The 144179-nt window shown below is 36.5% G+C and overlaps 1 protein-coding gene and 1 pseudogene across 8 annotated transcripts; both read right to left on the reverse strand.

Annotated features, from left to right (window-relative positions):
* Positions 1 to 6359: 6359 nt before the first annotated feature.
* On the reverse strand, positions 6360 to 98788 carry ETV1 (ETS variant transcription factor 1). Of its 8 annotated transcripts, XM_019804967.2 has the most exons (14): positions 97481 to 97897; positions 97186 to 97382; positions 96923 to 97054; positions 96012 to 96099; positions 94568 to 94615; positions 85374 to 85427; positions 50194 to 50323; positions 47360 to 47548; positions 43124 to 43371; positions 25614 to 25682; positions 23952 to 24020; positions 20501 to 20670; positions 15106 to 15207; positions 6360 to 10381 (listed from the first exon to the last, which is right to left on the reverse strand). In XM_019804967.2, the coding sequence occupies exons 3-14, from the start codon at positions 96965 to 96967 to the stop codon at positions 10160 to 10162; spliced, it is 1434 nt and encodes a 477-aa protein (XP_019660526.1). In that variant the 5' UTR covers positions 96968 to 97054; positions 97186 to 97382; positions 97481 to 97897; the 3' UTR covers positions 6360 to 10159. The 8 variants fall into 8 exon arrangements, with proteins under 8 accessions (XP_019660526.1, XP_019660528.1, XP_019660529.1 ...); XM_019804969.2 differs by lacking the exons at positions 97186 to 97382; positions 97481 to 97897 and adding an exon at positions 98456 to 98788; XM_019804970.2 differs by lacking the exon at positions 85374 to 85427 and having other exon boundaries at positions 97481 to 97901.
* A 15020-nt stretch (positions 98789 to 113808) lies between these two features.
* LOC100484372 lies at positions 113809 to 114482 on the reverse strand (annotated as a pseudogene).
* Between the last annotated feature and the right edge of the window lie 29697 nt (positions 114483 to 144179).

The raw sequence follows: 144179 nt of genomic DNA on the forward strand, positions 1-144179 counted from the left end.
AAGCAGGGGGAGTGGGAGAGGAAGAAAGCAGGCTCACAGCGGAGGAGCCCGATGTGGGGCTCGACCCCACAACGCCAGGATCACGCCCTGAGCCGAAGGCAGACGCCCAACCGCTGTGCCACCCAGGCGCCCCTTTCATTAAATTTATTATGTGAGCGATTTCTTTATTCCCATTTTCCTATAGCATCTTTTCAGGAAGGTGGTAACTGGGGGAGGGACAAGAACACTGTGAGAATACAATTTATTTCAAACATCTCTGAGAATAAAGGGCAATGCCTTCGTTATATTTATACAATGCCTTTAGCCATATTAGTCATGTAACTAAGAAAGAGTTGTCATTTTTCTCTTAAGTCTGAATCTCATACTTAATGGATGGTAATTATTTCATTTTAATGGATTCTTTCATTTTCACTTGACTGTAACTTAAATACTGGTTATGGGTTGAATTGTATCCTCCCTCCAAAAAGGAGGTATGTGGCCTGCTAACTGCAGGGCTTTGGAATGTGATCTTCATTAGAAACAGGGTTTTTACAGAGGTGAATTAAATGGAGGTCATGAAGGTGAGCCCTAATGGAATATGACTGACATCTTTCTGAAGAGGATAAATTGGACCAGGGGCCAAAGCAGAGGGAAGACAATGTGAAGAGACACAGGGGGAAAAGGCCAACCATAAGCCAAGGAGAGGGTCCTGGAGCAGACCCAGCCCTCAGAAAGTACCAAGCCTGCCAGCACCTTGATTTTAAACTCTCAATCTGCAGAACTTGACACAAAATTTCTGCCGCTTAAACTACCCTGTCTGCGCTTTGTTAGGGCAGCCCTAGCAAACTCAGAGTTCCTGCCCTACATCCGTTTTATTTATTCATTATTCCTCTTAGATTAGACTTTTGAGAACTTGGTCAACATTTCTGTTTCTTGCTAACCACTGCTTTATGCCCATGTACCACATCAACAGCCTTTAAGGTCCTGTAGGAATCAAAGAACTCTTGAAGGAAAGCAAAGAACGAAAACGACATTCTATATTCAGCAGTTTTCCCATTCGGAAGGTGAATGATAATATTTTTAGGGACATGAAAAAGACTGGACACCCAGAGTCAATTCTGTTTCTTTTTAAGTTGCCGATGACTTGAGGCAATGACTTCTCATCAATTGTACAATGGCTTGATGGGGCCGGAAGAAAGACTCCACGCCCTTTTACAGGCAAGGAGTCAGGACAGAAACCAAGGATACTCTTGGGTTTTCTCTCCTGGGCTCTGAATCTTAAGTAAAGTGATGTTAGCATGGGAAGATAGTTGGTAATAATCGATTTCAGGAATGGTGACCTGAAAAGATTTATCATTATTTCTTGCTACCGGGAGTTTTTTAAAAAAAAAACCCGGGTCTTTATCATAGCCGTGGGTTTTGCCATCTTACTATCCTTCTACTAAGCTCCTTTTCCACTTAAAACAAGTAGAGTCGCAGTGCATTCATTTTCATGAGGACATATCTAAAATTCATAAGCCTTAAAGTCTATCCAGCTCAGCCCCACAGACACTCATATAGATGCCTAGGTCCCGAATGCTTATGAACTGCCACCATTCCTGGACTGATAAAATAGAAAATACAGGAATATAAAAAATAAATGTTTTAATAAATATTATGAGTCACCACAGATATGGGGGGGAAGGAGGTTAATTTTATGAGGTCCAGGAAAGACTCCCTCAAGTATATCTGTCCTGGAGGAATGGTGCGATGATTCAATCACAAAATGTCATCACGCAAGGCAACCCAAAAAGAGCGTTCTAATCAGGACTTCTGATCTACACAGTTCAGGTAAAGAGTGAATTTATTTTCCAAAGTTCAAGAGTGAAAAGTGGGCACTGTCAATGATATGCATGGACCAGAAGTGAATTGTTCCAGGCAGACAGGGACTACCCCAGTATCCCAGAGGTTCTTAGGCAGGTATCAGCCTATGAGCTCTCTGCTATAAAACAGTCATTGCCACTGCAATGTTGAGGTGGAATGCGTCAAAGACCAGAAATAACTCAGTGTAGGAGATGCTTTATTCATCTCTGTCGACCTTTTTAAGCTTCTATCCCAGGTTGGGAATAGGGAGTCCCTTGTCAGGGCGGGTAACAAGCCACAGCATCTGCAAAATGGGGCCTCTGGGGTTTGAAAACCACCTCATCCATAGATTTGATGGTTGCTTGGAACCATCAAACCAACAACCATAACTAATACAATAGCCCCGTCAAGACACAGTGAGAAATCCCAGTATGTACACGTACACACAAGAGGACATTTGATAAACATTTTTAATCAAGATGCTCAGGATCAAGGCAGCCCAAAAGGTAGAGTCAGCAGTCTGCCCTGCCTTGATTTAAAAATTTTGATCATCCTCCTGCATTATGGGCCACATTACACTTAGTGATTAATTAAATGCTTCATTTTATGGTAATCAGCAGGATTGAACTTATTATATTAAAAAAAAAAAAAGAATCCCTGCTTCCCACTGTCATTAGCATTCTTACGGCTACCTCTTTACCATACACCTTTTGCATAGAGTCTGTGCACTAAGTGATAGACTATTTCAGCCCAGCTGGTATACCACATCATACCGCTCTCCAAGTGTGTGTTAGATTCACATGGGTTAGTCGTATTTAGTTTGAGTGCAGGGATCACTTTTTATAAATCTGTTGTATATTCCATACGGCCTACCTATGGAATGGGGCATTTAATTTGAATGCTTCAGAAAGTGCACGATCAGCTGATTTTATAGCAGTGTTTAATCAATTTGTGGAAGATTCTTATCAAGGGATTTTGAGAGATTAAATCAATGGATTTCCCAACATAGAACAAATTGAAATGAATAATCTCAAGTCTGTTCTAATATGAATGAATTAATATTCACTCAATGAATAAATCAGTGTGTGATGTACTTTTCCTTTGGGATCTAAACTATCCAAACATTTATTTTCATTTTCCTCCTTGCTTTGGTTTTAGAAATACTGCCTCAGGGTTACTACATAATCACAATTTTTTTGTGAAAATAAGTAAACAGCAAATCGTGCAGAAGTCATTTTTCAGTTGATTCTATTTCATCATTTCCTTGATACTGGAATTTCAGAGATAAGCATGGAAAATAATTAGAATGGCAATTTTGCATGTTATTTGTAACATTTACTATTCACAAGCTATTCATGAAACAAGTAAAAATCAACAAACAAAATTGGAATGTATCACATTTGGGCCTGGTATTATACATCTGAGAAAAAAACTAAATATAAGAATAGAAGATTCTTACCTCTTCACATGCTACCCTTTCAATAATGAAGCAAAAGTTTACTCCATAAGTGCATCATTCTAAACAAGCCACCTTTATCTCTGTGTGGCTGAGCACAATGCAAGCAATAGATTTTGAAAGGAACCTATAAGAGATTTGGCAAGTCAGAGAAAAATATTCTATTTCTTTTCATTCAGAAAGTTCTTAGTGTTTAGACTTAAGAATATGGTGAGAGGGTGGTGGAGAGATGCCCATGTTATCTTGATAGCCTAGTTTAATTAATTAACTATTGTTATCTAATCCAGCATGTTTGTGAATTTTTTAAAAAAATTATCTGAAATTATCACTCTTACAGAGTTTTAAACATACTTTCAGTGTGTTGGTGCTTTTATGATGTTAATCAAATCTGTCACTTCAAATTTAAAAAACATGAATGCAAAACAGTCACTGCTTGACAAGGCTTGTGTAAAGGGACTGTTTTTATTTGTTAACATACACCCAAATAACACAGTTATTTTCAAAAAAGCCAATAAGCTGGTTATCTAAATGAACTTTTCTCCCTGCAACAATAATTGGGGCTTTGTAGACATAGGGTTTATGCATAAGGTCTATTTTTTTTCTTTAATAAAGCCATTAAACTACAGGGTAAAACCAAGAACAACCTATTAATGAAGAAACTGCTATAAATTATTAGAAAGCAGAAAAGCCTGCATTTTTTACCTTTTTAATTCCTACATATAACAAAGTACCTCTTGTGGTAGTTTTAATAATACTTTAAGAATAAAAGGATCTAGATGTTTCAGAAATAGTGGTGATGGTTGCACAACATTCTGCATGTAACTAATGCCACCGAATCATACACTTAAAAACAGTTAAAACGTCAGGTTTTATGTTATATATATTATACCACATTTTTAAAACAAAAAAAATTAAAGAATATTTATGATTAAGTATAAAGTAAAATATTTCTGCAGTATTAAAAGTAGGATAGCATTTTAAATTGCAGTTTAAAAAGTAGTGCCATCTACGTTTTTTTTTTCCCCCATTTTTTTCCCCACATTTTTCTTCCTCCAATTAAATTCACATTGAACTACAGGACAAGTACTTTTACTAGCTATTCAGAGAATTCAAATGTATGTAAGATGTCACAGTCCCCTTTGCAGTAATGTGACATTAAAAAAAATTAAGATTTCTCTATAAAACAGTTTCTATGCTTTGAGTTCTACTTTCTAATTTAAAAATCTGTTGCTTCTTCTGAATCATATAAATTCAAATTTACTGTGCTTTAAAAGTTTTCTGGGAAATCTATTACTTTCAGAAGTCATGTTTAATAGCATAAATCATGGGGGCAGTGTTTACAACTTTCTGACGAATTTGATCAGTACATCTGTCTCTTTTGGTAGCAGTAAGCTATATCCTTCACTAGTAAGGGAAAAAAACACAAAAACAAAACACCACCAACAACAAAGTGGTACTTCAATCATTTTGATTTCTAAATGCTTAAAGACTTGGGGGAAAAAACATAGTTTGATGTTGCTGTGTTTAAATAGCACTTGATTTCTTTGTCAGATTTTTCTATAAAGATTATTCAAAAATGGTTAAGGAAACGTTTTAAGTAAGACTGTGTTTCAGCAAAATGTGAATCATTGTTACATACATTTTTAAGTCATTAGAAATTTAAATTAAGAGTGTAGTTAGGTCCAAGTTACAGAAAAAAGTAGAGTTTAGAAATTTGCCTGTGATCACATGACATCTTGACACAAGGACATTTGGTTTTGCCATGAGCCTCAGCTTCTCCTCGATAAAGCCAATGAGTGATAGAGGCATGCGTGCTGGCTGGCACATGGGAGTCATAATTTAGATAGCTACCTTCCCTAAATTTCTTCCTAATATAGTTGCTGAAAGGATTAAGTGAAATAATGTATTAAAAGAGATTAGAACATAAAACTAGAAAAACATTTATCAGGTGTCTTGGGAGCTAACTCACCGTAAAGAGAATAGACCAAAAGTGGGGGAAGGGCAGCAAAGACATTTCTCAAGTGCCTTGGTCATACATTAAATGATTTAAATGATTCAGATGGTTAGAAGCAAGTCAAAAATTTAGGCAACCTTTATCAGTTTTAGATGTGCCACCATCCAGAGTGATCATAATACTTTCAGTTTCTGGACTTTTAGATTTAAATTTTGAGCATATTTAATTTGCTCTCATCACAAATTTCATAGTATGTTTTCTCAAACCATAAGTATAATTTCAATACATCCAAGTGAACTAAAAATGTCTTCCCATAGAAACATAAATATCATTTTAGAATGGAAGTAAATAAGAATATTTGGAGTCTATGAGCAGAATAAAAAGAAAAACAAAACAAAAAAACCCTACCCTACATATAATTCCTAAACCATAGCTATTTTATATATAATTTAACATTCCAAAATCATCATTACTTCTATAAAGGTGTCCACTCTCTTCTTAAACTATATTTTTCCATAATGTTTTTATAAATAAATCTTTCTAAAGGAGTCTCATGTTAAAAAAAAAAAAATTAAAGTCAAGCCCTGAAAGTACTAGTTCAGTTCTGAGTATTAGGCCAAATTCCTCAGTATCATGTCCAACACTGATATCTTCTGGAATCTTGGCTGTTGTGAAATTCTTATCACAATTGCTTAATATGCTCAATAGGCTTTTTAATTTCCTTTTATTATTTTGACCTAATTTCTTTCTTTTCTTTCTTTTTTTTTTTACAACTCTATTTTCTCCTCCTTCATGCCAAACTCCAACTGGAAAATAGCTCACTCACTTATTTTTAAAATTTTTTTTTCTCTTTTAAGACACCCAGTATGAAACATTCAAATGGCCTTCTAATGTTTTGTCTTTATAAGCTCTTGAAAGTGTTGCTTGATAGACCAAGTAACTCATTTTAGAAACTCCCATGATCTAGTTAAATGCTATAACAGTGGGTAAAAGATTTCTGTCCTTGTCATATAAAGATAGGTCAACTCATATTTTAGAGCTGTTCTTTTGAGTAACAGACATACTCTATAATTCTTACCTAAAAAATAGTAATCCCTTGCAGAATTAAGATCATATAGTAACAAGTCATACTAGCACAAAAAGAAATTTATTTAAAAAATATAACTCTGGGTTGGACAACAGAATTAACTGTGCTACTACTCTGTAATTATCACACCTTACTTTTTTTCTCTAATTACATAATATTTACATGAGGCGTTATTAAATCATATCAAAGCTTGATGCAATTACCAGATGCTTTAGTGGAACAGGTGAACTTTAATAGAATGCTTTCAGTACCATTTCTGCCAAGTAAAACTATTTCAATGGTAAACAAAAATGTTCTTCAGTAACTTCTAATCCTACCTCCATCAACAGAACATTTTTGCCCATCGGTAAATCAATCAGTGTATTTATTAGGGTCTTCATCTATTATCACGTAGCTGAGTAACAGTACCCTCCTCGGGCCCCTCCATAGCTACCGGGAACCCGTGAATGATACCGACTTCGAAAATGTGATCGAGTTAAAGATCTTGAGAGGGACAGATTAGAAGAGGTAGGCAGAGGAAGATTAGACTTTAGTAGACAAAGGGATGTGACCATAGAAACAGAAGTCTGAATGAAGAAGCCAGGAGCTGGGAGCTGGGAGACAGAAATGCCAGCAGCCTCCAAAAGTAAAAGTAGAAGTTAGAATGGGATTCTCCCCTGGAGCCTGTGACAGGAAGCCCTACACACGCTTTGATATCAGCACCTTTAGACTCATTTTGGATTTCTGATCTTCAGGGCTACAAAAGGATACATCTGTGTAGCTTCAGACCATTAACTTTGTTATAGCAGCTATAAGAAGTTAAAATAATCTGGAAAAAGGAGGTTCAAATAAACGACCTCTAAAATCCTTCTAGGATTTGAGAGAACTGCTCTGCACAGTTAGCTTTGTGGACTTTTATTTTTCAGCATTTTTCACAGGCATAACTTATGAAAAGTCATTTTTCATGAGTTGTTCAGGATATAATATCCTTTGATTCTTTGTTGGAATCAGTCTGTTGGGTAATAAATAGCATGTCATCATCAAGAGGCAGCAAACACTAGGGGAGATACTCCTTTTAGTTTACTTTACACAGTGGAAGGAAAATGTTATATTTTTAATTAATTTTCTATGTTTGAGTAGCCAATTCATTTAGAAATTCAAAACACGAGATTCTTGCAGAAATCAGCTGCCAGATTTATTAATCTATCTGAAAATAAAAACACAAGCGAACAAAAAGTAGAATAAAAACAGAACTTAAAAAAAAAATCTTTAGAATACATTTCCCGAAAGAGTTTATAATGCAATGTTTAGAACCATTCTGTATTAGAAATATCCTTAATGTTGGCCAATTACTCATTTTGTTTTGTGAGTCACTACATTAAGCATAAAAAGTTTGTCCTTAAATATTATATAATTAATACCAGTTCTTCCTTTGATCCCTAAGATAACTGATAGTCCAATTCTTCCCCAATGGGAAATTAGAACTAGAATTTTAAAAAGAAAAAAGAAAAAGGAAAAAAAAAAGAGGGGAAAAAAAAAGAAAAAATCCTCAATACAATTTCATTTAGATGATATTTTAAAGACCCACTTCTAATTTCTCCTTCAATTTCTCCAAATACGTTAATTCTCTTTCTAATAAATCTTTAGCTGAATATTTTAAAATTTGTTTTTACTCTAAGTGCTGTAAATGGCCATAGTGGGGGGGAAGTTCTCATTTTTAAGGCATACTTCTTAGCCCATAATGGGCCAAATGATATATAATGTATATGCAGAACAATCATTGAAGTCACAGGTTACATACATATGTTGAAATTAAAATAGGCCTTTTTGTAGGATTGAATATGAGTAGTATTGATTATGGTATGTGGGTTTCCCAATAACTGTTCAATTTAGATACATGGGCTGTGATCTGTGCCACATTGGAAAATGGGTAGCCAGGAAATCATCTTTCAACAATCTTTCCTGTGCTCGTCAAGAAATACTTTTATAGGTTCATTTTGGCTTTGTGTTTAAGATTTTTTTTTTTTCTTAACATTTCACTGTAGACGCTTAAAAAAATGTTGTTCCTCTGGGATATTGATGGACTGAACAAAATTCAGGCTTCTTGTTTGAATGGTTTAGCAAGCTATTCAAAGATTTATAACACCATTTACTTTGTTGGGTTTTTTGGGGTTTGTTTTTTGTTTTTTGGGTTTTTTTTGGTCCAAGGTGAATGAAACAACTTATTCCGCTTTCAATTATTTTCTCCAAATGCCAAACACAAACAAAACAAAAACCTCTGAAACTTTAAATCTTTAAGTCTTCTTTCAAACAATCCAATCACATTTACACAAGTGTCTAAAACAAGATGAATATCAGTGCCGGCACTATGTCATATACAGCAACTTCCTCAGGTTCTTCGACAGTTTGTAAGTAATTTTCTATTTCACCAAAAGTTACAAAAGTTTCCACAGTTTCCCTTAGCAAGCTGAAGCTTACTCTTCATTTGTCAATGTGCATAAAAGCTGCTTATAGCATAGCATGGCGTAAGCGATCTTTTAAGCAATAAATGGTTTGAGTCATCTATTTTGTCCTGAAATGCTATCTGTAGTTAACTGCATTGCTTATAAATGGTCATAGTAAATTCAGCATGAAAGAGAATATTACAGAAAAGACAGCAGCAGAAGCATTAGCATTATCTAATATTTATATATGTTATCAACATAACACAGCAGTAAAAGGTTTAAATGCATATCAACGGGTACCATGTCTAAAAATTACTATAGTACCTATTTAGTGTATTGGATATTTTTCTTAAGGAGTGCTTGCTGTATCTAGAACAGCATAATATGTGATTTAGTACAGTTAATTCTTATCGATTAAATAATGTTTCTTTATGTACTGAAGGAAGTGAGATAGATATTTTTTTTTGCTTCACTGTGATCCCAGATTTAACATTTAAATGGAGATCTCAAAGGACCATGACACATCATTATTTAACTGAAAAGGGCTTCAAAATATTTAAACGACAGTATGATTTGTGTCTAAACAGCAAGGTGGCACCAGGTACACGGAATGCTACTGGCCTATGACTCAGTTTGGAGCCAGAGTCCAAAATTGTGCCCCTCATTTACAGTCATGGTGATCACTCACCTTCAGAGAGAATTACCCATTTTATGGTTATCCTCTGTGAGTCAGATAGAAAGCAAAACAAAACAAAAAACAGCAAATGCGATCTCTAAATACCTTTTTACAACAGGTGCAAAACCAGTCATTTCTAACAATTAAACTGCCATTTACAGTAGTTTATTTTTTTTGTTTTTTTTTGTTTGTTTTTTACGTTTTTTTTTTTTTTTTTTTTGTTTGTTTTTTACGTTTTTTTTTTTTTTTTGTTTCTTTGTTTTTTGTACACCTTGCAGAGACTCAGAAATGATAGGGGAAAATGCCCAAGGCAAATAGTCTCCAAGTGGATATTTACAAATGTGAATTAACTGTACCATAGATACCCAGAGAAAATGAACATTTTCTTATGTTGTTATGAAATCAAATAAACATGATATAGCTTCATCATACTTAAAACCTGTAGGACCCCATCCCAAGCCTAAGTAAAAAGTAATCCCCATATTCCCCCACCCATTCACCCATTATCTTCCTGTTACACAGAATAAATGTTTAGATTACTCCCACCCACCCTCAAATAAAGTGCGCAGTCCATGGCAGACCATAGAATAATGCAACAGGAAAGCCCCTTTTTGTGTATTATTATTTAAAAATAAAATACAAACAACAAAAATCAAACAAAGATCGAAGAGAACTCGGAGATTCTCTGCATCCTGCAAAAAGAGGAGAAGCGCGAGGAGGCCCTGCATGACTGTCACTTGTGTTAATACACATAGCCTTCATTGTAGGGGTGCGGGTTGCAGCAGCCCCCTTCCGGCATGTAGGCCATGCTCTCGTCAAAGTGAGACAGAGGCACCGTGTCCTCTTCATTGATGTGACGTTCCATGTCCGTCTTCAGCAGCGGGCGCTGATTATCTGGGAAGGCCATGGAGAACAGGGCTTCCGGATCACACACAAATTTGTAGACATATCTCTCTCCGGCCACCTGATGAAAACACGGAAGAGAAAAACCCATCCTTATGTATGGTGAGGGATGTTAACTAAGCTTACCGGGGTGATCATGTCATGATATATACAAACAGTGAATCGCTATGTTGTGAACCTGAAACTGACATAAGGTTATATGTCACTTAAGTTCAGAAGAACCACAACCTTCACCATCCCCAAATGGGAAAGAAATTACAAAAACATGGTTTAATATGTCAGAAAGCATGTATAACAAAAGGAAAGCAATCAAGTGTTAGCACATACCATTAAAGCAAAACAAAACAAAACAAAACAAAAACAAAACAAAAAAGTCCTTACTTTGTAGAATAAACTTCAGTCCAATAGAGAGATATGTGACCTTGAGTAATGATTGACCTTGAGTAATTATACATTACATTCATTCCAGGCACAGCTAGAAAGCTTAGCAGTTTGCTCGTTTTAATATAAAGGTAAACTTACATTGTTATTTGGGCGGGGGGATCAATGATTTCATGTGGACATCTTACATTAATTTTTTTTTCCTTTGCTTTAAATGGTAATATCTTTATTTATAAAATAACTGGACCTTTAAGTTGTAGTGTCTCCCTCTTAATATTACATTTCTGAAATTGTAGAAAACCTAAACTTCCAAACCTTAAAAGAAAAATGTGCTGTGTTCCTAATAAGACTAGACTAGTGACTCACTGATTCACAGGGTGAACTGGTTCTTTTCTCTTTTCTCTCTCTTTTTTTTTTTTGGCACTGTGTATTCTAATCTAAAAAAAAGAAAAAAAGATGCATAGCTTTATTTATATGAAAGATGGATCAAGGGACAGCATTATCCTGGGTACATCACTTTTAAAAATGAAGGCAAGATGCATTAGACAGAAGTTAAGGATGTGTGTAAAGTGTCAAATTGAAGTAAGAGGTGTAAAAAAGTGAAAGGAATTTAAAATATACAATGCATACGGAGGAAATGAGAAAAAGAAATGTGACAGCTGCCTGAAATAAAGGAGAAGTAGCATAATTTGTAGGGAATGACATGTCCCAAACTTAAATTTTGAAGAATAATGTTTCTCTAGGAAATTATAAACAATTGGTGAAATAAATATGCACATCCCCACCCCCCACCCGTTTTAACAGACAAAACTGAGGTTCTCAAAAATATGGGGGGGGGGCGTGGAGAGTGAGAGGGGGTGTGTGTATGAATACAATTCTTTGTATTGACATTGAGGTAAATCTTCATGTGTATGCAGAGATTAGTAATTTTAGAAAGGCGAAAATTATTCAATGCCTCTGGGTTCCTATGTATCAAAAAAAGGCACTGCTAGCTGCTTTGTGATGTAGGAGGATGGTAAGTTCATGGTTTATAAACTATCTGTATATGTTTGGAAAATAAGAATCCACTACCAAGAGTGCTACTGTTCTGAACTCACGATTTAGAACACTGTTTCGTCCTGGATGTTTTACCTCGTAAGAGGAACCAATTGAGAGAATCCGAAGAATATGAATATCCTTAGGTTTGAAAACAGCAAACACTTAGTTTTTATGAGTTTGGACAGGTTTCTTAATCAGTCCTCAGTTCCCCTTTTTTTGTGCAATAGAGGTGGGAACAGCTCCTTTGGAAAGCTTCTTGTAAAACTGAGATGGAAGTCTCTAGGACATTGCACAGCAAACAGAGGAGCTGGTGTAAATTTATTTACTTTAATCCCATATAAAAAGGAAATTAGCGAAACTGCCATAAAAATAAAAACAGGCAATATCAGAAACAAAGCTAAGATACGAAATCCTAGTTTTCCTGTTTTTCTTTATTCAAAGCATTTTGAGGGGAAAAAATAAATAAATGGCCTGCACACCTTAGAACATTTAATAACCTGCTTTGTTTTGCTTGGAGCTGTAGAAAAAGAGGTATTTGCCTCAGGCTACTGGTAGCTTTTTTATTCAACTTGTTGCTATTGGTTATAATTAGAAATGATTTGATAGGGGCGCCTGGGTGGCACACTCGTTAAGCGTCTGCCTTCGGCTCAGGGCGTGATCCCGGCGTTATGGGATCGAGCCCCACATCAGACTCCTCCGCTATGAGCCTGCTTCTTCCTCTCCCACTCCCCCTGCTTGTGTTCCCTCTCTCGCTGGCTGTCTCTATCTCTGTCAAATAAATAAATAAAATCTTTAAAAAAAAATGATTTGATAAATCACTGTGGGGAATTAAACTGTACAGCATGCACTCAAGATTATATGATCTCTTAAGGAGTCAGCCTTAACTCACGGCTTCCTACTACTTTTCTTATGAAAAAACATTTTTGGAACTACTACCATATTTATTGAACTACGTTAAATGTCACGGAGTTTAGAACAAGGGCTGATAACTACCAAGGGAAATCATGTCTTTCATTATTAGTAATAAAATTACAATCTAGAAAATGCTGTACCTTAAATATACCCAAACCGCAAAGCTGAGATAGAGAAAACATGAATTTTATAGGAGAGAAGAACCAGAAGTTAACAAGGAAGTAGCTTTTGAACTGTGCTTTGAAATACTAGATATTTAAATTATGTGTTAACTTTTTAAATCTCAGAAGGAACATAAAAAAACTGGCAGAAAATTAAAAATTATAGATTAAACCAAAAAAAAATAATGATTTGTCATTATATTATCCACAAATATCTACTGTCAAAGTATTTGCATAGATTTCTCTAGGCATTTCTAAGTTTTGAAATAGAAGGTTCACACATGCACAGTCTAAAAGCCATACTCCATCATTTCTTATCTCTTTCAGAACTACTGAAATAAGCAGGGTTTTTTTACATGTTTAGATCCATTTGATTATTTTTATTTCAATTTCTAAGCTTTCCATTTAATTGTCCTTCATATACACCACATACATACATAATTTAAGTTTATAAACAAGTGTGGTCATAAAAACATTTTCCCCTACACACCGAAATACAAAATTCTACATCATAGGTTTTTTGTTTTTTAAGGACAGCATAATTTCCCTCTGCACGACTCTTAGAATTTTCTTTAGTATGGTACAGATGTTAGGTAAAATCAGAAGGTAAGACACTCTATACAGAGGGAACAATATCAGTGAAGCAATGAGGGAGTCACAGTTGTGTCAAATGGTAGCAAGTAAAATGGCTCAACACATATGAGGAAGAAGTGTGAATATGTCCGTAAAAATTGTAAAAAGCCTTCATTTTTATGTTACAAGTAGACTTCAATTTTGTACATTTCACCATTAAACAAACTATGCTTTCTTAAATTATGCACCAACACCCCAAAAGTTCTGTCACATACATTTTGCTAGTCTATATTAGCTGATAAATAAATTGCTGCAAATAGTTTCTTTTACCTTATTTCACTTAATGATGACAACAACTTTATGAAGTAAGAACACCACCATTTAGCAGAAAAGGAATCTGTTCAAAAGGTGATCCACTGAGAAGGCAGCATGCAAGCCTAAATCCTGTCTGCATTTGCTTTGACCGCTGCGCACCACTGCCCAGGGGAACTGGGCACCTACAGCGCCAGCCCACCCCACGCGTCAGGAGTTAGCGAGATGGTGAGGGAAATGAAAGGAATGGACTGCGTCTCAAAGGATTTGGCTGCAAATGGAAAAGGTGGGTGGGAGGAAGGGAAGAATTAAAAAAGGATCCCAGGGTTGAGGTGGAGAGGACGGGGGAGCAGGTAGTAAACGGTTATATATCTTGAAGGTGAGATTCAGGGAAATAGGAAGCAAAGAATTCAGCCTTATCTTTCGAGATTCTTGGGCATTCTAATGTCTGAGCTGGCAAACTCCAGAGCACTGATTCCCTTTGGTCTAAAAGCTCAATGATGCTGTTTCCTCTACTCTAGTAGGTTCCATGTAGCAACTGGTCTAGTTTTTCTTGGCATAACTATAGTGGCATAAAAATATGCCACAATCTGCAGTATCTAACTATGTTTGTGTCCCCCAAATGAACAAAGGATGCAAAATAAAACAGTAATGTTCACAAGAGATACATCATAAACACAGTTCACAGTCTAGACAATTGGAACGAATACACATGCAGGGCTGAAGGATGTAACAGTAATAGCCAGTGTTTAATCTTTATTCATTTATTCATTACCTTCTTCAAAAATTGTATATTTTGTTCTAAGTGTACTTCATTTGTTTTATCTTAATCCTTTTTTTAAGCCACCTTGAACTAGTAAGAGAAGCTCATTTGAGATAAAATACAATTAACTTCATTCACCAATGAAATATCAAATACTTATTTTTAATAAACGGTTTAGCTTTTAAACAGCAAAACCAGGCAAGACTTCAGACAAGAAAAGTGTTTTCAGGAGAATAAGAAATGTTCTGAAAATTTTAAGAATCAGAACAAGGAGGGGAAAAGTAAGAATTCAGTTACTGCTGGAATCCATAAACAAAAGCATTTCAAAATTATGTAATTGTGGCGAATGCAGCAGACTACCGACTTCTGGGGATATATGGGAATATTAGTACTGAAACAACATTTTTTACCAAATACGGTAAAGTTGGGACTCCCAGAAAGTCTACTAGTTTCTAGAAGATAGGTCTATAAAGCCCATGAATTTATAAATAGAAAGGCTTGTTATATCAAAACCAAGAGCTAAGCATATGTTAAAATGAGTGAAAACCTTGCTTCAGCAATGCAATGATATGTGGCTTTTAAAGTATGACATGCAGATTAATGTGAGACATTTCAATGAATTTTAATGCTGTTGTAGCTGCTCACCTTTTGCATGATTCCTTTCTCATAGTAATAGCGAAGCGAACGGCTAAGCTTATCATAGTTCATAGCTGGCCTGTTTTTCTGAATGCCCCAACGCCGGGCCACCTGCCACCAAAACAGAATTTACATCGTAGTGTTAAGTATTACCTTATCAAGATCTTTCATAAAACATTAGTGAATTAATCAGTTACTTCCAAATCTTCCAAAATACATCCAAATTAAAGACATAAGTAAAGAGGCAAAAGCTATCATGAACTGAATTTTCCTGTGTCCTGGTTTGCTTTTAAGCCAGGCATGCAGTGATCATTCTGAAGCTTCACAACAGAATTCTTTGTCACTATTGTTTTGGATACAAAATTAAATGGAAATAAGGCGATGTGTTTACAATGGGAATGAACAGGCTGCAATTCACCATTCTGAGATATACTGCCCGTTCTTTGCTTCTTAGTTTTTCAGATAAAACCTACAGACCAAGAACAGCTTAGTGATCTCTTTGTGAAGGTGTTTTCTGAGGTTATGATACACTAAAGAAAAAAATTTCCTGTTTGATACCAAATAAAAGAATGAACAAGTGGCACTGTATGTGTAGCAGAGGAAACAGTATACAAATTCATAATCTGAACTGCAAATAATTTTTATTGCCCAAAGCAGCACCAGAATAAAACTGTAACCAATACTAAACTGGGGAATTAAGCATTCATTTAGAGAACAGTAATTGGATACTAAAAATAAGAAGGAAGTGGAAAAGGTCACCATGTACATGAGTCCACAAACAAAAATCTCTAAAGCAGAATGTCTACTTTGTTGTTTAGTGAAAAATCTCAGAGCTTTTGAGAATGTGGCTTTGGGGGAGCAACTTATCAGGCAAAGCAGAGTTTTTCAAGGAAAACTCCTTCCCCAATGTACAAGTACCCCCCACCTAACCACCATCCTGGGCTGGCTGAAGCATCACACTGAACCGTGTAGCCTGCTTTTGCAACCCCAGCTAAAGTCAGGTTCTCATTAATTCCCATATTTTATTAGTCTGAGCAGAAAGTGCAGCTGTCATGCATACCTAGGCAACCCCAAGAGAACATTATCTAATAGGGTTAGTGTTTTCCTTCATTTCTATGAAATTCCAAGTTGTTGCTATGTCACATATCCTAAAATAGACTGCTTTTCAGAGAGATCATTCTGTCTCTCCACTTTATTAGCAATTACCTTTCCCCAGGGTTTGTTTTTTCTTTCAAAAATACTGATCCTTGCTATTTTCTCCCTCCCTAATTTGTATTTCCTGAATGAAGATACAATGTAATTTAGCCACATGCATCAGTATACTTTTTTAAGAGCAGAGAGATGTGATGTAACAGGAACATGACTACACATGCAAGCAGTCACCATGGCAAGCACATCCGAATTTTCCTAAGATAAATTACATTTTAATGTAAGTGTTCGAAGCCATAGTGCAATGGGAGGGTGGCAATAAGAAACGAAAGCCATACTATCTAAATAAAATGTCTTTTCTTTTTTTTTTTTTTTAAAGATTTTATTTATTTATTCGACAGAGATAGAGACAGCCAGCGAGAGAGGGAACAAGCAGGGGGAGTGGGAGAGAAAGAAGCAGGCTCATAGTGGAGGAGCCTGATGTGGGGCTCGATCCCATAACGCCGGGATCATGCCCTGAGCCAAAGGGCAGACGCTTAACCACTGTGCCACCCAGGCGCCCCTAAAATGTCTTTTCAAAACCTAACAATGGACATCAGCAAATCTTTAACAGATTTGGCAAGTAAACAGCACGCTAACCGGGAAGGGCCATGAAAAGAAACTCTTACTATTTCCTTAAATTGAACACCAGTTTCTGAATACCTTTTCATTTGTAAATGATTCTCCTCTAGAAATTCACCAGGATGCACCTAGAAAGTAAAATACTTGCAAACTTTAAGACAACCCAGTGGAGGGTGCCTGGGTGGCTCAGTCAGTTAAGCGTCTGCCTTCAGTTCAGGTCATGATCCCAGGGTCTTGGGGTCGAGTCCTGCACTGGGCTCCCTACACAGCAGGGAGTCTGCTTCTCCCTCTGCCCACCCCACCAGCTCATGCTGGCTCGCTGTCTCGCAAAAATAAATAAAAATTAAAAACAAAAAACAACAACAAAAAAAACCCAGACAACCCAGTGGAAGTCTCCAGGGAAAGAAAGATGATTTTTTTTGGATACCATCAGCATAGTCTGACTCTTAGGATGCCAGTTAATTCTCAGCACAAGTGGGTATTAGTAGACATTTTAAAGGAATAAAATATATTCCTAGAGCTGTGTGGATTCGTTCAACATCACATTCATCATAAAGAGAAGTGGGACACACCAAAATGCCTATGAGATGCAGACAAGTTATGCAGGGTGAGTAAGTTCTAGAGATCTGCTCTACCACAACATGCCCACAGTTAACAATACTGTATTGGACACTCAAAATCTGACAAGAGGGCAGATCCCATGTTAAATATTATTACCACAATAATAAAAATAAAACAGATTGAAACGTAAACTCAACAGATAATACAAATAATTTCCAGGATAGGTTAGACCACCTACAAACTCAAAAGCCCATTCAGCCCTCCTGTGTGAGCCACCCACCACGGCTATCTCCAGCACGGCTAAAAGCCAAAGCAGCATTCTCAACGTGGAGTGGGTGCAGTAGTGGCAACACTTCCAGTGACTTCCTTACGATACTCCTTCAAGTGAAAACTTCGACTCTTAGTAAGGAAACTGAAAAGGCGACTGCAGTATAAAAATCTCTCTTGGGGCACTTGGGTGGCACAGTCGGTTAAGCAGTTAAGCGACCAACTCTTGTTGCAGTTCAGGTCATCATCTCAGGGTCGTGGGATGGAGTCCCATGTTGGGCTTGGCGCCCAATGTGGAGTTTGCTTGCTCCTCTCCCTCTGCTCCTTCCCCCATGCACACTCTCTCTCTCAAATACGTGCATAAATAAAATCTTTTAAGAAAATCACTCTTATCAAATGAATTAAGTAAGAAAAATGTAATAGCTCAAGTATTAACTGATTTTTAAAATCATGTTTGAATACCCAACAGTAAACCTGGAAACCACAATCAGGTCCTCGTTATCAGACTTCCTGGTAACTCTCCTAGCTCAACAAGTTTGAATATCTTTGACAGACTTCTCTAAGTCCTAGAGATGTTTTACTATGTTAATAATTGTTTCCTGAGATAATTCCCTAGGATCCATGGTTAACTTGAAAATAACACCTCATTACCTCAAATATCTCAAAAAGAGAAGTGAAAGAGCATGTGCCTGCTAATGTTACCCAAACACACCGAGCAGATAATCAGCACAGGACGACAGTCTCACTCAATATCATTTTAAACTGCACAATGAAATAGAAAGAAATGAACCAATGAGTATCTCTTACAAGGATGGCTCCAGAGGCGCCTTCCAGGAGCCATGCTTACAGAGACCCTCAAAGATCTCCTGTGTGGTACAAGAAAGAGGGTGACTGTGGGCCACAGAGGCAAAGAAATTTCACTAAGACTTTCCAAAGAATAAATGTAAATGGCACAGCCATTGCCTAATGGAAGCAGTTGCCAACAATGAGTAAAGCGGCATTAGAAATGTGATGTTTCATTTTGAACAAAAGCCTTAGGAGACTTAGTACTTACTGAACAATTACCACTGAGTTAGTTACTCTTTGGAAATGGTCTACTGACTCTGAATCACCTGGCTCTCTTTTACTTTATGAGTCTACCACAGAAAAGGTATCGAGATGTTTGTTTGCTGTACTGAACAGATGTAATGGTATGTCTTTCCTGCATTCAAAAATCACAGAAATTCAGAATCTGATGAAGTTGATGGTCACCTGTTCAAGTCTTCTATTCTACTTATTCAACCTGACCATCATGAAAGCTCATGAAAGTCAACAATGCTAAATAAAGAACTTAATGATGTTCGTAAAGGTTTCATTCTTCTGAGATCAGTAATGACCAACATAATTCAGTAATTTTTCCACCTTAATCAAATATATGGGAAAAATAAAAAGTTCTGTTTGTGCTCACTTCATTTTAGTCATTGGAAAAGGGAAATAACTGCTATAAATTCCTGTTGAACGTACTCAGTTCTAGGATGAACCAACTCTTGCAGTGATTATTAACATGTGTCATGAGGTGAAGAGCACACATTCCCATCATGTTAAAGGGCTTTCAAGTTACTTTATATTAAGTGTTTCCAGTCTCCCTTTGCTAGTGCTTCACACTTTTACCGGTCTTTCACTTACATCATTTAAGTACATCTGCATAAATATGAATTTCCTTTGACAGACAAATTAAGCCTTAGACACACTATGAAATTCAAACACCCAAATACTTAGCCCGTACTAGATAACAGATACTTTCAAATTCTGACATTGAGCCCTCTATGCATGTGTGTTTCGTTAGGGCAATGGAGATGCAAAGCTAACACTCTAGACTACTAGTGTACTGAGATAATCTGAAGTAATCATGCTAACCAGCTCCTCTTATTTCAAACTTCTTTTAATACAAATTTGAATTAGACCATCTCTTAAATAAGGAAGATGACTTATTTCCTGGATATCAAACAAGGACATGTTATCTGATTATGAATAAATATATGGTTTCAGAGGGCAGAAAATTTAAGATGTACAGGCCCATTAGCCTAGGCTGTAAATGTCCAGTCGACACTAATCTAAACTAACTACTTTGGGTTCAAAAATAGCTGGATATCTTACTACATTTTACATGTTTCTAATGCATTTAGACCCTACAGCCAGTATGAGCAGTTATAGGCATGTTAATTGAAAGTCATGTAGGGACAACTGGATGGCTCAGTCAGTTAAGCGTCTGCCTTCAGCTCAGGTCATGATCCCAGGGTCCTGGGATGGAGTCCTGCATTGGGCTCCTTGCTCAGCTGGGAGCCTGCTTTTCCCTCTGCCTGCCACTCCCCCTGCTTGTGCTCTCTCTCTCTCTTTCTGACAAGTAAATAAATAAATAAAATCTTTTTTAAAAAGTTATCCATTCCTTTCTTGACTAATGAAAACTAAAGTCAACTTTAATAGTAGCCAAGAAAGCACCTTTAGTAAGATATAAACATTTTATATAAAGGTCACCTTTCTATAGAGGTCCATAATGCTATCGGTGGGTTATGCTGTAATAATAATAGTAGTTTTAAGCCTAAAGCTAGACCTGGGGAGAATAAAAATTGAACTGAGAAGTTCTTCAGGAAAACACTCCAGTGCATGGGGGTCATATTCATTTCTCATTTTAAATGTACACATTTTTTTTCCTTTGCCCACTTTCTAATTTTTTAAAATTAAAAATTATTTTCAGCATATTAATCAATATATGTTTCTTTACATTGTAATATATCCAATTTTCCTAACAAAAATCTACTAAACCCACCTCTTCAGGCTCAATCAGTTTAAATTCCATGCCTCGCCCAGTCCACGCAATGAAATGAGAATTTGAAGGGTCATCCAGAAGAGCTACCAAAAACTGCCAGAGCTGAAGTGATCCCCGCCGCTGGTATGTGGGCCCTTCCCGATACATCCCTGGCTCCTGTTTGATGTCTCCTAAATCAAAATATGTTAAAGTTGCTATTATTAGCAATATCATGACATTTACATAAAATAAAATTTACATTAAACCAATCATTAAAATGGTAAAATCACGACCACTTTAGGGGTTTCTATGAAATATAATGTTACCACTTTAAATAGGGCTTTAAAACAGTTAAAGGATTTAATGTAAACCAAGAACCTGTACAAACTTACAAACAACTATATGTAACATAAGGGTCAAAATAAATGCACACAGGTGCAGAATAAATCCACGAATGTCATTTTCTTATTAAAATTCTGTATAACTACCTTTTTGTTTTCACTCATTTATTTAAAAACCATACCATCCAATCACACTTCTTCTTGCTTTTATTGTTAATGACATCATTCACTGCTCTAAGCAACATGGAAGAGGGAGTAATCGATTTTAAGCTCTGGGCATTTTATTTGTACAAATTCTGCAAACTATAATTTGTAATACCTCACTGGCCTACACATGAAAAAATTGGCAAATTTTAATGCAAATATTTCAAAGCAAATTTACTCTTTTGTTTATTTACTTATTTTTACAGATTTGTTTATTTGAGAGAGAGAGAGAGCAGGGGGAGAGGCAGAAGGAGAGGGAGAGAATCCCAAGAGGAAGAGAATCCCAGGCCTTGAGGAGCCCGATGTGAGTCTTAATCCCACGACCCCAAGATCATGACCTGAGCCAAAAGCAAGAGTTGGACGCTCAATGGATGGAGCCACCCAGGCGTCCCATCTCAAAGGAAATTTAATAGCATCTTAAACTCTGAGTTAAGTAATCTGTACTTTATATAAATTAGGAAAATCTCAGGTAGATCAGGGCATATTGGATTATCATCATACCACCTTTTTCCCATACCTTCATACTGGCACTACCACTGTCTTAACTGGCAGCAAATAAAAATTCCTTCATTTTTCTTTATCTCTTGTTTGCATTTCAGTCACGTGAATTTAGCTTGCTAGTCTTTTTCTAAAAGTGCAGTCTAAAAACACATATACAGGAGCTTTCTGTAAATCTATTATTTTTAATCAATAAAGGCTGGTTTGTGTTACATTTATTTGCTATTTATATATAGTGTAAAAACCTATTAAGTAGATTACAGCAATAAGGGTATTAGTGTTATAATTCTTCTGGTATAAATCTGGTCAGTTATCTTGTTTTTACCAAACAAACAAAAATTCAGTCATAACTCCTGATTATTGACATCTACCTCTGGCCAACCATCCCCAAAAATATGTGGAATTGGTCACACTGGGGATTGAATGTCTAGGGCCCTACAAACATATCATCGTTAATGCATGAATTTCTCTTCTCCACTCTTGAAACAATTCAGACAGAATATATTCAAGCCAATCTATTCACAGTAAATGTGAATTATGAAACAGACCAAATCAGAAGCTCCTTAAAACTTTCCTTTGGTTACTAGACAGACACACACCTCTTAAAATAATTGCAAAAAGAACAACACTTTAAAAACCACAACCAAAATAAAATTATTCAGTCAATAGCTGCTGGAAATCATTATGTCATTTTGGTCTAAGCTAGATAATACAGAAGTGTCTCTTCATATCGATTTCAATGACAGTTTTATTTATCTCAGTTTTTCCTTCTGAGACTTACAAATTTTTTCATGGGGTAACTGAGCAATTATGCAGAGAGAGTGAAACACTATCAAATTTTATAATCTCTAGATTGCTTCTGCCTATAAATGTGACAGACTATACTAGCCTTGTCAATGAAAAAATAACCCTTTGCTTTTCTATTCTCTTGCTCTCTATTCCTTATAAAATAAAAAACTAGCACTGTCTTCCAAAAAAACATTTTCTTGTATAAAATTGAAGAATATTTAAAAGTCAAAGGGAATAAATAATCAAGATAGATTGCTTTCCTAAACATTAGTCTGACTTAGGCCTTTTAGATTATATCGTAATCCTACTGGTAGTCCGGAGCTATATTTTCTTCCTTATGTGCCCATACTGGTAATCAAGATTTCTTAAAATGTTAAGCTCACTAAGAATTAAAAACAAAACAAAACAAAAAACTGATGAAGGTCATTCCAAAAAGCAAAGGCTTTATGCTTCGTCTTAAGAGAAAAGGCTATATGTTAAGAATTGTGACACTCTGATAATGATTTTAACTACACATATCACACTGAAGCTCCAAGCCTAAAACTAACATCTATTCAGAAGAAGTACAAAAAAGTGACTCTGCAGGGGCTTAACCCTATGATCCTGAATGAATTTAGCCATTTAAAGGAAGACTAAGGAAACAGATCTTCCCCAAATTATCATTCTTTTTGAGAAGGACCAGAGTAGCAAAAACCTCAGGAACAGAGTAGTCTTCAAGAAACTAATTAGAGATGGAGAAGCAATCTGAGCGTGCACTTTGCTGTTTAAATAATGACAATTAAAAACTTCTGAGAGCTACCAAGTCATTACAGCCATGATCCCCAAAGTTTGTGCAATCAGCTAATCAGAGGGTCCCTGCTCGTTTCCTGTGAAACAATCAAAGCAGGAAATAGGGAGACCACTCTAAAGAACCACTAAATCAAGTAACTGTTACTTTTCCCCAAGCTTCCTTGTAGATGCTGACTTCTGCCACCTTTGTGAAGGAAAAAAAAATTTCTATCTAACTTGACACTTTTTTCTAAAATCTGGGACCTTGTCACTGCACTAGCGAGTGATATTAAAAAGGTAATGCTTTCCTAATTCCATCTTAAGCAATTGCGAAGTAATTACACATTAGTAAAGAACATCTTCCCAGGGGGGAGAAAAAAGGAAAAACAAAAAATAAGGACTAACACTCACTAAACGGGCAGCTATGTTGTTCTGCGTTCCATAACGCATCTTTTCACGAACACTAAAAGGAAAGAGGCTGCATTAGTCATCTGAGCACCCTCAGCGGCACGCTCTCTGTTCTGCTTTGTTAATTATGGGATCAGCTTTCAATAAATCTTGAGCAATAAGCTGCATGTGCTCAGTAGGGCAATGGAAAGACCCCTCATACTCTACACAAGGCTCAGCAAGAACCATACTCTCTGGTTCTATCTTTAAAAATGAGATCTCTCATAGGACAAAAGAAAAAGCTTCTGAATAGGGGAAGGGAGAGAGAATTTATAAAAGGTCAAAGTTTACCATGAGATGAATGCATCGTAAATGATGTGCACAGAAATCTTTAAGTAGGGATGTCAACTGCTTTCAGGGGAGTCGCGGGTGATCTCTCCACTCCCTCTTAAAAAAACAAACTTGAAGCACAATGAGAAACCTACCATCGAATTTCTCTGGGACAACACAGGTGTCATCATAAAACTGCCTGGGGCCCTTCTCAAACATACAGCCTGTGGGAGGAAATAGGATACATTTGATACAAATGAAACTCACAAGCAATTTAAAATGTAGCCATTAACACAAAAATTGGGGTAGAAAAGGACTCTGCCATTTTTCAGCTCTGTGACCTTAGACACACTATTTAGTCTCTGTGTCTGTTTCCTCACCTATAAAATGGGAATGATAATAAATCACCTATCTTCAAGGGGCTGTTGTGAGGATTAACTGATTTAATACACACAAGTTTAAAATAGTACCTAGAGCACAGTGATATATGACAGGTAGATATTTATATTATTACAACCTCAAGCACAAAGCAGGTCAACCCTGGCAAATCTAGAAATTACAATATGTCATCTCCTTTTTCATCTTCTTCCAAGTTTTGTTATTCATGAGACAGGAGGAAAATCAAGATGAGTTACTTATATTTACCTTGCACAATTACCCTGATAAACTGAAACACATTCAGTTTACCTCTTACTTCCCCAGAGAAATATTTAGCTAGGCTAACCTCATGTTTTCATCTTCCACAGCCAAGATAGTTTTAATTTTCTTTTTTAACTTTCCTTTTTTCCTGTAACAAAACTAAGTCCACAGAAAAAATACAAAATAAATCAACAGCTTTTAGCAATCACTTTCTCCCCCATACATCCTCTACTGTGACCTTCACTGAATCATTGTCGACTTTAATTACCAGTAAGAAATTGTATATACTTTAGTCACAGTTTTCTTTCTCAGATGTCCTGGTCTCTACAGTGAGTACATAATATTAACAATAGCAGTGACAATAATTACATTGCATTTCTGCTAAATTTTTGGTCTCAAATATTTTGGATTTACCAGCTTATTACACTCTTCTTTAAATACAAGAATTTACTTCTATCAGTATCACTTATACAAAGCAACCAGTATTACACCTAACCTAAAAAGATTCACCTATGTCATCTTACTGAGGACACAGAACATTTATGTCATGAACCATGTACATATTTCCAGGAACACCTTAATAGGGAATGTATCCAGAGAAGATCCTTTTTATCCATTACTTTGCAGGTATCAAAGTCCATTAGATCAAAGCTTTCCCACCATGGTTACCATGAACACACCCACAATAAAAACTCCTTCTGCAGACCTCTTATGTGAAATTCCATTCGTAACAATTACTTGTATAAAAATGAAAAATCCACAATATATAAGGGCAAATATATTTAAATCTACTCTCTTTCATTTCAAAACACAGACAGGTCTTAAAGCAAAACTGAAATTCCTCGAAGATACATTTCAGTAGAGAGTAGTAAGGTAGGCTAATCTATAAAACACATGTTCTATTTTAAAAGGATGTGGTTGTTGGCAAAAAAAAAGAACACAGAAATCTACTTTTCAGCTGTTTATACTCACATGACTCATGTTAACAACCAACTTTAAGATAACATGACCTGAAACATCCTCCTTTTACTTTAAAAAGATAAAGTTTTAAAATAGTGGTTTAGGGAACATAAGTGATTTTTCCCATAAAATATAATGATTGATCAAATGACTGCGTCTTTGGTACGTCTGATAATTTTGACCATAATTTCAAGGAATTTCAATAATGGAAAACTTAACTTCTGTTCTGCTGGGATGAGCCAGGAAGCCTTCTTGCCTCATATAAATGGAGTGGCAGCTAGGCACTTCTGAAAGAAGAAACAACATCAGTCAAAGAGAAGTTTGGAGCTGAAAATGTGCTGTTACCAATAGACAGAGTGCAGACAGGAAAATAAAAGAAACTGACATGAGTCTCCATGAGGGGAGCCTGTCAACACGCAGTTAACATTTCAGGCAGAGCCCACACAGGAAATGGGAAAATGAGGGGTGTCTGGGTGTCTCAGTGACTGACTTTTTTTTTTTTTAATAATAATTTTTTATTATGTTATGTTAGTCACCATACAGTACATCCTTAGTTTTTGATACAATGTTCCATGATTCATTATTTGCATATAACACCCAGTGCTCCATGCAATATGTGCCCCCCTTAATACCCATCACTGGCCTATCCCAATCCCCCGCCCCCTCCACTCTGAAGCCCTCAGTTTGTTTCCCAGAGTCCATAGTCTCTCGTGGCTCACCGACTCTTAACTTCCGGCTCAGGTCATGATCTCAGGATTGTGAGATTGAGCCCGTGTGAGGCTCCAAGCTCAGCAGGGAGTCTGCTTGAAAATTCTCTCTCTCTACCTCTGCCCCTCCCCCAGCTCACACACTCACACTCTTGCTCAACTAAATGAATAAACATTTTTTAAAAAAAGAAATGGAAAATGAAAAGCATATCATAGCGGACACGATTCTTCAACAGATATGTAAATTCAAAGTTTTACCCATATTTACTAAAGGAAGGCTCTCTGGCAACTGCACATGAATGTGAGAGTGCCCTTGAAACAAATGGTGTCATGAGTTAAGATACATCTGGGGGCATTTATGGAATAAATTTGTATATCCCATGGTATTCAAAGAAAAGATCAACAAAGATTTAGTCATGGTTTATTTCATGAACACTGGTAGAAATTATTATGAAAAGACAAAATTGCCACATCTCTTAAAATTACTCTAGCCTTTTAAGGTGACTGCTATTTTCTACCCCCAGATAAAAGTATGACTGCCTTTTTATTTTGTTAAGCGCATAGGTCATATTCAAAGCGAATGGGTCTATAAAACAGAAATCCAACAATTTCATAGCAAACACCATTATGATGCTAGGGGTGAGGCTTTGCCTACCTGACCAAGTCAACTCATCACTGAGAAAATAAACTTGGTTAATGGTTAAACTTGAGTCATAGTGATGGCTGTGTATTTAACATGTTTATTAGCTTAGATATAGGGAAAAGGACAGGAATATGGATTAGGAGACAAAAGATTAAAACTGAGTCCTTAACTTACTACTAATAAAGCTAAGTGACTTTAGATAAGTCAATCTGTATCTAAGCTTATATAAATTAAAGGGTTGGACCAGGTGTTACCTAAAGTCTATTACAGGCTCAAGTTCTTTGATTCTGAACAGAATGTCACTCACAAGACCAGAGGTTGACTTCTGGTAAAGCCAATGAAGGTGTAGCTTCAGGAAGGACCCTCCACCTACAGGAATCCCTTCTGATGCCCTATACCTCATTTTGTAGATGCTGTTTCTTTTTCTTTCAGAAGATTCCCCAAATTTTATGTTTTAGGTCCCATAAACCTGGGGCCAAGCCTGTACATAACACAGACAGATTCTACAGGAATGTAGAAATATATGTGACTAAATTAATTCTAACTTCTACAAGTTTTTGAAACTTTTAACACATACAAAAATAAACTTATAAGATACATATGACCAATGTCCTATTTAATATAAGAGTATGTCCTCCATTCTACCACTTGTAGCAAGTATACGATTTCTGAACAAGTAATAAAGAACATTTAAATGAACTGGGAACTAAAGACCCTCATCGCTTCTTACCTATCCATCCACAGACTTTCATGTTATAACTGATAATTAGCACTATTTATTTGGCCCAGAGGCCATTCTTTCTTGGTCTGGAATGTTCCATTTTTAAAGTCTATCTGATTTTTTAAAAATTTGCTGGATGATGTCAACCAAAATATTAGATGATTTTTCACAGAAAAAAAGTTTACGTGCTTTTAGTCAAAAATATCTTAATGGCATGAGTTGAAAACAATATAAAACTCATTATCAAACATTTTAGAACACCATGCCTTCTTTATATAAAATATGATCTAGTATAGAATTCTGACCCTACAAAAGACAGAGTTAATCTTGTTTCCTGAAATCCTTATAATGGGGTTGCAGAGTAGTTGAACATCAGGGTTACCAAATAGCTAGCAATCCACTATATCCATACTTTTTAACCAGTGGTGCTTCAAATTAATTTTTAATGTTATGTTGATTTATTGCCAGGCATAGGACCCTCAAAGCAGCTGGGTCTAGGAGGGACAGTGTTAATGACTCTGCCATCAGCTCAGCAGCTGTTTAGAGGTAAGAATTTTGTTGTACCAATGTTGACACCCTGCCACAAAATACTTTTACTGACTGCTGCCCAGCTGGAGTATGGCTGTAAAAACAGCTGGCTGGCTCTGGAGGCAGCTAGAGGAAAACATATAGATTAAACTCCATTATATATAAGTGTGACTAAATGTAGTCTTTCCTCCCCAGAGGGGGAGAAAGAGAGGAGGAGAGGAAATTCAAGCATTTATAAGAAACCTACTATTCAAAGTTAAAGGAACATCTTATAAAAGTACTCTAACATAATATAAAATAAGCATGATCCTGGACATTTGACATCAAAGATAGAATCTGATGATCATTTCACTAATTCCCGTGTATCTATTGGCCATAAATTCTATTTATTTATATGACATTTAAAGTATACTGATTTAAAATTCATAATAATTTAATGATTTATATTAAGGCTAAAGCCAGAACCTCCATTATAGTTCCACAGACCAAACTTGTGATCTAAGGTCTAAGAAAAGCCATGAGTGGCAATTTAGGAAAAAAAAAAAAAAAATATATATATATATATATATTCATATATATGAATATAATTGTATTTCTGCCATATATATGGTGTATGAAAAAATATATATACATATATATGAATATAATTTTCTGCCATTTTAATACTATTTATTATACTCCAGAGTAAATAAAATTAACATCTAGCTCTTGAAATTGAGACACTTGGCTAGCATTGTTTAAATCCAGTCTATCCTTAAAATTGGTATCCTTTATACAGTCATGAGAAGCCTGAAAAAATATGGCTAAGAGGAGTTTATTCCCCTAAAGTAACTAAAGTCATGTTATCCTAAAGTGGTATCAGTTAATTTATGACTATCAGAGTGGGTCAGACTCTAATCAAATTGTAGAAACATTTCCAAAGTGATTATTCAATCAAATGACTAACATGGTTAATTAGGAGCCATAAACATTGCTCTGAAGTTCATCAAAGTAATGACTTGCCCAGAAAAATTACTGCTAATTAAATTGCCTGCTGCTTTCATTTCTACCTTATCTAATAAAAAATCCAACCAATGAAGTTTGGCATTACATTTTAACTTTTGCTAAATGCTCAACTAAGAACGAAACTAGCTAAGCAGTGACTTCAAAGGCAAATGTTCTGTGGCAGGGAATGGAGGCATTGCATACATGTGCATTCATGTTTTTTCATGGAATAAAGCTCACAAAGTCAGCAACAATAATAAAGTGCAGTTTAACCCATGCCCAAATGTTACTATGACAGCGTGTTTATACTGTTCTATTATGTGTCCATAGCTTATAAAGTTAGGATCACAAGCACAGCACTGATTACAAATGTGCTCCTTTTCTTCTAACAGACCTGGTTTTGAACCTCAGTTCTGGTATTTCGTGGGAGGATGATGTTTTCTTAGTTATTTAACATATCCAACTCTCAACTTTCACATCTGTAAGATGGGAAAAATACATGATATCCTTCAAAGGATGTGAAGAGGGACCATATGGGCAACATTTCATTTAATGCCAACAGTAAGGATTCAAGAAATGGTGCTTAGGGGCGCCTGGGTGGCACAGCGGTTAAGCGTCTGCCTTCGGCTCAGGGCGTGATACCGGCGTTATGGGATCAAGCCCCACATCAGGCTCTTCCGCTGTGAGCCTGCTTCTTCCTCTCCCACTCCCCCGGCTTGTGTTCCCTCTCTCGCTGGCTGTCTCTATCTCTGTCGAATAAATAAATAAAATCTTTATTAAAAAAAAAAAAAGAAAAAAAAGAAATGGTGCTTATCATTAATAACAGAAACTGTTTTTAATTGTCCTGCATGACTATTTAAAGTGAGCAAACCACAGTACTTAAAACTAAAAATAATAATATATTTTAAATCATTTTTATATCTTAATTTGCTGTTCTTAAAACAATTACTGAGAAGGTTGAACCTGTGATATTTAAAATATATTGATTTAAAATTCATTATAAATTTATGATCAGGTTTAAGCAAGAATCTCCATACATTTTCAAAATATTTGGAAGTACCTCTTTAGAGCTTCTATTTACAATGTTATGCCCTGATATTTGCTGCTAAATGACTTTGGTTTAAAAGTTTTAAATTCAGGGGTGCCTGGGTGGCTAAGTGGTTAAGTGTCTGACTTTGGCTCAGGTCATGATCCTAAGGGTCCTGGGATGGATCCCAATGTAGAGCCCCATGTGGAGCCCTGCCTTGAGCCCCCACTGAGCCCAGTGCTCAGCAGGGAGTCTGCTTGCCCCTCTCTCTCTGCCCCTCCCCCCAACTCCTGTTCTATCTCTTTCAAATAAAAAAATTAAAAGTTTTAAATTCAATCTATAAATTGAATTATGTAAATTTAAGACAAAGGATTTTGTATTATTTTGAAACTTACGGATCAAAAAGCACTACAATATGACACTTAGCATGGGCCCAGTCAGCTTGCAGAAACTTACCTACCTGTAATTTGTCACACATGAATTCGGGGGATGATTAGCTGGTCTAATATGCTATAAAAATTCAAAGCAGCAAAGCACCGTTGTCATTTGAAGGCACAGTTAATGCAGGGGCAGTGAAGAAGAACAGTAAACTAACACCTCAAACTACCTGATTTAGCCTTCACCTCTGGTAACACTGTTAAAATTGCCCTTAAATTAAGATATTCAGGTATGAAACTAAAACGTTGATTCTTCTGTCTCTTGCATCTTAAAGCCATATTGGGAAATTGATCTGGGGAGCTTTACCAAAGGTCTGACCACAAAGTGCAGTTTTGACTTTGCACTTGATAGAGCTACACACCGCTCTGATTGGCGGGTTTGCACACTGCTGCCCAGTAGTAAAGAAGGAACGGGTCCCTTCCGGGCACAGTTTGCCGAAAGCTCCTACGAACTGTATTAGGCCAGATCGGAGACAAAATATTTGCCACGACCCTATGTCACATCCCTACACTTCGCTGAAATTGTTTGTTATCAAATAGTGTGCAAACCTGGAAATATTTGATTTTGTAAACTTTGAGCAAGGAGGAAAAATGCTTCCCTTTCACTGGATGCTTTTGGTTAAATTCTTGTAGCAATAATCAGTGATAACTTAATTAGGCACTCAAGTCTCTGAGAGTGAATGAGAAATCCCTATAAAAGAGGAGTGAGCTCCATGTTGTGTTTTAACGTGATCTTGCTTTCATATGAGAATACAATGGAAAAAGACCGATTTTCTATACAGTTGACCAACTCCTTGAGGAGGTGAGGTGACAAAATCAAGTCTACCTAAACTTGTGCATCATACAACAATGATGGTGGAAAACTCGGCACATTAAATGTCCAGGGCTAAAATATGTGTGTGGACACACATCTAAAATTATCAGCCACTTAGTGGAAAATATGTGTGTGTGGTGTAATTCAATGCATACACAGGAGTTTAAACAAGTTTTTCAAAGACACGTATCTATTATCTTAAGAAATACTGAGTTATACCAAGAACTAATGACACTATTCTCATTCAAGAAAGAGGAGCATTATGACATATCCTGCCGAAGTTTCATCCGTCAAACTTCATGTTTTACTGCTTCTTTCTTCCCATTTCCCGGCACAGTGTTTACAATCCAAAGCTCTTCTAGAGTGCATAAACAACGTGAGCTTTAGGAAGATGTATTCAAATGCAAATGCACTCACATACACCCTCCTGTGGGGTCGTTTTACTATGCGTTTCCACTTGCCCCATGAACAGATTTCACGTGGCTAATCCAGAAAATTATATTTTATAAAGTTTTCTGAAACAGATGCTAAGGGGAAGGAATTTTTTTACACCCATGTGATCTCTCTATGATAGAACAAAACCCTAAAAATAAGGCCCAGGGTGAGTATGTCTGAATTCACTTGAGAAAGAAGGCAAGTGGGATAGCACAAAAATGAAGTTTTACAGGACCTGTTTGTCATCAGTCACAAAAGCTCTACATGGATGTAATAACAACTTAGTCACTGAACCGCATATAAAAAAAAGCAAGAAAGTCGGAGTTGGCTGAAATCTTAAGAGAATGATGAATTTAGTATGATCTCATTCACACTTACATGGGATCTTTTTCATTAGGAATTTTAGTAAACTATGAATATAAATGATGTAAAATCTGCAGAGATATTCTCTTCCACCACAGCTCAGAGATACAGAATCTATTGTTGATAGTCTTTGAGGACAGAAAGAGTACCGCATTAGTCTTTATATCCCTAGTACAGTGCTTTCAAGATATCAAAAAAAAAAAAAAAAAGTAATGCTGTTATCTGCATTCAGGTACTTTTAAAACATAAAGGCTATGTAACATGAAGTAACAGTACAGAATAGTATCGCTAGGAGACCACAAACTTCTCTTGTAAGCATGTGTGTTTGGGGGGGAAATAGTATCCTACACCAATAATAACTAGATTCAGGTTTAGCTTATATGATCTGGTAGGCTGACAACTTCACAAGTTTTAGAAGCCTGTGAGATTTTATTAAGTTAGAGTCAAAAATAAAATTGAAGTTATAGGAAATATAAGTACAACTGTAACTTTGTTTCTTAGATATTACTGTACTCCAACAGTTTACTGAAGTTTAAAAGAAAATACAAGAAAAGATGCCATTAGCTGCTAACACGGGGCCACAAGAGAATTCTGAAGAGGGGAACAATTTAATGTTGAGTTTCAATATTGAATCGTTCCCCTTCTGGAATCTACATGATGTGAAGCAAACACATCATGAATTGCTTTGTCCCCTCCCTGTCATCGCTCCTTGGATCACTGCAATACTCAGATATTTATTCTGCTTGCTTTGAACATGAATAATATTAGTATGGAGTTCCATATGATGGCTTCACTCCATTGCAGACAGCCTAATAGTACAGTATTTTGTTGTTCTTACACAACAGGACTCTCTTCAATGAAGAGTATCTCTCTCTCCCTATGTCTTATTCTCTAGCCCCCAAAATGGTATTTGTAAACATTAGAAATAATAATGGCATCTTATTCAAGGACTAGCAGTCTCTGAGGAAATCTCTAGGAGTCAAGATAAAAATCACACCTACAGAAATCCCTTCCTCTTGCCTGGACCCCAACTATTATAGGTATGAGTAACTTTACAAACATAATCCTATCGTATCCTTACAAAAACAGAAAGGTAGAGGAATTACGCGTCCCTTTTTATAAATGAGATGAAGGACAAAGGGTACAACAAAACATGCTTGATACGACAAAGAGAGTAAATAGTCATCTGGGCCCAGAATTCAGTGTAATATTTCCAGTGTCATACGAAGTGGGTGGCTTTGTTTTTTATTGCTAAGAATAACAAAAACAGGCGGGTGAAGAGCGCACGGTGGAGGCCCACACACTGAAACGAAGGGTCACCAGGACGGACTATTGCAAGATTCTTCTCTAAATTTAAGAAAATGGTCAATAAATCACAATGACACATGCTTGTCATTCTCTCAGTTTTGTTTTGGTTGATTTTTGCATGTATCTTTGAATATCACTCCTTGTAAAATTTTCCAGATGATATTTCAAACAATTAACTAAAAATTCTCTCGCGCACACACGATAAAAACTGTAATCATCTATTTAATGTGACAAAAATTCCTTGAAAAGGTTTCAATTAAGTTATTCATGTGTTAGGTAAAAATATTTTATGGAAATAAAAAGTCTTCCTTTTCCTCTAAACTATCAGTTAACTCACTTAAGTATACAAATCTTACAAGTGAAAAAAATTCTGTAACCACATTCTATACTTAAAAATCTATATTCAAATACTTTTAAAAAATAAATATTTATCTTATCTCTCTTGTTCACATTCATGAAACACGAATGTGCATGCACACACACACACACAGATCCAAATATGCATCCTTAAACTGTTTCATTTAATTTCAAATCTTAGTTGCACATACAAAAACAGTTGTATGTTCATTTTGTCCTCTTGCAATAAGCAGTTCTGGGCCTAGGCATCCTGATGGTTTTCTTTAAAAAGAAACTAAAAATCCCACACTATAAAAGTCCTCTTCCCTCCCTTCCCCCTTTTAATTCCCTTTTTTGATGCTAGTACAAGTCACAAGCAGATTATCCCTCCCTTCCCCCATTCCTGCCTGTAAAATCCAAGTTAGACAAACACTGTGTGGCTGAAATGACATATTTGAATGGAATTCAGACCCACCAGTTCCTGTTTATGTTTCTGATTTGAGAATGTTGTCTTCTCATTCACTATACATTAGGAACACTGCTAGGCCATAAATAGTGTTGGGTTACATGCAGGCAGAACCAATGAGCATTAATCATTACTTCCAGTCAACTGGCAAAAGCAGCAGCTGATGGAACACTACACCCTTCAGCTCTGTATAAATGGACATTCCAGAGAGTAAGAGTGTGTGTGTGTGTGTGTGTTTCCTTTCAGTCTCCATTTTATGAATGAAACTCCAGGCTCTATAGAGTCCATTCATGTAAGACAAATGCTTCCAGGGCTCTGCCCCCAGGGATCAATCAGTCATGGGTAAAACTGATATGATTGGTTTAAGACAGCCTTCAGCCTTCCATTACTGACTTAAAATGCAGTCCCTGTCCATTTGACCTGTGTTAATGCATAAAGAGTAAATCCAGACCATAGTCTCAATTCTCAAATCAAATCACTAGCCAGTGCCACTTACTGTAACTGTAGATTTAGAGCATATTTAAGTATTTCTTAGAAAAAGCGATAGAGTAGACCAGAGTACTGTTTTGGGAGATTCTCTATTTTAAATCGGAAAAGTGAGGAAAACCCATACGAGGCACGCGGGGCAATAAAAACCAAAGTCAGGTTGTGAGGCCGATCCCTAACCTCTATTGTAATAACAAGATCAATCAGGAAGACATCACTATCACTTTTCACAAGTGAAGCACCTAAAAATCAGATTAAGTGATCCACCAGTCCACAGATCCCTGGCTGAGGAAAAGAAAATTCTCTCTGGATGTTAGAGAAACAGACAGAATGTTAACATTTTCTGAAGGATCAATAGCTCATTCCTTTAAATTCCCCAGCAATTCTCCAGCTGAATTTCTTGAAGCAGTAGTTTTAAAGTTAGGATGGGGGAAAAAAACGTGAGCTGCCATGTTTCAGGAGAAAATGTAGCCATGAGCAAATGATGCTTACTAGTGGACTAGGGCCAAGGCTTGGCCTTTGGGAGTGTTAAATATCAGGTACAAAAAGCCAAAGTTCATGAAACCATAATCAGTGCTGCACTGGAAATTACTAAAGATGGTAATGCTTAAAAATATCTAGAATTTTTAGAAAGAAAAAAGCTATGTATGAGCAATTATGGGAATGATTTGTGAAGAGTCGGTCATATACCAAACACTTTTAAACACATAGTAGGTTTTATCAGCCATCTGTAACTTGGTCCTTGACTCCAGAGGGAAGAAACCACTTCTCTCTTCCAGGGATCTAAAGGCATATGGGAAAACAGTTGCAGCCAACAATCTCTATACATCTCCAAACAATTTCTGACGAAATCTTTACCATGCCTGTTGAAGAAGGAATGAGGAAAATCATAAAAGATGCCTAGGCTTTGGGTTTAAACCTGTGATGGACTGTCTACTGTGGCATCATGACAATTCACTATATACCCTCCAATTTCCAGTATCTGATAAATAAAAGAGCAGAGAATACATAAAGTTACCAACATATTTTGGAATTCAAAATTAAAATACTGGCATAGCCAGGCAGGGAGATAATAAAGAATTCTATAATCTCTCAGCCACAGAAAATAGGGAACAGAGGTAAGACCACGGAAGCATGAACATACACTGAATTATTAATTCCTAAATAACACTCTTTATTCAATGCTTTAAGTTTTTTTCCTTCTATTTGAGGTGATTCAATGATATGTAAATAAATGATGAAATTAAGCTATTTTCAAATGTAGTATTTCATATTTAGAAATTTTAAAATTATGATTACTGGCCATAGGACCTTCCATTTCGGAGAGAAGGGAGCCTGCTAGTTTATGTCAGGCCTGGATGTTTAAAATAAGTATCAGGAGCTCTTACTTCCTCTGTTCCATCTGACTTTAATTAGCATTTTTCAACAGTTTTCTTTTGTAATCACTGCATTCCTTGTGTTTCTTGAACAATATATTTGGTTGTTTACTTATGTGTAACTCAATTGTTCAGAAAAGATGTAAGAAACTTCATTAGAAAATATGCATGAGGTCAATTTCTCTAAAATATGTATCTCCTCTTGTAAACAAATAATAAAAATCATTTAAAAAGTAATAAATGCTGATGACAGAATTTTTGAGATGCTACTCTAGTAGTAATAGGAACACTCATTCTAGTAATAGTTTAGAGACAAGCTACTAGGTAATTGTGGTCTTCTGAATTTTGTTCTCATTTTCACTTTTTTGAAATTTGGTAAGTTTAATCAACCGACTGAGGCTCTGAAGAATCTTCTCCAACTTATAAAGCACTATTTATTTATATTTCTATGTGGCTGCAGCAATTATGTTCATCTTGCTCTGTTATCCACTGACTCCAACCTATAACTTTCACTTTAAAACCTTATTATAAGCTTTGCAAGGGGAATCCCAAGCAAAGCTTACTAGAAACAGCATTAAAAATTGCTTGACTACTTTTCCTACGATTTGACTAAGATGAGTAGCCACCAACACAGCAAAAACACAGAAGAACAATGACAATGGAAAAATCTTCCTCCCTTGCCATCTTAGAAACCCGAGTATTTATATTTAACTCTCTTGCCTGAAGTGCCAGCTTGGGACTGTATGAGTACCAGATAAATTTGTCAGCTCTGACAGCTGAATGTTGAACATATTCTTAGTTTTCACATACTTAACATGAGGTAAATATGTTTTCAGTATTTATTTCATCATTTCTCTGCCTATATATAATTTTTCTACATGATAAAGACAGAAAATCTTTCTTTAAATTTATAAAGGTTTGTCTATTGGCTTTTATTGACTTTTATCAAAGTCCTAAGGTGACAAAGAATATGGGAGAACTTGGGAAGGTTGCTTGGGTGAAGAATAGATTTAAAACGGAGGATGGAAGAGTCCTACCATATTCTTCAAATGTAAGCTTTCCTTGTATCTAATGTGGTCCCTCATAAGCTTTCTGGTGAAAAATGGATTCAGCTGATAGAAGTTTCAAAACGACTCTACACTCAACATGGGGCTGGAACCTACAACCCCATGATCAAGTCACGCGCTCTACTGACTGAGCCAGCCAGGCGCTCTGAGGTACCAAAAATTTTAACAAAGAATGGGTGATACCCAATAAGAAGGCTAAGATAAACTCAAATTTCATATATAATCCAAGCATTTTAGAGCTGGACGAGCTGTTAATTAGCTAACTTTTCCTTCTAATTATTACTAAAGCCTTTTCTAGATGACGTATTATGGTAAGTCATTTCCTTGACAATCTCAACTATTGACCAAGTTCATGTTATGTATCTTTTTAAAGGAAACAGAATGCATCTTAATCCTAAATGTCATTGGGTAGTCCATATTTTCCTATCTTACAACATTGAGCACCTAATAATTAGAATAAAATTTGGGGAACATTAGGTAAAGAAAAAGCACACCTTAGGTCTCAATGAAGATGCTTTTATTGCTCTGAATCAGGTAGACTGAAAAACCATAGAAACACTTAGTCCAAAAATTAGAGTATAGGATCGATAATATGGTAAGAAATTGTGGATTAAAGTACCTTATTTTGGACAGTTATGTAGAAAGACAGTGATGAACAGTGTACTAAACTAAGAAAATTCTGGTTCTAGTTTTGACTGTTTCACACATTATCTGTGTACCTGGAGGTAAGTTAATAGGAATGAGCCTCAGGCATTTTATCCCTACAACTGAGATGTGGAGAAGTAATGTGAACTAGGTGATCTCCAAGAGCTTTCAGGAGTTCAAAAATTTCTAATCCTGTAAAACAACTCCTTGTGTCAGTTTACCAATTTAAAATGAGCGTTCACCACATCTGCTACCACATGTATGTTACATGCCTCCAAACTGAAGGAAGGCCTCATCAGTACCAGCAGAGTTGCCCTACGAAACACCATTAAAAAACAGAAACCCCTCTCTTAGGAGACACAGGATGTCAGCTTTTTCCACTACCCTCTCCTTCTACTTCCTCCTCTCCTGAAGCTCAAGCCTTCTCCCCCATTTTCTGATTTCAGCAACTTTCTTCCTGTCCTTGAAAGTTCGCCTTTCCCCCCTCCACCCCCAGCTCTTAGATTAAACTGCTCCACCACTTGCCTGGAAGGCATCTCTTAAACTAAGTAGAGTCACAGAATAGGCCCTGAGGGCTAAAAACATCTTATTAATGTACTACCCCTCCAATCAACTCTTAGGTTGAGATTTTCAGTGTATCCCAAAACGCAAAGGAACAAAGCACTAATTGTGGATTGCAAACATGGTACAGGGATGAACCGGAATCCTATCAAGTAGCATATTAATTCTGCTCCCACCTCTAAGGCATTCCTGGGCACAAACTAATAGCAAGTCAGTTAGGTTTGCAACATGTGGGACTATAATATCCTTTACTTAGCACTCTTTTCACTTAAAGGACTGATGTGATTAATCTGGACACTTCTGCAACTCCAAACGGGTTGATATAGTAAAATATAATATTTTGTCCGTCTGATTAGAAAAGTAGTACCTAAGCATTGTTAAAATGCAAAGCACTTTACAGACAAAACAGAAATTGCTTAGAGTATCATCATCCATATAGAGCCACAGCATGTCTGTACTGGTCTTAATTTGCATGAGTCATACATTACATATGTAAAATTCTTTTTTACTCAAGTCCCATTTCATTAAATTTTTAAAAAAGATTTTATTTTTAAGTCATCTCTATATCCAACATGGGGCTCAAACTCAACAATCCTGAGATCAACAGTCACAAGCTTTACTGACTGAGCCAGCCAAGTGCCCCTCATTAAATATATCATTTTAAAACCTGACTTCAAATGGCAGTATAATATTTCTCAAATGGGTAGCTATAACTTATTCTACCTTTCAATTGCTATATATTTGTAATATTTCTCACTCAAACATTCATTGTGCCTTCTAATTCCTTAACATAATTTCTAGGGTGAAATGACCTGATCACAATGTATGAACATTGTGTGCTGACTTGAGCCAAACTTTAGTTTCAGGTTCCCCCCACCCCCTTAAAAATACTACCATGTAAACTATAGAAAGAAAAGAAGAGAAAAGAAAAGAAAAGAAAAGAAAAGAAAAGAAAAGAAAAGAAAAGAAAAGAAAAGAAAGAAAAAAGAGAAAAACAAAAGACCAAAGATCCAACACAAACAATTCCAATTCCAATGAAATATGTTGCTCTGTATATATAAAATATTTGCCTCCTTGGGCATTATGAATCTGCAAAACCTCATTTGCAAACATGAAAATGAAAAAACAACTATGATTCTATGAAAGTGGGGCACTGCATAAGGAACTCCCATGGAAAGCACTCAATGCACATTCAATTAATGTCACTTGGCCATTAGGGCAAGAAAGAGAAAATCATGTTGGATTCAGGAGAAACCAACTAACAAAAAACCTGTGTACTGCTTTGTGCAGTACTATTAGGCTACAGAAGGTGAGAAAGAAAACAATAAAAACAGATGTGATTATTTAGAACTTAATATCCCAATATAATTGTGATCACACTGTACTGGGTCACCAAATTGGCCCTAAAGACATTTTTAAAAAATCTTCTCCAAGTGTCCTCTGATCCAGGTTTTCTTCTCTTCTCCTGAATAAAAATTTCTACTCTACTAACATAATATTTTGCATTTTTTTAGCTTGAGTACTCGGCAGTGGAAATTGCATTCCTGTAATTATAATTATAACTAATAGACCTTCCATTTCCCATGTCATAATTAATGTCAGGCTTTATTAGAGCATAATCATGCTGCCTTTTCACTTACAAAGCTTCTTTTATTTTCACAACATTTATGTTATATTGAATTAAGCAATAAAGAGTTCTAGAGGCCTTCTGAAAGGAAAACCTCTGGATCACAGATGCTAAGTAAACTATGAAACGTTTCTGCATTGTTTTTAAATCACATAAACTATTTTCTAATGTCCCATTTGCTCAACATCAGTAAGTGAACCAAGAAATCAATGATCCAGCGATAAATACATTAGATTCCCTAAAAAGATTATTTAATGTGCTCTCAGCAAGGATGAAAGAACTAATGACCACAAAACAAAATATCTGGAGATCATACTTGTTGACTGCAATGTATGAATGTATGACATACACAGACGTGTCAACTCAACTGCAGCAATTTAGTGGCAAGGGAAATACATTTTGATACTTGCATATTAATTTTTCACAGGCCTTGGTTACACGCTGTTACTAAAGTCTTTTTAGACCACAAGCAGAAGATACAACTTTACAATGTAACTATTCAAACAGAACAGAACTGCATCCTATTGGCAATATTGAAATTAGAATTCAAAGGTGCCATACAACTTCTTTAGCAATCTGCAACAGAATTCAGAGGGAAGAAAGGAATATAAATTAACAGCTTCTCAAAAGTTAGACAACTATTCTACAAGTCATTTGCAAGGTATTATGGTACACTTAACAGAAGACATGCCCTATATCCCTTTAAAAGAGGATACTGGACAGTTGGGCAGAATGATTATGTCCCCCACAATTCACTGCAGATGCCCTAATGCCCAGTGTGATCGCATTTGTAGACGGAGCCTCTGAGAGGTAATAAGGGTTGAATGAGGTCATGACGGTGGGACCCCCATGATGGAATCAGTGCCCTTATAAGAAGAGGAAGAGGGATCAGAGCTCACTTTCTCTCTCTGTCACATAAGGACACAGTGAGAAAGTGGTCATCTGCAAGAGAGTTCTTCTCAGGAATTATATCTGCCAGCACCTCAATCTTGGGACTTCCCAGCCTGCAGAACTATGAGAAGTAAAGGTGTGTTGTTAAGCTTCCGGGTCGATGGTATTTTATTAGAGCAGCCTGAGCTAAGCCAGGGATGATGCTTTTTAGGTTACATTGGTGCTTTTGAGGATTGGACAGTGACTGACTCTGAAATTCACATTATGCATGGCTCACAAATAATGCATCTTCTCAAGCAAAGTTACACACACTCAACACCATGTTATACATAATTTTACATGTAACATAAATATGAGGAAAAGAGATATATGGAGCTAACTACAGAATCAAGAAAATGGTTTCAATGTCAATCTTGCTAGATTATACACATAAAAACATTTCTAGAACACACAGATACTTTCTAAATGCTATGCTTTATAAGTCCTTTTGAACAAATTATTTGGGCTATTTTATATGTATTTTCTATGTAAAGTTTCTTGAAATCATGGTGACTTCAAAAAACTGTGCAGCAAATAAATATATGGTTTGGGGGAAAAAAGAGAACATCAGTTAAAAGAATTTGAAATTTACAGAGAAAAATGAATCCCATCTATAATAAAATCCATTATATTACGGGGTTCTTAATAATTATGAACAGAAACTATGGACAGCTATACAAGGTTCTAAACTGAAACCGCTAGGATATATTTCAGGTACATTTAGTCTCCAAATGACAGAGCGTGAGATGCAAGCATTCAAATAAAGGCCCTCATGCCATATGTTTAAATTTTTAAAATTGTAAACCAACCAAAAAACAGATAAATAAATGTTTTCCCCTCCCACACCTTGAAAATATACCATTCTCAACAAGCTGGAAGGCCATGTCGAATTTAGAACCAACTGCTCAGGCTCTGGAAGTGGACTTAGGGCCAATTAGGCAGGGAATTTATGGGTCCTTGGTGGCTGGTACTGGGCAATTCCTCGGACACTCCTTTGAACCTCTTGCCCAAAGAAGAAGGGTGGCCAAAGGGAGACTCTGAATCGTAGGGCTCCCCCTTGCTGAGCTTCAAGAGCAGTTTACAATAAAGCAGGCAATTTTATGCAAGTTAAAAACTCAAATTAAGGACAATTTTCTTTCCTCAAGAAAACTGATATAAAAACTCAGCAGTTATTCCTAGGGAAGCAACAGTTCCCTTATAAAGAACAACCATAACATTGCATCTAAACAAGAGGAAATTACATTGTTTTCAAGTATTTCCAAGTCCACAAACATCTACTCACCAGTTACAATAATGTTAATAATGTTTTGTAGGAACATGGTGCCCTTCTTATAAGCATTAGCTTTTATTTCATAGTTTCTTTCAAAATTCCTGAGAGGTCTGAAAAGAAGACATCCTGATTTTGAGATTATAATGGGTGAAAATGAATTGAATTAAGTAATTCTGCCTTCGGCTCAGGGCGTGATCCCAGCGTTCTGGGATCGAGCCCCACATCAGGCTCCTCCACTAGGAGCCTGCTTTCCTCTCCCACTCCCCCTGCTTGTGTTCCCTCTCTCGCTGGCTGTCTCTCTCTTTCAAATAAATAAATAAAATCTTAAAAAAAAAGTAATTCTTCTAAAGTCTCAAGGTCACATGTTGGTGAAGCTGGTGATAATACTTGTAACCAATTTACATTTCCTTACTTTCAGAAGACCCCCTTTCTCCATCTTGATATACTACTCTGTGGGGGCTTTCTGGCTCAGTGGGACCAAAGCTAAGCTCAAGGAATAAATCATTTTGAAACTCAGGTATTGTATTTTTGCCCTTCTTCTTCTAATATGTAAGAATCCTTACTTTTGGACCAGTGGAATCTTGCCATCGATAAAGGGAAAAACAAACAGTTATAAGCAGTAAATGAGTCAATACAAAAGAGTATTACTTCCTGGAAGCCTTGTTATTAAATCATGCCACAGTAGCAAAATGGAAAAAAAAGCCCAAAATCAAGAAAAGAATGACAGTGTTACTCTCTTGAACTAAGAGTGTGCCTAATTTTACAAATTACACTTTTCTTTGGACTGGTTTCATTTCTAGATACTATTTCAACCATCAGCTCAAGCCAAAATGGTTTGATAGCCCAACTTCACATAGAGAGAAAGATTCAAAGAAGGGATAAAATCAGGAAGATTCCACACCAAATGGTCATGAGCTACCCAATCTGACGCCAACACTAATCAAAGTGACAAGCAAGCGAAAAGATGTCTTAATTGTAACTGAAAGCCTGGGCCTACCTGAATCATACGCGAAGTCTCTGGGTTCCTGTTTAATCATCAGAGGAGGAGGGAAGCTTTGGCTGGCCGCACCACCAACCATGGTGTTGTGTTCGTACACTGGGTCGTGGTACTCCTGCTTAAAGCCTTGAGGTGGGAAGGGGATGTTTGGCTCAGACATCTGCCGTTGGTACATAGGACGTCCTTCCCTTGGCATTGTCGGCAAAGGAGGAAAAGAATTACAGGGTTCAGAAAGCTGGCGGCGAAATCTGGGAAATAAGAGAGCATATTTTACATAAAAGGGTAATAAGGAATGCTCCTTAAAATACGGCTACAATTTTCAACTCTTTTGTTAGTGAGCATGATACCAACTGACCCGAAGTGCAGATCTTTAACAAGGACTGGATTTCTCCTTCCTGGGTCAGTAGCACCGTGTTTTTTAATCACAGTGTGACTTTTGTTCCTTGATAAACTGTCCCTTGCAGCACCATTTTGGTACACCGCAGTGAGTTAAAGGTGTGCTTTGAAGAGGGATAGGAGAGCAGGGTATTATTTTGAGGAAACACCCCCTAACAGCTAAAATGCCCAATTCTAAACAAATTGGATTATTTGCCAAATTTCCATATTAAAAGTTTCCAGTAATTACATACAAGAAAAAACAAACCAGGAAAAACAGAATATGATTCCAAAGTACATCCTCTGACTCTTGTTACCAAACTAGTCAACAGACATACCCCAAAAAAAAGAAAAAATCAACCAGCTTATTATTAACCTACTTAATTGGTCTTCCTTCCCATCCCATCAGTTACTGAGGAAGCAAGAGAGGAATGACCCTCCTCTCAAATGGGCAGGACTCTTAAATCTTCAACAATGTTCTAAATAACATTGCATTCCAGTGAGAAACAAAATGGGAAAATATTACAGAGACTAAAATCCAAGCTGGTTTTTAAAGACCACCTCTTCCTTGTCAAACAGCAGCAGAGAACACAGCAGCTTCTGAGAGCTTCAAACAAAATCTCAGATTGATAAAAATAAGCAGCAAATATACAGACGGAAAGAAGATGTATGCGTTGAATAGATTTGGGACACGTTGTGCTGTGGGGTCATGTGAAGTTCTGAGGCCTCAGTAAAGGCTGACAGTGAGTCCCTATCTTCCTTCCTTCTTGGTTATGCTGTGTAATGATTGGCTAATCACATAATCGTTTGGTTCTGGGTTTCTCATCCATAATATCATTGACCCACCACAAAGATGTGGATTAATTAAAGATTTAAAAGTACTCTAAAATGCCCCAAGAGTGCTTAAAAATAACCTGCCCAACATTTCTATGAGCAGATATAAACCTATTAACCGACCCCCAACCCCCAGCACTAAAAGCATTCCCAAGACTTTAATTTAGAAAGTTAACATTTAATTTTGGTAATGTTAAACAAGAATAAGGTAAAAGCTAAAGAATGGCAAAGCAATTGCTTTACCATTTCCACAAACACTCTTTCCTCTCTATCCCGCAATTTAACTCTTAAGTTTACTGGCTGCCTTAGAAAGCACTGAAATTCCACCTACACCTGCAGAAAATAAACTTAGAAACTCGGATATTGCAAAACAGGCTGACTGGCACTGCATTCATTTCCCTTCTCTTGCTTATTTCATTAGCCAAAAAAAGAAACAGAAATTATCATTAAGAACTGTCAAGGAGTGAATCAGAAAATTGTAACTTGAAGTTAAAATAAGAAACCAGCTCACTTGTGAAAGCCTTAAAAGGAAGTTAATAATACTTATACTAAAAGCGTTGTAAGGAATCAAGCCATTTGTTCTCATGAGTCGACCCGATTCTAGCTGGTACCTGCTGAGGACCACATATATATTCAACACGCATGCTTCGGAGGAAGCTACGAGTGGCTCGTGCCGTTCTGAGGAGGCACTGGGCAGTGATCAAGGTGAAGTGACTCCAGGAGCTTCTGGGAGAGAGTTAATGGGTAAGGAGAGCGCACTGATGATTCTTGGATACAGGGAAACAGTGGATCAGCGGCGGGAAACACTGAGAGAGAGAGACAGGGCTCCAGCACAGTGGGTTCAGGACCAAGTGCCAAAGGGCTGGCCCGAAGAACAGAACGAGCCTGAGGAAAGGAAGCAGGGGGCAGCCCAGTTGGCCACAGAGCATTCCCAGAGTGAGGCGGGGTGCCCGGGCTGGAGGGGGCTATTTGGACAAAGGATCTGTTCTCAGAGCAAATTTGCCATTTATAACCGAGGGACTGTCATTTGTTGGCTAGAACCCTCCAAGAAATCCTCCTCAGAAACATACGGCTTCAGAGATTTTCCTGGGATTGGCCAGCTGGTACTGTCCTCAAAACTCAGTGGGGGGCAGTGGGAAAAGACCCCAAGCTTCCCTCTTATAGTTCCGGGCCGGCTGTTCTCAGTCTCAAATATTTGACTTCAAGTAGAGAAACTTAACTGGATTAAAGCCTTTCAAGTTAGGTCACCTAAACACAGGCATTCTGTGGGTTCTGTAGTCACCTTCCCGAAGAAAGAACTGCTCCATGCAAATGGCTGATGACACAAGCTGTCATGCTGGCAGTCGCCGCAAGTGGGAGAGCCTCGCGTAGGGGGGATCGGGGAAGTCACCGGAAGTGGACAAAATAAAACTTGCTTTTCTTGTTTGTACTCTTCCTCCCTTTCAGTCCTGCACAATGTGCATCTGTTTAATGGCCCACCCTGCAATAAGATTTCTTTCATCTGTATTTACAAAACTGTTTACACAGATGCACATACCATCACGCTCTGACAAGGTCTCCAGTCTACGGAGTGAGAAGGGAAAGATCATAGGACGCATTTCATAACCAAAGCACAAAAGGACTCAGTGGTGGAGACAAAGGTAGCAAAGATATGGCTTAGTCTCACAGTGTAAAGAATGCTTTAATCTTATCCATCACACCAAAAGAGATTCAACTGAATTTGAGATTGAGTCACATTAAATAACCTATAAAAAGCAGATCCGAGTCTTCCCATATTTTCAGAAAGTTGCCAGTGACACATCTTCTGGTTTCCTCTGCTGATCCAGAGGATTCCTTTAGCTGAGTTATTTTTATAATGGTGTGTCAGAGCCAGTTTGCACTGGCTTATTGTTAAATTCTCAGAAGTACAGTGAGCCAATTGCTAAACACAGGATTATTAAGAATTAAATGATGTCAATTGATAACTTTCTAAATATTATATTAAAAATAAAGGTGATAGGTACTCAAAACTTATCCCTTGCATATTATTTCACTACACATTACCACCAATTATGTTCTGGAGCTTATATCCATTTTATCTGTATGGTAGAAACACTATATAAAGGTGTGCTACTACTACCATCTCTTTCCGACTCCGCCTTCAGAGCTGTCACACTGATCGCTCGGAGTCGGATAATGACATCACAGACTATCAAACACCACAGATGACGTCTTTGGGCTTTTCTCCCATCAAGCTCATTGTTAAACATTTCCCAGCACATCACTGGCTCCATATAATTACAAGGCAGAAGGGAAAGGAAGGATGCTGTCTACAATCCACTTGTGTTTAAGCAGTATTATTAAAAGTGCTGAAGTTACTACAATATTTTATTTAAATATGAATTCATCTCTAGGAGTCCAGAATTATCCACCACAGCATACTACCTAGCTCCACGTTCTGGCTCTTGCCTTCCTTCTTTCTAAGTAATAATAATTCAGTTTCTATCTCTTAACTTTATATCCTCCGTGTCCAGGGTCATGCATCTACTGACATTAAATGTTCATTCACTCGGAAAGGATGGAAAATAGTTTTAATCAAATAAGTTCTATTCTGCAAAACTATGTACAGCTAAACCATTCAATCTAAGGTAAAGAACCTAATTCCATAAGCCACCTACTAAAATTAGTCTCCTAACTTTATAGAACAAGTACACACATATGCTCATAAAAATGGGATGATCTGATTTAAAGTTTAAGTGAGGCAATTTTATTCAGGCAAAGTGAAAGGGAAATGTTCAAATGTCGGTATATAGATTAATTTTCCACTTTAGCAACCAATTTAAATGTTTATAAAAGGAATGTTTATAAATGACCTTCTCCACAAATTATTTATAACTATACATAGGGCAAGCTCCTTCTAAAAATATTTTGCAAAGATGTGCAAAATTAATATGCTCACCTTAAATCTACCATAGGTCTTAGAAATCAGTAATAGAATTTTCCTCCAAGATGCTAAAGACATTTAAAAAAATAGTACTTGCAGTTTACCTGTGGTCCATGGGGTAGCTGCTGTCTTGTATGGGCTGCGAAGGAGGGAGGTGAGCTGGGAAGGCGCGGTCAGGCTTCGGAGTGTGAGTAGAGTTTGGAGATGCATGATGTAGTGGGGACACTGGGGTGCTGGATGGTGTTGGGGGGTTGGAGGGCCTCATTCCCACTTGTGGCTTCTGATCATAGGCACTAACCGAGGAACAAAAGAGAAGAGAACATCTGTTTCTTTGGAACGATTAAACAATTTTTCTTCCAACCCAAGAAAAGCAAAAAATATTCTGGGCTCAAGTCATAAGGAAGTGAGAATTTTATATGTATTGGTTTTTTATAATCCTAAAACATGTCATCTTCAGAATCACCCACCACTTAAACAGAAAATAGGATAATTACTATATAACTCGGTATCAGCATAAATACAAAACATGTGTTTTAATACCTACACAAACAACTTAGTATTCAGAAAATCACTATGAGAGTAGGGGAACTATGGAAATAATTATTGACATATATATTCTTGATATGTCTCCTTGAGCAAGTTGGATAGATCTTTTCTAAATCATTAAATATTTCTGATATTATCATTGTTCCATATTACATAAGATTTTAGAACAAGACATTAACCTGAATTTCATAAGATAGAGACCATTCTTGGCTTGCCTTTATTTGTGATATAATTTTTAAGAAGGCAATCCTTTTGCTTTATTTTCATTTTTTTAATATAAAATAAATGATGCCTGGCATTAACTTCCTTACATGGGATAATAAAGAGTAATGAGGCAAATTAAAATGTCTCTGATATAGTTAACTTTTCTTGGAGTATAAGAATAGGTACAAAATGAGGTTCTGAAAAAGAAAATCCTATTGTCATAGTCTAACTTCTAAACACAATTACCAAGGAATAAAATGAGTAAGCTTGTTTTTATATACATTATGGATTTAAGTTGCTTTCCTTTGTTGCATTTCCTCTTGGGAATATGATTTAACTAATTTTTATAATCTAAAAAATATTTTACTGAGAATAAATTTTACTTAAATTTCTGAATAAGAAAGGTATTTCTAGGTTAAAATAATACATTTTCTTCTAAAATAAAAAGCAATCATCAATACATAGTTTTTCCTTTTTAAAAAAGAAATATTCTTTTCGGATTAACTTATGAAATAACTTATTCAGTTGCTACATCTATACCACAGAATTACATCCAAGTGCAAAAATACTTCACAGAACTGTAGAAGTGTGTGCTGGGTAAGTCAACTCTTGGCTTTAAAGCAAAGTCAACAGTACTCATATTATGTTTGGTTCTACCTATTTCCTTTACCAATATTTCTGAATGAGAAACCCTTTTTCTACAAAATAGCTTGCCCATTTTATTCCCATATAAAAAGAAAAAAAAATGATATATCTTCTGCCCTAGGACGCTTTTTTTTTTCCTCCATGAAATGCTGTATTGAGTTATATTGTTCATATAGAAATGGAAGTACTAGGATTTAATCCATATATCACTGTGGAAATTATTGGTCCCCAAGAAGGACCTCAAAATATTCAGATGATTTATCTACAATTTATGAATGTCAGATAGGTCATACAAAGCAGGAGCGATTTCATAGTCACACTTCTGATCAATGCTGAAATGCAATGACAATTCCATATCTATCTGGTTCATTAACTTGAAATTTTTCAGTATGTTAAATAGTTATTCTGTGAATATATAGTACTCTTAAAGAAAAAATACAAAAATTAAAAACACTATAAATAAAACTCAGATTGATCAATATGATTTTAAATGAACTCAGTATGCTTTAATGGCTTCTACAAGAGATCTTTTTAAATAAAAGCTTTGCAGTTTCAAGTGAGCTGGCTCATAATTTCAGGCTCTGGTGATCCTCCTAGAAAAGCAAATATAAAAGACAAGTTTGCGAGAGCAAATAGGAATAGAATATCCCAACACTGGTCAGCTGCCATGAGATTGCACAAATCTAAGTTTCTTGAATCTTATATATCTTGGATAGAATATTACATGCTGTAAATATATGAGAATATAGAATACTCTTTTGGATCATAATGTATTATGAACTTGAATCTATGTAACTTCTAAAACTGCAAATATTTGTAATCATTTTTGTAAGTTTCCAAATGAGCTCCTTTTAAGAACTAAGTTTCTACTGTAATTGAGAATAATGATACTTAATACACAGAGCCAACCTCTCTTCATGCAATTAGAGGCCAATATGAAAAGTAACAGAATGCAATTTACTGTGAAGGGTTTTTAATGAACATATATGTTATCAAATCTTCTAACAAATGAACAAAGTAATTTTACTGCTCCACCCTTTATTATCATCAAAAGGAACAACTGGCTTTTTAATAGATAATAGCCTGTACTACGCCTTATAAAATCCTAACTTTATTGCAATTCTCCGTGAACGCATCTTATAGATCATCTGCAAAGCCTGTCAGATAACTAATGTACTGCTCAGACCTGCCAAATGTTTCATTTTTTTCTACAGACTCTATCTAAAGTGCATAATGCATTCATTCTAATGAGAACTTTCAATAGCTGTTCATGCCAAGTAAGACCCTCTTTTCAAACCCAGGACGCATCACTACAGTAGAAAAGCACCTAACGATTTGGATGAAAATTATTGCTTCAAAATGATTCTAAAAGTGTTTGATTGGATAGTGTATGGTTCTTCAGAGCTCGGCTAAACACATTAGCTAATTAGCTTGTTATATGCTGAAGATGTAACTCATATAAAATAGACCTTGAGAATTGGTATTATTCTGGATTTTTTTTTAGCCAGAACTACCACCCTCTCTATACACCTGATGGCTTTACCTGACATTATACAGGCACTTCTCTCCATAGCTGAATTTAAAGGGCTGCTCCTGACTGCAGGCAGAGCCGAGTTCTGAACATGGACTGTGGGGTTCCTTCTTGATTTTCAGTGGTAGGCCATGAAAAGCCACTAGAAAACAAAACAAAAATATCCACACAAATGAAATGGAGTTAGGAATTAAGTAATCTGTTTGACTTCTCTTGGTTAAATTATCACTAACATTTCATATTGAAAAAGAAAAAACACATGTAGTGAATTTCATGGAAGAAAAGATTCTAGAGAATCCCTGTATATTCTTTTTCTGCTTTTACTGCTTAACAAAATGCATGCTTGAACTCTCATTACTTAAAGTGAATCACTTATAATTTGCTTAGCTGATATTAATAATACTAGAAGCTCAGTTTTCAGAAAGTTTTAAAAATATTTACAAAAAATTTCCAGTGATTAAAGAAGAAAAGGCTCAACTGATCATCTGAGAATTAAGTGAGGACTGGAACATAATTTTCACCATTACTGAAAGGAAAATATCTCAAGCCCATGAATAGTAATGGTTTCATGGAATGACAACTGAAATATAAGAAAAAAAATCCAAATGCAGGTACAGTGGTAACTGAAGATAATTTGGGCAAAAACTCAACATCTTTGAGGCCAATGCTCATTTATAAAATAAAGGTAAAAGTACCTGCCTATCTACTTACCAGAGTTATGAGATAAAATGTGAGGGGAAACATGTGAAAACTATGTGTCAAATGTAATCCATCATAAAACAATTTTTCTAAATCAAATGATGTTTTACCCTCTTTCATGTGACTTAATGGTTATACTTATATCTGTTAATGCTTAATATAATACAAACATCATATAAAATATGAAGGCTAGAGAAAATATGTGTGGGAAAAGACAGCTTTAAAACCAATAAATAAATAACACTATGCATGTTTTTATTCTTTTTCCTACTAGAGATCCTATTAGAAGTTTTAGTATAAATGGAAAATGCACAAAAAGACAAAAGTACACATGAGAATGGATTTTATTTTCATGTACAATGTACACAAATATGACTAATCAAGGGATAAACACAAGAAGAACACACATTCTGGAGATTTATTCTAACTCCTATAAGAACTGGAATTAAAACACAAAATACTGTCTGTTTTCTATAAAGGAAGATATGACAAGAGAAACTTCATGATTTATAATGCCATTCAATCTTGATTGTGACATGACAGCATTATAAACTTGTACTAGTTTGAACATCATATATAATTTAACATAATAATTTGATATCAAAAGCTACCAAGCTGTGGGCAAATATATGCTATTTGTTTGGATATGTGCATAATTTTGACAGAAATGTTCTATGGTACTCAAGAGCCATCTGAAACACTGTAGAATATACATTTCCCAAAGAAATAAACAAATTTCACCTAAATTAGTTGTCTAAGAAAAACTTAATAAATAGTAATAAAATAATTCCACTGGGTGGTCTATTTCAAAATATTTTCTTGATACACCATGAGTTTAACATGCCTACTTAAAGTAGAGAATAGAGGACAGAAACAAAGGAGAAATTACATGTGTTTTCATGTGTCAAGGGTACTCATGCTTATTAACTTTACCAAGTCAGAAAGTTATAATTTATTAACCACTGAGACAGAAGAGATTAAGAACATGAAGACTTGTTAGGATTCTAATTTGAAAAAAACAACATAAAAAGGCAACTTGGTGACAAGACATCTAAATATGGACTAGATATTAGATACTGAAGAAATTAGTGTTCATTTTGTTGGATGTGATAATGGAATGGCAATTACACACAAAAAAAGATTTAAAGTTAGAGATTCATAAAGTATTTACAGAAAATAAGAAGATATCTGTGAATTTCTTTAAAATAGACTAGAAAAAAATAATGTATGAGGGAGAAATCAAATTAGAAAAATACCGAGAAATGTTAAAAGCCGATTGATGGGTAGGTGGGAGTTCATTACATTATTCTCTTTCCTTTTAATTAAGTCCCAAATTTGCACAATAAAAACTTTTTAAAATGTGAAAAAATACACAAAAGATTTAAGGGAGCACTGTATAAGAAAATTCACTGCCTGTGTATGTGTGTGTGTGTTACTTCTTAGAATGACAAATATTGTATGATGAAATCACTGACCATATATGTGTTTCTTTCTTAGCGAACAGTTTTCAACTATTTACTACTTCTTTGAACATAAACAGTAAAACGCGTATGCCCAAGTTTAGCACTTTGGATTACATACTGGGTTTTACGCTTTCCTAAGAAAAAGCAGTAACAGCACATCGGGAACTCAATTTGTCATTCATAGCAGCATCAAATCATTATATCTGAGAAATCAGATCTAACTCATAAAAATAAAAATAGGTGAGACCTCAGGAATTAATACACAGTATGATGCAAAGTTTATCAAATTTATCAAAATACCAGATTTATCAGAGACTGCTATATCCAATAGTAGTATATTTTAAAAGTCTTTGGGACCATGAGGGAGAATAGTGTTAATGAACAGGACACTAAAAGAACTAACAATAAAAGAGAATAACCTACAAATTATGCTTCAGTGAAATTCAGTACTTCTCTTCATCAAAAACACTATTAAAAGACTACAACGTAAGCTGTGGACTTCCAGAAGATGTTTTCTATAGAAAGATCTGACAAAAAGCTCATATTCAGAATAAGCAAGTCAAAACAAATGAGCCAATTAAAAATGGGCAAAAGCCTTGAACAGGCAGTTCATAAGAGAAGACATCCAAATGGTAAAACAAACAAATGAGTAACAACAAAAAGCCTATGTAAAAAGGTAGTCAACATTGGTACTTATTAGGAAAATGCAAATGAAACCACATAAGATAATCATTATACACACACCAGAATGGCTAAGCTGCAAAAGATTGACATTACCAAGTTTTGAAGAAGACCTAGAGCCAACAGCAACTTTTATATATGCTGCTGAGAGTATAAATTGATATCAACACCTCGGCAAACTTTTTGGCAGTGTCCACTAAGGCTGAACATAAATGTACCCCATGATCCAGTAATTTCACTCTTAGGTATATATCCAAGAGACGGGACTGCGTATGTTCACCAAAAGATATGTCTAAGAATGTTCATAGCAACTTTGTTCAAAATAGCAAAAACTGGAAAAACTCCAATGTTCATTAGCAGGCTAATAGGTAAATATTCGTGGCATATTCGCACAATGAAATACTATGCAGGATCAACGAAGAACAAATTACTGACACACAGAAATATAGGTGGTCTCACAGATGTGAAATTAAGTAAAAGAAGTCAAAGCACAAAAGAGTATGTAGCATTTGAACTTCAGGAACAGACCAAACTGAGTGACAGTGAAAGAGTTCCCTTCCGCTGGTAGATGGGAGGGTTACTTACTGAGAAAGCACACTCGCAACCTGCTACAGTACTGGGAATATTATATACCTTGCTCCGAGGGGCACTTCTGTGAATGGATACATATGTAAAATTCATCAAACTGTGCAGTTAAAATTTTACATTATAATGAATGCATCTCTCAAAGGTTAAAAATATGAGGGGCATCAAGCAATGCTATACAACTTAAAATATCTGAATATGTCTGGCCTCCTGTTCCATCAGAGACATCTGAGAACAGGTCCTTGGAAGTGTGTTTTGTTTGTAATTTCATAGCATAAATGATTCCAGATGAGGCAGGGGAGGAATGACAAGTCTGGGGTACCGTCAGGAAGGCTTGCTAGCCTAACAGTAGCCTCCTATCAAAGTGTCTACTGACATCGACTTGGAAGGAAAAACATGATCCATCCTAGCAAGACACTGCCTAGAGCGCTAATGCTTTCAAACAGGCTCTGTGGGCTCCCTAACTTGACATCAGATGAAAGGATGTAAGGATTCCCACAATGCTATCAGAGGCGAGTTGATTCCTAAATTCAGGATTCTCAAATCTGACCGATCATCAAATTAAACCAGGTACTTTTGAAAAATAACAACAACAACAACAACAACAGGGATTCCCAGACCTCACACGCTATAGGTTGAATTATGCCTCCTCCAAAATTCATGGCAAAGTCCTAACCCCAGTACACCTGAGTATGTAACCTTCTTGAGAAGTCTAGTTAAGATGAGGTCAATCTGGGGAATCTAATCCAATAAGACTCATGTCCTTATAAAAAGGAGCTAGGATACAGAGACCCTCACGCAGGACACCACCACATGAAGATGAAGGCAGAGAGGATACGATGCTCCTACAAGCCAAAGAATGCCAAAGACTGCCAGCAAACCAGCAGAGGCCAGGAGAGATGTGTGGAACAGCTTCTCTCTGAGAGCACTCAGAACCCCCTACTGACACCCTCATCTTAACACCTCAAGCCTCCAGAAACTGTGAGACAATAAATGTCTGTTTTTTAAGCCACTCAGTTTGTGGTACTTCATTCTGGCAGCCCTAAGCAAACTAATACACCACTTCCAGAAATGACGATTCACTAAGACTGGGACAAAGATCAGGATTCCGTATCTTACAAAATTTCTAGGTGATTCTCATAACTGGGCTAATTTTGAATCCACTGTAGTGTGAACCCATACCTGGATCCAGTGTGTGCTGCACTGAAATAGATCCAGTACTTGCAGAGACTTTAAAAAAAAAAAAAATCTAACAATGTCTTTCTATTCAGTAGATGCCCACCCTTGAGGATTTTCCCAGGTTCTCCAAATCCCAAACGTTCGGGCTCCCCTACCCCTAACGTAACTCCACAACATCAATGCGTCTCCAACACATGCAACGTGTGTGGGCCTCTTAATCATCACGGGCCCTCAGAACAGTGATTTTTTTTTCCCCTAATCGTAAGACAAATAAGTAATCCAACGAATTTGAGTTGGCTTGGAATTTTTCATTGCTGTGGGGGAAAAAAAGGAAGCCAACCTGAAGATCTCCAACGTTTTGCACAAGAACCACATGTGACTTTATTGTCCCCATTTTCACTTTCCTGCTTCTTAGAGATCCTGTACCACAAAAGTGACTTCTCTTATTTATTCTTAAATAAGGACAGTACAGAGACTCCCACCAGAGCGGGCTGAGCTGAGAATGCACTGGGTATTTCTTCACCAGGCTGAGAGTCTGAGCGTCTGCTAACAGGCAGTTTTCCAGCTCACTGGCACAGGCACAAGTGAAAGCAGCACATTCATTTTGTGCAATTTGCTTTACCTTCCCACATGGAGTTGGTGCATGTAAAAGGCTGTTAAGTACTAAATTATTCCTTATCAAATCACCATCATCTGGAGTCATGATCAACACTAATTAAATTACTTGCACTGAACACGGCTCCAGCCTGCTGCCGAGGCTGCTAGGTACACATTTCATTTCGCTTACTGTACGGTCCTTGCTGGGTCTGAAGCAGAGGACGACATGCATCTGCATTGTTGGTAGTTTTAATTAAAGTGAATCTTTCCTTCTTTCAGTGTGTCAAATCCAGTGAGTTAACTCCTTCAATTCATTTGCAAAGAAGCGATAGTTCAAATAATATTACTTTATATCTTTATCCCTGACTTCGGACAGTTCAGAAAATGTATCTATGAAATCTACAGTCTTTCTCAGGCATTCCTCAAAACGCGTTTCCATGCAAACATTTATGACCCCCAGCCCCTTTGGACAACTAGATCTTTAGTAGGAGGAGAAGCAGAAAGAACACGCAAGAGCTGCATCTTGCATTTTTTCTTTGATGGAGACTTGACCTTTAAAACCACATCTTAAGGCTGACTAATGATGACTGAGTTCTTCTAATGGTTAAATTTAAGAGCTCCAAAATATCAGGACTTTTAAAAGTGCACTTCCAAAATAAACTCAACCACTTCTTAATTTAAAAGTTTACTTGGGGTTATGGTATTCATCATAAAATATTGGTTAAATTAATAATTGTTTTCATTTTAGAACTATGAACTTCGAGGCATCATCTTGCTCCCATTTTTTTTTTTTTTTCCTGTCTACATTCTAGAACAGAGGCAAAATCTTGTCCTTATTCTACTGGAGCGCAGAAATGCCCTCCACCTTTCCATAGTGCAATGATGCTGATAATAACCACATCTTTGGTTCAAACTACATTTGAACACCTTAAAATACAGATGAAGATAATGAATTTAAAAATTTACTCACAGGAGAGTAATCTCCTAAACAATCATGACATTGGAACATTTTTGTACCATTAAATTGAAAACAGACCATGTTTGTTTTGACAGACTGGTTCATGTTAGTCCTGAGGATAAACAATTTAATCTATACATCGAGTTTCTGTTTATATTTCTAGAGTGAAGATGATGTCGTCTTCTGATACATTCAAGAAAGATAAGAGGTTTAACTATGGATGGGGACTTACAGAACTGTGCTGAATTTAGAATCACAATAGAAAATACTAGCTATGATGATTTTTTAAAAACCCTCAAATTTCTAAAGTATTACAAAGTTTTCAAAGAATCTTCACCTACTGTATTTGATTCTCATCAGTCAAGACAAGAAGGACCTTTATTACAACTCCCACTTCTGCTAATTTTTTTTCAAAAGGCATAAAAAAGCTAAGCTTAATATCTATCACAAGACCCGGGACTAACTTACAATAGGTTAAAAATAAAGAGTCCTACACCCTGGTGACAACTCTTGAGCACGTCATTCAAATTTATTTTGAATAAACACAATTATTATTTCCTTCATGTAAAAGCACCACTATAACCTCCTATCAGATGTTTATCCATTCGTTCTTTCATTAATTAATTCACTTACTATGGCCTAGATACTATGCCAGGTGCTGAGAGGAGGACAGAATATAAAGCTGTAGAGTGAGGATGGACAGTAAGACACAGTCTTATCTTCAAGAACTCAAAGAAGTCCTAATAGAGCTTTATTTAGTTTTTTAAAGTGTTTTCTCTCATAAAGATTTTAGCCAGTCTCCTTTAAGTGTGATTAATTCATGTGTGTGGAATGCATGTTTATATATATATGACCTTAATAATATATTCGTGCCACTTGTATCCAAAACACTTCTCAGAGTATTCAGGCCTACTTCTAGGCATTCTGCTTTCTTTCAATTTATTACTGCGACCGAAAGCATTTAAAAATTCACACCACTCATATTCCACTAAGGAAAAATGCTGCCGTCCAGAATCTAAAGCTTCCCCTAGAGTCTGATAACCAAAATGTCACAAGTGATGGGTCCCCTTCTATATGTGGACAGTGAATATAATTACAGTGATAAGTTGCCTTGGCTCCGACCTTTTACTCTGCTTTCCTCGCAATCCTTATCTTAAGAGTGAAATGGAGGAACAATTTCTGTGAGTACAAAACAATTACTCTAGGAAGAGAAACCCATCACATTTTTAATTACTTCTTCACTAAAAAGAACTATGCCTTTGAATCAAATCTGTAGCTTTTTAAAAACATTTTCAAATCTGTAGTTCTTTAACAAAACGACCTAGGAATAGAGCGCCTTTATGACGTCTCCTGATTTTGATGTTGAGATTTCTGATCTGCTCAAAAATTCTGCTTTACAATAGTCTACTTTATGATGTTCCAGAACAGGGATTGGCAAATTACACACACAGGTCAAATCTGGATTCCCACTTATTGTGATAAATGAGGTTTTATTGGAACACTGTCCCACCCTTTCACGGAGGTAGACTAGGGCTGTTTGGATTTACAATGAAGTATTCGTGACAGAAACCTCATGACCTGCGAAGTGTAAAACATTTACTGTCTGGGGGCACCTGGGTGGCTCAGTTGGTTGAGTGTCTGACTCTTTTGATTTTGGCTCAGGCTATGATCCCAGTCCTGGGCTCGAGCCCCGTGTCAGGCTCCTCGCTCATCAGGGAGTCTGCTTGAGGATTCTCCCTTTCCCTCTGCCCTTCGCTCCACTTGCACTCACACACGCACACACACGCACACCCTCTCTCTCTCTAAAAAATGAATACATCTTTTTAAAATATTTACTGTCTGACCATTTACAGAAAAAAAAGTTTGCTGACACCTGTTCTAGATTATGCGAAATTATGGTCTATAATGAAAGAGGAGAAAGAAAACATAAAAGTGAATGGGTAGAACAAAGACACCTGCTACTGATAAGGTTTAGGTAAATTAGTTAACAAAAAGGCCAACTGATTTTGCTTTATTAACTCTGTTTGTATGACTCTCAAAACCAAGTGTGCAGCCTTACATCGCCAACTTACAGGGGTATACACAAACAAGATGATGGAAATGACGTGATTCTGAGCCTCTAAAACAATACAAATTTATGTTCTTTGAAGAATTTTAAAGCATTTACATAGACCATGGTTATGTATAATATATAATTTTTTATACTTGTCTACAAAATGTAACTGAGAAAGTCAAAACAAATTTTGTGGACACTAAAGTGCTTGTAAAAAAAAAAAAAACAGAAAACTTTCACTTGGCCATAGAAGCAAATTAAAAAAAAAAAAAAAAGCAACACCAACTCCGTAAAAGCGGAAAAAAATAAATGGTATACATAAATTAGATTATTTAATACCAGATACAAGCATGGCATGAAAAACGCATGCAGCCTTTTATACAAATATATATAGCTGGGAATACACTCACTAGATGAAAAGCATTCACTTAAAGTTAATATCATTTCAATTTCAGGTGATAAATGGATGGCAATGACCTCAATTAGTACTCAGTTAAATTCCAGAAGCAAAGGGGAAGGCCTGTATACAAATAAAGACAATAGTGTCACATGTTCCATAAATCCATCTTCCAAGACACACAGAAAAACAGAAGGCACTTCCGCTGCAACAGAGCCTCTCAAAGAATCTTTTCCAGTACATTTACCTCTTCCAGGCCCTCCCCGCCCCCACTGTGCACACATACCACTCACACATACACGCACCAACATCCATTACTAAAGGGCCTAATCTCAGATATCAGCAGAGTGCCTTTATGGGGCCATTAAACCATTTCTCTTGTTTACAGTGCCTGAAGAAAGATGTGAATTATGTCAGTGACAAAACAAGCGATAACATTTCTAAACTGCTATCAAAATGCAAACTGAAACACATTTAAGGACAGGGACCCTGGTTCGAGTTTTCATGATTTTCCATTATTTGCAGCTTCTGGAAATACATTCAACTATAATATTTCCAAGACAGGAATTTAGACCATAGTGCAGCAAGGTGATATTTATTTTTTTCTTAAATAATGCTCTTTAAGTGGAGTGGTTATTTTTTTAAAAAATGATACAATGTTTTCAAGGGAATATTACCAGTTGGCCTAGATCCCAAACCTAGTTTGCCCTTTGATGTTATTTTGGCAATATATAAGGTGTGGCTTAGTAGTAATCACAAAGGCAAAATAAGGGAAACTCTTACCCATGTTATGAATCTAAGAGTTTCTGAATTATAGAGGACATTAGGTATGATCCAGTTTTAGGGATTGTGCTAAGGGTTTATACTCAGAAATCACTGTACTAAAGAAATCACAAGTAGAAGTCAACCAGTTAAAAAGATAAAAAAGAGGAGCTATGTTTATTAGAAGAAGGCGAATGGTCATCAATCTGCCCCTACCTTGCTCCTGGAAGTAAATACGCAAAACCAAGACTGAGCTCAGAGAAACCAGGCGTTTCTCAGAAGAAGGTAATGAACTATTTTTTTTTCTTTTCTTTTAAATTTAAAGATTTTAATTATTTATTTATTTATTTGAGAGAGAGAGTGAGAGAGAGAGCACATGAGCCGGGGACAGAGGGAGAGGGAGAAGCAGACTCCCTACTGAGCAGGAAGCCGGATGCAGGACTCCATCCCAGGACCCTGGGATCATGACCTGAGCAGAAGGCAGACATTTAACCGACTGAGCCACCAAGGCGCCCCCACACTATTTTTCTCCTAATACCAAACTCCTATCAGTCTCAGTGACTACACACTCAATCTCAGACTTTCCTGACTGGATCCACCAGGGGTACTTCTGAATAAAAGAGATGTGCTTTGACTGTCCAGGAGACGATCCTGTATCTCACAGCCCATCCAGAGTCAGGAGTACATGGACTTGGGAACGTCAGAAGCCAGGAATCCTCATAATGTACAGAGTAAAGCCTTCTGATAATGTTACAGCCTCACAAGACAGTTATTTCTTAAAAGTACACTGAATAATTCAACTTTCTCTACATTGCCAAGGGCCATTATACCCTCTTCATAGGCAGAATAGAATGGACAAATGTTCTGGGTTTGGACCTGTGCTGCTTCTCTTCAAAAAATAGCCTTGATACAGAGATGTGGCCAACTCTTACTCATCTGAAGGTTATTTATCTACCAGTCCTGATGATCTAAACCAGAGGTTGCCAATGTTCCCATTTGGCTCATGGAATGGTTTCAAATAATTTCTTGTTATGATCTCTTTAAAATCACCTTCAAAATCTCTTTCTGGTTTAAAAATCCAAACTTCTGGCTTCTCTAGGAAAAAAAACACAATATCCAGCAACACTAAAGTCCACTTTCCAGCCTGAAAAGCAGGGCAGGACTTAGCTGAGTCCCGTTATCAGCTGCCCCTTTGGCCAAGATGGGCATTTTCCTACTTGGTGCAGTCCCCACCATCCCCACCACTCCACACCTCATTATCTCTTGCACGAAATTCACTTCACTCACCTACATCCTTGGCATGCCAGTTTCCTACTTTTTAGAGAACACATAGGTAAGAAACCATTAGTGCATGTGTTTCTACACACACACACACACACACACACACCACCTCTAAACAACAAAAATATTATAAAACTCACATGACTCTGTGTCTTAGATACTCGAGTACTCATTCTCCAGTAATAAGGCATAGTGGCAGAGCTAACAGACACTTACACCTGCCGGGTTTCAAATCTTCCATCACTACTTACCAGCTAGAAGGGGCAAGCCAGTTAACCTCTCTGTGTTTCACTTTCTTCATTTATTAAAAAAAAAAAAAAAAAGGAGATACTAATAGTACTTGCCTCATGGAGTTGCTGATATGATTAAATGAGACACTGGGTAAAATATAATAGGAAGTACTCAATATTGTGAGCTATCGGTGCTGTCATCACTCAAACCCATAACTTCAAGAAGAGAGCTCACAGATCATTCAGCAACAAAAGACCAGAGCAGTTACAGGCATGGAGGCTGAATCTTGGCTTTGTTATATACATGCTGAATGACTCCTGGTAAACCGAGTAACTGCTTATGTGATTCAGTTTCTCCCTATGTAATATGAGACCTTCCTCTTGGGGTCTGTGTAAACATTACGTGAAGTAATGCACATGAGAACTTAGAACAGTACCTGGAACGTGGCAAATACGCAGTAAATGTTAGTTACCACCACTATGAGTTCAACCACTTCCTCTTGCAGAGGATAAAGCAGGACTCCAGGAAGCAGAGAGACACTGAAGGAACACGTCTTCCAGCCACCAGACTATTCTTTCCCTACTTCTTCTATGTCCTGTTCCCAATTTTATTCGGTGCCCATCAACTACATACCAGGAGCAAAACACTATACATGGAGAAGAATCTGTGAGGAAGAGCTGGTCCGACAGAGGGAAAAAGCAAACAGGGTGGCCTGGCAGAATGAGCACTAGATTAGGAATCAAATATAGTTGACCCTAGAACAACACGGGTTTGAACGGTGCAGGTCCCCATACATGTGGATTTTTTGACCAATACAGGACAGAAATGTAAATGTGTTTTCTATTATAATTTTCTTAATACTGTTTCCTTTTCTCTAGCTTTTAGAAGATAGTATATAATACATAAAACATAGATAATATGTGTTGGGGCGCCTGGGTGGCTCAGTCGGTTAAGTGTCTGCCTTCAGCTCAGGTCATGACCCCAGGGTCCTGGGATCGAGTCCTGCATCGGGCTCCCTGCTCAGTGGGAAACCTGCTTCTTGCTCTCCCTCTGCCTGCTGCTCTCCCTGCTTGTGCTCTCTCTTTCTCCCTCTCCCTCTCTGACAAATAAAATCTTAAAAAAAAAAGAAGAAAATATGTGGTAATCGACTAGTAACATAAGTTTTCCAATCTAATAGGAGGCTATCAGTAGTTGAGTTTGTGGGGGAGTCAAGAGTTAAACATGAATTTTGCACTGTGCACGTGCTCAGCATCCCTAACCCTGATGCTCAAGAGTCAACTGTAATATCTACCGAGTTCCCACCTCACCCGTAATTAGCTGTGTGCTCATGGATAAACTGTCGAGCCTTTCCGGGCTTCCATTCCTACCTATAAAATGAAGGCATTAGACAAGCAATCTTTCCTTATAGCTTTAAAATTTAATGTCTGGGTGTAAGTACTTGCTTACTAATGTCAGAGAGAAAAGAAAAATGTAAAGTTTTGATACAAGAATTCAAAGGGCATAATGTTCAGAGTCCACACAGAACTCGACACACTTCATTAATAATTGAGGGCATTACTGCATTTTAGCAAATAGTGGTCACTGAAATTTATAATCATGAGCCTTAATCATCCTAAAAGAGCAAAATCAGGTGTAATCCACTATATTCAACAAGGGAGGGTACATAACACACATTAGAAAGCTATACATGCAATATGTCAGCATTTTAAAAAGCTCAGTGCTTTCAAAGGTATTTCATGGACCACCTACTTCCCAGCTGATGCAAGTAATATGTTATTATATTAATAAAACAAAGAGCAGAATCCAAAGACAGAAAGTTATATTCCTAATTTTAAAAGCATCACAGGCACCATTAATTGAAAAATAAAGAGAGTACAGAGTATTGATTCCTTCCTCTAAACTGTAAAGCCCAATTCTAACAGTACTTCCACGGTAGTGGCACTAAACGAACCTCATCTTCACAGTCTAATTGCGAGGAGAAAGTGCCCTGGGAGGAAACTGGTCCTTCCATCTGGAAAAGGGTAAGAACAGGGAAAGGAAGGCCTAATGTATGAACAATCCAAATCTAATCAGTTTGCATTTTGCATTGGCTTCAAATCAGATCTTCCTACCCCTACTGGTCCAGTAGATGGAAAGCAGCACGACACTATTTTTTTGGAAACAAATTCCTTATAGTGAGCCCAAACATACAGCACTTCATATCCAACTGGCAGGAATAAAACCTGAACAAACTGCAGCTATTTGAGAAACAGATCTAATAAAATGAAGTAAAGTTCTGAAGATGCCCAACGAAATCTATACCTCTCAAAATTTGTTCCACTTAATAAATTACCTAATTATGACCTTTATGAATATGGAAAACACCTCTTGTGCAGAAATGGTTTCACTTTGCTTTAATATGGATGCCCTTTAAGCCCTACAAAGTTACAAAAATAAATATTACTTCCTTGCCTCGTAATTCTGCAATTCCTTTCTAATAATAGAGAATATTATTTGGAAAAGACTGGGCAGCACTACTTACTATTCCTAGCTGAGGAGAGGCTGGAAGAGCCCATCACTACCTGGTGTTTCTCGGTCTAGCATGAAGTTCTGAGGAATGCTATGACAGATGGGCCCCGCACAATATCCAGACACCAAGAGTGCTTTGTCCTCACTACCGTGTGACAGGGAAAACAGGTCCTTCCCATAGGAAGAACATGTAAAAGGTGGGCATCCTCTAGCCCTCTCCAGAACAAACCCCAGAGTGCCCCCCTCTGTAGACCATCAATCCAGATCTCTAACAAACAGTTCAGGAAAAAAACAAAAGGTGGTGGGGGGTAAATATAGTATTACTTGAAATCCACTGATACCAAAAAAAAAAAAAAAAAAAAAAAAAAAAAAAAAAAAAGAAGACAGATAATAGGCAATAGAAAAGAACCAATGTGGATGGAAACATCCAGGGATATTTTACTAAGAAGTAAGAAGTGAAATGTGATCTTCAATTTTCCCCTCTTATTAAATCACAAACACAGGAGCTCCGACCTAAAATTTTACACTCATTACTCCACAGACCATACTAACATGAAAAGACAAAATGAAGATAATATTTCATTGCCAAAGAAGACTGCCAACTACTAATATGCCTGTCATCACTTTGGAATAATAATTACTAAAAAGACCAGCAGTTTCTAGGGTTTGTAAGTTTCACTCACTAAGAACAAGTATTCAAACAAGTAAGATTTTTATGAAATAAAGTGTAACTATTATATCTGGTATCATTTTAAAAGCAATGAAGTAATTAGTGATGCAAATACTTGCTTGAATGAATTTATTCCTGTGTTCTTCAGAACTAAAGCAACAGAATTCTAAATTTAGAATTCATCTCACATGCATCAGCATGATCTGAAAAAGTCTTTAAATAAGCCCAGAGGTAAGAAAAATGGTCCACGGCATCTAGAGTGAATACCACCAGCAAGCCAGCCGAAACTCTGGACCTGCACACCTCCCTCACAAATCCAATAATATTCTATGATCATCCCACTTCTGCAAATGTTTGTGCTTTTCTTGTTTTAATATGTACCCCCTGAAAAGTACCTTTTCCTTTTTTCATTTGGTGAACCTAGACTGCTTGAAAAATTCTATTTTCTTTCAAGTTAGTGAAATACTCACTTTTCATTCATAATTTCAACATACGTTTCTTCCAGGCTGTATGCAAAAAGAGTCTGTAATTTGCATGGTCTTAAATTGACCACTTCCGTCCTTCAGTACCAAAATAACCCACTGGATGAGGAGGAAGCCACACTCCAGTGCCAAAATACACCTGCAGCCTTCTGATGTCACGCTACTGAAGACATGATTGAGATCAATTCAGTTATTATTAGCCACTTGGCTCCTTGTTCAAAAAGATCCCACTGGTAGACAATCAAAGTTGAAAATATGTTCTGAATACCAGAGCTAGAAAAGTTTGCCCAAAAAAAGAAAGCCAGCTGGCTAGCGCAAAAAAAAAAAAAAAAAAAAAAAAAAAAAAAAAAAAAAAAAAAAAAAAAANAGTAAATGCCAATAAAACTTTACAGGCTGCCAAAATAACAATGATAGAATAATTACAAAGGAAACTTTGCAATTTTCCTGATAATAAACACATTCTTAAAAAGAAATTATCTGTCACCTGGCCTCAATTGTTAAAGCTGTTAATACTAGCTACGGTAAATCCTACAGTTTATTTGAACCAACTATGAATTTGGCACAAAATGTTTATAATTTCTTTCCCAAAATAAATTTTTGGATTTTCTTTAAAAATGACTTGTAATATTAAATTCAGTGTATGTTAGAGCAATTTCCATGAGGAATCACCATTGCTACAGAAAAGCTTTTACCCAAAGAGTTTTGCCCATCTTTAAAAATGTTCACTCAAAAGTATCAGATTAAGAAGCCCCCCAAAAAGAAACGAGAGATATAGGATATGTAATAGTAAAGACTATGCCTTAGGAGTCACATTATTCACCCCAAAATAGTCTTAAAATAGATCCATGTGCAGGGGAAAAAATCCACCAATATTATTTAGAAAAGTACACTTCATTCTTCATACAGCAGGTAATACTGATGTTGGCCAAACTTTCTTGTAGAAGTCCATGAGACTTTCTTACAAAGACTTGCTGCTAAGTACCAGTGTTGTTTCCTCGACTGTGACACCACCATCATCACCTCCAGATGCCAATCAAGCCTCTTTGTCACTTCTTAACAATATAAATTTAAAAAAAAATCTACAGCTCAAGAGTGATATCAGAATAATGAACTATAAAAAGTCTCTACTGACACAAGCCCAGGCTTCACCAATAAAACAAGAAACAAACAACTGAATGGTAATGAAGAAAACCAACCCAGAGAGCTATGGATAGGCTTTGCCACAGCCATGAAATGAATCGTCAAAAGATATCTTATAACGGGGCGCCTGGGAGGCTCAGTTGTTAAGCGTCTGCCTTCGGCTCAGGTCGTGATCCCAGGATCCTGGGATCAAGCCCTGCATCGGGCTCCCTGCTCAGCGGGAAGCCTGCTTCTCCCTCTCCCACCCCCACTGCTTGCATTCCCTCTCTTGTTGTCTCTGTCTTAAATAAATAAAAATCTTAAAAAAAAAAAAAAGACATCACATAAGATCCACCATACAATGTGTTTTATATGAAGCAAATGTGAATGATCAGTGTATACACAGTAGATCACATCTCTGTGGCTAAAGGATATAATCCCCAGAAAACAGAAAACAGTCACTAGAACAGGGTTTTAGAATTATATTGGCATTTGGTAAGTAATTTTTGAGATTTCTTAACATTCTCATTTCTTAATAGATTGCTTCCTTTGAATATAAGCTTCTTTCAGAAAAGGTGTTATATGTTGGATTAAAAATTATCGTTTTTTTCCTAGTGGAACACATCTCTAATTTTTAACTGGCATAATAGTTGGGAGTTACAAATCACAAATGAATCAAGTCAGATAAGAACATTTCGAAAGAAGTTAAAGAGACTGTTCTTGTCCACCTTCACAAACTTCACACCGAGCAGTTCCTGAGAAGTACTTTAATCATGGATGTAGAACTTGTTAAGTCTGACTTCTCTACCCTGCAGCCCAATTTATATTAAAACAGACGGATATAACGTTACAATTATATTTGACTTAGTTGATATGGATCTAGGAATATATCTTAGAAAAGCTCAAAATATAAAATCAAGTTTGATGCCACTATTCTTTAATTATATAGACTTGTAACTGAAGACATTTTCTTCATTCTCACTCTACTTACAGTATTCCAGAAAGGCTTCTTAAATGTGTAGAAAATGATCCCTAAATTTTTATTATACTTTACAGAGTTGTTGATGTCACTTCAAAAGGTGCCCGTTTCTGGTTTCTTCGACTCTAGGACCTCTCTAATGTGCTGTCCCACGAGCGCATTCTTGAGGCTACAGAACAGGGGAAAACTCCTCATAATAAGATCATTGTGATCCTTCAGGAACCAAGTCCGGTCTGACAGGAATCAAGACAACTCACCAGTTAACCAAATTCGGCTCCATAACAATAGTGTCATGGCAACATTCCAATGTATATTTTTTTTTACTTTGAGCTGCTAACTGCAAATAAGCGGAAATTAGATTACCACATTAAACATAAAATAAAGAGTGTAACTAGGTAGCAGTGTTGTGCAGGTGTTACCGGAAATATAAAATCACAGCACCAAGGCAACAATCTTTGAAGATTACAAATCTTTCTACTTCTGTCTTTGGCAGAGCATTTCATGGTATCATCAAAATACATATCAAATCCTACTCATTCTTGCACGATGCAAGTCTTTACGTCATTCATAATGTACAGACACTCTAGCTGGGATGGAAATTCTACACTTGATTTGATTTTCACATAAATTTCATGTAAGTAAATACTACAGTCACTAATCCTCGGGGGTTTTAAAATTTACATGTAAGGTATGTATAAATGGATGTCTATTCTTCAGTGAAGTGGCATATCTGAACACTCAATGTAGTCTCATGTTTACTGCTTTCTTCTAAACAAACTATATTTACTGCTCTGTCAACCTAAAGCACTATTTAAATTAAACCTTTTGAGACTCTCAGACGTTAACAGCATGCCCATTTGAATTAACACATATTACAAGGCCTGCTATAGGTCACCGGTTATACAAGAACCATCATTTCCCTATCATTTAGTCATCAAAGAGGATGATAAACAATGACAACAGCATTCTTCCAAGCCCTTTAATGGCTTAACAACATGACACAATGTAGGAAACTCATGTGTAGAATGGGTTTCTCACATTTCCTTTTACTTTCATATTCTGAAATACACTCTAATTCTTTAGAACACAGAACTCTGCCAATGGGTCTGCTGTGAACTCCGGGTATAAGGTGACCAGGAGGTGTGTCAAATACTGTAGCCAGATGATATATGCAACAGCTTATATTAGCACTTAACCACACAAAGAAGATTCATACAGTCCTCCTTTGTAATTGATAGTTCCAAGAAATGAGAAAAATATGAAGATGAAAGAGTCCTTCTGCTATCCTCCCATGTGTGCAAATAGAAATGAACTTTGGAGAAACACATGGATACCACCTGCAAAACGACTGTGTGATCACAAACGTAACAGGCCTGGTTTGCATTCTCTTCCTTGCCCTTTGAAGTTAATAGACGCTTTGTAAATTGAGGGTGTGCACAGGGGTAAAAATTAAATCAGATAAAGCAGGATTTAAAAGGAGTCTTCCCTTACAATGCTTGCATGAATTCTTGGCCAGTGAACATTTGTCTGAATTACCACATTAAGATGGCACCAACATAATTATAAAATTTCTGATATATGTGTAGTATATGTTACTTGTTTTAAATACAGTTAACTCCAGTGTGCCTATAGGCTAAAACACATTTGCTCCCCAAAAATGTATTATTCCCCTTTGGTTTTTTTCTTCATTTTCTCCTCCTCAATAATGTGACATCAAATTTCATGCTCAGGAATTTCCAGGCTGGCTCATTTGTTCTTAGGATAAACCCCAAATACATGTGATTGAGTTTTGCTGACCCATAAAATTTTACTTTCTCTGACCTATCAAACTTCATCTCCAACACCAGCCAATGCACATCTCTAGCTCCAAATGCCACTGCCATTCTCTCGAGCGACAGAGAATGCACTTGCCTATTTCACAGCAATTAACACCTGGTCTTTATCCAGCCTAATAGGTCCTCCCTTCATTACTGTATAAATCACACAAATAGTGAAGAGCCAATCGAGGTGTGGTAAGCACAGATACATTGAAAATTAGCTATCAAGGAGGATTAAATTCCACTTTTATGACTAACTACTCGGGTACTAACTTCTTGTCACCTGGGGCAAACTGTTTAGCCCTGACCACCTTATTTTTGGCACACAGCTTTTTCTGTAACAATGTAGGGTTATGGTTAGGAGTGTAAACTCCAGAGTCAGATCTGCAACTTGGTTGCTGTGTGACAAGAAACAATCTATTTAACGACTCTGGGCCTCAATTTTTTCACCCCTAAAAAAGCATACGATAGCTTCTACTAAAGAGGGCTGTTGTGAAGGGCTTAGAAGAGTATCCACCAAGTGGTAAGCACTATACAAACAGGAGCTATTCTTATCCACCAAATATAGAGATACCGGGTGAAAAATCTCTAGTTCATCTCTACCAGTTCATGAATCTGGCTTTCCAGTTCACATCACATTTCATTTTCTACATGAAGCCGTTCTCAACTATTCCAATCTATGGTGATCTCTTAAAAAAAACTATAGAATTTACTGTCTATTAACATTTATTGAATCTGTAGTCAAATTTTTTTTATTGTTAATATTATAATAACAATGGTGTTAGTAACTTTGAATGCCCTGACTTATTTTGTCCTTGTTTCACATCTATGGCATCCTTACTACTGTGAGCCTCTGGTAAGATGAGGAAAAGGAAGTATTCAGAGATAAAGACACTCACCAAGGTCACCCAGCTAGAAAACAGGAGACAGGGGACAGTGACTTCAGACGCTGCACTCTTAGCTGCTGTTAACTCCTCACTCATTATAATGTATCTTACCTATTCCCAGCATGCTTTCTCCTCTTCTCCAACTTCCCAGTATGCTTTTTGAAGTCAGGAATCATTTGTTTGGGGGAGGTTTTTTCGTTTTGGGTTTTTTTTTTTTTAATGCATATGAACTTTCCTAAATTAATAAATATTTAAATATTTGTCTATTTTTATCTTGGCATGTTCACTACACAAGTAATTTATACAGTTTCTAAAACGGAATGACTCAAAAACATGGCTTAAAAATGGTTTGATCTGTCAAACCACTTTTTTCTAATTGTGAGTTATGACTAGTCACGTGTGTTTCCCACAGAGCTATTAGGCACAGACAACCTACCATACAAACTAGAGAAAGAATGGGGTCTTTCACAAATTTGTAATGTATATGCTGCCACAACCGCAGTGTTTCCTTCTTTTGGGTTGGTAATGGAGCAAAATGGAAAGAAGGCTACTGTTTACTTTTTAGAGAACAATTTACTCATTATAACAACTTATGTTAGATATCCTAGGAGCATTTGGTAGGTAGAGGAAATGACATCACAAAACAAACTTTTTCACGGCTAGACCAATCAAATGCAATTGTTTTGATTTCTTTTTAACTGTACTGTCAGTGTTACTCTTTTGAAGCCTGGAGCTTATGAAATCCTCTGGCCTCAAAACAATATACATGTTAAATATATATTGACAATGTCTTATTTCTATAGAACCACTGAGTTATCAAATACTAACCTGTGTGCCAAATTTTGACATAAGATACCTCATTTAATCATTATACCAACCCATTCACTTTCCCTAACTTTTATTAAGAGGCTCAACAAAGTCAGGTAATTAGTCCAAGATCCTACACAAGCTGGACTCCAAATCCAACAGGTCACCTTGTGAGGTTAGAGCTACTTCCAGATCTTTCCTTCAGTGCTGAACATCCTCAAATGTTAGTAAGTCTAGGTACAGCTAGAATCTATTTTTCTTACATTTAGTATGCCAAGGGCCAACTGTTGAAACTCTCAAATTTGAATTTTTTTTCCCCCTGTGGCTTTTCATTTTCCTTGGAAACTAAAAATATGAGAATTTGTTATCCCAGAAGAATGAGTACGCTAATCCCTGTGAAACACCTTGGGTCAAACACATCCAGTCTGGTAAAAGCCCAACCACTGCCTAATACTTGATTCACTGGAGTAGAAGCTATTTTATAAGGATGATCTTAGGTCATTCACAATTTAATCAGCCAACTACTTTTATATGGGCTTCCAGAAGGCCATCTCTAAAGCCAAATACCATTTCATCACAAGTGGTGTTATAGCAAGGGTCCCGTGGATTAATTTTTATTATTTAAATAAGAGATGATCATAAAATTAGCACCCTTCTAATACAGTTCTCATCTTGATTATTGTTATTTAACTAGTGAAATTCTTTTCTTCAGACTGAGTGAACACTATAATTATTATTGCTTTGCACTGTAAAGGTTGCATCTTAATTGAAAAATCAACACTTTTTTCCCTCTCAGCGAATACATCAACTTCAAAATCAACAGAAACATTGAAGATGCAGGCAATTTTGCTAGACCCACAAATTAGAGTATCCTCGATCAACCAGAATTCATAACCCATAATCTTTTTTTTTAAAGATTTTATTTATTTATTCGACAGAGAGAGGGAATACAAGCAGGTGGAGTGGGAGAGGAAGAAGCAGGCTCATAGCGGAAGAGCCTGATGTGGGGCTCGATCCCATAACGCCGGGATCACGCCCTGAGCCGAAGGCAGACACTTAACCGCTGTGCCACCCAGGCGCCCCCATAACCCATAATCTTAAACATAAGATGTTAACTGATCCTATAACCAGGCCAGTATTACAAGTACCGAACGTCTTCAGCTCAACTTTCTGCTTATAAGTGCCTATGGTGAAAGCAATAGTAGGTTTGAACAAACACTTCTGAGTGTCTTCTGACAATGTCACTGTGGATAGGTACTGAACTGCACAGTGTGATCAACAGTAAAAGGTCAACTTGTTCTTACAATTATTTTACAGTATGTACAGAAACAGCCTAGAAGTTGACAGGTATAGATACCATTTCTGAGTATGGCAAAAACAAAGAAACAAAAACAACACAGAAAAGTAAATTGATCAAAATGAATGCATTTCATCATAAAAATTTTAATATGAATTATTTTGTATATTTCACATATATTTGTGCATATATATATATATAAGCTTATACCACTGCTTTTTATGTCCTAACATATGTCTAAGATATTTTGTATAAACACAAAATGTTATACATACGTGTGTGTGTATTTGTGTGTCTATGTAATGCTCATTTAATATTCAAGTTACCCTAAAGGAAGGTAAAATTATTATCCTTGTTTCATGCCGGAAGGAACTAAGGTATGAGGTGAAATTGCTTCTAAGAAGTCACATACTATTAAATAGCAGAAATTTGAACTCCACTGTCCAAGGTCCAATACCTCGCTCGTATGCAGTGCCCTGAACTCAGTCCCCTAAGAGAATCCCATACTTCATATTACATGACATCAGTGTTTGTAGCATTAATATCATATAAGAGCTTGAAGAGATATTTAAAAATTACTATCAGACAAAATGCCAAATGTGATGTTCAATTTACTTCAGCATAATAGTAGCATATGTTTCTGACCTAATTATGTGATGCTTATAGATAAATAATGTCCCAACCAAAATTTAAAAATTCTCTTTTGAGAGCACCATTATTTTCTTAAGCATACATTCAGGATTCCTGAAACTGAAGGCTTATGTATACAGAGAACTCAACCACACTTCTACAATTCAAAGCATGAGGATGAAGATTTTCATAAAGTAACAGGGAACTAAGAGCTGACTACTCCACCCATGCTTTCCATGTATGTGTTATTTTATGCATTATGTTATGAATTAGAAGAAATTTATAAATATTTTTATGTTTAAACAAACATACACATTTATACACGTACACATGCACTTGGCAAAAATATTTATGTGAATTTTTTTCACTTATAGAGTCCTAGCATTTCAATAAATGAGAGATTCCCACATCTTGCTATGCGCCATCCTGTGCACAAGAGCAAATGTTACAAGAGGAATCTTGGTTCTGCCATCTACTACTGTTATACTTTGGTTATTGCATTAAACCTGTATGAGCCTTTAGTCCTCTGCCTACAACCCCGGGCCACTGTGAAAAGCAAATCAGATGAGGGATGTGAAAATGATCTATGAATTCTAAACTGTCAAACAAAAAAAAAAGAAGAAGAAAGAAAGAAAGAAAGAAAGAAAGAAAGAAAGAAAGAAAGAAAGAAAGAAAAAGAAAAGAAAAGAAAAAGAGAGAGAGGGAGGGAGGGAAAAAAAGAGAGAGAGAGATTGAGATCATCTCTATTCTTGTTTTTATCTTTCATTCCATAGGATCTAGCACAATACCTGGCATTATGAATGTTTGTTGTCTAAACTTACTTTTCATCATGAGGGAAAAAAGCTTTCTGGTTCTTAACCAAAAAGACATGCTGCATTTTACCAAATTAAAGATGCCAGATCTTTAGATTCTGAAACTATTATCCACTTAACTATATGATTAATATAAAAATAAGAGTATATTTTTTCTGATTTGTGTGTATTTTGCTACGCGTACAATTATTGCAATTTTGAATGAAGGGTTTAGGAGGCACATTATAGCAGTCCTAACAACAACAACAAAAAAGGTTTCCTATATTTAGAGAGAAAGGGGGGGAGGTGGGAGGTTGCTGATGAATAAAATATGACAAAAAATTTAGGAAAAGTAAGAATGCAACATTTTAAATGAAATAAAGAAGTTCGTACATGTGGGTCTCCTTATGTGTACATCACACACGCATGAATTCATAGGACGACCTTTAAATATATAAATGGAGAGGTCTATACATTCCATAAGCACATTACCCAAACCTTCAGAAACTGCCATTTAAAAGACAAGGGCATAAATTTTCACTTTGATCAATGAGACAGCTTTATCACAAGAAGAGATGACTTTAGTTTATTGATTAGCTGATAACCTTCTAATGCATCAGCCTTTAATCTGCAATAAAACAGTGAATGTAAGGAAAGCTTTCAGAAAGGAATACAGGGTTTGATTATCCTAGAGGAAAACAATGTGGAGAGGCTCAGGATGGCAAAACATCCAGAAACACAGAGCAATGACATCCAGTTTCTTGGCTTTCCCAGCAGACCCGTGAGCTGAGACAACTGTGTCACCTGACATTCTAGCCCCAGTGCCAAGAACCAGAGTGAAATCAAATCAACATAATAAGGCTGTTGTGTCCATGAGGATGGAGAAAAACAACCTCAAACAGCAGTAAAAGTTCACGTCACAGCATGACTGCCATTTCAAAGGAAAAGCTAACACTACTGAAGTTAACACTTCAATATTATCCATACATCTTGATAGGAACAAGCCATTTTTAAGGAGTCTAGGGGCCTGAATAGTATTTGACAGAACTTTTGCTGGCTACTCTGTGGCTCAAAAAAAAAAAAAAAATCTAAGATGAAGATCTTATGTTTGGGCCTTCAATATCAGGATTGAAAGGTTCAGGGGGAAAAGCGGGCAAAGGGGGGATATATTTCTTTCTGATCAAAATTTATCCAGAATTTGGTATTGGCTTATAGAACTTGATCATAATGTGAAAAACCTAAGTAATTGTAAACTGTGAACTATATGCAAATACATTAAAATTGATAAAGTAAATAAACAAGAAACTGGCATAAAGATATACTGAATTTAATTCATTGCCTCTAAAATATATTTGTGTTACTGAGGTAGCTAAGCTTAAAATGCCTTCTTTAATAAGAAAACGTTTGAGAAAAGTATTTCATACTCCAGTGTTACAGAGTATTTGATAAAGAAAAGGTCACCAATAAATGAAAGAATCTAAGTTTGTATAATTCTTATTTACTATTTTCCCAACATACAAGTAAGGGCATACAATCGTTCTTGTTAAAAGAGCCAAATAACCTTTCTGGATTTCAGTTTTTCATCTTTAAAAACAGGAGCACTGAAATCATTCATCAATGATGTCTCTTCAAGCTGCAGCTCTGGGATTCTTGTGAATATTTACTACTACTCGGAATTCCATGAACCCTACTACTCTGACTAGTACTAATATTAATACTTCTGCTGCTGCCACTACTCTATCATCTGCCCAAAGGTTCTCCTCCCAGTGAGGAAAATATACCATGTCTGAAACATTTGCAGGACAAAAACTGCACATACACAACAGGCAAACATATGACGTATCATAAGTCTCTCTCAAATTCTGGATAAGGGGAAATCTTCGAAGTAGGGAAAGGCAAGCACTAGAGGCTAGATGATAAATAGAACAGTTTCAAGTGCCAAGTCCTTCCATCTTCCTTCAACCATAGCTATTGGCTCAAAAAAGTTCACAGAACATCTTTCTTGGGACAAACCCCTATGGGAAGGTTCTCTTGGTCCCTCTCAATCTATCGTGCCTTAATAAGAATTTTCAAACAATATCCATGTTCTACATGAAGAACATTCTCTGTAAGTGATGAAGTTTTTTTGTTTTTTTGTTTTTTTTTTTTAAGAGTATTAACAGTTGGTGCACAAAGGAGAGGTCAAACGTTTCCGTCTCTCAGGGCGCCTGGGTGACTCAGGCAGTTAAGCATCCGACTCTCCATCTCAGCTCAGATCTTGTTCTCAGGGTCATGAGTTCAAGCCCCGAGTCAGGCTCTGTGCTGGCCGTGGAGCCTACTTAGGGGGGGAAAAAACTACCAAAAGAAAAAAAGAGTATTAAAAGTGGGCTGAGTACTGGCCCTCAGGGAAGGGAGAAGACATCCCCAGTCTATGCAAGTATGAGCTGGGGATCTGACCTATGGAATTTCAATCATCTGAGGCGTTAGTTAGTAGATAATTTTATGCTCTACAAAAAATGGGGAGAAAATACCAAGTTATTTCAGAGTATTTGTGTTAAGTAGAGATTACTGAGAAATATATTGTGAGATAGGACTATTAAATAATATTTATTAGAAAGCCCTAATCTGGTAACAGACACTGGTCACTGATAATGTTACATAAATGCAAATGGCTTTCCATTATCTCTCAAAGAAAAACAAAACATGGGAAAACACAAGCAGAACAACTGCATTAGATTTCAGACAACTTAAGCTACCTGTGCTTGAATATGTCTAAAACACTTTTTTAAGACCCTAAATATCTGAGAAGCTATTCATTCAATTCACTGAATACCCACAAAATGTGAATTATACAAAGATGTGTAAGACATGACCCATCTTCGGTAGGCCAATTTGAATAATATTCACACTGAGATGTATATAAAGCATTTATAAGCACACAGAATGTTAATTCTAAGATAAGCAAAGAATAAATGACATTCATAAATGAAATGATTCACAAATGACCAGAATCTTAAAGAATGAGTATGATCTCAAAAAGCAGAGTAGGTCAATATTTTGCATATGTAATTGCCACCGGCATTCATGATTTATTAAAAGATATAAGATAACCTTCTTAGTCCCTAACACAGGAATTAAGGCATGGGTTAAAGAGATGCGAACAAAGACACTGACAGTAATCCAATGGAAAATCCAGTGGCCATACCTTTGAACAGAGTGCTTTTGTAGAAATAAACATAAAACTAAAAAAAAAAAAAAACCAAAACAAAAAAACAACCAAAGCACATTTTCTTCAGAAGGTAACAGATCAGCATCTGAATATACCATGACTATGCGTACATGCTGACCCCCACACAATTCCACATCCCTTGATATGGATGAGTAAGACTTTATTTTAATCAGTTGCATGCAGTTTGGAATTTAAATTCCATGACCGCAAAGGTATTTTTCTCGTTTGTCCACCACTGTATTATCAGTGCCTAGCCAGAACACGGCACAGGATAGACTCAAAACATGTTCATTAAATGAATAAACTTTTAGAGTCTTATCAACCTACTTAGCATCCTCAATAAAAATATACAACTATCAACATTTGTATCAACAAATAATTTAAACTAAAATCTCATAAGTAAAATGAGAATTGTTACACTATTAAGATTCACTATTCATATTTTAATCATAAAAATCAAAATAATGAATATGGCTCACATTTCTAAGAATACAATCATTCTAGTTTTGCAAACAGAAATATGAATACGAGATTCCCTACAGTAATAAGACACCTAAAGGAGCAATCACAATTCAAGCCTTTTCTAGGGATCTAAAAATATCCCCTAACAGGACTGTAAAGTCAAAAACTAGGAGCAACTATGAAACAAGCCTCTGACTGGTTTAACGATGTGGCATCCACAGCAAAACGAACTTATTTGCGAAATCTTAGATTTAAGTAAAAGACTGCATATAAAATCATTACACAAAGGCACTTTTTCTTTCTTAAAGTTTAATCAGACATTGTATAAACAGGATTTTTAATCTAGCCATTTCTGATATATTGTCAATAATTGAGCTTTTGAGTTAACATCACCCTCGGCTACTGTCAAGTAATGCCTGTTGGGGTGTAACACGTTAGCTTTTAAAAAAGCAACCACAACTGGTTCGGTCGTGGGTTTTGGCACCAAAAATTAAAAAAAAAAAAAAAGCGAACACATGAAACCAATCATTTTTACTTACTGAGACGCAGCACAAACTCTCGTTAAGAGAAAATTCAGTAACAGAAGCAAATATGCATTGTGCATCGTAAGAAGATGTCTAATGTGATAAAAGGGGAAAAGTGGCAAAATGATAAAAATAAAAACCATGAAAACACTAACCACACAGTTATGACGTACAGGTTCACATGCACTACTTCAGCTCAGATGACTTCTCCTTTATATCTGATTTCATAAAATTCACATGTTCTACGAAATGGTGGTCCAGAAACGTAGTCATTGTCATGACTGCTTTGGCCTTATTTGCAAATACTAGCAAATGCTGTGTTTGCTATTTGTAATCACCACTATGCGTAAGTATATGTATATACATCAAAAACACTGGAACAAAGAATATATTTGGTCCTGCAAATAACTTCCCACCATTATCCTTTACCTAAACTTTCCAACAAATACTGTTGGGCTTTCAGTCTCATCACTCCAGTAATTGCACAGCAATATATTTATTTAATATTAAGCAAAATTTAACCAAAGATGGCATAGATCACTTGCCTCAAAATAAGTTGTTACTAATTATAGGCAGAGTAAGTGGAAAAGATTTGTTGGCATACTTCCTTGGATCATGTTTCTGAAGTCAATTTCTAGGACAATGGGTTAAACTAAAGGCAACATTTAAGAGGATAAATAAAACAGGAAAGAAAAAGCAAAAAAGTTGAGGTGAAATATACAATTTCAGCTTCCAGCTATAACACAGCCACAAACTCCAGTTTTGTGGGGGGTTTGGCATTGCTCTGTTTTTTGGTTTTCACCTTGGCATTAAATCTGAACTATCTACCTGAGGAAGAAGGAGCTCATAAAACTAAAAAGTTTGAAAAGGATCTACCTGAGAAGACTTTATTAAAACTGATGCAATTTTCTAGCTATAGAGTCATTTACAGTAATTTCTAATTACATGTATTTCCCCGTTAATTGTGGTTTTTCTAAAATCTACCTTTATATATTCAGCAAGCATTCACCATATTTAGATATTATCTTTTCTTTTTTTCCCTGAATGTGGAAGAAGTACCATAGACTCATAATGTGTTCTGGGCCTGAGAGATTATTTATTTCCTTGTCATTCTGCAGATAAGTAAATAAAGGTTAACTGACATGCCCGAGGTATATGATTTAGAGTTTGTTTCTTCTATGAAACTTGATAGATTTCCAGGACGTTGTCTAAAACAAAATCTCTTGTAAGAGGTAGCTTTTTTTTCCACTGGGTTTCTGTTTTCATTTGAAAAATATGTTCTTTGTGAAACAATCAAGCACCCACCAAAACGTGTGTTTTGCTGAAAAGGCAGTCACTGGACTCTAAACTGTGCCCAGCATAGGTGAGATGCACACTAACAATGAAAGAATAGACCCTTGGACAATGAAAACCCCCAGGCACCTGGAACACGGTGGGGCCACCAACGCTTGGCTCTCCTTCAGTGGCAAGGGGAGGATTCCTTCTAAACTAGAGCTGTTTCTAGCACGACGGGGATCTACAGTGAGCACTTCCTCCAGGTAAAGCAAGAGAAAATAAGTAAAAAACAGTCTCTGCAACTGGATAGTACAAATAACTTTAGCAAAGATGACAAAAATTAAACTATTTTAACAATGTCATTTTTAGGTAGACTTCGTTTTTTAATTCCCTAGCATACTTAAATAACAAAATGACAGTGCAGTACTTCTATAAACATTTTCAGAAACTCTTTATCACTTTGTGAATTGCATCCGTGTATGAACAGGAGAGTCCATCCTACAATTTAACTTCAAAAGACTGACACCGCTGTCACTGTTCCACAAATAAGTCAATGACAAGATAAGCCACAGATCTAACTTTGTGTTGCGTGGAAAGCCTGCATCAGAATCGTCTAACAGCTCACTAGAAATGTGTGGGCCCAATTCCAAACCCGAAAGTCAAACTCTCATAGGATAGGGAACATGGAGCTGCATTTGAACTGGCTTCCCAAATGATGCTTGTTCATACTCAAATGTGAATCAAGATTACTGGACTCATGCAGAATTACATAGCTGATTACTTTCAGTAAAGTAATTAAAACACATCTCAAACGCTTACTTTCCTGAATGGGGTGCCAGATAAAAATCTAAAACTGATAAATCAAGGAGTTGCAGTGTAAGGATATTATTTAGCATGTGGGACAAACGAAAGGCATAAAAAAAAAAAAAAAGGCTGCTATAGAGAATAGGACTGTGTTGAACAATCTTATTTGTGTTTTGTCCCCCACTCTGTAAACACAATGCTTTGGTAAAATATAAAAAAGAAAAAAGCGAAAGACAAAAAAGACAAACTCAAAACAACTGACAGAACAAAAACCTTACACAAAGGAAACAGAACCTTCAAGAGCTGGTTATAGGTTAGATCTCAGGTAAGACTCTCTAAGATGAGGAAGGCACCAAGCCATTCATCCTTGAAATGGATAGTTTGGGTCTGTACAGTGGCATGTTTAAACATGCCTCTTTTTTTTTTTTTTTTTTTAAAAAAAAAAANTTAAAGAAAACAAGACATAGTAACAAACTCATGTTCTTATATCCCAGAAACAGACTTCCTCTTCGAACGTATGCTTACCTTCTGGTAAAAGAGACTGTAGGAATTACAGACAAAGTCTTCCCGGCCAGTCATATCCAAAATTTAATCAGGCAAGAAAGGTTTCAAAATTAGTAATAAAAAGCCAACTTTTTTTTTTATAGATTTTTTTTTAAAGATTTTATTTATTTATTAGACAGAGATAGAGACAGCCAGCGAGAGAGGGAACACAAGCAGGGGGAGTGGGAGAGGAAGAAGCAGGCTCATAGCTGAGGAGCCTGACATGGGGCTCGATCCCATAACGCCAGGATCACGCCCTGAGCTGAAGGCAGACGCTTAACCACTGTGCCACCCAGGCACCCCTAAAAAGCCAACTTTTATCAAGTACTCACTATGTGTGTAAAAAGTAACACAACCCAAGAAGGTGGCTTAGTAGAAAAGTAAGAAACACAAACCATCAATGGAACTTCCCAATCCAGGGCAAGGACAGGTTAATGTAAAAGAAATTATTTAGTCTGGGTCTGCATGGAGACTTCTCTGACTTCAGTGTTTTAAAAAGCAGATTTGTGGTCATTATCTGTTAAGGTACCCCCTGCCCCCACCCAACGTAACTGCAAAAGGGACCCAAGTATTACCGTATTTTTTTTTAATTCCTAAGAAACTGAAGTATAGCTATGACTTTTATTTACTTGAACAAAGACTCATCCATGTAATAGTGGCTCTAAGTTGAGATCCCACACACTGGTTTGCCCCAATTCTTTTCAGTTGGGTCACTAGTACTGTATTATGAATTTCAATTGAAGTATACAAACTTGCAAACTTTCAATGTTTACTTTCTGATATATAAACATATCAAAGTCAAGGTTATTGTTATTCCTTTAATGACACTATTCTAACTGACCTGCATTCCTGTGTTCTTTCTGGAGTACAAGAGAAAGGAGTAGAGTTACAAAGACCTATCCTGCTGTGAATTTTTGCATAACCCTGGTTATACCCCTGGGAATGTTCTGGGAAGAGGTAAAAGGTAAATGTGAACATCATCTATCCTGTGAATCACTGTAGAGAAAACACTGAAAGGAACTAATGTAACCAAATGTAAACAAACCAGTTGGAAAAATTATAACATATTACTGTAATGAAAAAAAATGAGAGATAGATTTCAAAAGATGAATGCTGTAACTACATTTAAAGTATGTTTTTTGAAATATAAGATTATTAATGTATTAAATTTAAAACACATAATTTACAAAAATTCAGTATGTACAAATTTGTGTCCACTTTGGAAAGATAAAGCTAATTTATGTTCTAAATACTCTTTAAATTCTTTTTTCTGAAAAGACAGATTTCTACTTCCTCTGGACTAAAGCATATCTTAAAGTAATTCTGCTTTTTTCAGCAGTGGCTGAGTTCTGAAAAGATTTGTTTCTAAGAAATAAACAATTTGTTAGAGCCAAGTAAGCTTTTCTCAGCCTCCATTCACTTCTTAGGATGGACTCGTAGGGAGTTTTTCGTTTTCATTTGCCTTCAGTGCCTATAGGTGCTTCAAAAGTCAGCACTCTTCAAAGGCAAGCTACAGGTCTTTAGATTCTAGATTTCCATTTTGTAAGTAAAAATCAAGAACGTTTGGGAAGATTTTTAGAGAATCCCCAAGTGTTACGGTTTAATATCATTTCTCACAATTTTGAACTCTCTGTTCTCTCCTCTTCCACATAGATTTACACATTATGGTCAAACAGACTTGGCTGTTCATTCTCCTAACCTACATTTACCAAAGGACTGAAGCAATAAAAACAGAGGCATTTTATTTGTTTCAGGTATGTAAGGAAGTCTGATTATTTATGTTTGAAAAACAGCCCCCCAGAGTTTACAGACGGGCACACAGAGGGGGTGGGGCTTCTTTCTATTCCTAGAGATAGGATCCCTCTGCTCCACGAAGCATTCCCAGAGAACCAAACATTTGTAAAAGGCATTTAGCAGACAATCTAACCTTTCGGTTCCAATGTTTGATAACCTCCTCCATCCAGAAATCCTTAGAATTTAATCCATATACCCTATTTCTCTTTTTGAATCATTTCCCTTTGTCCTGTTCTCAATGAACATTGAAATTAGCTGTTCACCATCTTCGAACAATAGTCCTTTATGAGAGTGGAAACGTGAAATAAAGCACACCTCCATTTTCTTTTTATTAGACTATTTCAGATTTATTTTTACCTTTGTTTAGAGGTTTCCTTTATAATTAGGTGTTTTATTCACAAGTCCCAGAGCCATATTTGTTAAATTGTAAATATTCACTATTGAAGAAAAATAAAACCTCAGCATTCTGAAAATGCTTAACATTCATGGTTTTAGCATGTTTTCCCAGAATGAGACTACATCTAGTGTGTTAAGGCATGACCATATACTTTCCCTTTAAGAAGGGAATTAGGGTTTTGAAAACACTTAGGAGGAGAAGAGCACTAGGAGCCTGACCACATTCATGCGATCACAGTTTTACTTACTGTGCTTCTATAACATGCTAGGCAGGACACGCTCCTAAACCTCCAGAGGTTTACAGTCTTATTGAAGAAATACATGGTCTAAAATGTTACAATAAGTACCAGACACAAGATACTATAGTGTCTAACTCTGCAGGTAAGGATAGCAAGAACAAGTCAAGAAAGACTTCAGTGTGGTCAAGTCTAAGCTGAGCCTGGAGGAGGAGCTCTACCAATACCACAAAGCAAAAGTAAAGTTTATAAAGCAAAATGAACAACATGTGCAAAGGCGGAGGGACATAAACCAACTCCATCTGTTTGGAGAACTGAAAAATTAGAAGGGCTTGAGCTCGGGGGACAAGGAGGAACCAGGTGCTGGGATGGCAAGAGTTAAAACTGAAACAAGTCAAGGCCCAGATGGTAGAATTATGTTCTGTAGGACTTTGCTCTGAAGAAAGTTGAAGGAGAAAATTAGCAAGGTCAGACAGCTATGCATTACTGCCCCTGCAGAGAACAGACTGGGAGGAGGGAAAACTGAAAAGAACACCAACCAAAAGGCTTACTCACAAGATCAGTCAAGGCAGAACGTGGATGTGAACCAGTCAAATAGAGATAAGTAAAGACCACACAATTAAGATATTTTTGAAAGCTAGAATGGACAACTTGGTAAGCAAGTGGAGGTCTACAGTAAAGAACTTAAACATTTTCAGCTTAGCTGGTGATGCCATCAACCTGGAAAGGCAAGAGAAGTCCAAAAGAGACACTGATGGGGAAAAATAGTAGTAACAATTTCCACATTGGCCTAGTGGAATTCCCGAGTGGGAACTGTCTATGGAGCATCTTGCGTTACGGAATGTTTTACGCCAATGCTTAGCTAAGGGCTGAGGGTTGAGTCCCAAGGTGTTGCGTTTTTCTGACTTGGCACAAGGATCACATGGAGGATCAGGGGAAGATGCCCAGTAGACGGGAGTGTGGGGACACCCAGGCCAGAGATAACAATGTACGAAACATCACTGTACAGAAGTGCGCTGACCGCTACAGCAACCAAGAGCCACATGTGTCTCTTTAAAGTAGCAGAAATTAAATAAAACAAAAAATTCATTTGTTCAGTCCCATTAACCACAGTTCAGGTCTCAGTGAACAACGTGGTTAGTGGTTACTATACTGAATGGTCAGAAACAGATGATTTCCCTCATCATAGACAGTTCTACGGGACTGTGCGGGGATGGTCCGTGTTAGATAAGAGCAAAGGCTTGCGGACAGAACCCTGGGGAAAGAGGAGGGAAGGAAGATGAATGGAGGCAGAAGAAGTAATCAAAGTAGTTAAAAGACAAAGGAAAAATCATCCCACGTGGACCAAGAAAAGAGTTCAAGACGACGGAAGAGCCAAGAATATAAAAAACTGAAAAGAGGTCAGATAAGAAAAGAACAAAAATTTTTCTGGTGGTGATTTTACCTTGGCATTTGGTATAGTATTGGAATCATTACCAATTTCTTCAGATGTAAAATGACTCAATGAGAATAATTCTCCCACTCAGATGACAGGTTTAGCTTTTAGAAAGAACTCAAGTGTCCCACTGAAAGAGAAATGCTGGAAATGTGACCGTTCCCTTCCCACACTTTAAAGAAGAAAGGTAGGCCTTGCCTAGCCATCATCCTTGACTGTCATCTTTCTGGAAATTTCTAAGGATCTCAAATAAAGATCTATATCATTGCTGACTAGGTTTCTTGAAATTGCCTAATAAATATATTCCAATATCAAACAGCACACAAAATTCTCTTAGATCAAAAATCAAGCTGACAGAACAGCAGTTACCAGGGGCTTGGGGCAGTGAGAAGTTATTTTTTAGTAAGTACAGAGCTCAGAATGAGATGATGAGAAAGTTCTAGAGGTGGGCAGTGTTGATATTTACGCAACAATGAGTCCCACTGAACTGTACACTTAAAAAATGGTTAAAATGGTAAATTTTCTGTTATGTATGTTTTACCACAATCGAACAAAAATAATTTTAATAAAGCAGAACTAAACACAGGAGGGAATCTGGATGTAACTTCTTACAACCCTTGACACCTGGGAAATTTAAAATACCAAACATAAAAGTGGACAACATTGCTCACAGACATCTGCTCCTTGAAGCACATAGGTATTTGTATTAGACGTGTGAGATTACGTGTGAGAATATGGGTCTGAGAAGCTGTAAGGTAGTAAGCATCTCTAGTTGCTGCTGATATTGCCCTGTGAAACTGTCAATGGTCTGGAAAAATGAAACAAGTTAGAGCTCTAAATGGTACTGACAGAATGAAAACGTATTAGGTCACTTTCATCATCAAGATGGCATTTATACCACTTTCTTTACTCTTTACATGTCAGGTCAACAGCCTCAGTTAGTTGGTAGAATGGCAGAGCATAAATATGAGGAGGGAAGCCGGAGGCAGCCATGTTTGTACAGGCATAACACTCACTCAGGGATTACCAGGAGGTGACTGTCCCATGAATCACAACTCATGCATTCTCTGACAGGCCCTGGAGCAAGGCTCAGGGAAAGAAACACTGAAGGGATCCTAAGACAAGCCACGGGTTACTTCCATTTATCTTACTGCAACCAGGAGGCAGAAAATGAAGCTAAAAATTACATCAAAGTCGGTGAAAGTTCATGAATGTAAAATAATACAAGCCAACAAATTTTTATAAGTTACTCAACACACAGTCTCCCATGGATCTTAACTACTGACTTTCTCCCATCAGCATTCAGACTTTTTCTTATGAACATACCAAAGAGCTGGAAGTAAACACCTGCACATTCATAGACCACACACTATTTCTTCTTCAAAGGTATTAACCAAATACAGGACCATCTTTTCATCAGAACAGTTTTCCTCAGCTACTATGTGGAGCTCTGCTCAGATCATACAGGGATTCTGCTGGCGTCATAACTTGACAAACAGAATCACCTCTTGACTACACGCTAAAAAGGTACCAATGTAATGCGAGAACAGACACTGGAGGTAGAAACCAACCAAAGAGAAAGAATGAAAGAAGGAAACAAGAAAGACAGAAAAATTCAAGAGATGAGTCATACTATACTTACAACTTTCAGTCTGATAGTCTGGCACAAACTGCTCATCATTGTCAGGTACCTGAGCTGAAGAAAAAAAAAAATTAAAAAAAAAATTAAGAGAGAAACTGCCAAGGCATAAGGAATGTCAAGTAAGATCTTTTTCGGCTCAGGTCAAACCTATGATTATTTGCCAATGAGCTCCTATTTAAAATGGTATTGACAGCAACACTTGGGAGGGAAAATAGAAGCAACCATGGGTGTCAACTAGAAAACACAAGTGTCAGAAATCTAATCGTGGCAGTTGTGGTCCTTCTGAATATCACCTGCCAGATGGAAATAAAAGAGACAAACAAAATAGAAGAAGCTACAGGATTTCTATTAGCTGTGGGGTTTCTCTGCAAGAAGGGAGTAAGAAGTAGTTCCATTCACCCACTGCCAGTGTTGCAGCAGCCCATAACTACAGCCTTCTTTCAAATGATGTGCACTTACACACATCCCTCTGCTTTGACAGAAATGCCTGCTTTTGGTTTACTCAGTCAATTGCAAATAAGACTACCGTAATTAAAAGTGTTTGACCTAAATTTGGCCAAAGTATGCTACAAAGTTGTTTTGGTTTTTTTTTACTGAAAGCATATCCATTGATTTTGGTCATATAGAAGAAAATAATATATTTTAGGGATTATGTCATGATAATAAAATTATAAATAATAAATTCCATCTTTTCTTGCAAAATATTTTCCTGGCAACTATACAACACTCATGAAAAGAATATCACTATTTCATCAGTTCTCGTGTCAAAGAACTTCCCTATTTTTAGTAAAGGAAAAAAATACTGAAGAGCAAGGACTTAATGTATTCGGCAGCAATCAAAACACAAGTACACGTTTTCACTTCTAAAATATCTTCATTGCGGTTGATTTAGACAAAAAAATAACCTATTCCAAATTGATAAGATATTACTAAAACAAGTTTTCACGTGCACACACAAATATACACCCTCATACACACATAAACGACGTAAAATAGAATTTAGTTCCTTTTAATTTGGTAAAAAATAGAGGAGCTATCCTATTTAACTTTAGCTATGATCTGATTACTAGTATTACTTTATTAGTAATATCTAATACTGAAATGTTTTATCCAGTCAAGTCATATTAAAATAGATGTCAATTAATTTTTTAAAAAGAGCCTACTATGAATGGGAAATGTTTATGAACATAATCATTCGCTGTGGAAAAAGTTTCGGGTTGGTAGCTGAATGACTTAAAAAAAATTCCCTATAAAAAGAAATTCTCTATTCAAAAATTTATATAAAAAAGAAATACAACATAGATAGGACTAAACATTCTTGTGTATCAGCTTAATCACATTTTTAAAGGCAGAACTATTTGGCTCAATAAAACTTACATCATATTATTAGGAGCAGAACCAATGATAATCTTGCCGATTGTTAAAATATATACAGTCTGACATTAAATTAATAACGTTCTCCGTACACCAATACTTCAGCCTATTAAAGACAAATTCTATCCTCTGTCACCAAAAAAATTAAGAACTTTCTTCCAAGTTATAAATGATAAGCATATAATGGAAGATGAGATTTTTTTCTTTTCATATTCCACTAACGTCTGCTACCATGGGCAACTAAAGCCATGCAAACTTCAAGTCACAGTTCTATGACTTCCTATCTGGGTAAAGTATGTACACTATTTTAACCTATTTGAACCGTATTTTATTCATCAGTTTAATAGTGGTAATACAGGTTTTTTGTGACGATTAAATTAAATCCTAAATGTTACTTCTTTTTTCCAAACTTTCACCTCCCACCCATTTCTTTCAATTCACACACACAGAACTGCTTCAGTCATTATCATGCAAGTTTGAAATCTTCACTTCTCCTGAATTACACTGGAAAGAGATAAAAATAACAGCTAAAATGTGTACATTGGTATTCCCTTAACTATAAACATTTTTGACATAGCAAGCTTCATTTTTCTCACAGATTTATCTAAGTAGAGAAATAGCCTTTAAAACAAGTCTTCACACCAAAAAAATACAAAAATGTTTTCAATATCTATTTAATAAATAACAGCAGGTAGACAGAACCAAATCCTACACATTTTTTCCATCATACCCACATGTTTTGGTTTTCCTTCTAAATTAACAGCTAAACAGACATAACTATCAAGATGCAAAATTATCAACCACAGCAATTACTATGCTTATAAAAAGCCAACATTTACAAGAATCTAATAAAAGTGTAATATCCCTTTACAGGAATAGTTAAAAATAGCTGCTGAGTAACAAAAATATATTTGTAACCAAATATGCTGGTATGAATGTCCTAAAGGCCAGACATTATTTTTTCCTTACTATCATATCATAAGACAAAACTGCAACTCTGTGATATGTTTCACTGCAAGAAAGACATAAAAATCACTGATGGATACGTGGTATGTGTTGGGATAAGCGTGGTGGGGAGAAAAGCCAAATTTTTAGAAGAGGCAGGAAGTTATACTTCACAAATATATAGAATATAGGTCCATAACAATTTGTAAAAAGAATAAGAATTGCCATAAGAATTGCTATTTCTGTTCTAACTCCTTAACATACTGAATAAATACTTCACACTTATGCCTGAACATATTACAGCATTTTAACAAAAAACATATGACTCACATTTTCACAGAAGCTAATCTTAAGAAACGGACTAGACCAAATGAAGCGGCATGCTACTTAAATAGACAAAGGCTTAAGTATACTTCTAATTTCAAGTTAGAGTAAAAGGAAAGCAGTTAACGAAAAACACACGTTGGATCTGGGCAAGGAAAATATGACAAAGTATTGCCACACTCATATCATACGTTTCCTTTTTTCCTCAATTCACGGGAATTCTGTGAAGCAGCAAACTACAGCCGCCTGAAAATCTGTGGCAAGCCATACCAGCTCCAAAGCGGAAAATTAACCATAGAGGCCAACCTTTAAAAAACACTATTTTCACTGCTATTTACTATAAACTAGGCTTGGAATAATCACCTTTGGGGAATGAAAATGTTTCCCCACACTATGTAATTAAAGAGGAAGGGGAAGAGTAAGAAAGGACAAGGGGGGAAAGTATAGACCAAAAGACCAATAAAAGGCTTTCAAGAAGATTAAGCATGTGGATTTTATTGGTAATAGCTGGAACAGCTCTATCAGTTCATTGCACATTAATAGACAAGTTGCCATCAAGTCTCAAGACTCGGGCTTTAAAAGGGTAGGATCTGCTCTCTCAGCTCTTTGCTTTACCTAGATTATTATCCAAAGTTGTTGTGTTTTTTCTCTTTTACTGCATAGCAATACATAGTATAAGAAATAAACTCATGAAAATATTAATCACGATCTAGATGTCACAGAATCACTAACCCTCATTTCTAGCGTCAGCATACTTTCTTAACTAACATTTCCGGGGGGCGGGGGCGATTTTTAAATAGAGTTCCTTTATTTTATGCTTAAACTTTCAAATGAAATACTAATTACTTAAGAAAAGGTGAGAGTTTTAAATATTTTCCAAGGTTGGCTGCAGTTAAGTAAGAATCCCCTGTTCCTTACAAACTAGGGGTCCGTGGAGTTTTCTTTTAAAGCTAGGAAAAAAGTGGACAAATTACAAATGGAACAAATGTCAAGTATAAAAGGGGTTAATATTTAATTAAAACCAGTTCTATCCACTGTAACAATGACCTGGAGCCAAACAAGGCGGAAGATGTATGAGTCATTCTTTCTGCCTGTGAATGAGACAGCTGATCTCCTCAGCAATTCCTCCAGACAAGCAGGCAGAACTGGAGTTCTGCCTCCATTCACAAAAACACAGTCCAGCATGAGCCATGTGGCCCAACCGCAATCTTTTCATGTCACACCCTTCCAGAGAGCTAAAGCAAGTCAACTTGAACTTGCAATAAACACACCAATTTTATTGCTCTATCTCAAATACTGCTCAGATCTGTTAAGGTATACATTTAAATAAGTGGAAAGTTTACAAAATTAAATCTATCTAGAGCTAGACAGACATCTGTATCTATCTATCTATCTATCTATCTATCTATCTATCTAAATATATATATATATACATATATATATATATGTATATATATATATATTTAACCCATCCGGCTTTATAGGGTAACTATTCACAAAAAACATAATTGTATAAAACTGAAAAGGAAGGAAGGAAGGAAAGAAGGAAGGAAACTACGAGTGGAGGGAGGGAGGAAAAAATCATTCAAGAAATGTCTTATTTTTCTTGCCTATTATTCAGATTTTCTTTATCCTGAGATAACAGATTATTGCTGAACTTAGTAGCATATCACTTTGAATCAAAGAATAGCAACAAGTTTCTCTGAATAAACTTGAATTTTATTTTAAATAAAAGTAAAACAACAGGAAAATCAACCTTTGCATGGTGGTATTCTGTTTAATCCTGAAATGAAGCTTCAGGCCATGGAACAAAATAATCATGAAGCCACTAAGCCTGGTCTTATACCACATCCGCTTTTAAAATTAAAAATGATTGTACCGACATATAAGCATTAATTAATACAGTAGTATAAACATATTTAAAGAGAGAAAAAAAAAAGCGGGGGGGAGCTATTTCCCCATGACAGAAACATCTTTAATACTTGATGCTCTAAAAGAAAGAAAACAGTAAGTTTCAGCTGTCTTCAGTCTCAGATCAGCTTCCATTCCTAACTCTACACTGACCTACAGTGACTTGGAAACAAGCACAGCTTAAGAGCTGTTGTTTCTATTTCCTAATACTATGGAGGTCTGACTTTATTATTATTATTATTATCATTATTTTAATTATAAGCTTGTACAACACAGGTCAAGGAAATTAAATTATGAAATTCAAGAAAATACACATTTCTTGTAACTGAACCAGAAAAGCAGTATTTCATTAACACTGATTAGGATCCTCTGGGAAAGTATATCAAAGCTATATACCACATCCAAGTTCTATTTTTAACAAACTTTTTTTTTATTTTGCAAGTAGACCCTAGGTGAAAAGACATTTATATAATTTCAACAACTCTTTTAAAATATAATACATTTACTCTACCTGCTCTCTTTTAATCAAGTCCAAATAAGAAGTCTTCTTTTCATATTTTAGAGTATTTCCTGGTACAACAAAAAGGGCAGAAGTAGCGCCCCTCCCCCTACACACGAAATGATTCTTGCTCAATACTAAGAAAAAGCATGGACTTCTGTAATTTAATGCTTAATTCTCATTTCCTTTTTCATGTAAACCACATAAAATAATGTAGTTTTTAAAGTCTTTAGCTCTTATCATATTACATAAAAAATTAATAAGCACATATCCAATTTATGCTCCATTTTAACGAGAAACAGTATAATTGCTTGAAAAATAAAAATGAGTACAGTATGACTACTGTGCCTTGCAGATGACATGGATAGTGAGTAACAACAGCACACATTATTTAAAGGAACTTCACAGGAAATTATTTTGAATGTAAATTTGATATCAGCTTCTGAAGTAAATGGAGAGGATACAATGACATCTCTACAGTTAAGTCAACCTATTATTTGAAGGTCACACAAAACAAAAGAAAACAAGCCTTTTCTGCATGAAGTAATAACCTTTGGTGTAGAAAGGTTGTTCTTGGAGATAAAACTTTGATTCAAGTGTGGGGGCAGCAGGAAACTTGACTTACTATGTAACACCATTGAAAAACATCCTACCCTGTGGCAGCAAATCACTGTTGACTTTTGTCCTTACTCTCACTGATGAAAAGGGACCTCAAGAACACCTAGATCCACATCAAAAACAATGTTCAAAAGTTGCTATGCATTTACATTAGATACATAGGAAATTTATTACTTCTCTTTCAGTTGTTAGTAGGTAAGCTCTAATCAGCAATTTTAGAAGAATGCAATCCTTTTGAAACTCAATTTTCTATCCTTCTGTTTCTCCCCCTCACGCACAAAAGGGTCCATTTTAACTATGAATTTTTAGGACACCATTCACTAAAGCACCACTTAAAACAGAGGGTTAAGAATAAGACGTTACCACGATGCTGATAGGACTGATATATGAACTCATTATTTCATGGGATCAAATAATTGAAATTGCCTTTCTGTCAGCAGCAATCTAACTCAAAAGACAAAGAATCAATAAAGAATTGTACATAGTAAAATTATAATATAAAGTAGCTATGGCAAAATTTAAAATAGACACTTTTTTTTTTAAGTGCTACTGTGGTCACTGAAAACATCTTTTCTTTCTTTAGGATGAGGTGTGAATATATTTGAATGTGGTAGATATGTCAAAAACATTTAAATTGCAGTGTTAGTACTTAGAAAGTGATACTAATACAAAGTTATATCCTTTACAAACATTTTTGATCCCCATTTGGAAATTAAAAATATATTTCCATGCATCCCCCCAAATTACAGGACTTCAGCAAACTGAAAATACTGGCTCCAACCCTCGCCCTCAAATAGTCCTGCCTTATCTACCCCGATTGGTCCTTAGATATAAAACACATTTCATAATCCATAATAATTTACCTATGACTAATCCATATGTTGCACTCTAACTCTAATTTATAAAAATTCTTCTAGGAAAAAACAAACATCTTGGTGTATATCATTTCCCAAGTATTCAGGGCTTTAATCACTTTTTAAAAACATGATTTTCATATGACACGACTTGACTCTCATGTCTAATAAGATTTTTAGACCTGTTTAACTTCCCAGTGGGATTCTAACTCATGAGAGAAACTTGGTTAATTGCCAATGATCTTTTTTAAAAGGGTCAAGATGACTTAAAAATTCCATGCTCACTTTCTTGGCTACCAAGCATTATGAAAAGAAATATATAAACAAACCCTAGTCTGCCAATTTGGCAATGTTTTAATTTCTGGATGTCCAGAAGGACAGAAATGGACAAATCTAGCTACAAAAAACCTAGTGTAATTTTAAGATCTCTTCTTAGTTCAAGATGTGGGTTAAGTCAAGTTAAAATGCCAAAGCAAATAATATAATGATACAGAATTGCTAAAAATAAAAATAAATATGCAGTCTATTAACAAGTAGTAAAAAAAAAAAAAGAACTCTCTTTCCATTATTAGAATTTAAAAGTCCTATTAACAACATTTTGCTTATATCATGATAGGATAAATTAATGTAAACTATTTTGAAAACTGTTTACATTATTCTAAAATGCAGTCTTATCCATAGTCTGTAAACAGTCGCCCACCTGGGTATTCAATAAAACACCCCGAGGATTAATTCCTTAACTTATTTAAGCTTATGAATTATTTTCTAAGTAAATATCCATGTTCCTCCAAATACATCAGTCATTTTCTAGGTTTGTTTTATATAAAGTTAAATCTTGAGAGCTGATTTACAGGTATGTTAATAATCATGAGTAAGAATATATTCAGCACAGTTTTAAAAGATTAACTTGGATAAGTTATTCAAATCACTTACCGAGAGACAAATAAACAAAACAAGTCAAAAGTAGGAGACTGTACTAAAATTGATTGTAAAATGGCAAGAATCTGTCACAGAATCCACATTTTAAAATTCCAGAAAGAGTTGCTATGCACATGCAAAATCTGCCAGCAAGTGCACTGACTTGGAATCAATGAGACTTAAACATCTAAGAACTAACAAACCTTCGAGAACAATTAAAATAGCTATTGCAAGTTATTTTAGAGAAGCGAACAAATTTCCTCATAAATGTAATGCCCTCACAACCTTCAACTTTGCAAAACTAACAGATCAAAGTTACCACAACGACCTCTGTGCAAATTTTTCTTGAAAAAGTTAGGTTTGCATATATGGTTTATGTTGCAATAGTAAGTAATCTATTGCAATAAGTTTCATTTATGGAGACAAGCAAAATGACCTTTAAATATAACTAAAACTTTCATGAATACTTACCTTTTACGAACATGCAAATACAATCACCCTTTCAAAGGGCTACTGGAAGAGCTATTTAACTTAAAAGATCTATAAAGGCTGCAAAAGCTTTTTGGAGAACTAGAATATCAGCAAAACAAAGAAACTTATTTTACATGCTAACAGCAACTTGATGAACTGCAAGCAAGACCACCGATAAAACACTGCAGTCTGGCTCAAAGTAGCAACAGCAACACTTGGGTTCCATTTAAAGGGTCTCTCTTCTTCTAACAACCTTAAAAATCTGTTCCAAAAATTGCATGTTTCCCAGATAAAATACAGAAAGACAAATTATACTCAATGCTTAAATAGATGCAATTTTCTCTTTGTATTTCCCATAAAACACATCATAGGACAAAATTAATATTTCACATCTATGACAAATCGAAAAATTTCAAATTGTGGACAGCAACAGAAGTCCCTCAACATTAGGCATTTCTCAAGTTATAGTAAGCTGTATTGAAGCAATATCTCATTGTTCCTATAAAATAAAGTTTCACCCAATAAAAGATAACAATAGATCGCAACACACAATTTTAGTAAAAAGTAATTAAAAATAAGAGTAATGCCTTTAGATGTCACTTTGCTGTATTAAATAAATCCTAATAAAAGTGACACGAAAGCAAAAATCAATTTCAGCAAATATCACATAATAGTAACAAATAGAAAACATTTCTTTAAATCCTCAAATCCCCCAAAGATTTCTTTTAAAGCTATAGATTTCCTAAGTATTGGATACACACCTAACGTTCTGTGTTGTGAACAAGGTGGAAAGAAGACGCTTGCACTTAAATCTTGAAGCATCCCGTCCTGATGAACCCAGAGAAACTAATTTCTGCCATCAGAAAAGTCCTCCACCAGAACACCAAATAATGATATGCGCTGCTCTAAAAGAAACAGCAAGCCGGGTTCTGGCTCTAGGAGGTCTCTCGAGGTACAATAATATAAACCTGATCAATTGCAATTAAAATCTGAACAGAGGCTTAGAACTTGAAGTCTTGGTGCATTAGTTCTTGCCAAAAGCAGATGTGATTGTGAGCTGGAAGCAATTTCTCCTGGTAATTTGTGATGACACTGGGTAGTGCAGCCCCAGATTCCCCAAAGACAAACTCATCAGAGACTCTAATGTATGCATGACACATGAGGTGGCTCTTTTAGAGCTCAATTAATTGGGCTGAACATTAAGACAGCAAGTTCAGGACTTTTTTCCCCCCCTTCTAGAGTTGCTTTTCCCCTCCTTTTAAAGCAATTTTTTGCCTTACCTTCTGCAAGCCATGTTTCCTGTAATTGACTTAGATCTTGAAAGAGTTCTAAAAAACAAGTCAGAGACATAAACAAAAGATTTGAAAAACCTTTAGGCTCCATTAAATGGAAATGTTTGTCATGAAATTGGTATTAAGTATCAATTTAATTTGGGGAGGGGAGTCAATATAAAAAGAAAATAGGATTCATGGCTTAAATAGCTCAATAATCCTGCCATTTTTAATGGCTATTAAGCAACACTTCTTTAAGAAATTCTTTTAGTGAATTAAATAATGAAGGCAGTATTTTCCCCTTTTTAACAAACAATAAATAAGCTCAGGGACACTAAACACATACGCTAGGATTCACAAAAAGGCCAATGTGAAGGTGTGTCTATTCGGGTAAACCTTTCTTAAAGAGAGTCAACTCTTGCAGAGGAAAAGAGTAGAAAGGCTGACAATCACCTTCTTTTCTATCTTCTGAACCTTATATAAAAGATGTAACAGTACATGGTATAATTCTTAAAGCACTGTATGTTTTGAGTTTCAATGCCTCAAAACTAAAAGGGACAACTTTTAAAATACAAGATCTTAATTCTCTACATTAACAGATTTACAAAATTCAAAGTGAGATAATTCTCTGGCACCTGTTTATTATCAAGTCCGAAACTTTCTGTCATAGTGGGAGAGAGAGGGTGTCCAATATGTATGAAGATTTGAGTTAAGTTTCAGAATTCAACATGCCTAATCAAAAGAGCAAACTGAACTTTGATAATTAAATCTAAGTATATTAAGTTCATTATGAATGCTCCCGTATGGCTAGAATACTTTATAATATATTGACCTCCTAACCAACAGTGCATTTAAAAAAAAAAAAAATCTATAACCTAATTTCCCAAATAGGTATTCTAATTATAAATTAGGCCTTAATTATGATTCAGTGAACACTTGAAGGCCTATAAACAAGATATTATGACCTCACCCTGCAGTCATTAAAATCATCCATGAAAAGTTTGATAACAGTAAATGGTTTTAGTGTAAGGGGAAGGGGAAATCAAACAATGATTTACATCCTTTAACTTCTAATAAAGTAGAAAGGGGAAATTAAGTAGTATACCTAGCTGCTTACTTTGTCTCACCGTGTTGGGTATTTTAAAATTGTTACCTCAGTGTATGGGATTAGTTATGTGCCATATGGACACGAGTACTTAAACACAAAAGAATGATTAAAAGAAGGATGCCACTATTAAGTTTTTATTTCCTTCTTTCATTAGTTTGTGACAGGGCCATAAAATATCCTCCAATGCAAACTGTCACATTGTTAATTGCTCCAAGTAAAAGTCTCAATTAAATGCAGTAATTTGAAAGAGTCTTATTTTTAAGCTAAGACTGAAGTGCTCCTCACCTTTATGAGGGTGGGGAGTATAGGTAAAGAGGGGGGATTCAACCCAAAATCAAACCTCACCTTCTGAATCATGAGCCAGATCTCTGTTAATGAATTTTCTTTTCCTGACATTTGTTGGTTTCTCGTTACAATTTCTCCCACGCTGATTCTACAAAGGGAAAGATAAAATCCTTTAAAAAAAATGTAAACCTCAGATGTCACACACACAAAAAACCACATGCATACATAAGTCTACTGGATCCTCTCACTAAAGAAAAATAAAAGTCCATAGTATCAATTCTAATACTCATTTTCACCGTTCACTTGACAGTGAAAGCTTAGGCTGAGAATTCAACAACCAGGGAGAGTTGCTTCCCAGCGCCAAGCGTAACACACGACTACTTATCAGTCATATATTCATGGCATCTCAGCATCAAAACAACATTAAGCAATCACACTTAAAGTCGTTTTTAGCTGGATCAAAGCTAGACTAAAATACCGTGAATTTCATTCTCTCTGATACCACCCCCCAAAACAAAAAATAAAAATAGAGTGGTGAAATAAAAAACATGAGGAAAAAAAAAGAGACGATAAAAAAAGAAACAAAAACACCCCATGTAAACAGAAAGTGTCAGCATTTGTCTCAACTTCATTCTTTTCAATGTGGCAGACAAACCCAGCCAAAAACTTTGAGTGCAGCAGCTGCTGCTGCCCTCCATCTCCTCTTCCACTCATCTTGGGCACTTTAATCAGAAAAAAAAAGGGGGGGTCTTAAAAACAAAACTATGCCTTATCCAAATCACTGAAAGGTAAGCTCATTTTGAAGATTGGGCTTCTAGAAGCAGAGTCGCCCTACAGTGGCAACAAAGCAGATAAAGTATCTGCAATTCCAGCCCCCTTACCCCCTCCCTTCTCATTCTCTCCCTCCTCCCCCGCCCCCCCCCCCGTTGGAGTCAAGTTTATAAACAGCAACTTTCGAACTGATCACTCACATTGGTGACCATGTAAGGCACTTGCTGGTCATAAAATCCATCCATTCTGCTGCTCTTCGCAAATCTCAGCTGAGTGTTTTATATTTTGAGCATTTAGCTGGAGATTTCCTCGGGATCTGGACTTCTATCAACCTAGAGGGGAACAAGATGGCTTTTAGGCTAAAAAAAAAAAAATCATGAATGAAGCTCTTGAATTTGCATAGCTAATTACCCTCCGACAGTCCCATTCACAAAAATAACCCTCCCTACACCGCCTCCTTCACCTGGATCCAAAGAGAGCCAAGAGAGTTCACAATTTACATATTTTCGGCAGTAGCAAATATCCGAACAAGAGGCGATGTATTTATTTACACTCTCGATGTTTCCCTGCGCGGTCGGTGTACCCCGGGCAGCTCTGATTCGCAAACGTGTGCAAAACTAGCAATGGCGATCAACGAGACTTGCTTTGCACCTAACGGGACTAAAGAGACGGAGACACCTCTTTCATAAGGATAGTTTTTGCAACCCACAACCATGCAATTATCTGGAGAGACATAAAAAGTTGTTGGAAAGACCCACCTGAAGGCCACGCTAGGCGAACGGCTGCAAAAAATTCCCTCCAAATTTAATAAAAACACTAATTATTGCCCAGCACTTCCCCTTTGGAAGCCGAAAGCGCCTCTGACAGAGCTCAATTCGGTGGTTTTTCCTCTACTTCTCCTCCAGGGGCCTCCAATCCAAACTGATGGATCGCTGCCTCCCATTGGCTCCGCGTCTCTTTCACAAGATCAGATTTCTAGCTGTCAATCAGGCGGCTTGCTGCCCCTTCTCGTGGATCTCTCGCGCCCCTCTTCCTAGCGGATGCTCCGCGGGCTGGCGCAGTATCCACAGCCTACGAACGCCACAGAGGAAATCAACTGCCTTCCTAACGCGCGGCTTATTGTTAAGGCGTCCGGGACACTGAAGCCATGTGTATCAAGTCGTTAGTATTCCTTACTGGTGTGTTCCGTCCACTATTGGGCTGATTCCGTAAATCACTTTTGTTCGGTTTGGGTATATACTCTGAAGTGCGATCCACCAAGCCCACGCCTCCTTACTCCCCCGAATCCTCTCCCTCAAGATCTCCAGCCCCCCCCCCCACTTTTAATCTGATAAGGAGCTCACCTCACTCGACAGACTCATTCCCACTAAGCTTTTGGCCCAAATTATTTTCCCGTTTTTCAACACCCAGCACCACTTTTTAACGGCCACCCTCAAGTAAAACAAGATCCTATCGTTCACGGGACAGTAAAATAAAGAATCTATGAGCCAAAGCACCTGGGAACTGAGGAATTGCTTGTTGGGAGGGAAATTTAGCAGGACCACAGAGCAATCTAGGTGAGAAAAAGTATAAAAAACAAATGTGTCCCACATGTGCACTGGGACAAGGTGCTTCCAGTCCACTGTGGAGGTGGGGAGGACAAGGGAGGGAATGGGGTGGCTCGGATATCCTAGGGACCCGCACATTTCCTGAGCTTTTGTTATGTACACACGGAGGCGGAGGGTGTCACTTACTGTACTTGACGCTTTCACTTCCTCTCCAGCTTTTAAACCGCCAGAGCCCGGAGCTGGGGGCGAGCGGTGATGAGGCTCGGGTTTCAAGGACAATGATCGGGACGTTAAAAAGTGTGGGCTGCAACTCTGAAACCACTTGCCTTGACGCGCCTATGAGGCTTGGAGCTCTAAAAAGTCGCTTAGGAAGCAGCCTCGGCCCAACAGTGGATGGGGAGGCCGTGGGGATGAGACCAGGGACTTTGTGTTGTTGAAATTCACTTGTGATCCTGATGGCGACCAGAGCTGGAGCCCAAAGGACGTTTCCGGCAGCTGTTCCACCCGTAGGGAAACGTGCTGGAGTTCTCAATTTCTATTTGAAAGTTTCCTTCCTTAAATGGAACGTGATGGAGACGCATTTAAATGAGAGTGTGAGCCCACAAGACTCAATTCCGGACCCATGGAGGGAACTAGAAAGGTAAATATCTATGTCAAAAAATGTATTTTTTAAATAAACAACAGCAGAAAAAGTATTACTGGGGAAAGACCCAATAATTGTGGACAGCCAAGGACACCCACCATGCATTCCCTGAAACTAGTTAATCCAAGTAGCCCGTGCAAACGCGAGCACCCACAAGCATTTTGGGCGGGAACTGCACTTTAACCTCGGCCACGAAGGGGTTCCGGGCACAGCCTGGTTCTCCAAGCGGAATAGTGAGGCTCAGGGGTACATTCTGAGGGTGCAATCAGGCGGGGAGCCAATAGCAAGGGTGTCCCGCCGCCCAGCATTCCCGGGAAAAACCAGCCTCTGTAACGTGAGCAACAGTTTCCAAAGACCTTCTCAGCGGCCAGAGCCTGACGGGTATCCAGGGTAACCGAGAGGGGGCGGAGCCTTAGGGTAGGCCCCGCGAGGTTCTCGCCTCAGCCAATAACGTATCTTATGTTTCCAGCCCATTGTTGTTTATTGCTGACCCCGCAGCGCTCCGCTAGGAGATTGGTCGCTTCTGGGAAGGGGTGGAGCTTGTCCCGCCCCTGCAGCCGTCTTTCGGCTCCATTCACAAAATTCCGGCCTTTCCTGGTCACGTGGTTGGGGGCGTGGAGGGGCAGGGGAAATGACACAACAAAGGCCCAAGTTCCTCAAACCAAAAAACTTTTTTCTACCCCTCTACCTGCTCTATGATTCGTCCCTGAACAAAAACTCTGAGAAAAAGGAGGCTTAGGTCTGAGAACAAGAGCAAAAGAAAGAAATAACTCGGAAATTAAAGGAAGGCTCACAGGGCGACAATCTCAGGGTGCACTGCCTACAAGAAAAGCTGCGAAAGAGGAAAGGAAGAGAAAAGGAGAGTGGGGAGAAAGCCTAAAGACAGACTAGCAACTTGCTTGCTGCTTCAAGCTATTCTTTCAGAAGTGCAAACAGTTCAGTTGCAGATAGATTTTAGTTTTCTCACCTAACTTTCTGTAGTTTTCAATTTTACCTTTAATTTATCCCAGTTTTCTTGTTAACTTTCTGAGTTTCATTTAGGAATACTGCAGGATTTTTCTGGCTGACAGTTTTAGTTTCCATTTCCCAAGTCCTCACTCTCACAGGCTCCCAAGAGCACTCCCTCTTCTCCCCACCAACGCTGGACTGGCAAACAGAAGCTGCGCCCTAATCCGCCGATTTTCCTCTGTAGTGAGAGGGCTCCATATTTCCGCCTTTGGATTCTTTAAACGCTCGGCTCTCAACTATTTGATCTTAACAGTAATTGAAAATGATGTTATGTGAATAAGCAGACAGTCAGTCTCGTTACAGCTCAGTTTTGTTGAGACAGCACAATTTTTCTGAGATAAATGTGCCCCTCTAGCAAGTGAACTATTGGATCATGCTCCTTTCTCCCAATTTCCCTTCTGTCCTTTCTCTTTCCTTTTCGTGCTGTGATACCTAGTGAAACACTAGCTTTTAGTTTGACTGCTGTTTATCTTCTGTGCTTGGCACTGGGGAAAAAACCCAATAGACCTAGATGCTGAAGACATTGCAAGAACTGAAAATTCATTTTTCAGAAAAAGTTACCTTTGTGGAAAATGTCTAGAGAGGCAGCTGTTCTATCCACAGAGGAACGTCAAAAGTTGCACAGAATTTCCACTACTTTTGAAAGTGAGTTTTTAAAAAAATCAACTTAGTAAATGCCAGTCCTTGAATGGAAAATTTCATTTTGGCAGGATTTCAGGCAAAGAATGGAAGAGCAGAGGCCAAGAGGCTTTGACATTTATTTACTTGTATTTTGAAATCCCATTTGGGTTTTGAAATAGGAGCTCTTGAGAGAAAGCTCCCCCTTAAAAAAAAAAAAATCCATATCCAAGTTTGGAAAGTTTTTAACTTTCATATAAGCTACTTAAATCCTTGCAGTTCCTTTGCTGTTATTTAATAAAATAAAATAATATTCATTAGTGGCTTTTCTGCAGTTAACTTATTATAGCGTTATACTGAAAATGCATGTTGAGTTTCTAAAAGCAGAAAAAAAATGATACTGCTTATTTTAAATTACTAATATGATTAAAATTAAATAAAATTTGTTCAAATTGGGTTGATTATTAAGATAACTTTTATAATTTGTTCCTTTAAAATATTATGTAAAGCAAATTGTTAATGGCCTAGCTTGCACAGAGCTACATCAAATAGGTAAGAGAAAAATTGACTACTAAGTAGCCAACTGTGCAAAGGAAATAAACAGATGACTATAATTCCAAAAGAAAACTTAGAGACCTGCCAGAATGGTGAAAGATAATTAGTGGCTTAGTGGACTCCCTGTGAGAAGAAAAAGCAGGGATTTGATGGGAGGGTGGAGCATAGGAAGAAGGGAAGGAAGGGTATCAAAGAAACTGATGTTGCATAGAATGTCTCGGCTCCCATCCTCAAATGTGCCATTGTAAGCTTGGGGATATCTGCAAACTCCCCAAGAAGAGGAAATGCCAACACATGATTAAAAAATTCTTAACTGCACTAGAAGTCAGAATATTATGCATTTAAAAAATAAAAAATGTTAGCCCCACATCTGGGCTCCTTGCTCAGCAAGGTGTCTGCTTCTCCCTCTCCTTCTGCCTGCCCCACCCCCTGCTTGGGCTCTTTTTCCCTGTCAAATAAAACCTTTTAACAAATTTTTAAAAGAATAAATAAAGAATGTTAAAAAAAAGTTTAATACCCACGGATGTCAATGTTGGGATAAGGACACACATATATTGCTGGTCAGAATGTGACTTTATGCAACATTTTTAAAGTAATTTTATAATATCTACTAGATCCTAAAATTAGACCTCCCCATAATTGGATTTGGAATCTACCCTATAAAAATAAAAGCAATGTGCATAAGGACATTTATTGAAGTATTATTTATAGAGGGGAAAATTTAGAAGCAATTTCAATACCCGTCAATAAGGGAATTTTTTTTTTCAAGTTTTTATTTTCACTCCCAGTAGCTAACATACAGTGCTATATTAGTTTCAGGTGTACAATATAGTAATTGAACACTTTTATGTATCACCCACTGCTCTTCATAAGTGCACTCTTTAATTCCCATCACCTATTTAACCCATCCCACCTCAGCCCTCCCCTCTGGTAATAATTAATTATTCTCTATAATTAAGAGTTTCTTTTTTTTAAAGATTTTATTTATTTATTCGACAGAGATAGAGACAGCCAGTGAGACAGGGAACACAAGCAGGGGGAGTGGGAGAGGAAGAAGCAGGCTCATAGCGGAGGAGCCTGATGTGGGGCTCCATCCCATAATGCCGGGATCACACCCTGAGCCGAAGGCAGACGCTCAACCGCTGTGCCACCCAGGCGCCCCAAGAGTTTGTTTCTTGATTTGTCTCCCTCTCATTTATTTTTCTTTACTTGTTTGTTTTGTTTCTTAAATCTACATGAGTGAAATCATATGGTGTTTGCCTTTCTCTGACTTATTTTGCTTAGCGTTATGCTCTCTAGCTCCATCCATGTCATTGCAAATGGCAAGATTTTATTTTATTTTTATGGCTAAATAAGACTCCATTGTATGAAAAGGCTTCTCCATAATTAAGGAAACAACAAAACTAAAACGCAGTCTATGGAATGGGAGAAGATATTTGCAAATGACATATAGAATAAAGGGTTACTTTCCAAGATATATGAAGAATTTATAAAACTCAACACCCAGAAAACAAATAATCCAGTCAAGAAATGGGCAGAAGACATGAACAGACACTTCTCCAAAGATGACACACAAATGGCCAAGAGACCCATGAAAAGATGCTCATCATTACTGATCATCAGGGAAATGCAAATCAAAACCACAATGAGGTATCACCTCACACCTGTCAGAACGGCTAAAATCAACAACACAAAAAACAGCAAGTGTTGGGGAAGATTTGGAGAAAGAGTAACCCTGGTACATGAATGGTGGGAATGCAAACTGGCGCAGACACTGTGGAAAACTGTATGGAGTTTCCTCAAAAAGTTAAAAATAGAGCTACCTTATGATCCAGCAATGGCACTATGGGTATCTACCCAAAGAATATAGGAACACTAATTCAAAGGGATACATGCGCCCCTATGTTTACTGCAGCATTATTTAAAATAGTCCAACCATGGAAGCAGCCTAGTGTCCATCAATTAATTGATGCATGGATAAAGAAGACGTGGTATAAATAAGGGGATGGTTTTAACAGAGTATGAAAGTTTCATGCTTTGGAGTTCAATTCTGGCAGTGTAGCTGTTAAAAAGTATGCAAAGTCCTTGGTTCACAAACTTGAGATTGCATAAGAAACTCCTTGTTAGAAGTTCATATTCCTGGGTAGATCCATAGAGTTTCTAATTCAGTAGGCCTGAGCTGGGGCCCAGCAAATACATCACATACAAATTCTGTTGCAGGGGATTTTGTTGTGACTGGTTTCTGAATCTTTCTTAAGAAACACTGGATGGGACTTCTATGAAAATCCAAAGGGAGGCCTGCATGTTTATTAGCAAGAATATGTTTGGCTTGACCCACATAATGTTGACCCTCATGGGGAAATCACGGCCAACTTCTAAAATTCAGATTTCCAGTATTGCCTGACAAATCAGAGAATATAATAACACTGAATCCAAATTCCTTCACTGCTACCATTAGCTGGAGCTGAACATTGCTACTCCTTAAAGGATGAAGGGTAAAGGAGCATGGGCTCTCAATTTTGCTATGGTCCACATTCTTCCCCAATCCCTGTTTTTCTTGTTCATGTTACCCAGCTGACCCGTGTAAGCATTTGAATGTGTCAACCCTGATTTATATGTGACATATCATGTCAAGTGAAAAAAGCATGAGACAGAAGAGATAATATATCCTCTTTTTGTTCAAAATTGAAAATAATGCACATAGGGATACGTATATACACACATAAAGGTATACATATATACACATATACAAATTCATATATATATATATATATATATATATATATACACACACACATACATACACATATATATACACATACATATATACCAGTGTTTTTCAACACTGTTTCATTAATGAACCTTTTCGGACATTTTTTGTTCCTAACTGCCCTTCTCCCATTAAATTTTAATATCAGAGATATACTGCATATCTGTTCATACCCTGTAATTCTTTGGAGAGTCACAAACTATTATAATACCTAACATCCATCCCTCCAAGAATCAATTTTCAACACTTGGGGGCAATATCACCCCCACTGAGCATGTACAATATATATCTATACTTCTTTTCTCTTTCTATAGATACTATATTTACCTAAACATGTTGATTTTTTTTATCATCAAAAGGATACATCCATTTTTATTTTCATTCACATGGACCTCTAGTAGATCTGACTCATGTGAAGTAGAAGATAACTGGATTTTCTTCTAGTACTTGGAATGGTTGAGTACAATATGCATGTATTATAGTCACGTTGTTTAATCCATTGGAAGAATGAATAAATTAGTAGTTTAAATTAGAATTAGTTTTGCAAGAACCGAAGACGTTTCCGTTTGTAGGACAGCAATACATGTAGGTGGTCAGGGGTCATAACTTCTAAGTGATACATAATTTGGAATAATTAACAAGCAAAGAACAAAATACAAATCCTATATTTTCCTCTAGAAAGGGGACACCTTACATTTCTTTTAAAACCAAAAGCAAGGCATTGGTAACTTTAACAAACAGCAAAAATAATAAAATAAAATAAAATAAAATAAAATAATAAAATAAAATAAAATAAAATAAAATAAAATAAAATAAAATAAATAATAAAATAAAATAAAATAAATAAAATAAATAAAATAAAATAAAATAAAATAAAATAAAATAAATAAAATAAAATAAAATAAAATAAAATAAAATAAATAATAAAATAAAATAAAATAAAATAAAATAAAATAAAATAAAATAAAATAAAATAAAACAAAACAAAACAAAACAAAACAGAAAATAGCAACAAAGTTCCTTATAGCTGTCTTCTGGACCGCAAGAAGAAATGAAGATACGGTTGTTATGCTTTCCTCAAACGTAAAAGACGGGTTAGCTAACAAAGGCAAAAAGGGTCCTAAGGTCCATTCTAGGAAATGAAATTTTATTCTTCTGGGACACAACTTGATTTAGAACACTCTAAATCACTAACAAGTTAACCTTTTACCTGTATTGGACATTGGGAGGAATAGTATTTCCAGGCTGGCTTCCCGAGGCACCTCCTCTAGAAAGTCTTCCTGGAAAGAGTTTGTTTTACTCAGTTATGATTCCCAAAGGAGAATCAGGAGAATTCCTCCTCATGGGCTCTCAAAACTGACATTTTTCCATAGCCTAAATTATGTGTAAATGTTTCTTAGTGTCCTTCATTTGATAAACTCTTAAGGATCTTGATTACCAATTGTGTTCTTAGTCATTGACATATAGAAGGCGTTAAATGCTTGTTGCAGGATAAAAGAATCAGTAAATGGATAGTATGCTGCTGAACTGCCTTGCTCTACAAATGTAAACAAATTTCAAATATTTAAGCAATGTAATGAGCAATGACTTTCTGAAAACAAACAAAAGTTTACTGGCAATTGAAAAGTGCTGACTACCTGAGTTGAAATGGCTTTTGGATAAGTTTGCTCTTAAAATTATTGTCAAAAAGAAAATTAAAAGCTGCACTCAACTGAATGTATTTCTCATATTTGTAGGTTTATCTCATTTCCAAAAAAAAGCAAAACAAAAACATTCTTTTTGATTTCTAAGGCAGCGATGTGTATGTGGCCAGAAGCAAAGTATCTGAAATATGTAATTCAGAATCATAGTTTGTACAAATATGACTTTTTAAAATGTATTAAACGAAGGGTTTGTACGTGAAGCCCTTAGAACCCTTATGAAAGCAATCCCCTGACTTTCTTATTTTTAATCAATGGCTGTGTTGAACTCAACCACAGGCAAGGAGAAAAAAACAGTATAGTAGAACAAGGATTTGGCGTCAGAGAGTCATGAATTTGAATACTGGCTCCAATGCAAGTCAAATCATTTTCTCTAAGTCTCACCTTCCACATCTATATAATGGATATAAAATATATTTTTCAAAATTGCTGTGGGGAAGAAATGAGCTAATGTATTTGAACTGCAGAGTTGGTACTCCATAAAAGTCACCTTTCTTGTCTGTTGGAACTTTTCTCTAACGTCAGACGATAGATCTCAACTCTTAGTCCTCACTGATGCCATAGTTATATCTCTATGACCTTCCAGATGACTTTTAGAAATGTCCTTGACACCTGGGAACACTCAGCCTGACTTCCTACCCATGTTTAAAACAATTTTCTACCTTGCCATCTATGTGGGGGCCAATTCCTGGTCTCCAATACTTAACCTACTCAGGACAGGGACTGACACGCCAGAACCCTCCCCCCGTCTCTGGTGGTTTGGCTGACTTGAGGCCTGACACAACAAGCCAGTGATCTCGCCTTTAAGATCTCATTATTGAGTTCAAAAAGTCTAGCATAGTAGTTGAAGGAGAGAAAGAATTGACAAGAATGCACAACAGAGGAATTAATCTCAAGAAAGTAAAACAGAATAGTTGTCCAAAACAGAGCAGTTTCTGAAAAGGGGGCAAAAGAATGTCCTCCTGTCCATAACTTAGAAAGTCTTCCTTGAATGAGGGTCACTAATCAAACTTAAGTCAGCTTCTTGGTATTTGAAGAACAATGTGTCTTTGAACTTTGTAATAGTGATTTCACTTCTTTGTGATCTTCCTGAATTCCCTTTTATATTTAAAATGTTCCTTTTGTCCTGAATTCCTTCTCAAGTATAAAAATAGCCGTTTGACTACAGGCATTTCATGTAAGCACATCAAAGAAAGCTACAAATCTTCTTTGTATCTGTATGACATACTCTAAATAAAACTCAGGTTTTTATTCTTGGTTCACTTTTATATTCCAAATTGAAGTTACTCCCTGTTTCTATTCTGTCAAATATTATCAATGCTTATTGGTTTATCAAATATATTTTGGGGCAACATAGTCCACCCAGAAGATAAGTTATTTATGAATGAAAGCCTTACCTTTGTTAGGAAAGATGGGTATCATTTGAGTCTTATTAAAGGCAGGCATTATCAGAAAGGTATTCAGGAAGCAGAACCCCATTGCCTCAGGTATGTGTATAGGGTGAGACCTAAAAATAATTTTTGCATTTAGAGTTAAAACATATTTTTTCCCATATATACACACATTCTCACACCCCCTCCTACTGAAATCTACTCAGAATTCTTAAAATAACAAGTGTTATCAGTTAAAATAGAGGAAAAGGCCATGACATTCATTATAAATAGCTCTGTTATTTGACTCATTTGTGACGTTATTGGAGATATCAGTGCTTGGATTCTGGATAATTTAATCTTACATCAGGAAGAAGCATCGGTAGCTCACCTAGTTTGATATCAGTGCCATAACTGGTCTTATCCTGCAACACATCCAGCCATATTTAATAAGAATTTATTAATTCTTAAGCCTTCGATATCTAATTGTCAACAATACTCCACACCATTGTTTCTCAAGCTAACTGCAATGAAAGACCCTCATTAATTATCTATACTGAGTCACAAACACCCTCCAAATTTAGCAGCTTAAATCAATCCACAATTATTATCTCACAGTATCTATCAATCAAGAATCTAGAAGCAACTCAGTTGGGTGTTTCTGGCTCAGGGTCTCTTTTGAGATTGTAGTCAAGCTGTGGGCTAGAGCCGCAGTCATCTGGAGGGAAATCTGCTTTTAAGTTTGCTTATGTGGTGGTTGGCAGTCTCAGTTCCTTGTGACTACTGGCTGTACAGCTCAGTTTTTCACCATGCAGGTTTCTCAGTAGGGCTGCTGATGACATGACTTCCCAAGTGCAAATAATCCAAAAGATAGAAAGCTTAAGATGGAGGCCCCGGTCTTTTATTACCTAATCTTGGAAGTGACAAATCATCAGCTCTACCATGTGCTATTGGTCACATAGACCAATACAACGTGAGAGAGGGATGGCACAAAGCTGTGACTATCTGAAGGCTGTGACCATTTGGGGACCATTTAGAGGTCTCTATAAGACTTTTTGTTTTTTTAAGATTTTATTTATTTATTTATTTGAGAGAGCATGAGCAGGGAAGGAGGTGGAGGGAAGGGGCAGAGGGAGAGGGAGAAGGAGGCTCCCTGGTCAATCCCAGGACCCTGGGATCACTACCTGAGCCTAAGGCAGATGCTTAACCTACTGAGCCACCCAAGCACCCCTATAAGGACTTTTTTCTCTTAAAATGTCCAAACTATCACAGAGTGAACAGATTTGTCATTCTAATTTATTCAAAATGGCTTCCACAATTAGACTTAAGGCTCTAGGGCAACAGGGACTTTATCTTATTCATGGTTATATTCCTACTCATAATTGAGTGATGACTTGAAAGATTTAGTAAACACATCCTATTTTTAAAGCTGCTAAAACAATGTTCCAGGCTAAATATTTGTATCACTCTCAAAACGCATATAGTGAAGCCCTAACTGAAATGTGATAGCATTGGCAGATGAGGCCTTTGGGAGGTAATTTGGGTTAAATTAGATTGTTAGAGTGGGGCCCTCAAGACAGATTAGGGGCTTTAAAAAAAGAGAAAGGGATTTCTCTCCCCCCCACCCCCGTTCCTTCCTTCAGTCCCTCTCTTCTTCCCTCCTTTCCACCCCAAAGTTCCCTCTCCTTTCCATCCTCTTCCCTCCCCCTTCTCCCTCTCTCCACAAGCAAGCCACGTTAGTACACAGTGAAAAGCCAATCCATGAAGAGAGATCACCAGAACATGACCATGCTGGCACCATAATATTGGATTTCCAATATTAAGAACCAGAGAAAATAAATTTCAGTCATTTAAGGCACCTATTCTGTAGTATTTTGTAATGGCAGCCTGCTCAGACTAAGACACAAAGGAAATACAGAACTTCGAGTAACAATACCGTTTAGGGATTTAATTAACCTCAGGGTTGAGATATGTCTAATAATAACTAAACTAAATCCCTTATGCCGAAGTTTAAATTTATTTCCCCCTATTAAATTCTCTATTCAGCATTCATTACCAGTGTACCAGGCATTGTATTATATGAGAAATACACAGATAATACAGCACCCCCAAGCAAATGGAAAGCATAAACTTAAAGTAGAGATACAATAACAGCAAAACACCCTTTTGGAGGGGCCTTTCATGACATCTCCCCATGTTTCTCCTAACTCATTCTCTCTCTGGCATATTAATGTTTTATTTTCATCATAGGATTTAGCTTAAAATTTTCCTCCTTGTGTATATATGTGTCCCTAGTTTTTGTTTGCTTCCTGACCCCTCCTCTCTCTACCTCTGCCTACTATAAAATGTAAGCTCTGGAAAGTAGGGTGGATCCCGGGGGTCTTCACAATTATTTTATTGACAAGCCTGCCTAGAACTGAACTTGCCTCAAAGTAAGCATGCACCACACACACGAGTGAATACAGTTCACTAGAAGTATGACCAAGGCGAGCTGGAATCTTTTACTCTCTTCTATAAATCCTGTCTCAGAATGTCCATGACAGGCCCTCAAATTCTACTTTCCCTTGTTCATGCTTTTGCTTAGGGTCTTGCCCCTCTGTGTTTTGATCACAGGCTTGGCTTTGCCGAGTCCCCTTCTGCTAGATTTTGCGGTTGTGGAGCTACAGAATGAGCCCAATATTCTTGCTTCCATGCAGTGATTTTGCTGTTATCATTTACATTACCTAATTTAGTTTGGAACTAAGTGATGTCAATGGGAGTTTTGCATGAATAAGGACGGCAAATGAATCTGTTCCAATTAAATGGAAATTAAAGAGACATTTTCGAGGACATTTATTCTAAAAGTTGATCTGCTTTGCAATTAGTCTCATGTAGAATTATTTTTTCAGTAGTCATGGAAATCACAGGTAGCCCACTAACCTGAGTAAAGTAGACAATTTCCTCAGAATTTATAAAAAATTGGATGGGAATTTTTTTTTTTTAATTTCTCTAAGTTTGTCCTGAGGGAAGGATATTATCTTGGAAAACTAATAGCAGTCACCTGGGGGGGACGGAGGGGTTTGCTGCGGAAAGTTTGAGAAATGTGGAGTTGAATGAAATTAAGTCAATTTAAAATAAAATAAATAACCCTTTGGCACTTATCAGAGCCTTTCATATGCTAATGTTCCCAGTGAACTAAATTTCAGTGGAGGTGATTTAGGGCCACCTAGAGATGGGGATGGTGGGGGGATGGGTTTGAGACAGTAAACCTAACACAAGTATGTGAACATCTAATAGTTTTCCCTGGAGGAACATTGTGTAGGACTAAATCTCTATGGATTAGAGTTGGTGAAATACTTGTGTAAATTACCTGAGCAAAAACAAAGCAGCAAAGCAGCAGGAGTCTACCACTAGCTACTAATTCTATTGATTCAATATCACCATGTGGACATAAAAGACATTCTTTTCTTAGAAACGGTTATAATAAGAATAGGAGAAACTTGGTATTGATTAATATTGATGAAACGATTCCCTGCACCCACACCGCTGCCCCTGGCCCCTTCTTGCATCTCTGTTTTTGTTTTTCTTCTGTAGTGCCCTAAGGCTATCAGTCTCTCAGGCATCTAGAGCCTTAATGAGCTCATGGGAAAAAGAGAAATTGCTCATCACTTAGAATACCAGAGCATCCTTTATAAAGAGCTGGGGGTTCTTGAGTAGTTCATCAGTTTGGTCTGATTGGGGACTGGTAAAATTAAAACAAAACAAAAGGGTTAACATAAAGTTAACAGTCTTTATTTTGCCAGATAAGAACCCAAAAATAACAAAAAAGGCAGGGGTGGGGGCTGGTGAATATCAGTGGAGAGAGGGGAAATACTACCTTTGACTGTAAAATCTTTTATAAAGGAAGAATACATTTTAACAAAACATTTTAAAAGTCCAAAGAGCATATACTTGAGAAAATTCTGTAAATTAGCTACTATGATCTCATATTACCCATGTAGTACATATGTCTGTATATGTGTGTGTAGGTGCCTTAGTCTCTTCAAGCTGCTAAAACAAACATACCCTGGCTGACTTACGAACATTAAGAATACAAGTCCAAGATCAAGGGACCAACATGGCCATATTCCAGGGAAAGCCCTCTTCTGGATCACAAATTCCCTACTTCTCTTGTATTCTCACACAGCAGATGATGGAGATAGCAGTCCTGCAACTTCTATAAGGATGTTAATCCTATTTGTGAGGGCTTTATCTGACTTAATCTATTTATTTCCCAATGCCTGACCTCCTAATTCCACCATATTGGTGGATAGGGTTTCAATATATGAATTTGGGGAGGACATAAATATGCAGCCCATAACAACTTGTGAAAAGATTTTACTGTATAGGCACTTGACTTTGAGAGAGAAGTGGGGAACCACTCTCCTAACGTGAATCCCCAAACCAAAGTATGGGCCCTCAATCTCTTATTTGAAACCCTCATTATTTTTCAGAGCACAGAAAAGAAATACATACCTCAATACACTGCATATTACATAACACTTAAAGGGTATGGAACTCTGGAATGTAATATAGCACTATTTCTCCAATAAAACATGGATATTCACACACACAAAAAAGTAAATGTAGACTGTAACAAGGCCTGACATCGGTAAAGATCAGGATGTAACATTTAAACTACCTTTTGATTTTCATAGTCTTTTCAGAACTATGTCATCAATCCCCAACCCCTACCCCCAAATATGGCTCTCCACTGAATTAGTGAGGTTTAGTGAAATAACTTAATTTGACCTCAGTCTTATGTTCTGTGAAATTGACCTCAGCTACATTTTATTGTCTACAAGCACTTTCTCTTATGATTCTGAGTATGGGGTTTAGCAGTAATGAGTGAAATCTTCATAGAAAGGAAGATTCATGTTTCTTAATCCCTTTTGGTTGGGAAGAGTAGATGGAATGCCATTAACTGGGAAATAGGAAGAGTGGTAAATAATAAGTAGGTAACTGTGGGAGAAAATTATTTCCACAGCTAAACCGAAGAAAGAGTGTCTGTGAACTTTATTTATTAATGAGAGGCTGCATAGCACAGCAGTTAAGAACATGGCTGTAGTTTGACATCTGTGGGCCCTGAATATATTTGTTTTCATGGACTGTTTCCTTCATTGGGGGGAAAAAAAAAATATATATATATATATATATATAAAATCTTAAAAATTTATTTTTTAATTAAAAAATTAAATTTAAAAATATATATAATTTTATTGTTATATTTTAAGTTTTTGTTGGCATAAGGAATCATTACTATATTATTATATTATTAATATTCAATATTATTATATTCATTATATTTATTATATAATCAATGTTATTATATTCATATTTTACTTCTGATTTTAGAGGAAATTCAAACTGATACATTTTTGTGACCCCCTAAAATATGGTGGGCCCATGGCACTGTATCTATATGCCTACTGGATAAGTCAGCCCCTGTTAAGAACAAAGATTTACTTTTCTGCACCCTCATTTATTCTGCAAAATGGGAAAATAAAATATCTACATCACGGTGTTGATAAAAGGATAAAAGGCATTATCTTTTGTCAGGCAGATCAATGCTTGTCACATTCACTTTCCCCGAGATGATACACACATTTATTTGATTATTTAAAAAAATTTGATATCACAGCTGAAATTTTTCTGAATGGAAACAAGCTGCTTCTTGCCTAGGCAGACAAATAATAATAAAAAAGCTATGTCGGATTCTGTGGAGAGAAGACACGGAGAGGGGATACATTCCTGGGGCTGGGCTACCTGATTCCAGAGCTTGCTTCTGGGCCTTCATAGCTGTGTGTGATCCTAGCCAGGCTGTTTGATCTCTCTAAGCCCTGTTTCCATACTTCTGAAATATAGATTAAAAATAGCATGTAATTTACAAGGTTATTGTTGGCTTAAATAACCATTTAAGGATATACTTAATAATGGTGGCTATGTAATAAATAATAATAAAATTTATTTCTTCATAACTTTTCCACTTCTCCCTTTTTACTGCCACCTTTTTTTGGGAATCCAGTTCACGGTTCCAACTCTGTCGAGTGACAGCAGTCAATAGGGAGACTACAGTGGTCTCCTGTTCCTCCATTGATTCAAAGTGTGTAAAGAAATATGAAACTTGAACACTAAGGAAATCCTACAACGTAAATAAAAACTCTATCATTAAAAAATTATCGTTCTTGGGGCGCCTGGGTGGCTCAGTCGGGTAAGTGTCTGCCTTTGGTCAGGTCATGTCCCAGGGTCCTGGGATGGAGCCCTGCTATCCGGCTCCTTGCTGAGTGGAGAGTCGGCTTCTCCTTCTGCCTCTGACCCTCCCTCCTGTTCATGCTCTCACTCACTCTCCCTCTCAAATAAATAAAAAATCTTTTTAAAAAATTATCTTTCTCACCATTCTCTAATATCCACGAACACAAATCCTTTCTTAATTTGTATTACCAATTTAGCTGTTACTGAAAAAAAAAAGTGGGAGGGGTCCGGGAGGTAGGGAGAAACAAATCAGGATGTAGGAAAGAAATGTTAAGTTTAACTTCCAATTAATTTGCTGTACATATCATTGGTTCTAAAGAAGAATCTCAGATAGATGAGCATTTTCAAGAAGAACTGAAACATTTATATGCAAGCCAATCCTTAATATTTTCAAGATAAAATAATATTTTGGGAGAAAAATACAAATGAAGGCCCATGCAGGTGTGGGGTCCTGGAAAGTGCTGAGTCCCCTCTTGTGTTAGGACAGGACTGCTTAGATGTTTCATTATTCTCTTAGCCTCTTCTGTTCTTCCACACTTTTTTTTTCTCCCCAGGCAAAGAACTTTATTAACCTTGTTTCAAACTTTATTCCCAGGTTTCTTCAGCTTAATTAGCTGCAAAGAATGAATTATGTATAAGCAAAAACTGAAAAGAGCTGCAGTGTCCAAGGGGCTTGAGCTTAAAAATATTCGAGATTTAGATTTTATCAGATCCATGAACAAAATTTTTAAAAAGCAGTCATAATATAAAATAGCAGCTCCCAGTAACTTCTTCAAGTTTTATCTTCTTCAGAAGCTGACTCAATTCAGTTTGCTTCCTCCTTGGAAGCTTCATCAAAATTCTCCCCAAGACCTGGAGTTTCATCATCATCCTCCTCCTCTCCTGAAGCAAGTGGTGCTTTTCCATCCACAGATGGTGTACGCAGAGCTTCAGCCGGTCCTCTTCAACTAGTCAGACTGTCTGCACCAGGCTGGTTGAAGATCCTGGGCAGCGGCTCTGTCTCAGCATGGCCTGTAATGGTGGAAGTGGTCGCGGCCAGGGATGCCTGAACTTGGGGTTGTTCAAGTGGATCACTGTTCCTTGGTTCCTTGGTCACTTCTTCAATACCAGCGCTATTGTTTACCTCTAACTTCTTTAAGGACAACTGAAGTTTTTCGTCATCTGCTGTAGCCGTTCTATGAACTGCCGCCTTCTTCCCACGAGCAATTCCTTTCCCGCCAACGCGCACTTGTGCTTGCAGTCTGGCGAGTTTCTCCTAGTTCATGATAGTTTCTTTCATCGCGGGGGATAGGGTTGGAGCTCAGGGGGTCTGGGGCAGAGCAGCTGAAATTAGGTACGCGCACGCGGGGACACAAGATGGCAGCTAGAGCTCTCCCTCACTTTTAAGAATGAAAGGGGTAGGATGTATATTCATAATCTCATTTTAATTGTTGGCTTGTGTTCAACAAAAGTCTCTAATTCAGTGAAGTGACATATCTTTAATGGAAGAATAACAAAGAAGGGGAATTTGTATTTCCTGTTGGATAAAATGAATACAATATATGGAATTAAGAAGGGACTACTAATATTGTCAGGAGGTGGTTTATGTACTATTAAAAAGATTTGCTTTCCAACTGAAGTCCTATATTCTGGCATTTTCTACAAAGAAATAAGTTGAAAATTTTAAATCAGATAAATTTCTGTGTGTATGTAAATATATAAATACCTTTTAAAAATATAGGGCAGAGGAAAGTATTTACAACATATTTGTCTATTCATATGAGATTTTCCTACAGTTTGACTGCTTAGCTTATTTTCTGTGGTTTAAGGAAACCAAGGATGACTTCTCTGGTGATGTAAAAATTTCAAAGATACTTCATAAGACAGGCTGCATCCCACCACGGTATTATTTATTTAAGGTTATTTATATTTGTAGTTAGCTATTTGTATTATTATTTCTTTCAGGAGTGGGTGAAAACTTACTTTATAGGCTAGAAATTCTTGTACTTCCATAAGTACAAAGTGTGGCCACGAAGTTTTCCTGAGAGGATTAATTCTTCTTCTAATTCTTCTAATTCTTCTTCTAATTATTCTTCTTTCTTCTCCTTCTTCTTCTTCTTCTTCTTCTTCTTCTTCTTCTTCTTCTTAATTCTTCTAATTCTTCTTCTAATTCTCTTCTTCTTCTTCTAATTCTTCTTCTTCTAATTCTTCTTCTTCTAATTCTTCTTCCTCTTCTTTTTTTTTAAGATTTTATTTATGTAGTGAGAGAGAGATCACGAGCAGGCGGAAACGGCAGAGGGAAAAGCAGACTCCCCAATGAGCTGGGAGGCCGATGTGGGACTTGATCCCAGGACCCCGGGATCATAACCTGAGCAGAACGCAGGCACTTAAACAACTGAGCCACCCAGGCACCCAGAATTAATTCTTCTGACCTTATTTTCATAGACTGAAAGATAATGGCTTAAGATTCTTTATGTTCTAGACTTAACATTGCCTACTCTCTAACTTTGTGGAACTCACTTAATGATGTCTCTGCTGTAGCTTTTCTAACTATAAAATGGAATTATTACCTTTTTCTGCTTTCTTGCCTGCCTTCAAATCCTGTGGACAAATCCAGTACATCTACAGATGCCTCTCTAAAAGGGCATTTCTTAAAGAAAATAATAAATAAAGGTTCTGGTCCAAGATGGTGATATAGAAAGATCTTGAATTCGCCTCCTCCATAGAACACACTGTATTATACCTGTTTAGAGAGCAGTTCCTCCTGAAGAAGAACTGAAGGCTGATGGAACAACTTCCATACAACAAAAGGCAAAGCGAATGATGAATGACAAAAGAGAATAGCAAGAGAAATAATCCATTCCTTCAAGTTTACAAGAAGTAGCTGTTCTGCCTAATCTATACGAACAAACACAGAATGTCAAGCAAAATGGGGAGGCAGAGGAATTTATTCCAAAAGAAAGAACAAGAAAGTTATGAATAAATAGATGTAAAATATGGCAGCATATGCATAAAATATGGAGGAGAGAGTAAAAAACTTTTTTTTAAAGAATACATTCAAACTTAAATGACCATGTGATACACATCAACAAAACAAAAAATAAAAATTATGTGATCATCTCAATAGATGCAGGAAAAGCATTTAGCAAAATTCAACATCGGTTCATGATAAAAATTCTCAACAATGTGGGAATAGGGAGAACATACCTCAACATAATAAAAACCATACAGAAAAATCTGCAGAGAACATTATACTCAAAGGAAAAACTAAGAGCTTTTCCTCTAAGATCAAGAACAAGACAACAAATGTCCACTGTCTCCAGTTTTAGTTAACATAATACTGGAAGTCCTAGCCACTACAATCAGACAAGAAAAAGAAGTAAGAAGCATCCATATTGGTAAGGCAGAAGTTAAACTGTCACTATCTGCATTACTATACATAGAAAGCACTAAAGACTTTACCAAAAATCTATTAAAAGTAATAAATGAACTCAGTAAATTTGCAGGATGCAAAATTAATACCCAGAAATCAATAGTGTTTCTATACCCTAATAACAGAGTAGCAGTAAGAGAAATTAAGGAAACTATTGCATTTACAACTGTACTAAAAATAATAAAATACCTAGGAATAAACATAATCAAGTAGGTGAAAGACCTGTACTCTAAAAACTAAAAAACACTGATGAAAGAAATTGAAGATGACAGAAGTGGAAAGATATTCTATGCTAGCAGGACTAGAAGAATTAATATTGTTAAAATGTTTATACTACCCAAAGCAATCTACAGATTCAATGCAATTCCTATTAAAACACCAATAGCAGTTTTCACAGAACTAGAACAAATAATACCAAAATTTGTATGGAACCACAAAAGACCCTGAACAGGCAATCTTGAGAAAGAAGAACAAAGCTGGACCTATCACAATTTCAGATTTCAAGATAAACTACAAAGCTGTACTAATTAAAACAGTATGGTACTGGCACCAAAATAGATACATAGATCTATAGATCAGTAGAACCAAACAGAGCATCCAGAAATAAACCCATGCTGATATGATCAACTACTTTGTGACAAAGGAGGCAAGAATATACAATGGGGAAAAGACAGTCTCTTCAATAAATAAGCAGCAACATGCAAAAGAATGAACTGGACCACTTTCTTATACCATACACAAAAATAAACTCAAAATGTTTTAAAGACCTAAATGTGAGACCTGACACCATAAAAATTCTAGAAGATAACACAGGCAGTAATTTCTCTGACATCAGCCATAGCAACATTTTTCCAGATATCTATCCTAAGGAAAGGGGAAAAAAAGCAAAAATAAACTGTTGAGACTACATCAAAATAAAAAGATTTGCACAGAGAAGGAAACCATCAACAAAACAAAAAGGTAGCTTACTAAATGAGAGAAGGTATTTGTAAATATATATATTATTTATTATTATTTATATCATATATTACTACATACTATATAATATATATATAAATATGTATCATTGTAAAAATGATATATCTGATAAGAGGTTAATATCCGAATTCTGTAAACAACCTACACAACTCAACAGCAAAAAACCTAAACAATCCCATTTAAAAAACGGGCAGAGGACCTGAAAAAATATTTTCTTTTTTTTCCTTTTTTTTTTTTTTTAAAGATTTTATTTATTTATTTGACAGAGACAGCCAGCGTGAGAGAGAACACAAGTGGGGGGAATGGGAGAGGAAGAAGCAGGCTCCTAGCAGAGGAGCCTGATGTGGGGCTCGATCCCAGAATGCCAGGATCACGCCCTGAGCCGAAGGCAGATGCTTAACAACTGCGCCACCCAGGTGCCCCGTATTTTCTTTTTTTTTTAGAAAATATTTTATTTATTTTATAGAAAGAGAGAGAGAGAGAGCACAAGCAGTGGGAGCAGCAGGAGAGGCAGGCTCCCCACTGAGCAGGGTGTCCGTTGGGGGGCTCCATCCCAGGAACCTGGGAACATGACCTGAGCCAAAGGCAGACGGTTAACCACTGAGTCACCCAGGAGCCCCTTAAAAAGATGACCAACAGACACATGAAAAGATGTTCAACATCACTAATCATCAGGGAAATGCACATCAAAACCACAATGAGATATCACCTTATACCTGTCAGAGTGGCTAAAATAGAAAAGATAAGATACAACATGTGTTGGCAAGGATGAGGAGAAAAAAGAACCCTCTTTACTGTTGGTGGCAAAGTAAACTTCACAGCCACTGTGAAAACACTACAGAGGTTCCTCAAAAAATTAAAAATAGAAATACTATATGATTCAGTAATTCCACTACTGGATATCTACCCAAAGAAAACAAAAAATGCTAATTTGAAAAGATATATACACTCTTATATTTACTGAAGCATTATTTATTATAGCTAAGATAGGGAAGCAACCTAAGTGTCCACTGATAGATGAATGGATAAGGAGTATGTCATACACACACACACACACACACATAGAGGAATATGACATGGACATAAAAAGGATGAGATCATGCCATTTGTGATAACATGAATGAGTGCAGATGGTATGATGCTAAGTGAAATAAGTCAGACTGAGAAAGACAAATATCATATGATTTCACTCATATGTGGAATCTAGAAAACAAAACAACAAATAACAAACAAAAAAGTAGAATCAAACCTATAAATAAAGAGAACAAAGTGATGGTTGCCAGAGGGAAGGGAGGTGGAAGGATGGGCAAGATGGGTGAAGGGGAATGGGAGAAACAGGCTTCCAGTCATGGGAATAAAAATACAGCATAGAGAATGCAGTCATTTATATTGTAATATCATGTATGATTACTGGGAGCTACACTTGTGGCGAGCAGAGAGTAACTTATATAGATGTTGGATCACTAAGGTATACACCTGTAACTAAAGTAACGTGTAAATCAACTATACTCAAATAAAAAAATTAAAAATATATTCATGATTTTGCACATTCTCTGGTGTGTTTTATTAGTTTAAGTCATTATCTCTTCTGAGAGCTAGATCTTCTCTAGAAATCCTGATTGAAATTGGCATTTCCATAAATACTGGGGGGGTTTTTGCTTACCATGTCTTCCTGCATACGTTGGTATGTTGTTTATTTTTCTTACTTGGAGTCTTGAAAAGCTATACACATTGTTTTTAGTTTTTCTAGTATTGCTGTTACAACTTTAATTAATATATCCACATTTATATTTGTCATTTACTACTTCTAGAGATTAAGTAAAAATAAAAAAGAAATAAAAGAAAAATTTAAAAAAGAATAAAAGGAAAATATTCAATGTGTTGAGAAAACAAAATATGCTTGAACTGCTACTTTTCACCTTCTAATAAATTAGTTCAGAAATTCCAGTTCAGTCTCCGTACATTTCTGAAGTATAGTCTTCTGTTCAGTTAAATGTACATATGCAGAGGAGTGCCTGGGTGGCTCAGTCAGTTAAGTGTCTGCCTTCATCTCAGGTCATGATCCTGGGGTCCTGGGATTGAGCCCCGCATAGGCTTCCTGCTCAGCAGGGAGTCAGCTTTTCCCTCTGACCCTTCCCCTGCCCTCGTGCTTTCTCTCTCTCACTCTCTCTCAAGTAAATAAATAAAATCTCTGAAAAAAATGTACATATGAAGAAAAATGAAGCCTTTTTTGCTAAACATTGATATAAGTATCATATCATTACTTTTGATTTTGAACAAGAGCAAATGATCTAAATACATACTCTTTCTGGCCTTCGCCTAGTACTTCCTACAGTTAATAAAAACTTACTGATGTTTCAAAACAAAAAAAGAAAGAAAATCCTAAATAAGGCAAACTTACATTCCTTATATTTAGTGAAATGAATACAATATATAAATGAAAGGATGATACTTATTTCAAGACACTGCCATTGCCTAAAATACTCTCAGATTTCATCATTTGTAGATATCAGCAATGCTGGCAACTTATTTTTGTTGAATAATTTTAATATAAGAGAGTCTTTGAGTGTGTGTTTTCTTCCAAACAACTTAAACCATTTGGGAGGCATCTTGTGAATAAAAAGAGGTGGGTAATGTTGCCTTTGTTCAAATACTGGTTGGGATACCTGGGTGGCTCAGCTGGTTAAGCATCTGCTGTCAGCTTGGGTCATGATCCCAAAAAACGGCATCACTGCACTCCCTGCTCAGCAGGGAGCCTGCTTCTCCCTCTGCCTGGTGCTCCCCATGCTTGTGTGCTCTGACACATAAATATATAAAATCTGTAAAAAAAATATTGGTGTGAGTTTAAAGTCATAGTATTGACACTCTATTGTGGAACTCACATAGACTCTGAAAACAACAAGAAAAGGAATTCTGAAGTTGTTAGCTGATGCAAGAATCCGAGACTTCCTTAACTGGTGAGATTGACAGATGAATGGCAGTGAATATGGTAGTTCTTAGGATATTTGGCTAAAACTCAGGAAAATAAAGTATTTGAAAAAATATAATAAAAAATTCAAGTTAGCTAAAGCTTTGGCATCTCTCATTACCACTAAGAATCAGAGAAATTAAGTGATTTAACAAAGTCCATAGAGTTAAGGTCAGAAACAGGGAGTAGTCAGGATACTTGAGACACAGTAGAGGGTGTTTCCCACCACTGCATCATGGTGGCAAGTTCACCGCACTCTCTCTCAAAGTAACTAAGCTTTTTAAAGGCAAATCTCTTGAATGTGTAGTGATGTACACTTATAAGAGCTAAAAAAAAAAAAAAAAAGGTGATTTTTACCCCTTGGGTGTGTAAAAACAAGTTTGAGAGCTTTAAATTTTTCTGTGCATTAAAAATTCCTGGAGAATTTATATCTGCAATCATCCATTCTAACAAACAATAACACTATTTTCAGTCTCCCTCTCTCTCTATAGTTTGAACTTTCCTTTTTGATGCTTAGAAGGAAGGAAGATAATTCTAACTTAATTATTCAGTTATGTTTATAGTTCATTTTCAAAGAATTTTTTACTGCTCAATACTTGCTGCCATTAAAATTTTTAGTTCCTAAACTCACAAGCAATAAATGTCACATTATCTTTCTTGTCATTATATCAAACTCAATCTGACTCCAAGCTTCTTGTTTGGTTGGTAAGAGATCCAACTTCAGTCATTTTGGCAACATCTACCTGCCTTTCTGGGACCACAAAGGAATGCAGGAGTTTTCCAGGATGACTGGAACATGGGGAAGGCCTCGGTTCTTTAGTCAAGCAGACTCTGATGACATACTCAATGTGCAAGCCTACTTCTTCTTAAAGGTAGGTGTTGCCAGTCAAAGGAGCTTTGTCAAGTACTTCAAGACCTGCCTCCTAGAAGACCCATGTTCTCAACTAACCTACCGTAGGTCCTTCCACACTCTTGTGGTGTCAGCAAGGACTAACGGAGGGACCCCTGTTAATCATGGGTCCAAGAGCCGCTCATCACCTTCCAGGTTGAGACAATCTCTTTCTACTTTGAGTGTTTCTTCTCCTCTGTATCTTCCTCCATTCCTTTCTCTCTAGCTTCCAGCATAATTCTTCAATAAACTGAGACTTTTGAGGGGCGCATGGGTGGCACAATGGTTAAGCGTCTGCCTTCGGCTCAGGGCGTGATCCCAGCATTACGGGATTGAGCCCTGCCTCAGGCTCCTCCTCTAAGAGCCTGCTTCTTCCTCTCTCATTCCCCCTGCTTGTGTTCCCTCTCTCGCTGGCTGTCTCTCTCTCTCTGTTGAATAAATAAATAAATAAAATCTTTAAAAAAAAAACTGAGACTTTTGAAACAAACAATGGGAGGGAAGTTTCTCTTTAGGTAACAAAAGGAACACAAATTCTGGAATGAGGAAGGGCGTGAAATAGAGATCCCAAAATAAAAACAATTCTTGTTTTTTCTGATCCTTTCATAGCAATGAAGATGAAACACAAATTAATATTTCAATAAATTATCCTGTCACATGTTCTACACTCAAAACCCTCACAAATATGGTGTGTACACTGGTCACAAATAATAGCTAAACACAATTCTTTATCACTACAACATCCTATTATCAGAGATAACCCTGGAGCTGATACAATTCTAATTTTTCATTTTATAAAAAATGAAATTAAGAATCAAAGTGAGATATCCTTTTTCTTATCACATACATACTTCAGTAAAGGTAGTTAATTACCAATCCAGCATTCTTTGTACTGAAAAATTCAAACACTTTTCCTTACGAACGTGAATAAATGATGGTAATGAAAGCCAGCGAACTTTTTAAAGCACCAACATTGTCAAAGCTGACTATGGTTTCAGGTAACTTGCACTTAGCTCTTGCCTGATCTAGGTCTGAACCCTAGTTAAAAATCAAACACCACACACACAGACACAAAATCTAACAATACAACAGTGACTAATCATATAGAAATAAATGACTCATTTTTATTACAAATTTCTTCAAGTTAGAACATACTTCCTGCCTCTCCATCCCACCTTACAGAGACAACAGACAGTAAAAATGCTTAGACTAGGATAAGTAAATTTTTTCTGTTCTATCTTTAATGCTGGAATGATAGTTTGGGGGGCTTTTTTTCCTAGGGTATTTCTCTCACCTGTTCTCTATTCATGGCAAGTGGGAGCGAACAACACATCCGATGGGACGCACTCCTCTGAACTCCTAGAAATAAGAGAGAGAGCCAGCAGTTATTAAACTGTATGTGGCAAAAGAAAAACAAAGGCTGAACTGCAAGGCTCTTTTCGACATGAAGCTAATAATAAAGCTGGGCTAAGGGTTTTTGGTAGGCAGTTCAAACAGATATAAAATAATTGAGAGTTAAAGAAAATTCAGAATTCAGAGTTAAAGAGAATATTGGATCTTTAAATTTGTGGCAATAATACTTTTAAACAACTCTTCATGCTGAGTTTTCAGACCCAGGCTCTTGAGTATAACTACTATGTAACAGTTACTAGTTGCATGTTAATTTCCAAGAAGAAAAAAGTGAAGCAGATTAAGCCCTAAAGTTTCATTATTTTGAGCTTTCTAAAACTGTTCTATCCTATACACAAAAGACTAGAAAGGAATGTAGTGTTGACCGTCCCAGAATTATTAAGAAAATGTATAGCTAAATGCATGTTATAGATCTTATTAAATATCATAGCAAAGGAATATAGCCTAACAAACTGTTCTTATATAATATTTTACTTAAGACTATAGACAATCACTGGCAAGTACTCAGGGAGGCAAAGGTATGGTAAAATTAATAAATGTTGAATATTTTGTTCAATGAGGTCATTTTCACATAGAAGACAATTTAAATGTGTAAAATATTCTGCAGTGTATTTATATAAACATGCTCCATGAAGTTTCCTTTAAGGAAGAGTGTACTGAAACTGATGTTAGGCCACATGCATCAGACTCAACCAGGGTAATTGTTAAAAATTCATATCTTAAGCAAATTTCTCATGAATTTTATCACTGCAGATTAAAAATTATTCCTTTTCATTCTTCTGTTTGTTGGTGCAAACAGGAAACAAAATCCAAATCCCTTAATATTTTAAAGTATAGTTTTACTCTTTTAAATTGCTAGCATAAATGAAATCACTGTAATTTCTCACATTGGTAGAATTACAAGTAAAACAGAATGATTTAGTGTAGGCCAATCTTATAAAAATTTTGTCAAGTATGAAGACAGAATTAAACATATATTTTTTTCCAGTTTCATAATGGAGATATAGAAACTAAATTTCGATAGTGATAAATTTTTACTTATTTTCAAGTTCCATTTGTTACAAGGAATATGTATAAGCCTATCTTTAAAAATGAAATATTTTAACATACATTCATATTTCAGATATGCACTATAAATGTAAACATAATAAAAAATAATGGTAAAGACACATGTGGTGGGTGGATCACTGTTCTTAATTCTTCATATTTTTCCTATGCATCCATGCAATTTGCCACATCACTTTGGAGTTCCCCTCATCTGAAGCATTTATATTGGGTTTTGCCAAATTACTTTCTTTGGCCAATGGAATGTGGGCATAAATGACAGTGTGACAGTTCAGTCTATTTCTTGAGGTCCAGTGATATGCCAAGAAAGGAATGCCTCAGGTAGCTGCTGCCCCATTAGCTTGGCCCCTAAAAAGAAGATGCGTGAAGGGAACCTGAACCCACCTGCCAGTCTGTAGCTAAGCCCAGCTGACGCATCTGAGAACTCAATGTAGTTCAGCGGAAGCACCATCAACAGCAGATTCCTAAACGTGCGGATCAATGCTTCTCGCTGTATACCAATAAAAATCTGTGATCCCTGATGATACGGCATTATTGAAGCAGAATAAACTTATACAAGGTTATACAATATCCTTATACAAAAGTGAAAAATAAATATACTAATTCATGACAAAATAAATATATAACTCATTTGGACAAAGAATTAGTGCAACCTATTGCTGGACCCAGTGTCATCCTTAACAGCATGATTTGGGCAAGTTACTGTAGCTCTCAGATAGCTCAACTGCAGTGCTTGTTAGATGGATGATTTCTGTTCCCTCCCTTCCTCCTTTCCTCTCTCCCTTCCTCCTTTCCTCCCTTCCTTCCTTTTTTTAGATTTATTTGAGAGAGAGAGAGAAAGAGAGTGCACAAGCCACGGGAGGGGCAGAGGGAGAGGGAGAAGCAGACTCCCACTGAGCATGGAGCCTGACCCAGAGCTCATGAACCTATCATGACCTGAGGCAAAACCAAGACTGAGCACCCAGGCACCCCTGGATGGATGATTTCTAAGGTCCATATACATTCAATAAAGCATGAACAGCTTTGCATTCCAAGAGTAATTAAAAGTGCCAAAAGATAAATACTTTATAAGCTGAGTTTCTCTAGAAAACCATTATGGCAAATGACATGTTACTATCATTTATTCATTCAGTGGTTACTTTAGAACAGCCATTTTAAGACCAGAATTATGCCAAGCACCATGAGGGATGAAGAGGAAGAGATGATGTGTTTTTGTCTGTAAGAAATAAAAAAAACCTAATAGGGGACACAATACAAAAAAAGAAAAATCTAAGTGTTAGAAGACTGTTATTAACTAAGGGCTTGGAGAAGGTAATCTCTTCCAGCTGGAGAGATTAGGAAAAGCTCTTGGGAGGAAGTGGTGTTCAAGCTGGATCTTGGTGGACATGATTTCAACGTGAAGAAATTTAAAGTCATTTGTTGACTGAAGGAAGGGCACTGAAGGAGGCAGAATTAGTTATTGGAAATGGTGAATTTTTCTCTTTCAGTGGAATATACTGAGTCAGGGACGAGATGGAGATACGGCTAAAGAGAGAGGTGGGGGCCATATTTTTGAGGATTTTAATTTCTACATTCAGAGGCTTATAATTTACCATTTAGAGAATAATTAACAACTCAAAGATTTTGAAAAGAAGAGTACCTAATGAGTGCTATAGAGAGATCCAAGTGGTCAAGTGCCAGGAGAAAAGAGATAAAGGAGGCTCCAGGGAAGTTGGAAGCAGTTTTGAATGGACCTGAGCTTGGGTGTGGGGGGTTGGGGAGGAGAGGGAGTGGGCATTTTAAATACAAACCTAGCAAGGTGCTCTCCCCGAAACATAGCATATTGAGGAGATACAAAAGATGGAATTTCTAGAGAGTGATTTTAAACTACTGCTATATGATAAGAAAACAGCATTAAAAAATAAAGAAAATTCTTGGATTAAGTAATGTTTTTCAAACTTTAAATGTGCAAAATAATCACTTGGGATTCTTCTGAAAAATACAGACTCCTGGGCCTCAAGCCTAGAGGCTGTGAGACAGTTAGTTGGTGCTGAGAGAGATCTAGAATTTGTATATTAGTAAGTACCTCAAGCGATAATGATGCAGGGAGCTGGTTTGTAAGTCATTCTTTGACTCTGTTTGGAACACATAGTAGTAACAATAAAGGCAACATTTACTGCCTACTTCCCATGTGGAGACACTTAGCTAAGTGCATGCATGCAGTATCTCATTTTACCCTCATGATGAGCCTAAGATGTAGCTCTCAACACTATTCTCCAACTTACAGAAACCAAGAATTGGAGAGATTCCACAGCTTTCTGAAAGTTATAGAGCCAGTAGTGATAAATTCAAGCTATGATTCAAAGACTGTCCAACTTCAGAACTCACATTGGAGAAGTTCATGACATTAAAGTCTTGAGCTTTTGTCTTTTTTCTGATATTTTTTTCTTTTTAAAACTTTCAACTGATTGGGACCAGTGCCACATTGAACAAGATTGTCTGATTAAATTTACTCTAGTAAAAAATTTCATTCCTAAGTAGAGAAAGACCAGCTGGAACATAATCAGTCATCATAGTGGGATGCCCTAGATATGAAGATGCCCATCCTACCAAGAATAATGCATATGCACATAGCAGTAATTCTAAAATAAATATAGAAAATTTCTACAGCATGTGTTATTACAGCCATTTAAACAGAAACACAAGAACTTTAAAGTGGGACATTATCATTGCCTTGAACATTTTTCTTTCATGATCTTAAAACTGATATCTCAAAATAAATCATGATTGGGAAGCCTAAGCATTAATTGCCTAAAGGAATGGGCCATGGTAAAACATGCTAAAAGTCAGATTTAACTTTATTCTTCTTAAATACCTCTTGTCTCCAACCTGTTTTTTGTTTTTGTTTTTTTTAAGACTAAAGAGCCAGTCATTTATCTGTATTTCCTATAATAATGAAAGTAGTAGTAACTTACGTTGCAGCAAGAAAAGGAAATGAATTGAATATGTTATGTTACACAAAGTCCAATGAACCCAGTACTGTCATTAATTCTCCCCACTTTAAGAAAGAAGACTAAAGAGGGAGCCATTAATAGAGTTTTCCTCATAAAACTTAAGGAGCAATGAATACAAAAGGTTTCCAGAGTTGGAGTAGAAATTGTTATCTGTCATCAGTTGTAATTTTCCAGTTTTAAACCTAATAACTATTCAATGTTGTTATTTGTTCTGGAAGATGTGACTGAGGAAAAGGTGGTGGTAATATGTTGTCACTGTACACTGATAATGGAGTCTTTATTGCCTTTCTTATCATTGATAGTCTTTCATTTAGTGACATTTCTCTCTTGCTCCCAGAGGTGAAAACGATAGTGGTAGAAGTTCCTTTTAATTTTAGACTTAGTAACCCAAGCCAATTTGTGAAATTGTAGTATTTTGTTCTAGGCCTTTTAGAGGTGGCTTTTATTTAAAGTTGTTGCGGAACTGACTCTGTCCCAGACGCTATGTTAAACTATGCAGGGCACAGCTAGGGACTGATTTCTCTGCTTTCCATTCCATTCATGTCCATCTTGCTGTGTATCTTCTTATATCTTTAAGGAACTTATTAACTTTAAAGAATAAGGCAAAAATAAAAAGCCTACTCTGAACCATGAGCAGAAAGTTTCTTATAAAGAATATATATTTGAAAAATACATCAAATGAGAGTTATAAAATTTCTTTAATTCCCTTAAAAGAATCATTCATCACCAATGCTGGACATTTGGGCATGACAAAAGATACATTGGGTAACCCTTCAAGATTGCAGTCCACATATATCCTCTGGTCTACACTTCAGTATAAACTTTTTGATTGCTTGATAGTGTGGAGAGAGCCTGGCAGCTTTTTATAGAAATGGAAGACTGAGAACGGGATGCCCAAATTATTGACTTATGATATGATTATTTATTGGGAAACCAAAGAGAATCAACTGGTATTGTTTAAAACCAATATATAAACACAAAAAGTGAATACAAAATAAATATATCTACATGAATAATACTCTTATATTTAATCAAAAATACTTTGAGAATAAAAATAATATCCCACTCCAATGTCCACCATCACCACTGTTACTTATAGTACCTGAAGTCCTAGCCACAGCAAACAGACAACAAAAAGAAATAAAAGGCATCCAAATTGTCAAGGAAGAAGTAAAACTTTCACTGTTTGCAGATGACATGAGACTCTATATAGAAAACCTGAAAGATTCCACCAAAAAACTGCTAGAAGTGATAAATGAATTCAGTGAAGTCGCAGGATACAAAATCAATGTGCAGAAATCTGTTGTGTTTCTATACATCAATAATGAAGCAGGAGAAAAAGAAATTTAGGAATCAATCCCATTTACAATTGCACCAAAATCAATAAGATACCTAGAAATAAACCTAACCAAGGAGGTAAAAGACTTGTACTCGGAAAACTATAGAGCACTGATGAAAGAAATTGAAGAGGATTCAAAGAAATGGAAAGATGTTCCATGCTCATGGATTGGAAGAACAAATATTGTTAAAAAGTCTACACTACCCAAAGCAATCTCCACACTTAATGCAATCCTTATCAAAATACCACCAGCATTTTTCACAGAGCTAGAACAATCCTAAAATCTGTGTGGAACCACAAAAGACTCTGGATAGCTAAAGCAAACTTGAATAAGAAAAGCAAATCTGGAGGCATCACAATTTCACACTTTAAGTTATATTACAAAGCTATAGTGATCATACAGTATGGTGCTAGCACAAAATAAGGCACAGAGAGCAACAGAATAGGATAGAACACCCAGAAATGAACCTGCAACTATCTGGTCAATTAATCTTTGACAAACCAGGAGAGTATATCTAATGGGAAGAAGAGAGTCTCTCCAACAAATGGTGTTGGGAAAACTGGGCAACATGGGAAGAAATGAAACTGAACCACTGTCTTAGACCACATACAAAAACAAATTCAAAACGGATGAAAGACCTAAATGTGAGACAGGAAACCATCAAAATCCTAGAAGAGAACACAGGCAGTAACCTCTTTGACGTCGGCCATATCAACTTCTTTCTAGATATGTCTCCTGAGGCAAGGGAAACAATAGCAAGAATAAACAAATGTTACTACATCAAAATAAAAAGCTTCTGCCCAGTGAAGGAAATAATCAACAAAACTAAAAAGGAACTTATGGAATGGGAGAGGATATCTGCAAATGATATATCCAATAAAGGGTTAGTATCCAAGATATATAAAGAACTTATACAATTCAACACCCAAAAAATGAATAATCCAATTAAAAAATGGGCAGAAGACATGAATAGATACTTTCCCAAAGAAGACATCCAGATGGCCAACAGTCACATGAAAAGATGCTCAATACCACTGATTATTAGGGAAATGCAAATCAAAACTACAATGAGTTATCACTTCATACCTGTCAGAATGGCTAAAATCAGCAACACAACAAACAACAGGTGTTGCCAAGAATGTGGAGGAAGGAGAACCCTCTTGCACTGTTGCTGGGAATGCAAACTGGTGCAGCCACTCTGCATAACAGTATGGAGTTTCCTTAAAAGTTAAAAATAGAACCACTGTGTGATCTAGCAATTGCACTACTAGGTATTTACTCAAAGGACACAAAAATACTAATTCAGAGAGATACATGCACCCTGATGTTTACAGCAGCATTACCTGCAATAGCCAAATTGTGGAAACAGCCCCAGGGTCCGGTGACTGATGAATGGATAAAGAAGTGGAATTTGTGTGTGTGTGTGTGTGTGCGTGTGTATAATGGAATTATATAATTAATGGAATTTTATATATATGTGTGTGTGTGTATATATATCAATGTGTAGAAATCTGATTTATATATATATAAAGACATATATATCATCATGTATATAAATATCATCACTGATATACATATAGTGGAATATTACTCAGCCATAAAAAAGAAGGATACCTTGCCATTTGCAAGGACGTGGATAGAGCTAGATATTATGTTAAGCAAAATAAATTAGCCAGAGAAAGAAAAATATCATATGATTTCACTCATATGTGAAATTTAAGAAACAAAACAACCAAGCAAAGGGGAAAAAAAAGAGAGGCAAACCAAGAAATAGACTCTTTAGCTATAGAAAACAAACTGATGGTTATCAGGAGATGGGTGAGGGGATGGGTAACATAGGTGACAGGGATAAAGTAGCACACTTGTGAGGAGCACCGGGTGCTGTGTGGAAGTGATGAATCACTATATTGTGCACTGAAACTAAGATTACACTTTATGTTAACTAATTGGGATTTAAATAAAAACTAAAAGAAAAAAAATCCCACTCCTAATAAAACAAATAAAACACCCAGTAGTAAACCTAAAGAAGGAACAGAACCTATGTGAAAGACTCATAGAAAATTAATATCTTTTTATATGACACTTTGCATAAATGGAGAGATGACAGATATGAATATTCAATATTGGAAAAATGTTGATGCATTCCAAACAAAGCTATAAATTTAGCACAATCTCCCTCAATACCCAATTATATTTTTCTATAAGAATAAATAAGAATATCCCAGATATTTTGTCTTAAGAATAGTATTTGAGGTATAATTTAAAATGCATTTAATATTATTATTAATGCAATGTGATATGCACACAAGAATTAACAAACAGATAAGTGGAATGTAAGAGAAAAATCTAAAAATACACCCTAACATATATAATTCAGAATATAATGAAAGAATTGAATTAGGAAGGAATATAATTAAATATTTGGCATTGAGATAATGAGAAGGTAATGCAATTGAATATTTGGTACTGAGATAATCATTTAGAAAAAGCATACATCAACAGTTCCCAATCTTACCATAATAAATTAAAACATATGAAATAAAAATTAAATGAACAGGACACTAATTTTCTATTAATCAAATTTGACAAAAAGATAAACAAGGATGGCAAATACAAATTGGTTGAAGAGTTTGAACAAGGAATTTGGCAACATGTACCAAAAGCTTTAAAAAATACACACATAGACTAGCAATTCAAGTTTTAAAAATTTATGTTAGTAATAAAAAATAGACCACATGTGAAAATATGTACGGATAGGAATTTAATGTACTTTCTTAAAGGGGGAGAATCAGAACTGACTAAATGGTCAACCGTTGAGGAATCACTTGGTAAATGATGATACTGCCATGCCATGGAATGTTACCAATGGTTTAGAATGATGATTGGAATGTTTATTTGATCATGTTTGTACAATGTCCCAATATTTTCACGTGTAGGTAAATATAAATTTAAAAATTTTTACACTTGATCTCTGAACGATGTGGGAAGTAGGGCGCCAATCCCGGTGTAGTCAAAAGTCCACATATGTCTTTTGACTCCTACCAAAACTTAACTACCAATAGCCTACTGTCAACCAAAGCCTTACCGATGAACAGTTGATTAACACATATTTTATATATGTATTATATACTGTATTCTAACCATAAAGTAACCTAGAGAAAAGTCCATTTATGGTACTGTAAAAAAAATTCTATGGATAAGTAGACCCACACAGTTCAAACCTGTGTTGTTCAAGGGTCAACTGTGTTTACAAATAAACATATCTTGGAGGAAATATTCAGAAATTTTAATAGTGGCTATATCTTGTTTGTAAAAATACTAATAATGTCCCTCATTTTCATCATCCTGACTCTCTGGATTTTCAACTTTTAAAAGGGAACAAAAAATTCATTATTCCTTCTGTCCTGAAAAATAGAGCAGAAGGAAAATGAGGGAAAGAAATACCCTGTCATACAAGCTAAAATGTCATTGACACTCTTATGGCCTTCTCACCAAGACCAATTTGCAGGAGTTAATTCCCAAGTTACTGGAACCAGGACTCATTCACTGAGTTGTAAGTACCTTTGCGGGTAACACAGAGGAAGTGGAGGTTATCCACCTTAAAGGATCTTAGAAAATTCTGTTAACTATATTGTGTAAATTTTGCCATGGGAGTTGAACAATAATTTGCACAAGACAAACTTGGAGCATTCAAAAAGATTTTTAAAACCGCAAAATATCATACTCTCTCCAGTCTCTTCCCAATTTAACTTTCTTGCATTATAACCCACAGAACAAAAGGACAAGTGGAAAATTGACTGATGTTCATCACATCACAAGCCCTAGTTTCTCTTTGATATGCCAGGCCAGTCACTGCCTGCTCTGCCTGGACATTCCATGCCATGCATTTCAAATCTGAGATACCTTGATCCTAGGGTGGTGATCAGGGACAGCATCTCTGCAGCCAGTGTATCTGGATTGAAATTCTGGCTTTGCCTGGTAACCAGTTGTGCGAACGGGAGTACCCCATGCATCAGTTTTCTCATTGGCAGACTGAGGATCTTAGAATCTATATGATTCTGATTTTTAATGCTAACTCAAGTTTCTTTCGTAAACATGGTGTTATTTAAACCGAGCACATATGTGAGTGGGTCTGGTCCATAGGCCACATTTCAAGTCAAAGTAAATGTTAAGCTCCTTGGTTTGGCATAAGAAATCCATCTTTGCTCTGGCCCTGTCTTGCCTCATTTTTTTCATAGGCTGTTTTCAGATCTTCATACACAGCACATACCTCAGTGGCTGTGAGTGTAATTGCCCTCTATTCTCTTTCCTTCCTGCACAACTCTTTACATACAGAACCCAGGACTACCTTCCCCAGATTACTTACAAACCCTACCTTAGTCTAAGCTAGAGTCTCTTCCTAGATCCTCCCAGAACACCATGTGTATTACTCAATCACAGCACTTAGCAAATTATGTGGTACTTGTAAATTTGCCTTTCTACACTAAACTATAAACTCTTTGAAGACAGGCGCTGTGTCTAAGTTTCTAGCACAGTTATTTGCCCCCCAAAATGTCAATAATTTTCCTGTCTTATCTCCCTTCACACCTAGCAACAATGAACAAATTCACACTTTGGTGTGAATTTCTCACAGGTCTTAAATGTTGCTCATTATAGGGTGTTTGTATTTGTCATGGGTCCCCTTTTACCTATGTATAACACAAATTCTTGTCACTTCATTTTTTTCTTCCAAGCCAATTATTCCCCACTCTACGAATTTTATTACCCTGAAGTCACACAAAGCATGAAGAATTCTGAGTTTGTCATCATAGGCATTTTGTTTTCATATTTTTGCCTTTTTTTTTCTTTTCACTCTCTGATAGGCTGACAGTTAGAATGCATAGAACCTATATGAAGAGGATAGAGGAGAACCCACTTGTTAGGAATATGGGATATTTACAAATTAGATACATTGTTCTGAATCTAGGAGAATTGGCTACTTAACACTCCTAAATTAAGAGCCAATATTTGGGGCACCTGGGTGGCACAGTCTGTTACACAGCTGACTTTGGCTAAGGTCATGATCTCAGAGTCTTAGGATCAAGCCCCATGTGGGGCTCCCTGCTCAGGGGAAAGTCTTCTTCTCCCTCTCCCTCTGCCCCTCCCCACTGCTCATGTTCTCTCTCTGTTTCTCTCTCTCAAGTAAATAAATAATTTTTTTTTAAAAAAAGAGCCGATATTTGTAATGTTATAAATTGCTTTAAGCTTATATTGATAACTGTGCCACCTGGTCATTTTGGTATAAAATGAAGACCTATAAATAATTCTTTAACCCCAGTTAAGACTATTCTTTTTTGATGTTCACAAGAGATATGGAATGAATTCATGGAACAAATAATTAAAACATAAAATATGCCAATATTTTAATCTAGGAAAGCCGTGGAGACTTCTTCGGTTTCACCACGGTCCACTTTCTCATCTGGCCCCCAGCATTAGAGCAAGCCTGACCCAACATCATATCTCATCACCACCTCAAAAACCTGCTAATATTCTCAATGTAAGGTCTAGAAAGCAAGCAAATTTGGAATCAGAGTCTTCTGTAATCTAATCTTGGAAGTAATATCCCATGATTTTTGCTATAGTGCCTTCACTAGAAGCAAGTCACTAGGTCCAGCCATATTTAAGGGTGAATACCAAGAGGTGGGTAACACTGGGAGCCAACTTAAAAGCTGCCCATCCTGAGCAAACCGCACCTCTCCCATTACACATCTGACTTTCTCACAATTTTTCCTTAGTCACTCTGCTTCAGTTACATGGGTTCCTTTGCTATTCCATGGGCGTTATACCCTCTCAGGCCATCTGGGCTAGAAACGTGAAAAGATTGTTGATTTCTAAAGGTCGCCTCCAAATTCTAAGAAGTTGTCTGGAGCAGCAAGAATGGTAGTGATCTCATATAAACTTCACAGGAGTCCAACATCCTGAAATCAGTAGCATGTTTAGAGTCTCGCTCCTGCGAATGGGCTATACGATGAATTGTCATGAATTTATAGTATTGTGCATAATGGAAAGCACCTGAGGAGTCACGTGGAGCTGGCTTTGAGAACTAGAGAATTCTCTCTGACCAGTTAAAATTTCATCAGCAGTTAGGAAGTGAATCTCAATTATCTCAGAACTTGTCCATTAGTTAAGATAAGAATGTCATGGTGGCTGCAGTGCTCAGAATAATCAGAAGAGAAATACTATGCAAAAAGTCAAAGTACAAATTCAGATGGAAAATAAAACAAAACAAAAAAAAAACCCCATAAGGCTAAACAAACAAACAAAGCCAATAAAAGAAAAAACGACTAAGAAAGTTAACCATTTGAGCTTCACAGGAACTTGAAGCTAAAACCACAGGTATCCTGCAGAGTCTTTGTAAATGAAAAGAAATGTTAGCACAATAGGATATGGGTAACATATACCATTATTATAGAAGCAAGACCAGAGATATGAACCTAAATTGTGACTGTGAAACAATATATATCATGTATCTGCTTTGATGGAGCAGTGATAGGAAATGAGAAAGCTAAAAGGACAAAGATATCATAGGAAGAATTCCATTTTGATAAAATATTTGCCTTTATTCCACCAGATCTTTCATTAGTAGCTCTTTATAAAGGTTGGCTATGTTAGCACACACCCCTTCAGACAAAGATCAGCTTTGTGGGTGTCCAGTGAACTTTATAGGTACTTCATAAATATTAGATAATTTTGATTCAGCAAATAATGACAGGATCTTCAACAATAGCACTACATTTTCTTGACCATTCTATTGTCCAAAGATAAACAGATCTGTAAAAAAAATAACTGAACAGTATATTTAGAGTATTTTTTATTAATGTACTATCTCCCACAAAACATTTATAACTAATTTAATATGAAATTATATTTTCTACTTAAATATCAAGATAAAATTTGAGTATTATAATTACTACTATAAGTATGAAACACTAAGAAAGAACATTTGAAAAGAAGTAATTTTACTGTTTGATTAAAAGGTACAGACCTTTTACAATTCTTATTCGTAAAAAGTTGACTATAAGTTAGATTACTAAGGCAAACATTCCCAATTGCTACATAGTGCATAAACAGTAAGGTTTTTAATATCATATATAATAGGAAGAGGTCATGGTTTTGATTAAATGTTTCTAATACTAACTAATCATATTCAGAGCTCTCTTTACCTAACACTGTTTACCTGACATTTAAAAATTAAATAGGAAGAAATGCATCTAAATCTATGCTACACATCTGAAATTGATAGTTTATATTTGGTATAAAAGGGATGAAATTTATAGTCCTGAGTGACAATTTTATGTAACAAGGCATGAGAATGTAAAATTCCATTCAAATTCCTTTCTTATCACTATTCATGAAAACAGCATTTCTCAGCTGGGAAAGCTAACAGTGATATTACATGGTGACATTATTTCAGAAGAGTTGTCTACGATGCAGAATATCTAATTTTTTCACACATGAGTAAGGACTATGTAAAATTCAGCATTTAATTTGCATTCTGTATGCAATATTTTAAAGGGCAAGGTTAAGTACTTTTTGAAATATTATAATAGCCTGAAATTAATTTAAAAACAAGAATTTAATATTTATGTACCTCTTTCCTTCCGAGTCTTTCCAAATAGCTTTTTCAAAAAGAATAGTATATCTTGATATACTAAAGATACAAACACTAGTATTGCTGTTTTAGTTAAAAGGAAACTGGAGCATGGAATTGCATAAATGATTTTTCTAAGGCAATCCAAATAAAGTATAAAAGTAGAGAAATCAAAATATAGCCACAGTTTCGTATTCCTCATTTTAGTGCTTGATGCTTTTTCTTTTAAATATTAAAACCAGTGGAACAGCCTAATAACAACATGTGCAAGGGACAAAGCTGTTAGCTGCCCTCTTTACACAACCTTACAGAAACACAGTCAATGCAAGACCACGCAATTTAATCCCATCTTTATGGACAAGGAAATTTAAATCTAGTGGGATTGTGACTTGCCCAAGGCCATAGAATATGTTAATAGTAAAGATGAGACTCAAACTCAGGTGTCCTTTATTCCCTGGGTGGTGCTGCGTCCACCATGATTAAAGTGAAAGAATTTAATCAGGTTCCCAGACACTTTGATCCTTCATGTAATTAGATGGATGATAGAGTTTTGTTACAAGAGATTTTGACTTTAGTATGTTTCAAATATGATCTATAGAGCAGGCATTGTTTTCACTTGCCCGTTATACTTAAGAGGCAACATAATTTTAATAATCTTCTTAATTTGGAAATAAAGATAAAATGTTGCTACGCTTTACATCTGATTCTCCACTTATTTAGTTTTTAACAAAATGGGCACAACTCTTGTTCCTGCAGCTTAACCAACTAACGGTCAGCAAACTTTTTCTATAGAGAGCCAGATAGCAAATGTCTTTGTAACGACTCGGTTCTAGTGTAAACACCAGTGTCTGTACCACCGAAGCAGCCACAGATGCGATGTGAGTGAATGGAAGTGGCTGTGTTACCATCAATGAAACAGGTGACTGGCCAGGGGCTACAGTTTGTCCACCCTGACTGGCAAAGAATGAAGGACCAAGATGAAGACATTCTGGGCATTTCAAGTCAGGAATATTTCAGGTCTGTAATAAAATCGCCCCCTAAGTCTGGGAGTTCTTGCTTTTTTAGGTGGTATCTATAAACCTGCTGAGTTGGCATACCTTTTTAAAAATAAAATGTATCTTAATTTTTCTTAGATTTTTCTTAAGTTATCTTAGTATTATCATTACCATCTTTTTTTTTTTTTTTTAGGAGAGAAAACAGACAACCTATAGGATTTAAAATACCACAATACATGCTCTCTTAATGTAAACTCATGTATTGCCACAACTTTGATCCTCACACCCATGTGTCTCATTGCTCATCTTTGCCTCTTGAGAATCTCAATGACAGGGATGCCTAGGTGGCTCAGTCAGTTAAGCGTCTGCCTTCAGCTCAGGTCATGATCCCATGGTGCTGTGATCGAGACCTGCATTGGGCTCCTTGCTCAGCAAGGAGCCTGCTTCCCCCTCTGCCTGCCATTCCCCCTGCTTATGTGCACACTCTCTCTCTGACAAATAAATAAATAAAACCTTAAAAAAAAAAACAAAAAAGAATCCTAATGACATGCCAACATAAGAAATTAAAAAGGTATAGACCCATGAGGTTGCAGAGAACTGGAGGAGAGAGATTAATGGGTCATACCTGGAAGATGGGAAGTAGGAGTGGTGGTGACCCATTTTGCTTAGTGGAGAAGGCTAAGTGTAAAGTGCTTGCAGAGGGGGCCTGGATGAGAAATGGACCAATCTAAACTTCATATTGCAAAATGTGAGGGAGACTCAGTGCTTGAAGGCACCAGTTTATAAGGAAGCTGAGTTGTGAGGCATGGAAGTAAGGATAGGAATACTGGTTTAAAGTTTGCACATATAATGGGCAGTTGCCTCCTTCCTTCCACCAGATCCCCAACTCTCTCACAGTCCTGTGTCCCATCAATGGCTCCATATCAGTGGGGACTGGAAGTTTACGCTAAAGAAACTGAGCCAGAGAAGCTAAGGGCTCAGGGACACCCAGCCCACTTGGGAGCTAGAGAGGAGAATGGAACGGAAATAAAGGAGATCGAGGTACAGTGAGGACAGTGAATTTGAGATCTTTTTTGCTTCTTTTCTTACCTTGCTCCCAGAATACCAGCCAGAGAGCCCAAGGAGACTTCTCCTGAGAAACTAATAGTTCTGTAGAAAAAGTAGAAAGGAAATAAACCCAAAATTTATTGACATAGGAAGGTCCCCATGACCCATCTTAAGTACTCAAACCTCCTTTCTTCTTCCCGTCTCTCCTTTCCAATCTCTCTTCCCACCACCAAAGCTCCTATTAGCTTTTGAGCATCTCATTATTAGATCTGATTTGTCGGCTAATGATCACCAACTACTTGAAGAAAGTCTCTGACATGAGAGAAAAAGACACCAAACCAAATAAATAAATAAATAAAAACAAAATAAAACTCGAGACAGACTTAATACAAGAAATAGGAGGAAACTAACCTTTAATATCATCAGAGGGATAGGAGTATTTATGACATCTCTAAAATGGGAACAGAATGCTATTACAAAGGAACAATGACAGAATAAAGTGAAATCTCTTAAAATTAATAATATGTCAGTGAATACAGAAATAATAATTCAAAAAGATATATACTCCCCTATGTTTACAGCAGTATTTACAATTACCAAGATACAGAAGAAACCTAAGTGTCCACTGATACATCGATAGATGAAGAGATAAAGAAGATGTGAGATATAAACAAACAAACAAGTAAATAAATAAATGTAATGGGATATTACTTGGCCATAACAAAGAATGAGATTATTTCATTTGTGACCACATGCATGGACCTAAATAAGTCACACTGAGAAAGACACATATAACATTTCACTCATGGAGAATCTAAAAAACAAACAACAAACAAATGAACAAGCAAACCAAAAACAGAAACAGAATCATCAATACAGAGAACTGGTAGTTGTCAGAGGGGAGAGGATTGGGGGAATGGATAAAACACGTGAAGGGAATTAAGAAGTACAAACTTCCAGTTAAAAAATAAATTAGAGAGATGAAAAGTATAGCACAGAGAATATAGTCAATAATATTGTCATAATGTTGTATGGTGACAGACGGACATTGCTCTTACCGTGGTGAGGACAGCATCATGTACAGACACCCATCATCGTGGTGCACACCTGAAACCAGCACAATACTGTATGCCAACTATACTTCAATAAAAAACATGACAGTGAATATAAATCAAAAAGAGAAAATCTCATCCATTAGAGCAAAGGAACAAAGAAGTGAAAAAGAAAAAAAATAAACTTAGAGGATTGATGCTACATGATCAACATCCAGCTGATGGATTTTTCAGAAAGAGAGGAGAAAAGAGAAGGGAGCGATTTATCAAAGAAACAATAAAAGAAACTCTTTGAGAAATTATTAATATTTTTTAAAGAAATGCACTCTTTTAAATATCTCTTAATATTTTCTAGTCTATAGTATGTTTATACATAAAGAATGTTGTGAGAGAGAACATAGGATTCTATAAAATTCAGAGCAATTTTAATACTTCAGCAATAGAAATGAATTATGAATAATGTGGGAAAGGCTAATTTTAATCCATTCTAATTTAGGCAAATTGTAAATGGAAATACTGCATTCTGTATTGGGTGTCATACGTTCAAAGGGATAGATGATCCAACGGCTGGAGTGACGAAATGAGTAATGGACAATTTACTGTATCGGTTATATATTGCTGGGTAACAAACCACACCAAAACTGTGGTTTCGAACAACAAACATTTCATTTGCTCATGACTCTGGAGGTCAGCGATTTGAGCTGGGCTCTGCTGGGCAGTTCTTGTCCCGTCTTATCTGGGGTTATTCATGCAATTACAGTCACCCTGTAGCTAGACTGGGACTGAGGACCCCCTTTGTGTGTCTGAGAATGGGCGGTGGTTGACAACGGAGCCATTCTCATCCTTGGGGAAACAAATCCAGGTTTTTTTCACATGCATGTGTCAGATTTCAAGAGAGTGAGAGTGGAAGAGACAGGGCCTCTTGAGGGTTACACTCGAAACTCTCATAACAGAGCTTCTGCCACATTCTACTGGTCAAAGCTGGCTGTAAGACAAACCCTGATTCAAAGAAGTAGAGAAACTCTATCACCCTCTGGTGACAAGCTGCAAAAGCATGTGCATATGGAGATGGGAAGGATCTGTCACCATTATTTTGCAAGTCACTATATTTACCCCAAACCATATCACATGAAGAATGGTTAAAAACTTACACATGATTAGCCTGCAGTATAGGAAAGGAGCTACTGTCAATATTTTCGGACACCTGAAGTGTTGTCATGTGGAGGGGATGTTACACTTCTTTTATGGACCCCATGGATCAAATAAAATATGCATAAAGTTTCAGAGAGCCAGCTTCTGCCCAAAACAAGGAAGAATTCCTTTTTTTTTTTTTTTAAGATTTTATTTATTTGAGGGACAGGGAGGGGGAAGGGGAGGGGAGGAGGGGCAGAGGGAGAGGGAGAAGCAGGCTCCCCACTGAGCAGGGATCCTGATGTGGGACTCAATCCTGGGACCCTGAAATCGTGACCCGAGCCGAAAGCAGACGCTTAACCGACTGAGCCACCCAGACACCCCAAAAGAAGAACTCCTAAAAATTGTGAAATGTCCTGTCGTGGGAAGGCTTTAGGCATCTGTTCGGCCACCATCTGTTTAGGGTGTAGCAGAAGGGGTTTGCGTATAGGACTTTCAGTGTCTCTTCAATACCAGCTCCTGACTGTCTTCACAATTTGTAGGGACTATAATGCAGTGTTTGGGACTAGATGCGATGTTTGCAAGTGGCCTGTGAACAAATGACTCCCCTCAGTAGCCTTAGTTTATAAACAGGGAGAAGAGCTGGAGAGAGCAGGAGTGAACCCGTGGGGGTGCCGACACTCCAAGGGGAGGAAAGAAGAAGCAGCACCAAACAAAGGAATACCAGAGAAAAGAAAAGAAAAAAAAAAAAAACCAAAAACCCAAAACCGAACCAGAATCGCCAATTTCACATAGTATGTCACCTCAGCATTTATCTCTGCGTGTAAAATTTTGTGCTCTCTTCAGAATATCTATTTCACCTTATTCCTCTCTGATCCATAAATCTTTCCCCTCTGAAATTCCTATTTGTGAAGTTATTACTTGGTTTCAGAGTTATTCAGATTCAAATGGCTCCCTCCCTCAGAGTTGTCCATTTATAATAGCATCCTAACTAGTATATCTTTCCTGGGAGGATAAATTACTACAGCTGTGGGTTTAAAATCTATGGTTACCTTCCAACCTCCTGCATTTTTAACTGAGTTTCTATTCGGGCTCTTCAGAGAGAAATATGACTCAACAACCAGGAGAAGGTTGCATTACCTAATCCAGCTGTACATTAGTGGCAGGATAAAGACACACTCTAGGCCCAATACGCAAGGTAGACAATTTCCTGGAGACTCTTGTGTCTCCTACTTCTGTATTTAGCTTTTACCTGGGACGGACTCCAGTATGATAATGGTAAATGTTGTCGATAGAGAGATATCCACATTTTTATGAATCCCTCCCTACTTCTATAGTGACAAGACCTTTGTATTATAAATTTAGTAGATGGAAGACCACAGAAAAGGATAAAAACAAAACTGTCAATAAAAGATTAATTATAAGACTGCACTTTCAAACGGAATCATGAAGCCTACAAGTAAATGAGGTCCATCTACAGCACTGAATTTAGTATAAGCAGGAAACATTATGAACAAACAAGGTCTGACTGGGGTTCCTTCCACAATCAGACTTTGCACTGAATATCACTTGACGTGGGCATGCCACTTTACTGAGGTGGGGTAAGCAAGGAGAAGGGAATTGCTGGGGCTCAAGAAGCATCAGGCTTAGTCCCATGCATTTCTCCAGCTTGGCTGGAGAGGAGAACAGCATGCATATGTGCTTGCCTGCCTGGGTTTCCCACCTGAAAATCCCCTGGATGGCACAATCGACACTTACTTCCTCAAGGAATTTCTAGTTATGCAGATGTATGTCCTGCATTCTCCCTAAACAATCTATGGAACTTAACATTCTTCTTTCCATATTCTCCTAAACTCTTATCATGACAATCTTTTGTGACAACATGACCCATTCAAACTCTTTTTTTATGAGCTTTTTAAATGAACCTCTAATGTGAAACTTCATATACCAAATTTTATGTATATATTTTTCATTTATATCATGCATTATATAAAAATATATATAACCTGATATAGAGACACATAAATATGCCCACATGTATTTTCTAACATATATATATATGTAAACAATTATCTCTAATTTCTTTTCCTACATCTTTTGAGGTCTTGAAAAATCAAAATATGTTTTTTAGGATTCTTTAAATGGAGTTCCCTTCCTGGCTGCTGTTAGCTTTGGCATTTTTCTTCAGTTGCCAATAACCAAAATGCTTAGCATTTTATTTATATTCCCAAAACACAAAAAAATATTGGAATTAAGTTGATAACATTTCAGTAACTCCAGGCCCTAATACATGTATCTTTTTCCAACTCTTAAGCAAACCCTGCTTCAAACACTTCAGAGCCCTCAGAATCAGCAAGCACACCCCTCCCTTACTTGACCAGTCACTAGTTGTTATTTTTGTTAGTTCATGTTCTTATATACTATTACTAGTGAACAACTTTCCATAATGATAACCAATCTGGTGACAATATATCAAATAAGTGAAAATTCCCTAACTTTTCCTCTACCCCAAGCCAGAAAGATCATCGTTGTAACTGTTGCATGTCTATCAGGATTTCCAACTCCCACAACTCTGTTCTTTTATTCACCCCATTAACTGGCATCATGCCCAAGATTTTTATAACTTTGTATCACTGACATTGTTCCAGATCAACATAAGTGGTGATATCTCATTATTTTTAATAGCTTGCAGAATTTGCCTCTATTTTATTTAGTGATTTCTTTCTTAATAGACATGGAGGATTTTTTGTTGTTTTGTTTCTCTGTTTCAATCGACAGCACAGTGAACACTCACACACTCACATACAAATTTACACTATTTTTGCTATGGAAGATAATTCTGTAAGTGAACTTGTTGAATAAGAGAAAAATGTACCCACCAAGAAAGACTATCAGTTTGTAATTTCACCAAGAGTTCATGAGAGTATTTTTTCTCCAATAATCTATGTCAAAATATTTTTCAATTTTCTCACTCTGCTGGGCCAAAAAGCTCAACGGTTATTTAATTTTTAGTTTGAGTAACCATTGCTACATAACCTTTGCCCATTTTTGAATTTGGCTGTCTTTTTTTTTTGGTATTGATTTTTTATCTACTGATTTGGCAAATACTGTATCTATATTTATGTCTTAATGGTAGATCTGTTATATTTCTTGTGAATATTTTCCACTTGCCTATTTTTTCCATTTATTTTTCATATGAAGGAGCTCTGTGTGCTGTTTCTTAATCACATCCTCTTACCTCTTCCCACCCGCAAAAGATAATCATTTTATCTTGAATTTTTTCATTCTTTGTAGATTTTTATAAAATATACTTTACCACGTATGTATGTATTCCTAGGCAATATGGTGCTGAATTTTGCTTGTTTCTGAGCTCTGTAAACATGGAATTCTACTGTTTGTATTCTTCTGTATCTTGCTTTTTTTCTGTCGATATATTTCTAAAATTTACTTCATGTTGATGTTTGTGGCTGTAGTTCATTTCTTTTCAGTAATTACATGTTCAAAAAATGCTGAATGCTGTTTTTAATTACAATAGGTGGTCCATGTATTGGTTGTATTTTCTATCTTGGCTATCACAGTATTTTAAGTAATGGCTGTATTACTTCTTATTTCTTACAACCCAACTGCTACCTTATTTCTTTCTTTTTCTTCTTCAAACTATCTAACTAGGCCCTGTCTTCCATAGTGTTCTGACAAACCAGCTCCCTCTTACTCAATCCCCCTTTACCATTCCCATCCTTGATTTGTAGTATTTGCCAGTTTCCTTAATGCAAGTATTTCTATCGTGGCTAATTTCAAGCTACCAGCAGTACCTTGGAGTCACGGTGAGGTGTGCATGATGGGCTCTCTGCGTGTGTGTGAGCAGACTCCATCAGGCCATCGGTAGCTGCTCTAGTCTAGTTCCTACATTTTTTCATTGAATTGGATGAATGCTGTGTTTTTCAGAGATACCTTGGTAAGTTAGAGTTCTCTCTTACTTCAAGTTTACTAAGGGTTCTCATCATGGTTTTTGAATGTTTCAGCAGTTTTGTGTACCTAGTGAGATGATAGTGTTTTAATTACACCTTTA

This window comes from Ailuropoda melanoleuca, chromosome 1 (genome assembly GCF_002007445.2).
Source record: "Ailuropoda melanoleuca isolate Jingjing chromosome 1, ASM200744v2, whole genome shotgun sequence".
Lineage (NCBI taxonomy): Eukaryota > Metazoa > Chordata > Mammalia > Carnivora > Ursidae > Ailuropoda > Ailuropoda melanoleuca.

Bases quoted from the DNA above. Each gene is read 5' to 3' on its own strand.
- ETV1 (XM_019804966.2), bottom strand. From the start codon at position 96,665: ATGAGTGGAAGAGGAGATGGAGGGCAGCAGCAGCTGCTGCACTCAAAG. The intron at 96,100-96,578 runs GTTGAGACAAAT...TTCCCTTTGTAG, and splicing joins GCCACATTGAAAAGAATGAA to AATCAGCGTGGGAGAAATTG. The intron at 94,616-96,011 runs GTGAGGTTTGAT...CTTGTTTTTTAG, and splicing joins TCTGGCTCATGATTCAGAAG to AACTCTTTCAAGATCTAAGT.